Source organism: Prinia subflava, chromosome 3 (genome assembly GCF_021018805.1).
Source record: "Prinia subflava isolate CZ2003 ecotype Zambia chromosome 3, Cam_Psub_1.2, whole genome shotgun sequence".
In the NCBI taxonomy this organism is placed as follows: Eukaryota; Metazoa; Chordata; class Aves; order Passeriformes; family Cisticolidae; genus Prinia; species Prinia subflava.
The window spans coordinates 44,323,299-44,435,990 of record NC_086249.1 but is presented as its reverse complement, the minus strand read 5'-3'; the positions used below and the strand labels follow the sequence as shown (position 1 = coordinate 44,435,990).

General features: G+C 42.1%; 3 protein-coding genes across 7 annotated transcripts; 2 read left to right on the top strand and 1 right to left on the bottom strand.

Annotated features, from left to right (window-relative positions):
• Positions 1-32,706: 32,706 nt before the first annotated feature.
• Positions 32,707-42,965, bottom strand: SPRYD7 (SPRY domain containing 7). 2 transcript variants are annotated; one of them, XM_063392057.1, is made up of 5 exons: positions 42,808-42,965; positions 41,433-41,549; positions 38,363-38,529; positions 36,638-36,740; positions 32,707-34,149 (listed from the first exon to the last, which is right to left on the bottom strand). In XM_063392057.1, the coding sequence occupies exons 1-5, from the start codon at positions 42,911-42,913 to the stop codon at positions 34,052-34,054; spliced, it is 591 nt and encodes a 196-aa protein (XP_063248127.1). In that variant the 5' UTR covers positions 42,914-42,965; the 3' UTR covers positions 32,707-34,051. The 2 variants fall into 2 exon arrangements, with proteins under 2 accessions (XP_063248127.1, XP_063248128.1); XM_063392058.1 differs by lacking the exon at positions 41,433-41,549 and having other exon boundaries at positions 42,808-42,957.
• A 1,440-nt stretch (positions 42,966-44,405) lies between these two features.
• TRIM13 (tripartite motif containing 13) lies at positions 44,406-58,470 on the top strand. Of its 4 annotated transcripts, none has more exons than XM_063392053.1 (2): positions 44,406-45,259; positions 55,882-58,470. In XM_063392053.1, the coding sequence occupies exon 2, from the start codon at positions 55,885-55,887 to the stop codon at positions 57,112-57,114; it is 1,230 nt and encodes a 409-aa protein (XP_063248123.1). In that variant the 5' UTR covers positions 44,406-45,259; positions 55,882-55,884; the 3' UTR covers positions 57,115-58,470. The 4 variants fall into 4 exon arrangements, with proteins under 4 accessions (XP_063248123.1, XP_063248124.1, XP_063248122.1 ...); XM_063392054.1 differs by lacking the exon at positions 44,406-45,259 and adding an exon at positions 50,597-50,880; XM_063392052.1 differs by lacking the exon at positions 44,406-45,259 and adding an exon at positions 50,887-51,070.
• KCNRG (potassium channel regulator) lies at positions 57,143-74,336 on the top strand. The gene is made up of 2 exons (XM_063392056.1): positions 57,143-59,262; positions 61,070-74,336. The coding sequence occupies exons 1-2, from the start codon at positions 58,685-58,687 to the stop codon at positions 61,320-61,322; spliced, it is 831 nt and encodes a 276-aa protein (XP_063248126.1). The 5' UTR covers positions 57,143-58,684; the 3' UTR covers positions 61,323-74,336.
• Positions 74,337-112,692: the final 38,356 nt, after the last annotated feature.

The window sequence follows — 112,692 nt, the reverse complement described above, 5'->3', positions numbered from 1 at the left end:
CGGCGGCGCTGCACGTGGAGCGGTGGCCCGGCCGCCGGGTTCCAGCTCGACGCCGGGCGCTGTGGGACTCCGGGACACCCCCGAGAGGGACGGGGAGGGCCTCACGGGACTGTGCATACAGACTCGCAGAACGGGTCAGGCTGGAAGGAACTACAGTGGGACATCTGGTCCAAATTCCCTCCTCAAGCTGGGCGAGCCTATAGCACATGGCATAGGATTGTGTCCAAACGGTTCTTGATGTCTCCGATAAAGGAGACTCCACAATCTCCTCTCTGGGCAAACTGTTCCAGTGTGTGGTCACTCACGCAGTAATGAAGTTCTTCCTCATGTTCAGGTAGAACTTCTTGTGCACTGGTTTCTGCCCGTTGCCTCTTGTCCCATTGCTCGGCACCCCTGAGAAGAGCCAAGCTCCCTGCTCTTGGCACCCTCCCTTCACTTACTCATAGACAGCAATGAGATCTCTCAGTCGTGTCTTCTCAAGGCTGAACAGGTCCAGCTCTCTCAGCCTTTCCTCATAGGAGAGGTGCTCCAGGCCCTTGTTCATCTCTGTAGGTCTCCACTGGACCTGCTCCAGGAGCTCCCCGTCCCTCTTGTGCTGAGGAGCCCAGAACTGGACACAGCGCTCCAGATGTGGCCTCAGCAGGGCTGAGTAGAGGGGCAGGATCACCTCCCTTGACCTGCTGGCAATGCTCCTCCTGATGTATTCCAGGATTCCATTGGTCTTGTCAGCTGTGGGTTTGTCCCCCCAAATGCACTCTGGGGTGACCCCACTGGCACGGGTTATGCACAAATGGCCTCAGGCAGTTCTGGCAGCCAAGGCTGTGTCCTGGGTCTGCTCTGCACCTCCCTCTGCTCCTCATGACTGCATTAACATTGCTGTAGGCTGCCTGGGAAACGCTGCACAACAAGCACCTAAGAAATCCAGGTGTTTTGGGAAGCCTCCAGTCCCCTCTGAGGGCAGTGAGTCTGCCATGCGAGCAAGCCCTACCCGGAAAAAGCAAATCCAGCACTTTGCCAACACACCCTTCATACCACATGGGCACGAGGCAGCTGCAGTCCTGTACCTAGCGTAACGCAGAGCACAGAGGGGCTCTGCCAGCCCAACAAATTGTCCTCAAACTGTCAAAATTATTGCAGCACGACTCCCTGTGTGCAGCTCTAGGAGTGTTTGGACAGACTGCAGACAGACCTACAGCCTGGGCACAGCAGTTTGGGTCAACTACAGTGCCCTGAAGTCACATCTGGGATTTTCATGATAGAAAAGAGGATGTATGTAGGTGATGTAGTTGTAGACAGTGGTAAGCAGTGATCTAACACCTTGCATAAAGCAGAGTATTATCCAAGAAAACCCCAAAATAATGAAAACATGTAACGTTCAAATTTGGCTCATCTTATACCACATCAGGTTCTGCAACAGATCCTTATAGCGATACATAAATTTTTCACAGACCTCTTTCAGAGTCTCCCCTTCTAACTGACAGCTCAGCTTTTTATTTGCCTTCTACCAACCCCTCTTTGGATCATTCAAGTGACTGTAACTTGTACCTCACAGCTCTGGCAAAACAAGGATTGCAGCCTGATGGCGATGAGTAAAAATCTGGAAGACTGATGCTCTTCCTCATCATCATCGAGCTGCATGCCAAATGTCCTTATGGATCAAGATAGCATTTCCATCTCTCCCATTTCCAAGTAGTTTTGACTCCCAATACACTTTCCTCCGTGCCTTTTCCCAACAGCTTTATCCAGGCATGCTGCACCATTGTTGCTAGGAGTGGAAGAGAAGGAGTCAGAGGCACAATAGATGTGGTTAGCGTTTGTTAGAGATGGCTTCTAGGCTCTGTCACATGCACGTTTGAAGGAAAATTTGCTCCAGCTGTCCAACTGTCTTCAGGAGAGCTCCTAAGGCAGATTCAGCAGCTGAGAACATTGTTTTACCCCCCACCCCACTCTGAGGAAGGTGGCTGTAGCTGCTGGCTGTGGCTGACTCAGGCCTGGTAAGACAGCAGAGCAATGCTGATATGATCCCTGCTAGGCAGGATTTGTTCTCCTCTGGAAGAATTGTTCACCTTTACCATGAACAAAAGATTATTGTTCAGTACCACTCAGTGTAAACTGAGAAGTAAAAGGAAAACTTGCAACTAAAAAATCAAGGGTCTCCAGGTTGGGATAACTCAATTTGCCAACACATAAATCTATACCCATTCCACTAGACAGGAATTTATAGATTCACTGTTTTTTTCTTTCCCATTTCTTCCTTGATATGAGCCCTTCAGAGTTTCTATAGTGCATTTCATTAGTCCTAGTAGACACTCAGGAATTAAACACCTCTTAGACAGAGCTACATGGAAGTTTGCTTGGCTTTACTGCCTGAATAAGGCTTTGTAGTGGAGCTCTTGACTTGATAATTGAAGTTGCATGTACTCAGAGAGAACATTTTGATGCAGTTAAGCAAATACTACTTTATGGCACTGTAAGCAACAGACACTACTAAAATATAAGCAATGAGTACTTTGCTGCTTTGAGAACAGAAGAAAACCACGTTGATCTGAGTGGCCGTTCTTCATCACCATGAGTCTCATATCAATGCATTCTTGTTGCCAAGACCTGCGAAGATACATGTCAGGGCCATGAGCATATTTAAAGGATCCACTGACCCTGAGCAGCCTCCCCATGCTCCACTCCATCCTTTGCCCAAGTGCTGCTGCAGTGGTGCCAGTCTCGAACTCTGCTGCACCCAAATGTGGGTGCTGGGTGTCCTGGGCGGGCGATGGGAAAGGGTGAAGGGGAGCAAAAGAGGGTAGTTAGGGCCACCAAGGTCTGTGGTGCCTTCAGTGCCCTGACAACATAAACTCCGTAGCTTAAAGAGCTATGAGAGGAAAGATCTTCCATAATTCAAAGATACGGGGCAGTAGGAACTTTTCAGGTGAGCTGTTACTGGATGAAGTTGAGTAGTGCTTGTTTATGGGATGATCTGTTTGCTCCAGCAAAAGTGGATCAGCCCAGTGAATATTGCTATATTTTGGGAAGAGCATGTGGTCAGTGCAGGAGTGCACCTGCACTATCAGAGTCAAAGGCCACTCAACCTGTTGCAGGTCACTTGTTCTTTTGAAGTCACTGATTTTGTCAGTCAATAGAGCCGCAAGAAAACCAGCGTGTAAAAAAAAAAGTAATGAAGCTGAATCATACTCTTGCCTGCAATCCCTCCAAGAAGGATTGGAGAGGTTTAGGTGCACTGTTTTAAGATGCAGTCCCACCCTGCTAATGGATGTTAGAAGGCGAGGCAGGAGAGACAAATAAAATGTGTCAGCTCCTCAGTCTCTGTTCACAGCCATGAGCAGCTGAAGCCAAGACCTTTTGGGTGGAGGAGATATGGGTGCCTCCCCAGCAGAGGAGAGGGATGGCTGGCAAGGTGGGATTGTCTTGAAACACCGCTGCTCACTTGGCTACAAACCACATGTCAAGAACAGTCTGTAAAATCATGCATCTTGTAATCACAGGAAGATTACAAGGATTGCTAAAGTTGAAGCTGTTACCTAAAGCACCCATGGGTCTCATGCCTTGCTCTCCCACCTCAAAATGGGAAACTGGAGCACCTCTGACCTGGGATGCAGGATAGCTGTAACCACGTTACTGCTGGCACAGAGAAAACCTTTTTGCCCTAGAAAATCTGCACTGTTCATGTGCTCTCTAACTCTCAGCAGATATTAACTTTCATGCCTTGCCTTCTAGTACCTCCAGAGGCAGCATGACTGGTGCAGGCTCAGACCCTTGCACGGCTGGGGTCCCTGCCCAGACCCTGTGGCTGTCCCAGGGTCCTTACAGCTCTGCAGCAGCTGGCAGAGCAGTGTCTCGTTGGGTGTTGCTCTCTTACAGAAAGGGATGAGTAACACATGAAGTAAATTAAAGCAGTGCCTCTGACACTCATTTCCCCTTAAGGTATATGTACTGTTTTGGTGAGACCATTAATGCACGTTTGCAGTTCTCACCATCACTCAGGTAAAAAATTTGTCTTCACGGGAAAAGAGTTATGTTCTTACCTCGTTGCAACTATGCCTTAGTAATGACAACCCTGGTAGACACTCCCATCTTTGTCAAAGGCTGCCAACAAATGCAGTGTGAGCCAAGAGGTAATATGCACACCAGGAGACATGAGATAGATCCACTGAAGAGAAGCCCATGGAAAGTTGCTGTGTAGAAAGATTCACAGTCCCCAGGTCAGGAAATTCTTAAGCTGAAAACAGTTGAAACACTGGGAAAGTGCTGGTGAGACCATCACTTTTTTACTTGTTCTCATGCTTTTTTTAATGCATCCGTTTACTGGTGACTGTTGAAGATGCAAGAGTCTCACTGAGCTCTTATTCACACATGCTTTTGGTCTGGCCCACAATGGTCCTTATGTTCACAGCAGACAATTAGTGCCCAGTGAACCATGTCAGTGTAAATTTGACACCTGAGCAGTTCTAGACTACAGTGTGGTCCTCCAGTTTCAAAGCAGTAGGTTATGGGTGTCACCTGATTGTCCTGTTCCTGCTCTGTCCCACCTCTGGTCACCCACCCTGGAGGCAGCTTACCTTGTGCCAGACTCCAGTCTGGACTGAAAACAGTTGCTTTTTTGGAAGAAAACTCCAGGTTTGGATGATGCGCACAAGGAAACACTCTCTGGCTGCAGTGGGGCTGTGCATCTCATCAAATTGGCTCTCTGATGTTGTTTCCCAGTCTTTCAACAGTATCTCGGCAGATCTGGCAGTATGAAAGACTTCTCTGCAGCAGAGCACCTTATCCTGCTGCCCACAGGCAGCGTGGTCAATGGCACCTTGCAAAAACAAGCAGCTCCAGTGGGCTCTCAGGAGCTGTGCAGGCTGGTACAGGGCTCGGGGAAGTGTGGGCCCTCCTCTGTGCCCCATCTCTGTGCCAGGACCAGTCCCAGAGAGCTGCCCTTTCTGCTGGAAGAAGTCACTTCTGGGGGCAGCACAAAGTGCTGGTGAGGGAGCTGGCATGAGGCTGGCTTTGGAAGAACCAGTGAACAGCCCAGGGTCAGGATTTACAAATGCCTCATTATCTGCAGATGAGGAACAGAAGCATTGAGGGAGCAGCTGGATAGTCTGCTAGCATTTTCAGAATCTGGGGGGCATTGTTAGTGAAGGAGGAACTGTAAAACCTCTGGTTATTCATAGGTTCTCTGTGTTCTGTCTGAGCCAAGTTACTGTCTCATCATCTTTGTCCATACTTTAACTGGGAGAATTAGGTTCTGCTCCTTCTGGTCCAGAGCATCACTTTCCTTTGATTCCTGCTATTCTCAGAGGAAATCCCAGAGTATGGAATGTCTCCTTATCTTCTGTAGTTTCCTGGTTTTAGGCAGCTCCACACAAGAGCTGCTGTGGGGGGTGACAGTGAGGTGGGCATGAAATAGGGGCTTTCATGGGCAAGGATCTTCTGCTATGGTACCCAAGCAAGAAGGGCTGAGGCAGGTCCCCAGGTCATGTCCGGATCCAGACTAGGGAGTTATATGGCCAGGTACAGGGATAGCTGCAATGTAGCTCAGGCAGAGACCAAGGGCAAAAGCCCTACTTAAAAACAGTGCCTGAGATAAGGGGAGTGAGTCCTTGCCAAGGCTCCTCACAGCTTGTTCTCAAACAGTTCTTTGATTCAAGGCCAGGCAGCTGCACTGTCAAAGCTGGCCCTGGGCCCAGACAGCCTGAGCCCCAGGAGGAGGGGGATGTGCTGAGGGCCCAGGCCACCACCTAGAGCTGAAGGCATCCCTTTTTCCTGATGTCTGAGCTCCAGACAGCCACTGAAACTTGATGGGTCATGGATATTCACACCAGCTTTTCCAAATTTAAGGTAGATGATGATCAGGAGCCAGAATGTCATCCTGCCCAGAGGATCCAAGCAGGGTTTCTGAGATACTGTTTGCAGAACCATGTATCCACTACCCTCTTGGCTTTGGCCTTGAGATGCAGGTGCTCAGGAGATTGGGCTGGCCTGTGCCACAAACAGCAAAGCCTGATGGGCTCCCTGTTTTGTCTATAAAAAACATTTTGTAGAGATGGCTCTGGGCCGTTTTCCCCATGGCCCAGAGCCTTTGGCACAGATGGCCCGGAAATGCACTGGTTGAAGACCAGTTCCAGAGTCAAAAAGAGCCAGGAAATCTCTGGCACAGGCGATGTTGTAGCTGAAGGAATGCAATTTACAGGAAAAGTCCCTGAGGACCTGGGAGTGACCGTCCACAGGATGACTCTTAATTTATATTTCAAAGTGGATAATTCAGCTGGCATAATTGGGAGTTTTGTCTTATTGTCATGGCCCTGCACCTGTAAGCCCTGCTATAATGTTCTCCCATGAGACATGATGACCACCAGTGTGAGAATCACTGTCTTTTGCCACCTCTCTTCCTATCCCTGCTTCACTCCATGTTCTAGGCAGAAGGGCTCCTCAAAGTCTTCACGCAAGCTATGGAGACTGTGGCAAGTGGAGAATGTCACAGTGGTTGAGGGAAAGCTTGTCTTGGGAGCCATGGGACTCACATCAGCTACCCAAAGCCCCTGTACTGTATCCTGCAAGAGTTGTGGGCCAGATGAAGGTTACTGCTCTCCATCTGTGAGGAGGTGGCCACGGGGGATCATGGAGACAGCTGTCAGCATCACTTGCAGCAGGGTGCTGGTGTTGCACATGTCTGTGTGGTCACAGTGTGTGCACAGGATGGACAGTTCAGAGCTGGGTGTGCTGCCCAGGCCTGATGTTGGTGAGGTTTAGCAGGGACAGGCAGCTCTGTTGTCACAGCCCACTCCTGACAGCTGGCAGGACACGTGCCCATGGCCTGTCCTCCCCCAAACTATTGAAGCTTCTGCAAGCCTATACACCCACCTCAGGGCTTCAGTTGGACCATGAAACACAGGAGAGCCCTGGCTGGCTCTGGTTGGTCTCTCAAAGAGGATCCAGACAGGACAACGTCATTTTAGTGAACTCTTCTAAAGTCTCTGGAGTGCTGGTAGACTGCGAGGTCAGATCTCAAATTGCAAACTCCCTTATGCTGACAACCCCAAGCAATGAGAAGTTTCATAGAACCATTGAATATCCTGAGTTGGAACAGACCCACAAGTATCATCAAATCCAACTCTTGGCCCTGCTTATCAGACAAGGTCTTGTATTTTGGCAGCACGAGGGAAAAGGATAGCTTTTCTCTTGTAGCCTCTGATTTGGTGGCACTGGAAAATCACTTCTGAAATAACCTAACTGCAGGTTTGGAGCTCTGTGGTTGGGGTGACCTCCATCAGTTCCAGAACGATAATGAGAAGCCAAACTGACAGCTTCCTAAACACCCTGGTGCTGGGACAGTGATGCTTTGAAGAGGTGATGAGTGATACGCAATAGCTGACAGGGGGATAGGAACCAGCAGTTTGATCAACCACAGCCAGATATGTTTAGCTAGCACAGATGTGAAGAGCCAACACATTACCATCTGTGATGGGCTTACATGGCAAGATTTTGGCAGCAGGAGGGCTACAGGGGTGGCTGCTGTAAGAAGCTGCCAGAAGTTTCCCCGTGTCCTACAGAGCCAATGCCAGCCAGCTCCAAGATGAACCTGACGGACAAGGGCAGAAGGGGAGAAGGTGTTTAAAGATTTGGTTTTATTTCTCATTACTCTGCTCTGATTTGATTTGCAATAAATTAATTTTTCTGAGTTGAGTCTGGTTTGCCCACAACAGTAATTGCTGAGTGATCTCTCGCTGTCCTTAATTCAACCCATGAGCATTTGTCCTACCCCATATTCTGCTGAGAAGGGAGAGTAATAATGTGACTTGATGGGCACTGGGGGTCCAGGCATGGTCAATCCACCACACCATCACAAAGCATGATGACCTGTTTCAGATTTTGGTACATGTTAGCAATACACTCTTTCCCCTAAACACAGTTGCAGAGTGCTGAAGGGCTTACATCTGCACTGCAGAAAAAAAGGCAGAAGTATCTCAAAGTGGAATTGCAGTGCCACCAAAGCCTTCACTTGGATTTGATCTGATTTCACTAACTCAGGAACTAACTAGGATTTTTTTTTTAATGTGTAAGCAAGGGCAATTTAATGACAATAATTATGATGAAAAAGGCAAAGATTTACTGAGGTGGATCTGGGTGGGCTTCTGGTTCCACCCCACCCCCAACTGACCTCTCTTGACCCCAACAACACAACATGCATTTGCACACTCTGTGTGGGTTGTGCAAGGAGTGCCTCCCTGCACCCAGCCAGAGCAGGCTGTTTCTGTCCCTGGTTAATGCAGCTCTGATTACAGCATCCTTAGAAAGGCGGATTTTCTTTCACGTTCTCATATCCAAGTATTAACCTGCCCTGACATCGCTTCATTTGCCAGAGCTGATAGCACAGCTTGAGATTGCTTCACAGCAGAGATTACACAGAAGTAGAGGCTGATTCCAGTGACTTCTGTTCTGCAAAACAAGTTCTAGTTTCTGCTCCACTGTAAGTTAATATATATATATTTATACATAGTTCTATATATATATATTTATATTTATTCTCTCTCCCTCTCTCTCTGGGAAATAGCTTGTCTTCCTGCAGAGATAAGAAAGTCACAAGTGCAGTCCTGTATGAATCTGGAACACGAGATACTTGCCTTTGATGTGTTCCTTGATGGAAGAAAATTCAGCTGGAGTTATGGTACCAACACAAACCCTCTACAGCTGGCTACCACCATCTCCTTCTCCTTTGAGGAGACATTCTGTATAATTAAATCCTGAAAATACATTTGGCATTAGGCTGCTATGAACAATATAGAATATCCTTCTTTCAGTAACTATGATTTATAAGGAGTCACCAAGGTGATGAGTGTCTGTGCTTGAGTCACCAAGGTGATGAGTGTCTGTGCTTACACATTGAAGCTGGTTTCACATGATTATTGGCAAAAGTGGCAATATTATTTTAAAACCTCCTGTGATCTGATCTCAGGATCTATTTGGATCTTCAGTCCCCATGGCAATAGCTTCTCCAAGCCTGAAAATAACAATGTGCACAGCTATTTTGACTGAATAAACCAGATGCCACGTATGCATAAGGCTCAGCGTAACAGTGTGTGCTTGTGGGGTGAGGGTTTCATTTCAGTCATGAAAGCAAACAGCAATTTCCCAAGTCCACAGACAGATACACTCTGCTTGGTCAGATGTGTCAAGTGAGAGAGTGACATTTTCATACTGTCATTTTTTAAACCAGATCTGCAGTCACCCCTTTGAATGGCTTTCTCATGGTACCTGATGTGGTGTGCATGCACTGGGAACCCATAAGGCTTCACTCTTCCCAACGAAGAACCGCTGGAATGGTGCCATGAAAGAGGAGAGGAGAAAAATATATTCTAGCTTAATTTTGGATAATCATATGTTCCCCCTTTGAACTGGAGCTGTTAATCAAAATGGGAAGCCTTGTGAGTTGTTTTGGTTAAGAATAGAAATCTATTTTCATCTTTGGTGCTGCCTTAGGTGTTGGAAGATAATGTGCAATGAAGGAAGAATCAACTACACAGTAAGCTTCTTTACTCACTTGGAGTAAAGAATGGCTCTCTGCCATTCTAAGGGACCTTCATTTAGTCCTTTGAGGGTGTTCCAGCAGGACTGAGACTGGATGAATCTCTCCCTGCAGGCCACCAGGTAACACATGGACATTCTCTCCTGGTTGCCCAACCCTGCGTCACTTCTGGAGCCTACCTCCTGTGTGATCCCTATCCTGGAATGCCAGGAGCTGGCAGACACAGAATCCCTCAGGAAGATGGGCACCATTTACCATTGGTACTCACCTGCTGGCTGCTATTCAGCTGCTGACAGTCTCACCCAGTTTGTTGTGAGGATGTTGAGACAGCTGGACCCACACAAAGCTTTATTCACAGGGTCTGAAGCATTGACTTCAGAGATAACAGCTACTCTTTGGGAAAGGTAAAAGAATGAAAGGCGAAAAACAGAAGGGAAAAGAAAGCTCACCCCTGTGACCAGCTGGGAGGAGAAGGTACAGGAGGCCTTCAGAGGAGAGTCCTCCCCTAAACATCCTCTCTGCTGACATCCGTCACCTCCATGCAGACAAATTTCCCATGGTAAGTGTATGGGGGGTTTAGGGTTTTTTTTTGACCCACTCAAACTTACTGCTGCTTGGACTCAATGACCCTAGAGATCTTTTCCAATCTAAATGATTTGATGATTCTATAAATGATTATATGATTTTATGATTTTGTTGTGTTCTTTAATGTAAGCTGAGAGCAACAGCCCAGGAATAGGAAGAGAGATGGGAAAGGAAGGTGATTCTCACGCTGGTGGCCATTACTTTTCATGGCAGACTGTCATAACAGGGCTTGCAGGTGCAGGGCTGTGGCAATAAGACAAAACCAACATGAGTTGTGAGGAGCCTGCAGAGCTCCAGAGAGGAGCTTCTCATGTCGCACAGGCTGAAGCACTTCAAGCTCTGCTTAACCCAGAGTGAAGCTGTGGCATGGCTGAGAAGCACACACAGCTGGGAAACACTCCCAGTTGGAGCTGCAAAACTCTAAATTGTCTCTTTTTATTATCACAACCAGCGGAGCGGGTGATGACAGCTACTGGCTACAATGACATCTCGCCAGCTGCAAACGAGCTTGCTCAAAGGCAAGCGTCCTCAGCCCCCTGCTTGAGTCTCACAGGCCAGCTGCAACAAGGGCATCCCAGGCATCCCATGGGACTTGGATGAGGCGACTGAGGCCTCATGGTTCACTGGGCAGGACGGGGCAATGCCAGGTGCTGCACTGGACTTGCCAGGCCCCTGCTGGAGGAGATTGGGGCCCATTAACTCCAAGCTCAGCATGGGGCATCTGGCTGCAGCTGGGACACAGCAGTGCAGAAGACTGCCATCCCTGTCTCCAGCACTCACCCAGGGATGCTGTCACCCTGGGCAGGGACATCCAACCCACTGATAAAACAGATTCACCAGCTGCTGTTCTCCAGCAGCAGGGATTGAGCTAGTCCTGAGTTTGTATTTGTCTTTGTGGTGAGCCCAGGAAGGATTTTAAGCTTTCTTCAGCAATGCAAGGAAAAGGGGCAAGCAGGGAATGAAAGTCAAGGAAAAAGAAAAAGAAGGCAGAGGGAAGAAAATCAGGAAAATGAGGAGGGGAGGGGAGGGGAGGGGAGGGGAGGGGAGGGGAGGGGAGGGGAGGGGAGGGGAGGGGAGGGGAGGGGAGGGGAGGGGAGGGGAGGGGAGGGGAGGGGAGGGGAGGGGAGGGGAGGGGAGGGGAGGGGAGGGGAGGGGAGGGGAGGGGAGGGGAGGGGAGGGGAGGGGAGGGGAGGGAGAGGGGAGGGGAGGAGAGGAGAGGAGAGGAGAGGAGAGGAGAGGAGAGGAGAGGAGAGGAGAGGAGAGGAGAGGAGAGGAGAGGAGAGGAGAGGAGAGGAGAGGAGAGGAGAGGAGAGGAGAGGAGAGGAGAGGAGAGGAGAGGAGAGGAGAGGAGAGGAGAGGAGAGGAGAGGAGAGGAGAGGAGAGGAGAGGAGAGGAGAGGAGAGGAGAGGAGAGGAGAGGAGAGGAGAGGAGAGGAGAGGAGAGGAGAGGAGAGGAGAGGAGAGGAGAGGAGAGGAGAGGAGAGGAGAGGAGAGGAGAGGAGAGGAGAGGAGATAGGGCAAAAGCAAACTAATAAGGAGTGCTCTGGTGCCTACTTCACTGCTTGTCTCAAAGAGAGGATTTAAAGTGCTACCTGAAGCAGTATGAGTGTTGGTAATGCTCTATCTAAAGCTAAAACATGACGATGAGACAACATAGCAGGAGCAAAAATATGAGTGTGGACTAACTGAGAGGGGAGGAAGCCTTTTGTAACCAATTGTTTGCAGATAGTTTTATGATGATTCAATGCAGTTGATGTAAAATCTGGCTCAGTTGAACTGGGTGTCAGCCAACCTGGTGTGGCTACAAAAATTTTGCTGAAATTGGTATTTTACACCAATTGCTTTAGGTCAGAAAAGGGGTACTGCCTTTTGGGCTGGTATCACAAAATACCATATACTGCCAGCCGCAAGCACAAGGGTTGGTTCTGCTCCCCGAGGCCCCTGCCATGTGCCAGTGTGGGTGATTGGCAGGCTTGTCATGAACCAGGTCAGAGAACTGATCCACGGGAAAAAGAGAAAAATGGAGAGAGGTGTTTGTGGTGGTCTTTTTTCTTTTCCCAGGCTGTTTTTCCTGCCCTCAGCTAGCTACTGAGAAACCGCCAGGGCCTCCCAGAAACCCTCCAGCAAATCTTCAGTGACACACGGATCAGTATTTCCTCAGCTGCTAAGGTAAGTACAAGCAGTGAGGGAAAACAACAGTGGTAAACCCCAAAACCCTGCAAGCCTCCTTCATCCACTTTGAAAAATGGTGGTGACAGGGGACTCTGTTTTGGGGGGAATGCTGGGTGGGTCCCCTCAGGGACCCCCTTGGCAGACCCACGTGCTCCCTCCTGCTCCTCAGCCAGAGCGCTGCTCGCTTTATGAAATGCTGAGCTGCACATCATCACATCCCTTGTCACCACTCAGCAAGCTCAAAACAAGAGGGAGGCCAAGTGGATGAGAAACTGAAAGCCTCCCTGCTGGCTACGGGGAATTCCTTCCCTAGCAGAAAATCAGTGCCAGAGCCACCAAAAATCCTGCCAGATTTCTCTTCTTCCGCACAATAAATGAGAGTTCAGATAATTATCTCAGTGCCACAGATTTTAATTTTTTTAAACAGTGTTGCATAGAGCATAGTTGGTGAGTCCCTGGCATTGCTCTGTCAGTGTAAAAGGAATAGGGCTTCCTTGTGTTTGTAGAGGTAACAGTGCTCCAGGCTACAAAAGATAACTATGCTTTTTAATTTAATCTTACAGCCATGACAACAGTGCAGGGGGTCTCTGCTGCAAATATGCTCAACCTGCATTGACTGATGGCTGTAATATCTGAAACCTGGTAGGTTGCTTTGGAGAAAGTGCCAGAATAAGCATCTTTTGCTGACTACAGAATCTCAGAAGTGAGAGATGCAGTCAGATGTAAATACCTGGTTTGGTAGATAATACATCTGGGTTTCTGCTCAAACTCTCGCTAGGTTTGCTAATAATTACAGTCACTTTTTTGAGTGGTACCAAATACAGGGAGATACATTTGGGTTCTAAAGCTGGAAAGAAAATCCTTGCAGATTATAAGGAGGAAAGAAGATCACTCACTCTTCACCTTCCTTTTACATTTAATTTTTACATTTGACAGTTAAGGCAGAAATTTTAAGATTTCTGTGCAGATCATTAGAAACCTATATTGATAGGGATCAGAGTACAACACGCTTACATTTTTAAAATCTAGTAGAAATGCAATAGAGTAAGACAAATGCAGCTATTAAAACTTCACCTCTTAGACATATTTGACTGATATATATGTTATTTGGGGCTACAGTATTTGAATGTTACTTACAGCATTAAAAAAGCAGTAAATCCCTCACAGTGAGTGTTACTTAGCATCTATATTTCAGTTCACTCCACAAAAGGATGCCAAGAAGTGAAACAATGAGTTAGAGGGCAGATGCTTTTCATCAAGTGTCCTTAATTGCTACCCAGGTTGCATTTCTGGCAGATCAGCAGGAGACCTCTGCAAAGGACAGTCATGGTGATGGAAGATGCCAGAGTGACGGGCATGTGAAACACCAGCAGCAACTTGGATAGCTGTCACAAGCACAGGTCCAAACCAGCCTACTGCAGCAGTGATTTTTCAAAGTGCCAGCCATGCCCATGGCCCAAGGAACAGCTTTTTAACTTAGCTGTGAGAATCTAAAAAATGGGTAGGAGAACCACAGTAGATGCCTGCCGCTAATGAAGCAGGGGCCACAAGCTGGACTGCTTCAGTCCTAAATTGGCTGCCACCTTTCTTTTCCTACATACCCTTCAAAAATAATGGCTAATGCTGTGTCAGTCGCTTTCTGAAGGCTGCCCCATGGGTTTTAATTACAGTTTGTCTCTGAAGGCACAATGTCTGCTCCGCTCCTTGATCTGCTGTGAACTTGGTGACACCAGGGACCCTTTTTTGTCACCTTGTCAGACCCCACACACTTACCATTCTCATCTACAATGTGTTTTTTTTCAGGATTCAGCAAACTCATGCCCTGGTCCTACAAATTGCTTCTCAAGGAGCAGGGAGCAGACACAGGGAAGTGCAAAGAACCCAATTAGGAAACAAATAATTAATTTTCCAAACATCTTCTTTTGTCTTTAGATTTAGTAGGCCTTGTAAAGGACACAGGCAGCCAGTTTAGTTGCACTTGGGTCTCTTCAAGGTGAGTTTGGCTGGGGTGGGGTTTTGTATGGGCCACTCTGATGGGTCCCCATAGCAATTTTCCCCAGGAAATACAGGAATGGCTTTGTCACTACTGGATTGTTGCTTTTCCCTTGTGTACCTTTCTCCAACTTCTCCTTGAAATGATGGGGACTATGTGTAAGAAATCACATGCTTTGGCATAAAAATGCCTGACCTCAACTCAGCTTACCCAGATCAGAAGCAGATTTAAACCAAATCACAAGAGCATCCCCTCTGCTTTTGGTATTGATTTAAACTGTAGGAAGATTAAAGATTAAAGGGTCTCTTTTAGCTACTGCTGGCCTGCCTGAGCAAGGAACGTGGGTGGTGTGGGCTGCACCCATCACCTTCAGCCTCTTAACACGGATGCACATACTCTGGGGTCAAAGACTTTCAAATATCCTTAACCCAGCAGAAAAGCACACATAAACCACGAAATTATTGGCCATGAATCACAAATCCATTATTTGAAAGACAAGTGTCTTTGGAAGCTGCTGAGGGATGCGAGCCATCCTCTCAAAATCCTCCATGGCTCTTGGCACAACACAGAACGAAGAGGTGAAACGAGCGGCGACGCTCGCTGAATTACGCACCACAGCGGCTCCGCGACAGCGCCGCTGTCTCGGTGCCTGAGGGTCTCCTGGTGACAGTCATGGCACACTGCTCACCACGTCGGATTTGAGGGGAGCTCTCTGAGTTACAGAACCACAGAATACTCTGAGCTGGAAGGAGCCCACAAAGATCACCGAGTCCAACTCTTAACAGAGTGACTCATATGGGGATCAAACCCACAACCTTGGAGTTATTGGTGCCATGCTTCAACCAGCTGAGCTAAGCTCAGGGAAGACATTGGGAAGCAGGTCTTGTTTCTGGTGTACAGCAAATGTCAGCGTGTCTGGGATAGAAAGCAGGAAAAGCTACAATATGTTTGCACCTCTTCTTTGGGTGACAAAAACTGAAGTTATATAAAAATGATACCCATTTACCCTAATTTGATAATTATATGCTATCTCTTTTCTTCAATAAGCTGAGAACTTGTCGTTTATCCAAAACAAAAGGATCTTCTGCAGGTTTCCACACTGCCATGGATTAACATCCTTCAGATGCTGCCCTAGAAAGCATTACCTTCTCCTCTCGAGTTTTTTCCCCATGAGTACTGGTGCTTCTGCCCAGGCAATGGCTCCAACTGCCCCGGTCACCAGGCAGGACATGGATCGTGCAGTCCATCCCAGGTCCCCAGCAAAGTCACCCTGCTTTCAGAAGGAGGGCCATGGCCTGGGCTGTGTCCCTGCATGTATCTCTCAGCTGCCTGGATAAACCTATCAGCTCAGAGTTGTGTAATGTGTTTCCTTGATGGATCACTATAAAATCGCCAAGAGATCCTGAGGCAGCCTGACACCTGTAATCGGCTGGAGGAGCAGATACTGCTTTGGAAGGCAGCTTGGCAGGGGAAGGCAGGCTATTTTTCCCTCACACTTTTTCTCTCTGCCTGGTCACAGCAGGTTATTTGACAAATGTTTGAACTGGCTAGAGAGTAATTGGGTTTTTTTTAATAAACCCAAGTTGAAATGAAAGAAAACTGTATGATCTTAAGGCTATAGTGTAGAAAGGTGGAGGAGAGGGCAAGGCTGTGTAAAATTACACTGAGAAAGTCACAGGGATTTAACGCTTACAATCCCATTAGGCTTGTGCTGAAGAAGGCAAATCTGGTTTAAACCCTCCTTAAGAGGAGGGTTTCCAAAGCCTCTGCCATCACAGGGAGCCTGGAGCAACTCCTGCCTGGCTGATGTTTACAGCAGACACCTAGTGCTTGCTGGGGTGGCATCTATTGCCCTGCACTGCCTTGTTTGTTCCCACGGCCAATCCCCCCATCCTATCCCACAGTTATTTGGATGCAATAGAGCATGGCCCCAGAGCTGGCCACCTCCACCCCAAGGATTTACAGTGCTGTCTTGTTCTCTCCAGTGTGCCAGGGAAGGGGGCCAGCCCTCTGGGGTGGCAACTCTTGGGCCAACATGGTAGCCTGGGATGTGTCATGTTGGCTGCAAGGTGCCACAGAGGGCCTGCTGCAAAGAGAGATGATGGGCGGAGCTCGAGCCTCATGGGAAAACACGGATTCCTGAAATGATGTCATGGGTCATGCCAGGTCCCGAGATGTTGGGTTGGGTGAGCTCTGACAGGTTTTTGCAGGTATGAGGAACATCACTGCTCATGTAGGGCTGTGGGTTTCAAGCCAAGAGCCAGCTCCAAGCAAGGTGCTGAGCTGTGGAGTGGCAGGTTAATCCCACGTGGGAGCTGAGAGCACACAAGTTATTTGGGAATTTGAAAGCTAAACTCCGATGGAATCAGTAGTGCCAAAGGAACTGTAGCCAGCCCTCACTGCAGTGCTCATTTCATCTGAGGAAGAAAAATCTCTTTGAGCCTGGATAACCTCACAGCAATCAGTGCTGGAGTGTTTGATTCAATCTGTTTACTATTTTACTTTACATATTTTAAAAGTAAGGTACATATTTTAAAAGTAAGCTAGGAAGTTATTTGTATCTTTTTCACATCCAAATTGCAGGAACACAATACTTTTGCACTGATGGAGTTGTAATTTAAACTGTTAGTTAATTCTTTCTCCATGTTAATATTCCAAGAAGCAAAACAAGTATCAAGACAAAAAGCAAAAAGGCTGAGCGAAGAATATTTACACTATCATTTGTCATATGTTAGTCTTCAAATGGCCATCCCCATCATCATTATTGTGCATATTATGATTATTAGCTGCTCAATGTTCATCTTCAGGAATGAGCTTATTTCTTGGGCTTCCCTTACATAATTGATGTCCTGAGGAGTTAATTGCTATATGAAATTCAGTTGTAGATGATGCACAGAAATTTCAGAAATTATGGAAAATAACTTCAAAATTAACAAGGGATAAAGATAAGAAAATGTGGAGTGGGCATATCAACAATTGGTGATGATAAGACACTTTTGTTAGTATTTAATTGTGACTTTCCACTCTGGACAGAGTACGGACTTTAGATGTCCTTGTTAGTATGTCTGCATGCTTCAGAAAGCAGAAATTGCAAAACACTTCTGTTTTGATGCTTATGTTTTCCCCTCTCACTCTGTTTAGGGGCTTCATCTGCCTGTGCTCTCTTGAGAAGCCTTAGGACAGGAAGGGTAGCTTGGCGTAGCTCACTGCCCTCTCAAGGCTCAAAATGAAGGTAAAAACCCTTCTTAGATACCTGGATTTGGTCTTGCTTCTCACAGCTCAGCATTTTCTGCTGATTTAGCACAAGTGAGCACACAGAATAGAGGAGTTGTTTGTCTTGGAAAAGGCCTCTAAGATCAACTGTTAATCCAGTACTACCAAGTACAACACTAAACCATGTCCCCACTTGCCACATCTGCATCTCTTTTAACTACTTCCAGGAATGGGCACTCCAACACTTCCCTAAGCAGCCTGTTCCAATGCCTGACAACATTTCGGGAAACAATTTTTTCCCAGTATCCAATCTATACCTCCCCTGGTGCAACTTGAGGCCATTTCCTCTTTGTCTTCACTAGTTGCTTGGGAGAAGAGACTGACTCCCACCTGGCTACACCATACTTTCAGGTAGTTTTAGAGAGTGATAAGGTCTCCTCGGAGCCTCCTTTTCTCCTGGTACCATGCCATGCACAGTCTCAGGTCCCCTCAGGGTCCCACAGCAGCCAGTCACTGTTTTGCAATGGAAAGGTCCTTTTGAGGCTGCACCACACCAAAGTCCTGATGCAGAAGGGGATATAATGGCTATGGTTAGCTCAACCCACAGTTCCTGAACCTAAATCCAGAAATGTGAACCTCAAAATCCTGTGCAAGCTGCTGCTGATGCTTGGAGAGGGTTCAGACGTGGGGACATGGCCTCAGTGCATGTCACACCTAGCGAGCAGAGGCATCGGGAGCCAGTGACCTGCAGCCCAGCCAGGCCTGCCCTGCAGGGTGCTGCTGGAGACCTGCTTTGGGTGATGGCTCGTGCTGCTGACCACAGCTTCTTGTCCCACTGAGCATGGGCATCCTCCTGTCATGGCCAGGCCTGCACTACCAGAGGGTTACCCTAAACTGCAGAGGAACAGCTTCAGAGAGCAGCAAGGGGGGTGAGCTGAGGAAGCACCTTGTCCCCTCACGTAACAGACACAATTTAAAGCAAAGCCCTGAGTTTGTCTTTGCTAAAGGTCTCCTGGCTCATTGTACTGAAGCTTCTCCAAGACCCCTCTCCGTCCCCATCTGCAGTACTTGAACCACAGGCATCTGCCTCTGGGCATAGCCTTCTCTTCTTGGACATGTTAATCTGAAAAATATCTTATTTGAGCTAAAACCAGTGGCTCAAGAACACAATATGTCTTTTCAAATGTAAATAAATGCATATAGTATAGAAATATAGATCTGTGTTCATTATGAAGTATGAACACAATATATCTGTTTCATATATATCATATATATCTGTTTCATATATAAATGTTCTACATGTGTATATATAGATTTATATAATCTTTATAAATTTTGTTTATGTGGACACATTATATGCAAAATATGTATTTGTCTGTGGTATCTTCTGGATTTTATGTACCTAGTGTTGCACTTTCCCTTCAGTTGTGGGTGGAGAGGCTTTGATGCTGTGCTGGGCACATCTTTGAAACACAGCGTGCAGAAAGAGAAACACAGCCCAGCTCTGATTGGATTAATCCACCCTGAGTGATGCTTCAACTTCCTCCTGCAGGCATCGCTTTGAGGTTTCGATAGGAGAGAGGCAGAGGTTTGTGGAAGAGGCGCTGCTTTTTTGCAGAAGGGACTGGTGGTTTTGCAATGTGCTCCTGGCAGAAGAAGAGGGAGATATGGTGAGTGAGTCTGCATGTCTGTGTGGTGGAGTCCTGGATGCTGCAGGTGCTTGACCCACATTGGGAGGCACAGATGCTCATGAAGAGGAGAAAGGGTGAGGGAAGATGCCATGGGAGGTTTGTGCATGCCGAGGCTTGGGCAGGGGTGGATTCCTGGTGCTACAGGTCATCTGCCACAGGACACTGTGGGCACTGGGGACTTGGCAGATGTGCCAAGGGAAAAGTGACCATGCAAAGTTTGGGGCACCTTGGAGATGACCAGGCTGCTCCCCCTGGCATCTACAAAGCAAGATTCCTCCTCAGTCAGGTAAATACTCCTAAAGCAACAAAAAGGTGTTGGTTCTGTTCTGGATCAGACCAGAGGGAGGAAAAAACCTGGAAATATTTGTGTCAAGCCCTCTGTTCTTGCAAGGGAAGTGATTCCCTTCCCAATGGGACACGTGGTGGTGGTGCCTGTGCAAGAGGCACACTCAGCAGCACATCCTTGTCCTGCTCATCCTCACACCCCAGACGGGATCTGCCCCTGGGCACAGCATGGGCAGGAAGGGCCAGATCTGGTCCTGGATAGCCCACCTGAGCTGTGCTGCTGTGAGCAGAGGGAAGCCATCTGGCTGGGATGGAGGGAGAGAGCCTGTGGCTGCTGTGCCACGTGTGAGGTTCCTGTCTGCCACGCAGAAGCTTGGCTGTGCAGAGCTTTTTAGGAGGGCTTCGGTGCTTGGAAGGAAAAAGCAATTATCTGCCCTGCCAGTGAGTTCTCGGGTTTATGTATAGCCCCATGCCTTTCCCTAAGCAAGCTTCAACGCAGAAATTGCAAAGCTAAAGAGATCCTCTGCAATTAGGGGAGAAGACATCCCTCTTTCAGCTAACAGGAGAAAAAGAGCCGAATAAAACCCTGCATTGTTAATGTGCTCCGGCTTAGTCAGTGGGGAGGGTAATAAACAAGGCAGACTTGGTTGGGATAAAAAAGGCATCGAGTATGGTGAGATTATGAAACAATACGTCCTGATAGAGAGGCAGAACAGAGCCAGCCGCAGAGCAGAAGCTTTACTGAATGCCTGGGTTTGAATGAATCCTAATGATAATCATGGGCTACATGGCAATTTGTTTAAATAACGTGCCTCCTGCTTCCTCCCAGCCCGGCAGAATCAGTCCGTACATGTTAATTGCTTCATTTTGAAGAGAAAGCTCCTCTCTGTGTGGCAATATTATATATTTAATTTTTGCTGTTTATTTACTCTGCCCTTCTCCAAGCCTCTTGCTGTCTATGAAGGCATCTGCTGCTGTCATTTTGTATTTCAAACAAAGGTGTTTGCATCAAAGCTCTGAAGCAGTTACAGGAAATCTCTCAAGCAAAAATGGAAAGGATGGATTGGATGAATGAGGTTTTAGAAGGGATCAGGAATTGTTGAGCCAACCTACAGGTCACTGGTAAGCAGCCCTGCACCACAGGTCCTCTGAGCTTTGTAAGAAGTTGGGACAGGCTGCAGCTTGACCCTCTCCCAAGCACCCTGCTCCTTTCCAAGAAAAATGCTGGTGTGGAGGCTGAAGCAAACCAAGGAATGTATCATTTAAGATTAACATCAACTTCATTCATTGGGCATGCTCCTCACTGGAGAGCCTGGCACGCTTATGGTTTCTCAGACAGTAATAATAATAACGACAACAACAATAACAACAATAATAATAATCTGGAATTTTAGCAAGATTCATCACTGCTCACTTCCTCAAATGTTCCATTTCATCCCTGGAGCAGAAGCAGACTCTGCCACTACCGGCAGCTGCACTCCCATGGTACTGGTGGGAGCAGAAGCAGAGGCAGTAGCACCTTTCTGGGCATCTACAGCCAGACTTCTTGGTGCTGCTGCTGAACTTGAACCTGACTCTCCTCTTCTCTCCCTGCCCCCATTTAGTTTTCCCCAAGAGCCTTTCTTGAAGGGTGATTAAACCATTATTGCTACAAATTTTTTGTTGTGTCTTTGACATCTAAAGAGGAGCAGGGTATTCAATCCCAGCTGCTTTTGTGCACCGTAGTTTATAGGTGTGAATTAGCACCCTCTAAGTTGAATTTCCTCTCATGTGGCCTTTGTTCCCATCTGACTGTGAGTCCATCGTCTCCTGCACACTGCTGCATTAGCTCATTTAATTTACACAGGTTTTAAAAACGGTTTTCACAAGGGTCATGTAAAAATGTGGTTGTGAAGGTCACCCTGCTTCAAAACAGCCTATTCTCCAGAATACCTCCCACTAAAGGTTGCTGACTAAAATGCCACTACCATGCTGTGGGATACTTACGAAGGGGTCACGATTATTAAAAGAATTCAGTAGAATATACTGGGGAAAAAAAAGCAGGAACGCCTTTTGCAAATGCAAAGACTGTTGCTAGTAGCTCAATTTGCAGGCCTTAGAACCTACCTGAAAGCAGCAGGATTGCTATTTGTTTACTGCAATTAAAACAACAAAAAGAGGGTTGTTTTCTTCATTAATATCATTAAGGGCATTAGAAAATATTTCAACAGTGACATATCCAAATGGCACAAAGCACCCATATGCAATAACATTTATGACTATTAAATATTATTTAGAAAAGTGCCTTTATTATGGGTAGGGCATGTTGCTGTGGCCCCACGAGGAGATGTCACAGAGGAAGGTGTGCCTGGGAGGAGCACTGCCTGGAGAACAGATGAACCTTGGGCCTTATGCTATTTGGCTGCTGCAGCTTCATGTAGTTGCAAAGTGCTGGAGAAGAAGCAAGTCCCTGCTCACTGCTGTCACTCACCATCCCCTTGTGAAGCTGGCATGAAGAATCATACTTCTAGATAACTCCCAGGCTGACCTCTGCCTGCACTACAGGGAAAAAGCTTGGTGTCATTGTACATGTGACTGTTGGGTCCAGAAAATCATTACTAAGATCAGCTCCTTTCCAGCTACAGGACTGAAGATGGTCCACAGAGCTCAAGTGTCACACATCCCGCACAACCCCAGTGTTCGGACTGTACTGAAAAAATGTATAATCAGTTTTGGTTCCAAGTTTTAACAAGCTTTTAGCAACAACTAATAGATTCATAGAATCACAGAATATGGAGTTGGAAGGGACTCACAATGATCACTGAGCCCTGCACAGAACACCCCAAGAGTCATACCAGGTGCTTGGAAGCACTGTCCAAATGCTTCTTGAGCTCTGTCAGGCTGGTGCTGTGACCACTTCCTGGGGAGCCTCTTCCAGTGCCCAGCCACACTCTGGATGAAGAGCCTTTCTCTAATCTCCAACCTAAACCTCCCCTGACACAACTTGAGGCCACTCCCTTGGGTCCTGGCACTGGTCATGAGAGAGATCAGTGCCTGCCTCTCCTCTTCCCCTCATGAGGAAGCTGCAGACTGCAATGAGGTCTCCCCTCAGTCTCCTCCAGGCTGAACAGACCAAGTGACCTCAGCCCCTCCTGATACGGCTTCCCCTCAAGGACCTTCACTACATTTGTAGCCCTCTTTTGGACACTCCTAATAGCTCAATGTCTTGTTTATCTTGTGGCACCCAGAACTGCCCCCAGCACTGGAGGTGAGGCTGCCCCAGCTCAGAGCAGAGGGGACAATCCCCTCCCTTGCCCAGCTGGCCATGCTATGCCTGGTGCATCCCAGGGCAGGGTGGTCCCTCCTGGCTGCCAGGGCACTGCTGACTCCTGTTCAATTTGCCATCGACCAGGACCCCCAGGATCCTTTCCTCAGTGCTGCTCTCTGGCCTCTCAATCCCCAGTCTGTCTGTACATCCAGGGTTGTCCCATCCCAGGTGCAGCATCTGGTACTTTTGCTTGTTGAACTTCATATGGGTGGTGATTGCCCAGACCTCTGATTTGTCAAGGTCTCTCTGCTGGGCCTCTCAATCCGCAAGGGAGTCAACAGCTCCTCCCAATTTAGTGTTGTCAGCAAACTTTGTATCCCTTCCAGTCCTGCCTTTGAGTAATTAATGAAGATGTTGAAGAGCACAGGGCTGAGAATGAAGCCCTGTGGAACCCACTAGTGACAGGTTCCCACTCTGATGTCACCCCACTCACTCCAACCCCGTGTACCTAACCCATGAGCCAGTTGCTCCCCCATTGCATGGTGTGTTTATCCAGCTGTGTGCTGGTTATTCTCTGTGAGAGACAGAAGGATACTGTGAGACACAGTATCAAAAGCTTTGCTGAAGTCCATGATGACATCCACTGGCTTTTCGAGATCAACTGGGTGGGTTACCCTGTTGTAGAAGGATGTTAGTTTGATAAGCAGGACCTCCCCCCATGAAGCCATGCTGGCTATGACCAATGACTGTGTCAATCCTGGTGTTTTTCAAAACTTCCCAGAATAATCTTTTCCATTATTTTACTGGGACTGGTCTGGACATCTTTGTAGATGACCAAAGTAACTTGGTGAGAGATCAGGATTTGTGCTTATTCCTCTCCTCAGAGGATAAAGAAAACAGAGCCAGGTGAAAGCAAGCTCTGGGCCTAGGTAGGGCATTCAGCTAGCTAAGGGAATGTGTTAGATATGTTTTCTGGAGCACATGGACACAAAGAAGTGCAGTCTGGCTGCAGGCCAGCACAACTCCATACAAGGACAAGATCATGCAGCCCAAGAGAGGAACTGGGCAGTAACTGCTGAAGCTTAACTTAGTCAAGTTGCAGAATGACTCCAGGCTCTAGGAGGAATCCAAGCCACTGAGCAATTCACCAGCCAAGCTAACACCAGCAGCTGCAGATCCTTCCACATCAATGCAATAGGGTTTGCACTGTATAAATCATGTGTGTCGCTGGATTCAGACACAGGAAAATAAGAAAGGAAGAGAAAGAAAGGGCAGAAACAGAGATGGCTCTAAAAGGGAACTTTCTTATGGACCAATCCTGACAGCAACAATCAGGCACTGACAATAAGGCACAGCTATGCAGTTCATTGCTACACAAGGTCACAGCTTACCTTCCCCCACCACCGCCCGCAGTGGGAGGCTCATTGTGGAGCGACGGACGCAGAGCTGAATTGACAGCCAAACCTGGGGGATCTGGCTGTTTCCCCAGGATGGATCTGACATCCCTGGCTCTTAGGATGGAGACAAAGGGTGAAATATTATGATTGCCATTCCACAAAGGAAAATGAATAGCAGCATCATCAAGGCTATCTGCACGACAGGGCAGCCTTATCAGCTCCAGAGTAGCAGTGTGCTATCCTGAAAAGCACGTCTAGCGAGGACAGAGCTATTTCAGTAAAACCGGGGTTTTATTTTTTTTTAGCAGTGTAACACCCTCCTGAATGCAGTGAGCAGTGATGCAGCTACAAGCAATGTTTTTGACAGTTTAACACTCACTAGCTCAGAAGCGCCTTCCCACTTGCACGGCTCTGTTAGCTGGGGATATCAGCCCTCCCCTCTCCTCACTGACAGAGCTGGCCTGCTTCACCCAATTGAGACTTTCTGTGTGACCTAGGACAAAATACTTAGGGTAGAGTTTTATCAGAGCCTTGCTGGCGCGGTCAAGATGTGCTTTTGCACCAGCTACAGTCATCACCTCCTTCTTTCCCACCCCACTGTGACAGCAGCAGCAGCACCAAACACAGAAAATGTTGTTTTTGTCCTCACCATTTGGTCCAGCTCTGGCTCCTCTCCCCAGAGCCCCAACTTTCAATGTGCTTATGATGTTGAGAAGCCTCAAGGCAGCTCTGTTTGCTTCCTTATCCCAACCAGCATGGCTGTGCAAGGCACACCTCCAGCAATACATGAAGAATAGGAAAAAAGGCCATCTGTCACTACTGCTCACTCTGTCTGAGGAAATAATTCAAGCAGCATCAGCAGAGATCCTTTGCTGCGTGACATGCATCTCCCACAGGGACTTTAGCTGATAGGATTATGTTGACCATCGCTTTTTGAATAGAGACGAAGTTTCCCAGAATTTGGGAACTGTCAGCCTGCAACAAATAAATGGCTGGTGTATCACTTATTTTAACACTAGTGGGAAAATGGGGTTTTAGAGCAGACGAAAAAAAGATCATGAATTGAAAGAGAACTGAAGAAATGGTCTACAAGCAACCCAATCCTTTCCTAAAGAAATCTCTGAGAAAATACAGACTCTTAAGATAATTAGATGGCCCTCCTTTTACTGTAACATCTGAAGGTGTGTTCACACTCCCTACTCGAGGAGCTTAATTTAGGAGTTCTAACTACTACATTCAAATTAGTCATGAGTGAGTCAGACTGCTCAGACTTGATTTTTCAGACAATGGAGAGATGGAGTTGTGACAGGCATTAGGGTACAAGCAGTCTGAACATGGCCTTGACTGCCTCACCTTCCTTGGATGTGTTCTCCTGACATCCCTCTGAAGAGGGAAGTGATATATCCATCCTACACACAGGAAAAGATGACTTTGTCTGGAGCAAGCTACCAATTTGCATGAAAAATGCCTCTTCCACAAGGTTATCTCGATTTTGCCGGCATTTACTTTGGCCAAGAGCAGCACTTTTTCCACACAAAATCCTCACTGAACTACTGCAACCATTATTCAGTACAATACTTGTACACTTATGAAAAGGTCATAAGCCCTCCTGTACTGAGTACAGATATTTTAAGGGGAAAGGGAATTTAGATTTCTCAACAATGGGGATTTTAACATGTACTGCTTGCCAATATAATGAGCACATCCAAGAAAAATGACTCAAGTTTTCACGTTTGAAGCTAGGAAATGTCTTGTCTAGTAAACATGCCAGAGTTTTCCATGATGTGACTTGGCTTCAGTTTTTGCTCACCCTATATTCTCTTGAATTAAATTGCAGGCACAATGCGACCTAAATACATATACACAAAGATATAAACTGTTTCCTTGGCATGCTCTGGAATTAAGGAATAGTGACCTTAGTTTTATTTATACACTTTACACTGATTTTCTGGCATTTTAGCCATGAGAATGTAATCCCCAGTCCACCTCTCTTGATTGCAGCAAAGGAAATTCCAGTGTCTAAGAAATTATTCCTCTTCCCAGGAAGTGTCAGACTCCAAGACTATGTGGAGGGACAAAGAGCTCTTCTGCTGACTCATCTTGGCAGCCAGATTAGATCAGCTTTCTTAGCTCCAACACAGAGCTAGAAAAGGAGCTAAGAAAAACTGAAAGGTCTGGACAGGGAAACTAAAATAAAGAAAATAATAAAGGGTTCTTGCACAAGCCAAGTGAGGTGAGAAATGGTACTTCTAAGTCTTTGTGCTTACAAATATTCAACAAACAAAAATTCAACATTCAAGCCATTGAGATTTGCCTCAACAGAGAGCTTACACATGAAGCACTCAAGAAAAGCAAAGGTACAAAGCACTGTACACCTGAGAGCTCTCCCTAATCCTTTGCACTTTCATCTAGAAATCTCTATCATTGAAGTGCTGGAGTGTATCCAAAGAAGGGCAACAGAGCTGTGTCGAAGGGTCTGGAGCACAAGGCTTTTGAGCAGTGTCTGAGGGAGCTGGGGGTGCTTAACCTGGAGAAAAGGAGGCTCAGGGGGGACCTTGTCACACTCTGCAAGTGCCCGAAAGATGGGTGGAGATGGGGGTCGGTCTCTTCTCCTATGTAACAAGTGACAGGACAAGAGGAAACATCCTCCACTTGTACCAGGGGATTGGATTAGGATTGGATAGATTGGATACTAGGAAAAATGTCTTCCCCGAAAAGGTTGTCAACCTTTGGAACAGACTGCCTAGGGAAGTGGTGGAGTCCTCATTCCTGCAGGTAGAACATGTAGATGTGGCACACGGGGACAAACTTTAGTGGTGGACTTAGCAGTGCTGGTTGGGCTTGAGTATCTTAGAAGTCTCTTCCAACCTGAGTGATTCTATAATTCTAGTAAGTCCAAGATATTTATACTGGAAACTGTTTTATTGCAGAACTGGGCAAGGGAAAGAACAGTGAAGAGGAGTGAAGAGGCACTTAAATTTGTTGCAAATCTTCCATCACAGCTTCCTTTAAGTACCTCAGTGGCTTAGTTTTGGACACATTTATGTGAGTAGATCTTCACTAAAGCAAGAGATATTTCATTTCCAGAAGAAACAGCAGTTTTGAACATCTTAGGTTACTTGGTGGGCTGGATCCTTGGGTCTTAGAGTCTGGATTCAGAGAGAAAGGTATGAAACAATGTTTTACTGATTTACTTGTGGACATTTGTGGAATTTATCTCAGCCAGGAACTCAACTGGTTGCCAGTATGCAAGGCAACATCAACACAAACTGATAAGAAAGATGAGTGAATACACAAAAATAACCTAAAAACTCAGATGAAGTAAAGAAATTCCCACTATAGAACCCAGTTCCTTCTGTTGTTTTTGCACACAGCTGTATGAACAGCAGTGCACTCCCAAGAAAGCCGAGAAAAGGAAAAACAGCCTGAATATTCATGGAAGTCTGTATTCTCATGAACATCTGCACCTGAATGCCATGTCCTGCCATCTCTGAAAGCTCTTTTTGAGCGTGGGATTAGAACTGTGCTGAATGGCATTTAAGAGACCCCAATGCACAGCATAAAGTGTCCCTTTGCAGAGAATGTATGGTACTGCATCCTGATCTTTTTGTGGAAGAGCACCTTTTCAGGAAATCCTTGACAGTTGTTTCTAGCCTTCTAGTATCTAATTAGGATTTTAATCTTGTTGGAATAGTACTACTGGATTTTATCTACCCCAGAAGCACCACAGGCAGTTCCAGTATTATAAAAATAACAACTCCTCTGATCTATACGTAACCTGTATTATGTATCCTGTCACTTCTATCGATTTGTGGATTCAAAAATAAAGTCTTTTTCAGACTTCATATCTTGCTGCCACAGTACATCAATAGGAGTCAGGAAACATTAGTTAATACAAAGTTTTGTACTCATAGACACAGGGTGTCAAAATTGTAACATTCAAAGATTAAGAAAACATTTTGGGTATAAACAATTAGTGGAAATACCTCGACCATTTCACTGGGAAATATGATTCATTCTTGTGAAAATAAATTTGCTACTAGTAAATATATTGCTAAAGCTTAACTGAAATTTACTTTTTACTGAAATGCAACTATTAGAAATGAGTATTGCATCCCATTTCTTTGGGCAAAGATGGGACTAGGAACACTGCTGGGAAAACATCTGGATTCATTGCCAAGTGCTGATATGACAGGCTGACACACAGGTTAACTCACATGCTATTTCTGTGGCCAATGTTAAATCTAGCCTTGCTGCTTTTAAGAGCTCTCATCAAAAAACTTACTTTCAGGTGAAAATTGGTCTTTCTTTCCATTTTGATGAATAGATGATAGTAAGATGTCGTGGTTGGGGGGGGGGAGGTGAATTTTTCCAGGGAGATGTGGGCAGTCCAATCAGTGATCAGCTTTTCTGCTGGCACCTGGGTTGGTCACTCAGAGGTTTGGACACGCCTCTGAGGACACAGAGAGTTAAAAGCAGGAGTCTGGGGGGCTTGGCCTCTTTTCGGATCCGGGTTTCAGCAGAGAGACGTCTCCAGCCTCCTTCCCCCGCCCGGCCACGAGGCTGGGTGGGGGAGGGGAAACACGTGGTCGGCTCAGGTAAGCCGGAGCCCCGGGGGGGGGGGAGAAGAGAAGGGACAGGACTGGAACTGAGCTGCCCCGTCCAGGATGGAGGGGTGGAAAACTGTGGAAGTGCCTGCTGTGTGTGCTCACCCCCCTCCTCCCCCCCAAACTCCGGGAGAAGGTGCCGAGCCACGTGGGGGTTTGCGGATCCTGGGAGTGCCTGAGCCTGCACCCTGCCGAGAAGAAACTGTTAACCCTTGCTTGGCAGAAAGAAACTTTTCTTAGACATTGATTCTCATGACTGGTGGTTTTCGGAGAGAGGGAAGCGGCCTGGGCCCGAGATGATAAAGCATGATTGGAAGGAACTCGATGGAAGAATGAGAGGAGTAGCCTTGGAGCTGGACTTTTCTTGCATAATGTCAGCCATGGACTGAACTTGAGTCTCTTTTGAACATAAACTGCATTTTTGGGTGGATGCAGCTGCCCCTTGCTTTTGCTACAGTGACTGGCACTTGAAGAGTTGGAGCGAGCAGAGAAGAGAGGGGGAGGGTGAGGTGGTGCCCTCTGCCCTCAGGGCAGACCTGCTCCTGGAACCCCGGCCCCTGGGTAAAAAAGGGGAGAGCTCGGCATGCAGCATCCTTAAAAAGCCCTGTATGTAGTTGTGGCCTATGAGACAGCGGTGAGAGCACTGGACATAGGAAAAAGAGAGTGTCACCTTAGCAGACTTCTCCGGGCGGTGCTATAGGTGACATGGAAACACATAAGGGGTGGACCCGTGTTTTCTGAGGAACAGTCTGTGGTGCGAGAGAGACTCCTCTCTCCCTTGCTGAATTGAAGATTAGTTTGTTTTTGAGTGGTGATTGTTTAATCTAAAACCCAAGAGTTGGTCTTTGAAGAGTGATGGGTGGGGAGGTAGAAACTGGGAGAAGAAATGTTCTAAGAAGTTTTTATTTCTGTCTCTGTGTGTGTTTAAGAGTATTTCTGTCCCTGTTCTTATGTAATTAATAAAGTTTTGGTGGGTTTTTTTTTGTTTTCAAGATTTAAGCCTGCTCTGCTCTGTTCCTGATCACATCCCACAGGAGTTGTTAGAGAAAAAAACATATATTCATGGGTGCACTAACATCTGGCCAGTGCTAACCCATGACATAAGATTTTAAAAGATTTTATTCACCTTTTTTTTTTGTGGAGTTTTCCTGTGTCACCAGTAATAAAGCAGTAAGTTTTCTGACTTTTACAGAAGAGATGCAGTTACATTGTGCAGTATTACAAATGCATCTTTATCTGTTTAAGATGAGAAATGAACAAATTTAAGCCACAAAAGCAGGCTCTTTCCATATTTTTGGTGAATGTAGCGGATACTTAGTGTATTTTATATTTACCAAAATGTTTTTCATTTCAAATACCAACTTTGATGAAGACAGCCTCCTCTCCATTTTAAAGCAAGTCTACATTAAGCTCAAGGTAGCAGCTTCTACTGTTAAATATTTTTAACCACAGCAGTCCTCAGAGACAGATGTTTGCTGGATGCAGTTAGATACAGTGACTAGAATTTGTTTAAATGCTTCCTCCTTTACCCATGAACATGAGAAATATAACTCCAGGTGAACCATTTGAATGAACACAGAATGGATGAGCTGGGAAGGGATCTCCAGATGTCACCCGGTCCAACCCTCCTGCTCATGCAGGGTCACCTAGACCCAGCTACCCAGAACCATGTCCAGTTGGCTTTTGAGGATCTCCAAGGATGATGACTCCACAACCCATCTGGCGAAGTTCTGCCAGTGCTCAGTCATCCTGACAGTAAAAAATGTTTCCTGATGCTCAGAGGGAGCCTCCTGCATATGTTTCTGCCCACTGCCTTTAGTCCTGCCACTGTGATCCTCTGCAAAGAGCCTGGCTCCACATTCCTTTCACCCCCCTTCAGTCTTATATGCACTGATCAAATCTCCCTGAGCCCTCTCTTCTCCAGGCTGAACAGTCTGAGCTTTCCCAGCCTTGTCTCATAGGGAAGATGTTTCACCCTTAATCATCTTGTGGCCCTTCTTCAGTCTCTCTCCAGTGTGTCTCTGTCACTTTTGTATCAGGGAGTCCAGGACTGGACACAGCAGTCCAAGTGTGGCCCCACCAGGGCTGAGCAAAGGCAAAGGATCACCTCCATTAACCTGCTGGCAGTATTTTGGCTAACACAGCCACGGATACCATTCACTTTCTTTGCTGCAAGGGCACATTGTTGGCTCAGTTCACCTTGTTGTCCACCAGGACTCACAGGTTCCTTTCTGCCAAGCTGCTTCCTGGATGGATAGCCCTCAGCTTGTTCAGATAGATGAGGTTGTTCCTTCCCAACTGCAGGACTTCGCACTTCTCCTTGTTGAACTTCACAAGTTTCTCATCAGCCCATTTCTCCAACTTGTTGTGGTCCTTCTGGATGACAACACAACCCTCTGGCATATCAGCCAGGATGCTTCCAGGTTTGTGTCAGATGCCAACTCACTAAAGGTACACTCTGCACAATCATCCAGGACATTAATGAGGGTATTAGAGGACCAGAGCCAGTACTGACCCTGGAGCAGTGTGCTGGTTCCTGGCCTCCAACTAAACTTAGTACCACTGACCTCCCACTGGGCCTGGCCATTCATCCAGTTTTCAGTCCACCTCACTGTCTGTTCTTACCACAACCTGTCTATTAGGATCTTACAGGATGTCCCCAACACTGGATCTACAGTTAATTACTGACTTGTCCTATTAGTGCCTTCTCCTTCTCACTCCCTTTCCTGTCACCAGCAAGTATCGTTCACCACCCGGCCCCCCATGCTCATCTAGCTTCTCTTCAACTAAGAGAGCAATGAACCTGTTCTGCAGCTGTAACCCATAGGTGTGGCAAGAACATTCCTCGTGGTTCCAGAAGTCATCAGCTTCCATCCATCCTTTTCTCCAGAGGGTTCGCTTACCTTGATAGTGCAAGGCACACACTTCTGTCTTCCCTGCTATAGATGGGGTCTGAGGCTCTTCAAGCTGTTAAGACCCAGAGAAGATCCTGTCTGCCTTTCATGTTCCCTGATGTGCCAGCTGCTCACTGCCTCCTGAACTCATCCAGTTGGCAGCACAGCTTCTCCAAGACAGTGTACCTCTGGAAGGACAGAGGGCCATTTTTCTTGGCCTCAGACAGAGGTCACAGGCAATCCCTGCAACATGGGACTTGGAGGGCTGCATCTGATATCTGAAGCCCAGGCTGTGTGAAGCTGTATTAAGTTTGTATGGCAAGGTTCTGGTAGCACGGGGGCCGCAGGAGTGGCTTCCATGGGAAGATGCCAGAAGCTTGCCCCATCTCTGACAGATCCAATGCCAGCTGGGTCCAAGACGGACTCACTGCTGGCCAAGATCAAGCCCAGCAGAGACAGTGGTAGAGCCCCTGGGATAATAGATTAGGAAGGGGTAGAGGGGGGAAACTGCACCACTTCAGCCACAGACAGGGGTGAGAACATGAGAGAAACAGCCCCACAGACACCAAGGTCAGTGGAGCGACAGGAGGTGCTCCTGACACCGGAGCAGATATTCCCCTGCAGCCCCTGGTGCAGCCCATGGTGAGGCAGCTGTGCCCCTGCAGCCCCTGGGGATCCATGGGGGAACAGAGATCCCCCTGCAGCCTGTGGAGGACCCACCCAGAGCACATGGATGCCACATGGAGGCTGTGACCCAGAACAGGTCCCGTGGGGACCCATGCTGGAGCTGTCTGTTCTCAAAGGACTGTACCCAGTGTAAGGGATCTGTGCTGGAGCAGGTCATGAAGAACTGCAGCCTATGGAAAGGACTCACAGTGGAGAAGTTCCTGAGAACTGCCTCCCAAGGGAGGGACCCATGCCAGAGAAGGGAAAGAATGTGAGGAGTCCTTTCCCTGAGGAAAAAGGAGCAGCAGAGACAACATGGGAGAAACTGACCACAGCCCCCATTCCTTGTCCCTCTGTGCCGCTGGGGGAACGAGGCAGAGCAGATTGGGAAAAAATTTAAGCCCAGAAAGACAGGAGGGGTGCAGGGGAAGGTGTTTTAGGACTTAGGTTTTATTTCTCATTACCCAACTCTGATCTGAGCAGACTTCAAAGGAAAATGATAAAACTGCACTCTAATCTCCCAAAGATTTACACCATAATGCTGACAAGGTTGAAAAGTTCTCAAAATGCAATACTGTCATGTGACAGCAAGGCTAAAAGGAAGGAAAACATGGGAGACAGAATTAAGACAGATGTAGTAAATCCTAAGGTGAAAGGCTTTGAGAAAGCTGTTTGTATTTGAAAATTTCAGAATAAGGTAATTTCTAAAAATATTTAAATAAAATCATTTATGCAAACACATTAACACAGGAAAAGCCAAAACCAAAACACAAACATTCAGTATGAAGATATTTTTTTTTACAATAAAAATTCTTCTAGGAAGTATATTAAATATGACAAGAAAGGAAAAAATAGCATCTCACAATGTATATTCAAGGGCATCACATTTTAGAACAATGTCTTAGCCATTTATAAATGACTCATGAAGAAATTAAATATGCTATTCCATAAGAGAATAATCTAATTTACAGTTTAGATGTAAGGCTTTACCATAACATCTCATATCCTTCATCTGGATCTTTGCTTACCCAAGCTGAGTGAGCTGTACTTGCTCTTACCAGAGTAACAGAGCATGGTGGTCCTCAAACACACAGGCAGTGTTCAGGTTTACTTTTTAAGCTTCAACATAAAAAGTATTACTATAAAATATTTTATTTTTTTTGTCACAATAAAAGCAAATGAAAAGCTAGAAGAAACAGATAAGCTGTATTTGCTGGTCTAAGACTGAGGGAATGGATTAACCTACACCTTGCCAAAAAAGAAAAAAGGTATCTAGCTGCTAGTTATGCCATTGTATTATTAGCCATTGTGCAGAACTGGGACACCACAACTCCAAATCAGAGTCTAGAAAAACAGTGCATCCTTTAAAGAAATGACATAATTTCTCTGAGAAAAAGGCTGGGGGGAAAATCATGAGAACTGCCCATCTCCATAGCTATCATATGCGTAAGAACTGTTCTCCTTACAGAGCTCCAGTTTATTCAAAATACTGGATATAATAGTGACAACAGCAATATCCCTTAGTCTCCTTATGCATCAAGTGCAAATCAGAGAAAAGCCCTGCCCCAAAACACTCGTTTTCAACCACAAAACAATGCCAGAAAACTCTTATTTGTAACACATTTACCTGGTGTTGCAGTTAACATATTTATTCTGCAGACAACAGTCACAAGTACTTACTAAAAATACAGATATGTTTCCTAAAAGTAAAGTGAGGCTTCAAGATGACAAAGCTTTTGTAACAGTGCAGGGTGCAAATTCTCAGTACGAAGACATTCAGAAGATTTGCTGCTCAAAGAGGATCTTTTCAAACCCAGGTGGAGGTGTATGATAAAATTCACTGAACTGACAATCCAGAATGGCACTGTCATCAACTGCAGAAGAGAACCAAAAGGAAGGAATTAAAGAAGGAACCCTTACAATTTGATCCTCTTTTATACCATCTTAATAGGCTGCAGACTGTGCTCAAACCACAAAGAATTTCTTCAATACATCCATTACATATACACAATTAGAAGAAATCTCTTCAAGGAATTTGGTAAGGCCTTATGCCAGGTGAGGAAACCATCTCTCTTTCTGCTGTTTACTCAGTAAAGGTTCCTTGGTGAAGTCAATGAGAATGTCTGATTTCACTGGGAGTGTTAGCAGAGCTTCAGGCTATTGATTCCAAATTTTCTACTCAATTTCTCCAGAAATTTACAGATTAAGGATGCTACCAGATAAACCTTACAGGGATGTCACCTCTTCATGTGCATATTTTTCTGTTCCTAATTCTGCTGGAGTTTCAGCTGTCTACAGTGGATTTTTGAAAGTTTGCAAGGTTTCACACGTGTGCAGCGGTTGATATCAAACCATCAGTTTTAGCATATAATCCAAAGAGAACTTCTTTGACTGCTTCTTGAAGTTGGAAGTTAATGTGGTGTTTTTACAGAACTTCTCCCAGTTTTTGACCCCCTGCATAATCTACCCACCTGCAACTGTACTTTCAGTGTAGAATATAAAAAAGAAACTGCTGAGTATTTTCAGAGCAACGCCTCTGTATACTTCACTACCAAACTGAAACGCCCACCTAGTCAGAAAAGTAAGGTCTCTTTCAAAGACAGCTTCTGAGATGAACCTGGCAGACTATCAACATTAGTTCAAACAAGAAAAACTTCATCTCCATGTTTTGGAATTTAGCTATCTCAGAGACAAGGTCGGAATTTTTCCCTCCTAGGCTTTGTGAAAACTCCTATCAGTGTGTTTGTACAGCTCTCTCGTACTTACACAGTGTATATGTCTTGCTCCCATTGAAATGCCTGAGGTACCACTGCTGTAGGGAATAACCTTTAAGTCCATTTTTTTGTTTTATCTTCTCAAGCTTGACACTGTGTTTGCCTGATCTATCACATTCCTTTTAGAAAAATATCTCTAGTTCTAGTCTGAATAGGGTAAATGTTTGAGAAACTTTCTTCTGTATGGCCAAATCCTTCCACAGGACTAGAAGTTCACATTAAATTAAGGACACTTGTAGTTGCAGTTTATACCAAGTAAGTAGTGTACAAAAACAACCTGCAGGCTTCAAGTTATAGCTATATGTAGGAGACATGACAATTATGATGAAATTATGCCCACTTGTGGAGGAAGACAAGAAGAGCCCAGCAATAAAAGGTCACTGCACTCCCCAGGCATGGAACTTTTTTAGTCAGAGAGGAAAAGATTAACAGTAGGCTAACATGCCACCAAGTATTTTGTGAAAGCAACCTTCATTCTTCATGCTGTGTAAGACCCCTTCCAAAACCGAGGGAAGATGCAGCCACACAGTAACTCTGCTGCTGCTCATGAGGAGATCCCGCGGAGCTGCCACCGCATTTCAGCACCGCCATCACGTGGCTGAAGGACGCATCGCAGCTCGACCGTGTAAAACGATTCCACCCTTAGGGCTTGGAAGCACCAAGTAACTCACCAGCTACATTTATAGACTCCAAAGACTCTACAACACATCTGGGGGATTTTCTTCCTGCTCATAAAGTTCTGTATCAATCAAAATGTATCAAGATATAAATGGAAACATGCCAATAGTTCATTAGGAACCCACCATGAAATTAAAAATCATCTCCATCATGTAGCTAAGGGTTATCCTTAAGACCAAAATGATTTTACCAATTTTTACTAATCATTTTATTAATCATCTAAGCTACTACTTAGATGAGGCTCAGATAAACTGAAGATGGAGCTCCTGGAGCAGGTCCAGAGGATGGTGACAAAGATGATGAGGGGACTGGAGCATCTCTCCTGTAAGAAAAGGCTGAGGGAGCTGGGCCTGGTCAGTCTTGAGATGACTGAGAGGGGATCTCATCACTACCTATGAGTATCTGAAGAGGGTGGATCCAGGCACTGCTTGGTGGTGCTGAGCAATAGGACAAGTGGCAATGGGCAGAAACTGCGCAGGAAGTTCAAGGAAATACAAACAGTTCTATTGCTATACGCTGAAGGCATTCATGAAGTATATGAAATTAAAAGGCATAAATACCAAGTTTCATAGATAAATCAGATTAACCCACAAGTCTGCCATTTGCTTCATATTTTTTTTACCTCACAACTTTTAGACTGAGTGCAGCATCTCCCCAGCTTGCTGGATGTGGACACTAAGCAGTCAGTAAGCAGTGCTTTTTTTCCTATTAAGCAGCATTAAAAATGAGGCAAAAATATTATTTTGTAATTCGCTAGGTTTGCATTTTCATGTAATTAATTGTTGTAGTTGCCAGGAATAGATGATTGATGTGTGTTCCATTCACGTGAGAAGAATACACAGCTCACAAAACAGAACTGGAATGAAAATTTTTTCCATAATGTGAAACAGTTTGAAAATCTCTGACTTACCATAGACCACTGGATAGACAGTCCCCCTGATTCCTGAAGCTGGACAATGCATGTTCTTGCCATTTAAATATACATTTAATTCTACATGGTCATATGTAATGCCCTACAAAGAACAGAAAATTAACAAAAAAAAGCATCAACAGTTTTATACCCATAAGACTGCTGCTTAACTTAGCTTTCTTAGCCACGGGCAGATTTTAACACCATTATGCAAACCACAGCATGTTAGAAAATCTCACGTGACATATTCCTGCCGAGGACCAGAAGTTAATAAATGACCAGTACCATCTGTATTTTCAAATACTCAGGATTCCTTAATCTGTTCAACTGGGATGCAGCACAGTACTGCACAATACAATTTGCACCTTACTGAGTTTACACAACAAATTTCTAAACTTCACCACGTTAAAGAAACACAAGATGTTCAATGATTTTGAGTATGAGGCGGTTTGCAATCTTGTTTGTATCATCTGATGGAAACAACTTTAATAAATAATGATGCTATGAACCAAATTCATCCTTCCATACATCCATATGGAAACCCCTCTCAGTTCCATTTACTCTGCGGGCAGCAACAGACCGTGGTTTCACACACAATGCTATAAACATGCTGACCACAGAGCAGAAAGCAAACACTAACAAGATAGTAGCTTACTTATATGTTAGCTAAAGGACTTTTCTCACTGCTTGGGTATGTCTGAGCCTGACAATATGTGTGCTCATGCAGGACTTCAAAAATTTGTTTCCATGACAGAACAAAATAACTGGATATTTATGGAAATGGGGGAGTTAGCAGTAACACATCAGTTACTTTTTTGTGATTAGTTGAAGCTGTTCAGACCACACTAGTTCACCAAACCCTGAAACAGTCAGCAACCCTTCAAAAAACAGTTTCAGAAGGGGATTAAAAGAACAGTACTGTATTTGAGGGTAAAGCCCCTTAGCTGTTTGGGGCTTCTAAAGATGGCATTTCTAACCATGGCTATAGAGAGGCAAGTTACCAGCATGAAAAAGTAGGAGTGATAAATGATCTCAATTTCACTGCATTGCTCTCATGTACTTTTGAAAATACCTAAGAAGACAAGGAGAAAATGACAGTACTAAATCCACAACACTTTCTTCTGAACAAAGCCACTTAAGGATGTTTTGAGAAACCTGAGATAGTAAGGTACAAAAAACCGAAATTTTCTCTCAACCATTTTCCAGTGAACATTACCCACCTCCCCTCTTAATAGCCTCACAAACTACAAGTTTGGCTAAAAATACAATTATGTTTATCACCCAGGACCCATCTCTGCTCCCCTCTGTCCTTCTAATCATTAACCAGTTGGCTGAGGGATTTTGAGTTCAGCTGGGCATGGTGCACAGCCATGTAAAGCATTCCAGCACATTGTTTGTTCAGGCAGCTCCCATGTCAGACAATGTAAGATCCTTGTGATGGGAGTTATCAGTCAGGCAGATACTGCAATAGAGCATCAGAAACTATGTCTCAAACTCTGGTCAAGTCCGTCCCTCATTAGGAATCCATCTATACCAAGAATGAAGTCCACCCATATCCAAGCTGTTGATCCATTCAAAGACAACAGGAATTTATATCCCAGCACTTTCCAAACTGGGAGATGCAAACTGAACAATCTGATTTAAAACAGTCCGTTTGACCACAGAGCTGCAAATCAAAGCCATCTGGGAAGAGGTGAGGAAGTAAGAAAGCCTTAAGAAACTCACCACCACATCGCCCTCCTGAGGAAGGTTGTTTGCTGGTAGCCTGCTTTTCTCCTCATTGTTATAATAGAGAGCTCCATCATTTCTCATCACCAGGCTGTGGACATCTCGACCAAGCGGAATTTGATTCAAGTTTGCTTTCTGGGTTGCAACTCCAATACCCCAAATCCCTAAAATGTGACATTAACACAGTAAGGAAAAAACCATGTTATTTTGAAGACTGACTAAAACAGGACAGCATAAAGGATTTGTTTTTAAACTAATGCCATGACAGTACTACCAGTAAATATCTCCTGGAAATACCAGAACTATTGTAGGTTAGCTCTGGTAGCTCTGGCAGCTGAGCACCATCCAGCCAGTCATTCTCTTCCTCACTCCAGGCCCCCATGGAATAGAGGAAGAGGAAAGGAACAGTAAAACCAAGAAAACTTGCAGCTAAAAATTAATTGTTTAGTAAGTAAAGCAGAAGTGAAAGAGACAACAGGACAAAGTGATGCAATGGTAATCACTCACCATCTCCCACGGGCAGACTGATGCCCAGGCAATTCTCAAGCAAAAGATGATCTCCCTAAATCCTCTCCTCTCCCACTTATTCCTGAACAAGACAGGTGGTACGTGCTATGGAATATCTCTTTGGCTAGTTTGGGTCATCCACCTGGTTATGTCCCCTCACAAGCTCTTATGCAACCTTAACTGTATTCACTGGAGGGGCAGAGTGAGAAACAGAGGAGGTTTTGATGCTGTGCAGGCCCTGCTCAGCAACAGCTAAAATATTGGTGTGTCATCAGTACTCTTTTGTTATCAGTATTGCATTGGTCACAAATCTAAAACCCAGAACCACAGCAGCTGCCATGAAGAGAATTAACTTCATCCTGACCAGACCTAGCACAAGGAGCCACAGGAGACTGAAGACAAACAGCATCTATCTTGGAAAATAAGGATCTCTGAAAAAGAGAATTGTAACCACTCAGCTCAACTTTTATTCCCAGAAAAATATTGAAAATAAACTCTGAGACTGTAGGAGGATACAAAAAATAAATCCAACTAGCATCTGTAAACAACAAATTTTCCCTTTTCAGCTAATTAGACTAGTCTTATGGAAAAAAAGAAAGTGTTAATATTATAGACCTTGATTTGGTAATATTTTTGAAATTCATACAACACTGAAATAGTCAAATGATGAAAACATAGTCTAGACAGTTACAGCAATACGAAGGCACGAGTGTTTAGAAAACTGTTCCAGAATTACTCATCAATAGCACCCTGTCAAATCAACAAAGATGACTCAAGTGGGGTTTGAGGTTTTGCATTGAATGCACAAGGTCAGATCCTGTTCTGCATTCCCACCAATTACCTGAATAACATGACAATATGTTGATTAGATGTTCTGACAATCCCAACCTGACAGGACTGCAAGCTCTTGAGAGGCCCCTCAAGTTTAAAGTGATCCTGACTAACTGGTTAGAAATAAAGAAAGTGCATCTCTTTTTACTAAATTGTGAATAAGAGCAGGTAAGTAGGAACAGTAAGTGACACAAATAGAGTAGTGGCTTGGTAACCAGTTCACAGACCACTTGCTGAGTGTGAGTGTGCCCTGCTGCTGTGGAAAACTTCTGGATGTGTGTATAAAACAGATGAGGTCATCTACTGTTGCTGCACGTGACGCAGAGCATCCACGTTAATCACTGTACCTCAACAGAGATTAGGCTGACTAGAGATCTTGTAGAAGCAACAACAAAACCAATCAGAAGTGTAAAAACTTCATCTATAAGGAGACAATGAAAAAACCCCAATAAACTGGGATGTTTAGTCTAGAAAAGACTAAAGTGGCAAAGAGGCAAAAATGTCATTATTTTCAAAAGATGAAACTGTAGAATAATTTTTTCTAATGCCAAGAATGAAAACAACAAGAGTGTGATTTGACTTCAGAAAACTTTACAATAGTCAGGAGGACCCCATAGATAATATCTAACTGACCGTGCAGGGATACTTCTGGAAATCAAAGATTTACTTTAAGTCTTCTACAGTTCTCCTGCCTTGGGGCACAGGAAGAGAGGAAAAAAGGCTCACAGGGACCAGCAGAGTTTACTTCCCATATTTCTCAAGTGTAAGAACATGGATACACTATCTGTGTGAATAATGACCATGTATGAACAACACCTGCAATGGATTCTTCCCAACACACAGGACAATAAAATTGCCAAGTTAAGATGGATGTGGGCTTACATGTAGCTGAAAACTAACCAACAAGCTGGATTGCAAGGTGTTCTGGGCAGATCTGTGTCCATGTTGCCTGCACTCCAACCCACCTGAAGGCAAACAACTCTTACCCAAAACGTTTCAGCACCAAGCTCCAGCTGGTACATAAGGCCTGTCTCTGGACTAACACTTCCCTTCCTCTTCCCTCCCCACACACACTTAGGGAAAGCACAGCTTCATTTTCAGAGCATCTGCTAGCAGCTTTTAAAAATACAGGCTGATTTTTCATGCTAGAATACAGGCAAGCCTGGAGTGCTCTCTGTAGTAGTGAAGCTGAGGAAATAAAGGAACAAGGCATTGAAAGGCTCCCCTGGATAAGGCAGTGTCAAAATAAGTGCTACACACTTGATCTGAAGAGCAAAGGGTAGCATAAGGTAGCACAAACAATGTCTGCTAAGAGCAAATGAGGGTAGATAAATAGATACAAATATCACTGGATAAACTGCACTCCTTAAAAATACTTCATAGCTACAGTGTTTTATGTGGTCATAAGCATTTATTGAGCAAAAATAATTTCTAAATTATGTCACCTGAAAAACATGCCTATAACAGCATACAAAACAATGTGAGGGCTTAATATTTGCACTCCTCTAGTAATACACTTACTATTACTTTTAATATTTTTGGAGTCAAAATTTAAAAAAAGAAAAAAAAGAAATTTCTTTTCACACAGGAACTCACAAATCTTTCCAACGTTCCCAAGTTCAAGGATGCAATTAGAAAGATGCATGTGCTGAGCATTTGAGATACTGCCACCAGCACGCAATGTAACATACCTCCCAAGTTTAAAGTTGTATATTTTTTGCTGACTAACCTGTGGACTGGATTTTAAACTCGAAATAGCTCTTGTTCTGATGCAAAGGTGCATTGGCTAAGCAGCCTCCCGTACCACATATTCTTCTGCCATTTTTAACAATGACGACATCTGTCCCTGCAAGAAGAAAAAAAAAAACCCACAGAACTTCAAAACATTTTTAGAAATCTGAAAGCAGCCCTCAAAAAGCCCTAAAGATTAAGACCAGTTTTTGTTACTTTTGCCCCAAGTAAAAGCTTCATTAGTCTGTGAGAAATATGATGATGCACCGTGCACTGAAGCAAGAGAAGGAAGGTTGTCTACAAGCTAGCTCATCTTTCCACTAGGTTTTATTTATTTAAAAACTATAAGCTGATCTAATTTTCACCTCTCAGGCTTTATGGCACCATGCTGATTAGAACTTTTTCTTAGCCACATCAGAAGCATAACTTACAATTTAGTCAGAAAGGGTTCATTGTGAGACCAAAGCCCTGTACTCTGTTCTCTAACATCGGAGAAAAAGCATTCTGCAACAAGAAGGAAAAGCATATCGGGTAGAAATGATCGATGGAATGGCAAGGTGTTTAGTTAGTCTCAGAAATAGTCCTTCTACTAGAAATGTGCCTGCCAATACAGAGAGAAAAAAAATCCTCTGCTAAGTTTTCCTTCTCCATTGGACGACTTCACCTTTAGGCACTGTTGCCATGGCCAAGCACACGGGAGGCTGTGGCTAACAATTGTGCTCGAGCGCTGGACCGTACCTATTCCTCCCCAGCTCTCCCCCGGCTCTGCTGCTGCTGGCCCAGATCCCTTCTCTCCTCAGCGCAGCCCGGCCAGGCTCTGCGGACAGCTCATGCTGAGGGTATCCTCAAAGGAGCAGCACGGACTAGACCCAGGCACGCAGGCACGGCCTGCCGCCTTCCTCGTCTCCACTGCCGGGACTGGGGTGGAGTCTCCGTCCCTGGAGATGTTTTAAGGAAAAGCTGGACGTGGCATTAAGTGCCCTGGTGTGGCTGGCGTATGGAGTTGGGTCACAGGCTGGACTGGATGACCTCAGAAGTCTTTTCCAGCCTCGCAGATCCTGCGGTTCTGCGAACTCAGGCCCTCGGCTCTGAGCCACCCGTGCCCACCTGACCACGACAGCCCCGCCGGGCAGCCTGCCCCCCTGGGGCACCTCACACACTCGCTGTGCCGATCAGCTTCAGTTAAACCCAAACTGCTTTAAACCACTTTTTAAACCAAGCTTCCTTATTTTTTCCCCCTGAAAACCGCCAATTCCTGCTAAAGAAGTAGCCCCAAAGCTACTTTCCCAGCGGTTACCCCGTGCCGCGCCCCGGGGCTGCGGCCCTGGCCGCGGGGAGCCGCCCGGCGGCGGCAGCGGCCCTGCCGCGCTCACCCATGCGCTGCGTGTCCAGGTGCACGGCGGGCATCTCCTTGAGCGGGATGTGCCCGGCGCCGCCATCCCGGCACCACGAGAAGCAGCAGAACACGGAGGCGGCCATGGCGGCCGCACCCCCCGCACCGCGCAGGCGCAACGGCCGCCGCCGCACGGCCCCGCCCCGCCGCGACATGGCGGGCGGGGAGCCCCGCCCTGAGCGCGGGCTGCAGCGAAATAAAATTACTTCTTTTAAAAAATCAACACTAACGCCCCTTCTTGCCTCTAGAAATTAAAATCTAGTGGACAACTAGTGCAGCCTCTGTTGCTCTTATTTCGCAGTTGTTGCCGTGGCGTGAGGCGACCGGCGCAGCCTCCTAAAGGATGTATTGTACGTATGTACGTGCATATAAACGATAATTCATGTATATATGCGTACATACATATATAAAAAAAAGAGGACACTGATTATGCTGGGCAGGTGGTAGGTATGGCATCAAGGAGCCTCACACGTGAGAAGGGACTCCATGGAAATTTACTGCTCAGCTGTTCAGCCAAGTATCAAGAACGCTGTTTATTTTCCTTTTCCTTCCCTCCCCCCTACCTTACTCTTTTTTAATTCTTGGAAAACTCAGACGTGGCTCACTGGAATGAAAGGTTCACACAGCCAGGCCTGCCAAGTGCACCTGTGAGTTGCTCTGTCTCCTTCTTTTCCAGACCTGTCCGTCTCCGAGTCTTAACCCTGAGGGTTTCAAGAAGTGCTCTTTGCTTCTAGAGTACTCCTTGTGCTCGAAGCCTCTCCTAATTTACTCAGTTAAGTTCAACTGCAAAGTCGGCTCCAGTGTGCTATCATTGCACTTATAATTTTGTTTTGCAAAACACAATTTGGGGCCAGCTTTGTGTCCCTTTCACAGAGGCAGAATACCACATAATTAAAAAAACTGTAACATGACTTGTGGTCTTTGGGTTACACAAGCATTTCTATGTCTATTTCTGCATTCCTACAGCACACACAGCACCCAGAGCAGGACCCACAAACTGGCTTCAGCAAACACAGTAAATACTGATAACATGGACTATAGAAGCCTACCTGTGCCTACTTTACATTTTCATTTATCTGCAGGAAAATATCAAATAAATGTGCCATGAGCTGCTGACGTAGAATGTTTTGCAGACAGCAGGTGATTTAATTACTTGCATCTGAAGGCTTATTAATCTCCAAACCAGTTTGGGATGAAATTGTTGTTTCTCATTATTTCAGTCAGTGTATTATTTTGTGGCATTTCACCTAGAAGGCTCCCTTTACATTTTACTACAGTATGAAGTATGATGTAAGTAATATAACCCATGTGGTACTACGTTATCTCTCTTGTGGGGGCCAGGGGGTTAATACAGATATTCAGAAACACTTGTTAAAAGAAACTTTCATAGCCACAAATATCTTACTGATCTGGATGGGCTGTATCAGTCACACTTACCCCCTTTTACTTGAAACATGAGGTGAAGTGCTGTCTTTCTCAAAATTGTGCCTAAAACCAATCTGATTTTAAGAGCAGCTTTAAAATGTGCTTTTTTTTTTTTTTTTTTTTTTTTTTTTTTCCATTGGACTTACTGTTACAGCCCATAAACATTTGGGGTCAAGAGCTCAGTTCCTTAAAATATGCTAAATGGGATTAGTCTTGAACTTCCAAGAAGTAAATATTAGGTGGAAACTGATATTTATTTATTTCATATGAAGGGCATTGGGATTCTTATTGGTAGCTTGTTGTTCACAAATTTAGTCTCGTTGAAGTCACTGTAGAATTTTTATTGCCTGTGGGTTTGTTACAGTAAATGTAAAGATAGATAAATGTTAATATAGTTTAAAAAAAAACCACACAAAAACCAAACCAAAACAAAAAACCCCACAACAACAACAACAACTTAGATAGAGACTTGAGCTCTTAATGAGTCCCTGTCCCATGTTTTTCTTTGCCCCATTTCTTCTCCAAATGAGCACTGGCAACCCATCTCACCACATGAAGTCAACATTGATCCAAATCTGTTGGACCCAAGGGGATGAAGCTTTGGGGAGCAGTGTGTGCCTGTGCCTCGCTGCCAGTTTCCTGCTCCACTCCTCTCTCCACTGGAGAGGCTGGTTTTACAGGGCGGCAGCTGCAGCCCTCGTGCGGCACAGCCCACGCCGCCGCTTGGAAAAGCTGCTGCTGATGCTTTGGAGCGCGTTGGTTGCAGCGCCTGTGTGCTAGGCAGGCAGGAAGCCCCGCGGACCAGCCCATCCTTGCGCCCATCCTGTCTCCCTGCAGATGCAGAGCGCAGCTCCTGAGCTCCCTGGCAGCGGCTGGTGGCAGACTGGTGTCACGATGAGCAGGAACGGCGGCAGAGGTGTTTGTGTGCCCTGAGTGAAGGCTCTGGTGCCGGACACAGTCAAGCAGAATATACACTGGTGTGGTGGAAGAAAGGCAAAAGTCAGCTGGTAAGAAATGTGGCTTACTCATATGCCTTTCTTGAAGGATGAGGTGAACAAATTGCAGCAGGATAGCACTGCATTTGTAAATGTGCTTGTTAGCCTGTTTATAGTGTGTGTGACCACCAGAAGCTTTATAGTGCAAAAGAACTGCCCCAAAGAAATTAAGACCTTGCCTTCAATATTTAGAAGTATAATAGTGCTTGGTAATTAAGGGTTAATTCAGCTTCTGCCTTACTTGAATGTTCATTTCTTTCACTGGGGAGGCCAAGTATTTTGGACCCTCCCACACTAGATGCAAAATTATGCTCAGCATGCCTAGACATGTTTGCTGGTTGCAGTGTTTTAACTTTATTTCCTTGAACAGTAGCAGCAGAGACATTTTGTCTGGGAACCATGCTAGCAGAACACAACCCCTCCCATCCATTTCCCAAATGCAGACTTATTTGGAGGACCTGCTGAAGGGAAATGATGGTCATTGACTTGTTTCATTTTCTGGCTTAGAGCTTCATTCACAAAATACAACTGTCTCTCATTAGCCCTGCAAAGTACATCTACTGGCTTCAGACAAGTACGTTTCAGAGAGCTTCCCTGATATGCCGAATTTGCAGTTCAGGGCAGCTCTCTCCCATTGTGGCAGCACACATTACAACAATGTTATACATGACTAATCCCTTCTCAGAAAAATAATTCCTCTTTGTCTTGCAAATAAAAACCAATCAGACTTGCTTCTCTGTTGCCATATGCTTTGTGGAGGCATTTACACCTGTGAAAACCAATGAACAAAAATAGTTATTATGTATATTGGAATGGATTTAGTAATGTCTCCATGCAACTTGCACAGAAGTAAATGATGGTGCAGGACTGGAAAATCAAGGTTTGTTTATTGAAAGCACTCATTCCACTCCCAGGGTCAGGCCTGTGGTTTGGAAGATGATACAGACAAGGTCTCAGATGAAAAACAGGTTGTGCTTGTACTTTTGAAATCTTCACCATAATGTAGTTCTTGTGAGGATTAACATTCTGTACGAAGTCCTCTGTTTTACACAGTTTAATCTGACGCTTGCCAAATCATAGAAGAAATTACAGATGGAAATTAATTGTGTTCATTGTTTTCTCTTTGCTTTGGAGGTCACTTCTCCTTTCCTCTTTATGCAATACAAGCAAAACCCATTGGAGCAGAGCTTTGATCTATAGGCAATCCCAAACCTCATTAAAACTGACAGGCACACTGGCCACGCTTTGTTCAGGAAGGAGCAATTAAGTTCTTTTATGGCATAAGATAGCTAAGAAAGAGAAACCGCTGCCCATGGCACAGGGGTGCATGGCCAAGTGCTAAGACGAGCTAACTTGTATGAGCAAGCGCTACTTTGGGGAAAGTCAAGGGAGACTTTTCTAGGGACTGCTTGTGAACGCAGCAGCAAGAGCACAGATTGGTTGCAGCTGTGTTTGCCTGTGTGCACGTCTGGGACCGGAAACACCACGCAAGAGCCAGCAGACAGTGGGAGAAGCAGTGGTGTATGGCCCTGAGAAAAAGCCAAGGGACAGCTTCTTCTGGGCAAGCATCCTGGCTGGAGCAGCAAACTTGGACTGCTGCACAGTTCTCCCTCCCATTTGCTTCCTCTGCGTGCAAGGAAATGGGACGTGGCTGTACATTCTTTGTAAATAAATAGGATTTCGCTAAGGAGCTGACTGAATTCATCATCGATTCCCCCCCACGTCCCTCCACAGAAAAATCTGGCAAAGTGCTGAATATTAGTTAACTCTGTGGGTCAAAGTTCTGTACGCAAAACTACAGAGCTTCTCAGTACTGCTAAAATAGTCACCAGAGACCCTACAGATATCAAGGCTGTCTCTGAAATTCAGACCTCAAAACAGCACTTCATCATTTGAATCGCTGATGATCCTTCATGGATTTTTAATGCCTGGTATTTCTACAGTCCATATTAAAAGTAGCTTTTATGGAGCAATGACAAGAAACTGCTTTCTCTGATCCCTTGTTTGGAATGTTTAATACAGTCCAGATGTATCTGTTGAAAAAGAAATATAGCCGATACAATATAGTTGTGAAACATTTATACATCAGTTAGGTGTTTGATACGCAGAGCTGTTTTGAGTAATTTATTTAATTGTGTTATCTTACGGTATCTTCTTATCAAACTGCTCTAAGCTCTTGCAGATTTATGTCCATATATGGGTCCCCACAGTGACTACATTATCCACCTCAGATTGAGAGTATGCTCACCCCAGCACAGCTGAATAAAGCAGAGTCCTTCAAGAAGTCTCTGTCCCGAAGCCGGAGTGTACTCTGTGTGTGCTCTGACACCTCTGTAATGGGACGTGAAGCCTTAGCCTTAGTGGGAAGGCAGATTTGCAGCCAAGGATAAGACTGTAAAATGCCCTCAACTGACCTCTTTTCCCCGGAGCTTCACCCCAGGAAACAATTACAGTCCAACAGGTCTTTGGTTCAGAGGTGCTTCACTGATGTGAAATACAAATTTGGGAGGAAAAAAATGCTGCTTTTAACTTCAGCTATATTTATCAATCAGTTCTTCTCCAGAAAAGCACAGCGGGTGCCTGGAGCCTGGAATGAGCAGCTGGTGTGGCCGAGGGCAAGGCTGTGTTACTTTTGGCAGCAGTGCTGGCAATAGCTGGCTGGAAGCATTTGTGAAATTATGGCCTGTGGGGGCACTTCTGGTTTATGCTGACGTGTGTGCAGGCTGCCACCGAAACAGGCCCTTCTCACTGGCTCATCCTGGCACTGGTGTTTGTTTGGCTGCAGGATCAGCTGGCTGCCAAAATCGATCCTGCTGGAAACTTTTTTTTCTTTTTTTCTTTTTTTTTTGAAACTGGATTAGCTTTCAGCTCTGTTGGCAAGCCCATCTGGCTTAACGTGTGGCTGCATGAGTGTTAGAGCCAGCAGAGAGGAGGCATCAGGAAAGCATGACTAAGGAAAGGGGAAAGGATGGAATGATGACTTTTGCCAGTAGCACAGTCTCATCTTGGCTTAACCCCCCAAGAATCTGCCTGTCAGGGTAGAGTTACCTGTTACAGCTTGAGTCACGTTAATGGCTTGCTTCCACTGAATGAGAAAAATCTTGTTCCTCTTTTCCTTGCTCTTCTGATGTTAGACCTGGTTATTGTCTAATCTTGCACTGGACTGATTTAACTTGTTGCATCAACACAAAACTCACCTCCACAAAGAAAAGGGAATAGCGTTCTGCTGGTTGAGTGGGTGGAATCAGCTCGGTAAAGCATCTGCAGAGCCTGGCAGAGCTGGGGCGGGCAAGGGGAGTAGCAGCTGTCAGCTCTGAGGTTGCTGACTGAGCCACAACATAGAGCTTCAGTGTCAGAAATCTCCTGGCATAGTGCTTATCAGAAGGGCCATGATCTGGGTTCTCTGTAGTTTAAAAATGACAACAGATGATTGCCCTTTGTCTTACAATAAATATGGTGCTTATCTTGAAAATCAGGAAATTGCCACTATTGTATAATTTCTTCAAAATTTCTGCCCCTGTATTTTCAACTCTCCCATAACTAAGAGGCTTTTATCTTAACACCTCCTTTCAAGCTGGGCCTCTCCTTTGAGCCTACGTTTCCCTTGGCTTTGTTTATCTTTTACTCCACTGATCTACAAATGTTCTTTTAAATCAGCCGGAGCTTTTCTCTGAAGCTTCCACAACCGGCCTTTGATGCTGCCTTGGGAAGACACTGTGCTCTTGGATGCAGGATTGCAAGCTCATAAACAAACAGCTATTCAAAGTGCTGCTATTGAAGCAGAGTTTAACAGTATAGAAAGATGGACTTGTATGTGTGCAAAACGGTTGTGTGTGACTCCATCAGTCAGATAAGAAGTAGAAGAGTGCCCGGATTCTATTTGATCATGCTCAGGACAGCCATGGGACACTTAAGTAGGGTGCTGGCTAGGCAGTGTTTCTCTGCACCAAGCACAGAAATCCTACTGTGTGCTTCCCCAGAAGTTTAAGCTTTCCTCTTTAACAGAAGAAATCAAAGGCAAGGAGGGACAAGAACATTTTCAGATGGACCTAATGAAGAGGCATTATCCCAGGTGGGCAGGCAGCCACTCTTCCACCCATTCAGCTCCTTCTTCATTTATAAGGAGACACAGTCAGACCAGCCCAAAGAATTAATAGAGAGTAAAATGTACTCTAAAAAATATATCAGCGAAAATGTTATATGAGAAATATATGGAAATTACGAGTGAGAAATCTAAAATGCCATGTTGTTAATCTTTAACCATAAAATTACAGAGAAGATTACTAGGGCCCAGAAATTCTTTATATAAAAGTGGCTGTTGGGAAAGTGTAGACAAGGAGTACTCAGCAAATGTAAATGTATAACATTGGGATACCACTTAAAAGCAGTTTAGGTGGCTGACGGAAACTACCTGGAATGACTTGTTTTTAATAAACATGAAACAAGGTGCTGGACAATTTAGAAGAAACAAGCAGGATGTTGAAATACATCTGAAGGTCTCAGTTGCTTTTGTGCAGCAACTCTACCTCCTGGGGCTATTCTCCACTGGATAGTGGAAGAAATGCCTCAGTGTGTAGCCACTCTGAAAGGGATTTTCAAAAATGGTTGTCCTTGGTCAAACTGTTCCCTTGAGTTCAGCTGAGCAAGGAGGCCAGCTTGGGTGGGGCAGCAAGGAGAGAAGATGAGAAGTAACTGACTGCAGTAAATTAGGGAAGCATAACCTTGGCATGTTATTGAATGATTTTTAAGATCCAGATTCCTAAATAATCATAAGAAATATGTCAGATGCACGAGGGAGCTTCATTTGGTAGAAGTACGGTCTGATTTGTGATGTTCCTTGTGTGGATAGTCCTGGACATGAAGAGTCTCCCCTGTGCTGATAAGTGATGTGGGTGCAGAGTAGGGGAGGCAGAGTATGTACATTTGTGAACAGCTTTTGATGTAGTATTTCTTGAAAATAACTTGAAAATAAGTTCAGTGTGACTTTGATGTGAGATCTGTTCGGTTGACTGAGAACTAACAGAACTGCGAAAGATACCCAGCACAAAGGTCCTCTGATATCTCAGCACTTCCAGACTCAGTTTCATAATTCTGTAACTGGAATGTTCTTTCAAGTGGCCGTGGGATCTCTTCTGGTTTATCTCTCTGGGACTAGTCAGTGTTATTGTGGAAGACCTGCACAGGTTTTACAGGCCATATTAACTCTCCCAAGAGTGAATACCAGCTGGAAACGGTATAATCAGTGTGTTCAAGCAAATATGAATGAGTCGCTATCCTTTTATGAAGCACATAAGGCTGTCTGTCTCAAATTATGTTATTTTTTTAATAAGCGCTTTCGGAAGGTAGCAGATGCCCATCAGGATTGTCACCCAGCAGCGCCCCTCCTTAGGCTGTGCAACGTGCGCCTGTGAGCTGCGGGCTCAAGTGTAATTCAGCAGAGTTAACAAGCAACAGAAACCCGTATATAGCTCGGCGGAGGCACAGGCTGCAGCCTCGGCCGCCGCCTTAGGCAAGCAGCATCCACCGCCGGCCCTCTCTCCCGGCAGCTCCGGAGGCTTTCCTGGCCGCTCACAGGCAAGCGGAGGAAGGCAAGAGCTCCTGCCCTGGGGCTGGATCGGCGGACGCGGGCCAAGGTGGGTGGGACGGCGGGGCAGCAGCTCCCGGCCGATGGCTCCGGCGGGCCGGGGCCGGGCGGCGGGGCGGGAACGGCGGACCCGGAAGGCGGGCGGCGGCCAGGGGCGGGAGCGGCGGCGAGCGGTGCGAGTGACCCAGGGGGCCGGTGCCCCGCCTGCCCCGGGCTCCCCGCGGCCCCGGCCTGCCATGGTGAGTAGCGGGGGCCGGGGGCGGCAGGACGGGCGGGCGCGGCAGGGCCAGCGCAGGCCGCGGCTTTGTGAGAGGCGGCGGCAGCGCCCGGCCCGGGGGACGCCGCGGCCGGAGCCGCCGGTTCCGCTGGCAGCCGCCATCCCCGTGAGCCCCGCTGTGCTCGGCGGGGCGCGGGCGGACCAGCAGGGCCTCCCTGCCCCGGGTGCGGTGCCCGGCGGAGCGCTGTGACCCCTGCGGACGCCAGGGCCGGCGGCTGGCTGCAGTGCCATCGTTTAGGGGCGATTCCCCGCTGGAACTGGAGAGGGGCTTTGTAACCAGGAGTAGCAAGGGAACCTCTGCCAGGTCAAGGGACAGTAGGTGAGCGCCGGGAACAGCGCTGGGGCAGCTCCTGCGCTCGACAGACCGTCCAGCCCTGGGATGAAACGGTGTTCATGGGGCTGTGAGTGCACTGAGCACGGATTGCTTATTTCTCCAGGCCTCCCTGCCTTTCTCGAGTCTGAACGGGTTGGATCTGCCTGGTGCTCCTGGAAAAGCTTCTGGCCATGAAATGCCAGGTTTAAAGGAAGGGCAATTTACCCAGGTCTTTTGGGCTGTCTGGACAGCGACCCTTTAGTAGCTGAAACAGGCCTGCAGGGAAGCCAGAGAGAGACTCTTCATCAGGAACTATAGTGACAGGTTAAGGAGTAATGGGTACAAACTGGAAGAGGGGAAATTTTCTTTAGATTTGGGGAAGAAATTCTTTACTGTGAGGGTGGTGACACTGGAACAGGTTGCCCAGGGAGATTGTGGATGCCCCAATCCTGCCAGTCTTCAGGGCCAGGTTAGGTAAGGCTTGGGCAACCTGGTCTAGTGGTTGGTGTCCCTGCCCATGGTAGGAGGACTTTGGACTAGATAATCTTCAAAGTCCTTTTCAGCCCCTTAACATTCTATAATCCCGTGTTACCTACTGCTCATGGAAGTTAGTTTTTCCACATTAAAATGTATACAATGAGCCTCCATTAGATTGCCTTTTCTCTCAGTGGAGTGAACAGGGTTAAGATCATTGCTGCTTGGAAGGAGGATCTTCCATCTCCCTTCCTCTCTGTACGGGACTCTTATTAGGGCTGGTTCAACACACCAGTCTGACAGAAGGCTGGTGAAATTGCACGTAGGGGTCCTGACACAGACTAGGGTCCTTGCCAAGGAAGGGAGATGAACCTCTCCTGACTAGCTCAACTAGTAGAAATGTAGCTTGACTTGGTCAATTCTCATTTAGAACAGCTACACACCATTGCAGGGAATTTGTAATTCAGGAGTTAACTTTTTGTTTTGTTGGAAGCTTGGTGAAATTCTGGTTTTGCTTTCACCACGCGGCTGGCTGATAAACCCAACTTCTGTGCTGAGAAGTGTGCTAAATAAATTTCTCTCTGGAGTGTGGGAAAAAGCTACTGTGGTTGTTTTTGCTTTTATAGTTTGATGTTTTTTGCCATTCTTCTTTTTAATGCTAAAACTGTGCAAGTTGCTGTTTCTGATGGATGACATCTGTTGGGTTTGTACCCAGAGATGCTTTTGGTTTGTGTGCTACAAGTGGAGAATTCCAGGGCCACCCAAACCTGGGTCAGAAGTTACACAGAGAAGTTCCCCATGGAAAAATTGAAATGTCGCTGTAGTTCATCACACAAATACCAGGTTGCTAAGGGATGTTTCAATCCACAGATAATTTACTGTCTGAAATTAATATCCTAAAGAAGACGGAAGTTAATCTGTCCAACCAGTCATACAAGTTTTCAGTGTTTTTGGTTTGGCATTTCTGGTGTTGTAAGAGGTGGAGGGGGGAAGCTGGTAGACATGCCCGTTTATTTTTTAAAATCCAGTGTTTTTAATGATGTTGTCTAAAGGTTTTGAAATTCAGTTATATTTATAAAGCATAATTATGTAGTTCAATAAGTGGGGTTGAAATGCAACAGGACAGTTTTAGTTGGATCGTGAAGCCTTTTTGTGTATGTTTTTTGTATTTTTAGGAGTGTGAAGATCTTCAGTGTTTATCCTGCAATTTTGATGGAAAGTGTTATAGTAAGCATTTTCTGCATTGGTTTGCATTTCTTGCTGTCAGGCATGCAAAGCTGCTTTTCCAGCTCCCTATCTGGGAAGTAAAATCCTCCCTGGTAAAGAAGATAGATGAGACCAAATATTTTCTGCCCTGTGCATTTCCATTTACTAAGAGTTGGAAAAGTGTCATTTTAGTTTTGTAGTTATTATCCTCTTAACACATGAGCAGAACTGATCTTTGAGCTGCAACTGTGGCTAAAAGCTATGAGTACAAGTTGAAAAGAGAGAGCTGCTCACTAAAAGGAAGACTCAAAAGTGGAGGGATGAAATTACCATCTTCCTGTCATCCCATTATTTTTAGCACTAGGAAAAAGACGGAAGAGAAACCTTGCTTTGAGAGCATGAGAGGTGCTTCGGAACTACATTCTCCTCACAGAAACTGAGGTTTCTGAATGGGATCTGTGGGCTTCTGGGAAACCCATCGGAGTTATTCGACCTTTCCTTTGGGGCTTTGTCCTCCGTTGTAGTGGTGGCTTCCTCTGCCTCCTGACTTTAGTTCTGAGTAAAAAAGCTGGCTATTTTTCCAAAGTCTCTTTTTTTTCCAGCGAGCACAGAGAATATGTGGAGGCGCGTAAGCACATAAGTATGGCTGTCGTGCTGTGAGAGGAAAGTTTGGACTGGGAGGGAGGGTCCGGCCGAGGCAGGGCAGCGCTGTTGTGAGCCAGCTTCCCTTTCATTGCTGGGCTTGTAAGCCAGCCTGGAGGCTCACGTTTCGTGTCCCCTCGCCGAAGGGCTCCCGGCCCCCCGGCCCCGCTCATTCCCTGAGGGGCTCCAGGGCTCACTGCGCGTGCGCCAGCGGCAGCGAGTGGCGGGAAAGTGAGGGGGGCGCACTGCGGAATGTGAGAGGGAGGGGGCGGTCCCGGGCTTTCGGTGATCCCAGGTCCGGACCGTACGCTGCGGCAGGACCGATGAGGGATCTGAGGACTGGTGGTCTTTTCCCGTCACTTTCTCTGTTTTCCGTCTTCACTCTCCCCTGTCTTGTTGTAGCCCAGCAAGAGTGGCATTCAGATTTTACCCCTTGCTCTGTGCCGAAGTTTGCTGGCAGAATTGGGAGCTCGGTCAACTTCATTGTAAAAGTTAAGAGCTTGTTAGCCAAGACTTTTACGACTAAATAGTGTGATAGCTGTTGGAGTTAAGGTGGCTATATAATAAAGGTTAAGAGTTCCCTGGCACTGGACTACAGTCTTTGTTCAGCCCACCGAGAATTTCTACTGAATTTCCGGGTTGTGACAACCCCTCCTCCTCTCTTGAAAACCACGGCAGGTTTGCTTACACTTCCCAAGAATGGCTTTTACTGTGAAGTCTTACTGGGATTATTGGTCCTTTTGTGAAGGAAAGTCAGGACTGACCTCACCTTTCTTCCTGATAGTGAATTTTGCTTTCCTTGAATCAGTGGTATTGATTTTATTGTTCTTCTTGTCCTGTGCAGCATGGATTTTCCCTTGCAGCTCTCTTCTTGGCTCCCACATTTTCCACTTCATATTTCTTTGAGGGGACAGAAACCTTAGAAATTACATCAAAACTAATTAAGGCCTCCTTCACATGCCTTGATGTCACAGCAGTGCTTTGATGCACTTTTCTGTGATGTCTTTCAATTTATAAAAGAAATTTTATTACATATGTATGAATATATGTTGCATAATATGGAAGGAATTTATGCAAGGGAAGCAACTTTCTAATTATAGCTCATAACTAAGTGTTCAAGAGCTTTGGATGATACAGTCTGTTGGTCTTTATTAGCTATTTGTTTTCTTAAAGCATGCTGTAAGTTACAAGGTGTCTGCATCTGAGAACCTGGCTTTAGTTGGAGGCAGGGGGAGGGTAGTGCCCTGGGTCCCTTCACTGAGACTTTCCAGTAGGAAGGATTACATGATAAATATTCTTCCTATAGGTTCTCTCCACACAAAGAAATTACTGAGGCACGAATGCTGTGAAAATGGAATTGGAAAGAGAGATTGCAGATGAGGAAAAATGTTTAACAGTTTTGTTTCATGATGAATTCATTATAATCAAGGATTATAGGCAGCTTTTATTTGAAGTATTTTAACTTTGTGCTGAATAACTCAATAGTAACAGATTCAGCTGGTTATTTAAAAATATTGCAGGAGTGAGAGAAAAGCTAATTCTTGAAGTGAGTGGTGACTCTCCTTTGGCCTTGCAAGTAGAGCAAAAAGACACGTATTCTGTAGCAGCAGAAATACTGCAGCTGGGCTTTTTCAGTCAATCTTAGTATTGTCTACAGTACCAGTGCGTGGAGTTTGAAACTGGAAGCTTTGGATGAGTGGAGCAAGTAGAAAGTAATTACATTTTAGCAGGGTGTATTGGCTGGGTATCTGCTGTGCAAATCCCATTTCTGTGTATTGCATCAGCAAGGAAAGATGTAAGTCTTGCACTGTTATTATGAGTACGAGTTATTTTCTTTCAGAATCCTTGCTGGGATTGGCAAGCATTCTTTTCTAGCACTTCTAGTTAAGAATTCAAAAAACTGGTTCTGTCTGAGCATTGCACCATTCTTGTGCCTGCCATTTGCTGGCCAGGTACCACAGCCAAGGGGTACTGGCTGCAGAAAGCCAGCTGAGGCTCTGTCTTAAGGATACTGGAGAAAAAAAATACATCCTTTCCTCACTGAGACATGTCTCAGGTGGAGATTGGGTTTTGTATGGTCTCCTTGAGGGAGAAATAAGTTTTTTAAGTTCTGTTACCATCTTTTTTCTCTTTCCTAGGATATGATGGAGCTCCTAGAGGAAGATCTGACCTGTCCCATTTGCTGTAGCCTGTTTGATGATCCTCGAGTCCTGCCCTGTTCACACAATTTCTGCAGAAAGTGTCTGGAAGGAATTCTTGAGGGAAACGTGCGGAATGTGCTTTGGAGGCCATCCCCTTTCAAGTGCCCCACATGCAGGAAGGAGACTCCTGTCACTGGAGTCAACAGCTTGCAGGTCAACTATTCCCTGAAAGGTATCGTGGAGAAGTACAACAAAATCAAAATAACTCCAAAAATGCCTGTGTGCAAAGTGCACAGTGGACAACCCCTGAACATTTTTTGCCGGACAGACATGCAGCTGATCTGTGGGGTTTGTGCCACCCGTGGTGACCACACAAAGCATGTTTTCTGTTCCATTGAAGAAGCTTATTCCCAGGAGAAGCGGGCTTTTGAAACCTTGTTTCAGGGTTTTGAAACTTGGCGTTGTGGAGATGCCCTCTCAAGGCTGGATACCTTAGAGACCAGTAAGAGGAAAGCTCTGCAGATGCTGACAAAAGATTCTGACAAAGTGAAGGAGTTCTTTGAGAAGCTGCAGCACACACTGGAGCAGAAGCGAAATGAGATTCTGTCTGACTTTGAGACCATGAAGCTTGCAGTGATGCAGGCCTACGATCCAGAAATCAATAAGCTGAACACGATTCTGCAAGAGCAGCGGATGGCTTTTAACATTGCAGAGGCCTTCAAAGATGTGTCTGAACCCATCATATTTCTGCAACAGATGCAGGAGTTCAGGGAAAAAATCAAGGTGCTCAAAGAAACCCCATTACCTTGTTCCACTGTGGACATCAGTCCCACAATGAAGAGCTTTGATACCAGCCAGTGGAATGGAATAAAACTTGTTGATGTGGACAAACTTTCCTTGCCTCAGGAAAGCAACACTTTTAAATTCGGGATTCCCTCAGTCTTTTCACGCAGATTTATAGTGAACTCTCTTATTTTCTTGCTCATTCTTGCTGTCACCAGAATGTCCTTTGTGGAGTCAGTGATTGACAATCTCCAGTGCTGGAAATCTCAGTTCCTTACAATTTGCTTGTCCTATTTGGCAGATACCGTGGAGATAGCAGATCATGCAGTCTTTTACTGGGAACAGATGACAGATGGAGCTTCACTTTTAAGAGAAAAGTGTAAAAACTACACGTTGGTTGTACTGGATAACGTTGCACAATTTGTGTGCAAATATAAACTGTTGTGAGGTGTCTGCTGGAATATAAGAACTAAGATATGGGGAAGAAAACATGGGACTTCTTAAATTAATTGGTCTTTTCAGACTTCCAGTGAAAACATTCAAAGACTCAAAATGATTTGAAACATTCATAATGTTCACATAGTTTGAGCATTGCTAAACCAGAAAGTGAAATGGAGCTTTGAAATACACTTTGTTGATTCTTCTTTCAGTGGTGATTATGAGAACATTACTCACTGTAAATCATTGTTCTTACCAAAATATAGGGCCAAACTGTATCTTTAGTTTGATGTTAATGTAATTGTAGAATAAGATAAAAGATTGTAGTTTAAAAAAAAAAAAATCTAACTGGGAGATTGTTTGGAAAGAGGAAGAAGAGTTGTGATTGAGGTGAGCACTGTGCTGACAGGTTTGCCAAGGACTGCCCTTCCACTGCAAAATGCAGTGTGCATCATTCACGTTCTGGAACCAGCTTCTATCTGATGATACTTCTCTCTGAAGTAGCTATATGTTTTGGTTTGGATTTTGTTGTTGTTGTTTTTTTGGTTGGTTTTTTTTGTATAGCCAAATGTTGTAATTACCCTGTGCATTCAGATTATGTGTTCTATACAAAAATTTATCTTGAGGGCAAGCATAAATTCTAGAGGTAATGATAAGCACAAGCTGCAAGATGGTATTTCCAGCATCAAATTGTCGGGGTAGCTGGGCTGTTTTGTTAGATCCTCTTTATTTGAAGCCACACTTTCTTAAAAACTGGCCTTAACATAAAGAACTTAGTGCAGTGAAAAGCATGCAGGGGTCTGCCACAGGAAGGCAGCCTGGGCTCTAGCTCTCCAGAGGTGGCAGGTACGAGAGCTGCTCTCCTGTCCATCTCTGCCTCTCTAGATTGCAATTCCAAAAGCCAGGAAAAATGATTGGATGATTCCTGGAACAGGTTGTGTGATGCAGCAGGTGTATGGATGTTGGTGGTGTTTGAAGAACCTTGTATAGTTTCTCCTGCTGTTTTCTTGTTTTTCTGTATCTCATTTCAGGAGCTGATGGAATTTTCTGGTTGCACTGACTTGGCCTTAGATAACAGTGATTTAAAGGGTACCTTAAGTTTGAGTTCTCTGAAGTGCCCTTCTTTAGGAGAAATGTCTTGCCTGAAGCACATCTAACCTCTTTTTGCAGTGGTCCTATGAACAGCAGTGTAAGGATTGAAAGCATTGGACTGACATTTCCTGAGAGCAAATATAACGTGTGCCATACTTTGGGAATATTTGTTGGCCTCTCTCAAGATTTCATAAGTTGTGACAGTCAATTCACTGTATTCTGGTAGTCCTTGCAAGCTGTTCATTTCAAAAATAAAACATTAAATTCCCAGAATCAAAGTTTCCAAGCAACCAAACCCAGCAAACAAAACTATTGTACATGGTATTTACATCTTTGTTGCCTGGGAATCCTGTTGCTGCTCCACACCTCACTCCAAACACTTGCTAAAAGCACGCAATGGTTCTTGCAGCTGCCTTGCAGTTTAGGAAAGATCAGGTCACAGACATGTAGTTGAGAGAGCTGTGATTCCTGAGTGGCTGAGGTGGCCATGAGTAGTCGAGAGGTGATCGTTCTGAGTGTGGGAGGTGTGAGATTCGTGACCCGGGCTTCTACCTTGCAGCAGTTCCCCGAGTCCAGGCTGCCTCGGATGGTGAACGACGATGACTGGGAGTTTAAACTGGTGAATGGAGAGTTTTTTGTGGACAGAGATGGAGCTCTGTTTAGTTACATCATGGACTTCTTGAGGACTCTCCAGGTATCCTTACCAGCTGATTTCTCAGACTATCAGAGGCTGCAGAGAGAAGCAGAATTCTATGGACTCTACCCCCTGGCCGACCTCCTGAGCCAAGAGCATTTGCTGAAGCCGAGGCTGGAGATCTTGGAAGTGCGTTTTTCTCTCCAAGAAATGCAGACTTTTTTCCGGATCTTTGGCTCCTGCAGCACCACCATTGAGGCACTAGCTGAGCAGATCACTGTGTTTACAGGGCAGCAGTCAGGACAGGGCTGGAAGAGCTCTTTTCCTTCTCAGAAACCACTCGTTCCACTTCCTTTGGAAAGACCCTCTCATCATGATATGGTTTTTCTGTGTGGTACTGAGTATTGTGCTGGTGACCAGTTTGTGGCCAGGTACTGTTCCTAAGGTGACTTCTCATTATGGATATGTCTTTGTGACTTCCAGTTCATGAAGTGCATGCTACATGGTAGCAAACCTCATTTTAAAAAAACTGAAAGAAAAGAAATAGGTTTCCTTTTCCTGTTCGATATTATCTTTTTTCTAGTTCTGAAACACCATTTAATTTGGTACACTGATTTGCCTGTTCTTCAGCTTTCTAAAATATTGTTCTCGATGTTTGTTTATGAGCTCTCTTTTCTCTCTCTCTGCCATTTCCTCCTCAGTCACTTTAGAATTTCACAGTATCACCTTCTAGAGAATATGAAAAACAGAGTAAAATGAAGGAAAGGAAACAAAGAAGTACTGGGGAAAGCCTTAAAATCTCCACTAGCTTATGGTGCAAAAGGCTTTCATATGGAGAACAGGAAACAGAGAATAACAAGAAGGGTTAAAAACTCCAGTGGAACTGAGACAGCATTTTGGAGACTGGAAAGCTTTTGTGGAGCTTTTTATTCGGGGGGAAAGAAGAGACAGATTATTAACTGTATGCTTCACAGTGGCTTTTCTTTGAATTCAGAGCCAGGTTCTGTTTTTATGAAGATAACCATGTATCAGTAATTTTTGTGATAGCAGTGTCGTATTCTAATGACTACTTAGAGTTTTTAAACTGTCTTTTGCTGGATGTCTCTATTGTATGGAGACATGTTCTTACTGTATAAGAAAATGTTGACCTAATTTGTCCTCTGTGGCTGTTAGAACATCTGGAATTTTATGGAAATTTCATTGAAATATTTCCAAAAGGGTTATTCTATTTGAATACATGAACCAACACAGCAGTCTTTTGATTATTTTTTTAAGAAAATAAAGTTTATCTTTCTTCCAGCTTTTTTTGGCTAAGAAAGTAGAATAAGAACTACTTTGCATTTGTGAAGCAATATGTATGTTTGTGTGCCAAACCTTAAATTTGTAACATATTACTAATTTTAATGGACTAGCAATTGGTTGAGTAGGTTATGTCAACTTAAGTAGTGGGGAAAATATTTCCAATTTTTCTTCAGACTATTTCTTCAGACTTTGCTCTGCAGATCAATAAAAAAGCTTATCTTGAGTAATGAAACAAGTCAAATTTGATTATGTTGCCTTGCTGAATTTCTGTCTCCTTAATCTTTGTGGTGACATGGATTTTTTTGCCTTTCTTGTGCTTTCCATGAATGTTTGGTGTACTGTGAACTGTGGAACAGTTTCACCTGTCAGTTTATATATTTTGTAATAGTATTTTTACCTGACTTCTGCTCCTCAGAATGTCTGGATAGATTCTTACACTGTACTTTATATCAAATAAAATCATTCGAGGCCATGTGAAAATGATTTTCATATTTGTTACCACAGGACCTGCTGTACAAGGTAACTTTGCAATAAATGTCACTCTTTGTAGAGAGAGATCCTGTATGTTGGAGAGTGATGCTTTTGGGTGAACGTGACTTTGCTGTCCATCATTTACCTGAAAAACTGTTGCAGCATTGCAGAGCCTGCTGCTCCCTTCTCCTCCACTTAGTGAGACAAGATGGGGATTGTCACAGATACTTCTTAAGAAAGTAAGTTTTGTGGTGGGGGAGGGTGTGAAAGAGAAGCATTTCTTCCCCAGCACATAACTCGGTGAACTGAGAATTACTCATAATGAAGGAAAGAGTCCAGTTGTCCTTAAAAGAGGAAAAAATATCTGGAGCCTTGGTTGCTGTAAACAGTGCAGCTGTGTTCGTCTATGCTGTCAAGAAGTAGTTAAAGTGTGTTGTAACTGCTTTTTTTTTTTTCTGATTTTAGGTATGTTTCCATAAAGCCTGATAATAGAAAGCTGATTAACGGTACTAATGTGCTAGGCCTGCTGTTTGACACTTTACTCAAAGATGGATTTCACCTCATAAGCACCAGGACAGTCGCCAGTGAAGAGAAGGTTGAATGCTACACTTTTGAAAGGATGAAGAGGGCACCAGGCCTTGCCATCATGGTGAACCAAGCCCCAGGGAGCTCTGGGGTAGCACAGGCAAGGAGAAGCCAAGTGCAGAAAGGGAAATGAAGGCATTTCCTTCCATCTTTTGAATATAGAAGAGGGATGTGTCAGCAATAGTGGCCTTTTTTGTTTTGTTTTGTTTTGGCTTGTTTGAAACTGCAGCTATTGAGGGAAGTAACAAACACATTTTCTTTAAAGTATTTAGGGAAAAAATGCTTTCTTGCCTTTTTCTGCTCCACCCTCTTTAAATAAAAGAAGCCCAGATTCAATACTGGGTTTGTGGACCAGATTTCAGCATTTCCAAGAGTTGTTTTTGTTTTTTCTCTGTGGCTAAAATTTATATGAGGACTTGCAAAGCATCAGCCATCCTGTCTACAAAATTGGTTTTATGTTCTGTGCTAATCTGCAAGTAGACTTAAAAGACATGGTAATACATGAAGAAATAACATCTTGATGAACTGTCATCCCAACAGTTTGGAGAAGTGGCTGGAGGAGGAATGAAAATCCCAATGATTGATGAGTGCTTCCAGTCACTGACTCTCTTGCAATTGGCTGAGCAGTGTAAGGAGAACATCCCAAGCTGTGCTGCTGTGTGGCTTTGTGAAAGCCATCACTGAGATCTGAAATAATGTGTGATTGGCTCTTGCAGAACACTCTGTCCTCCCACTCTGGTGGCATTATGATGCTCTTTGGTTCTGAGAATTAAATGATAAAGATCTTTGTGAACTGAAGGTCAGTTAATTTTTACTGCTTTCACCATAAAAAGGATGAAAATGTGATAAACAGCCCTTCAGATGAAGGAGTTTGTACAGTTTCAGACAAAACAGTGCAAAGGATTTTTTAGCACTTGTTAAGTACAACACAGTTGAAAGGCTTAGCAGAAGTGGGTTTAAGAGCTTTGGGAATGTTAGTCCTGTACAAAGCTTTGTAAAGAGGCTAAAATCAGCTCAGGTACTGAGAGAGGTAAGTTAATGAAGCTTTATAAATTAATCTTTTCTCCTTCCATCAAGGCAGGGAAAGAAGATAGCAATAACTTGAGGGATTCATTAGCTGCATCTCTATTTTATTGCTGGTAAAACACCATCTTCCCAAGGCTTCAAACAGCCCAGAAGAACCACTTTGGGCTTTTTTGGCTGACCAATTAGATCTGGCTTTTCATTAGTTTTAGAATGTGAATGCATTGCTTTATTTGCAGCACTTGATAATGGGGATGGGATCAGCCATCTGTTGCTTGTCCTAAGGAGTTTCAGTGAAATGGATCTTCCCAGGCTGGTGGTGCCAGTGTTGGACTCCTCTTTTCTTGGCTATTTCTTGGGCATTTCAGCTTCAGCAAAATTCAGAAGCTGAGCAGAAACAGTGAGGTCTTTGCCTGTCCTAGAGCTGTTTGGGTTGAGAATGTGATTATGGGACTACATCTCCTAAGCTGTTTACAGGTTATGTAATGTAATAAATGAGAATGTAAGAGTGAATGCTTTCACTTCAAATGGGATTTTTTTTTGGTCAATAATGTCAGTGTGTTCATATTTGTCTTGAAGTAAGATATTTCATAGGGTGAGAACCATCTTTTTTTTATTAATAAAGAGAAAGAAAAGACAAAATACTTCAATTTTTAGAGAGCCCCAAAGGTTTTACCTATGCCAACATCCGTGTTCCATGTCTTGGCAAAATGAATGTTTGATACAACCATTCCAGTAACACTTTATGATGGGCTGAGCACTTTCTGGTTCCTTTCACAGGTTAATTTTTATTTAGCTCCAGCATCATTCTATGAATACAACATCTGGCTCTGGAAAATATACCAGTGCAAGTTGCTGTCCTGTAAAGAGCCTTTAGATGACATACGTGCTTTACCTCGCCCTTGGGTAACTGTGTGTTGTGACAGTGCTTCTTTTGGAAGCAAAGCACATGACCATCAACAAGCTTGGGTTCCCAGAGTTCTTCTAGCATTTATTCTTACTTAGCTCTGAACTGAGAAGTGTTACCTTCTGTCATTTTGTGTTCCTGCAGAGAACATGACTAGGCTCTCCCACAATGCTTTCATTTTGTTGTTTTGGTTTTTTTTAACTGGTAGTTCCTTAAGTTTGACAGCATGTGTGTGAACAACCTGATAGAAATCTGTTGAAAGTGTCTGACTGATACCAGTAGGACATCCATGACTTAAATGGATTATTGATTGAATAAATTAATTTAATTGAAGCCTTTGAAGCTTTTCCTTGAAGAATTTCTTCAAGGAAAGCACCTTACTGGATTTCTTTATACAGAAAAAGGAAGCAGTGATGGTAGAGCTGCAGGTGTTGTGTAGCTTCAAGCTACAACTAAATAGCACTAATTGTGGAGGAACAGGTGAAATTATGTTCATTCACGGACAAATGAGTATAAAAACAGCTCTGATTTACTAGGAGGATCTTCAGCTGGCCTCCACCTTGCGAGGTTATTTATGCTACTGCGAAGTGTTGCTGAGACAGACTGGCAATTTTTCTGTGCCCTCTTTGAAGTGGTGTGCAGTGTAACCTGCAGGCACCAAGGCAGGAATTTAGGAGTAGTGGCCAAGGTTTTTATTGCACCTTCCCTTCTGAAGCCCCAACCAAGCAGGAATGCAGCAGAGAGCAGACTGTGTGGTGTGTGTGCTCAGCAGAGTTGTTCACACAGAAGGGAACAGCTGTACAAGTGGATTTGGCTGATAAGAACTATGAGTCTGAGTGATTTTAAAAGTTGTTTTGTCAAAACCACATTATGTGCTAAACCGAGTACTTGCACCCAAACTTTGGCAGGCAATTCAACTCTGGTATCTCACAACACAATCTCTGCTAGACTAGCAGCGTGTTGAAGGTGACTTGGTTGTGCTTTCACATGTGACAGAACCAGAAGCTCTGATTGCTCACATCTAGCTCTATTTTTGATTAAATGGGAATGGGATTTTGAGACATTTTCACTTTTATTTTCCAATAAAGTAATTTGTGATCCCTGACATAATCCGTTTCTTCAATTCATTGCCAACCTTCTCAAGAAAATTCCTTTTTTTCCAGTAAATATGCAAAATTTGCTGATTTCAGTAAACTTCACTGCTGTATTTGCCTTTTTAATTTTCCCTGGATTCAGCAGAAATGTGCAAACTGTTCTAATGCCTGTGATGCTAGAAAGGGACTGCCACAGTGCTGGGGCAGCCCCCTCACTCACTGCCGGTGAGCCCTCTGTGCTTTGTAACAGGCAAGCAGACAAAAAAGAAACTAAATGGTAAGGCAGCACCATCATCCCATCCCACTCATGGGGACTGCAGTGAACATGGCAGATCATCCAAAATGAGGTGATAGCTTGTACGATTTGCAAAAGCCAGATGATTCAGAAAAACAATGCCTCATTTGCTGTACACTTTCTCATTTTAATCAATTTCTCTCCTTTATAGTTGGGTTTCATCCTGTGTTTCTATATTCAAGTCTGTCAAGGGCTTTGCCAGTACAATCTTGTGGTGCCTGTTGAATGTCCCAACAGAGTAGAGGTACCACACACTTCTTCCATCCCCCTGTTCTTACACCATGTTGACTTCCTTTTCTAGTGATTGGTGACATTTTTTATGCTTTTAAGTAACTTTTTGCCTGCTTCTTCACACACTGGGAAGTCTCTCTTGTGTCATTCTTATCCCTTTCAGGGACATGTCATTTATTTACCACTTGAATTATTCAGTATTCTGCTGATACCAGGAAGGACAGAGTCTATTGTGATATACCTTCTTGTTCTTTGGGTATTGATTTCAATGACAGTTCATGAGGGTTTTTGTTTCTTTGGGAAGTGCAGGCACTGCATTTTTATAGGTCCTGCAGTCAGCACTCACGTGATTGTATAAATGATTAAGAATAGACATTTAAATAAAGCTCTAAAAATAGATACAGTAGACTAAGGTGCTGTTTAGACTAAGACTGATCTCTTTGCACTGGCCATAGTACTGGGAAATTTTCCCCTTTACTAAACAATTCCAAACCATTTTTCACTTACCTTCATAATTGAATTTAATGGAAGTACTAGATGAGGAATTAATAGCCATAGGGGAAAACAACGATGCTGGAATAATTGCATCATGCCCAGTGATAGTAGCTTTTGTTAACTTTGGAGAAACTTTTCTGCCCATTGAACTCTTCCCACTTTTTACCTATTTTGGTTGGTTTCCAGCTTTCCAGTGCTCAAAAATAACTCCCTTAATCTGATCCAAGCAAGGCTGATGTGCTTTTGTCAGTCTCTCAAGTGCGTAAGTCTCAGGTACATCCAACATAACCTGGGTGATATTTTGTTTTGATCCCCAACTGAATTCAGTACCAGAAAGCCACCAGAGTGGATCAAAAGTCCTGTTTGAGTTCACAATGAAGCGTTCATAACTGAATACTTTTTTTTAAAAAAATTTGTTCCTAGATTGCTGGAAAGTGTTACTAAATATTCACTGAGAAACAAGCTGGGAATTATCCAAGAAGAGGAGGGAGGCTCATTGCCTCTTACTCCTTCCCTCTGATTTGTGCTGAACCATTGCCAGGCTTTAACTTTACAAGGTTTACTTTTATCGATTTTCAACAATAAACAGTGGGAGTATCTTCAATAAAAGATTTACAGTGCATCATGAAGAAATACAGCTCCCTACCAAATATTATATTGATCTATTCCCAAATGCTACTGAAACAGCCTATAAAACCCCAAATGAAGTCCAGCAACGGAGAACTTCCTCTCTCTAGTGACAGAGGCATATGACTGTTATGTCTTCAGAAGACAATAAAAGGGAAGGGAGTGACTCTGCTTCTTTGACCATATCTTCAACAACCCAGTTAAATCTGTCAGCTCAATGTAATCCACATAAATAACGAACTTGGGAACCAAGGGAACTGCTAGTGTGTCTGAAGATTCCCATTCTTTGAAGCTGCCTCTCCTGCTGCAGTCAGACCATAATTAGTCACAGAAGGCCTTGTTGTAACTAGTAAATGGATGGACCAACAATGACTTGAATAGTCTGCTTCTGGCTGGAGATATGCCTAGAGCCCTGAATATTCTCAAATGGGTGGGTAAGATGTAAATCACTAGTCATCATATAAAATACAAATAAATCTGACTTCTATTTAAAAAAAAACCCTCATTTTTTTAGACCATCATGTAGTTTCTGCTGAAATAACCTCCTGAAGTGTGATCTGATGTGTAAATTTTTCCAAGAATCCTTCCTCCATTTCTACTGTTTTCATTCTAATGGAATAGTCCAATAATTGGTGTCTTCTTTCCGGTCAGCAAGATGACGAATGTAGCCCTAAAGGTTGGAAACAGTAATGTGTACAAGTCTGGTGTAGAAAATTAATTTAGGGCTCTGCTTTCTAAGCAAGTTACTGTTACAGCAGTCAGCTGAGTGCTTGCTGAAACTGCGAAGAATTAAACATTGCAACATTGTTCCATCCTGATTCTCCATTGGAAGAAAAAAAAAAAGGCAATAGATCAGAAACATCAAGTCTGGGGTTTTACTCGTACTTTGGAGCCAGGAACCGAGTTTTCTTTGAATTTTAAAGGCATTTTGTAGCTTTCATTGAGGGCCTTCTGAAAAGGATGGTTTATGGGGTTTTTTTTGTTCCCCAGTGATATCTAAACTGAGTAATAAAATAATTGCTGACATACTGGTTTATTTACAATGTTGTATTCAACAATAAACAGAAGGCATGCTGATCCTTCCATCCTTTAATCTTTGTGTTTTTACTGTCTTCAGCCTGCTCCTCAGCCAGGTGCTGGTGGAACAGAGGAAAGGACAGGTAAGGACAGGCAGAGATACACAGAAGGCAGCAAACTCACTTCTTTCCCATTACAGAGAGGAAGTAAAGGAATAACATTAGGCTAGAAAGAGTCATGGCCTTTGTGGGAGCAAAGAGACACAACTTACTGTACCAAGGAGAGGATAGAGCTGCCAGAAATGTTAATGCCACTGGACAAGGAAAAGCAGAGCTCACAGGGGTGAACAAATGGGTGGGTAACAGCTGCTATACAAACCTGGAAATGGCACAGAGTAACATGGACAAGAGACTTAAATGTTCATGAGACTATAGGGATGTTTTATTTTTTTCCAATGTGTTAGGTTAATGCATCTATAGAATATCTTCCAGTAATATTTGCATACCTGAAGAAGAAAATTTCTCTTTAGGAGGTAATTCCTGCATACGTGCTGTGAAGTAAAACATTGCAGGATCCAGACATCAAATGGATTAGTCATGTTGACACCTCACATCTGGAAACAGAAGCTAAGCTGGATATGTCCAGTTGGGGGCCTTTGTTTCAATGCCAGTTGCACTATGGTGAGCACTAACCCTGTTGGTAAGTTCCTAATTTCCCATAAACTGGAAAGGTATCTCCTGGAACAGACTGGTTTACCTTTTGTTTTCTCCATTTGCAATTCTATCCTTAAGCCATATAATACTAATTTGCTACCTATAGTTGTTCAAAACATTATCTTCTGAAGATGGCTCAGAACACATCCCCACGTGGATCCCCAGAACACATTAGTAGCTTAAATATGGCCATGTCAAGAATGTGAATGAAAAATTGTATCTGCATAGCCCCTGATGTAACAGAAGTTTCTTCCATCATTGGTTAGGCTAAAACTGCTTTCTGCTCCTATAAGATTTCTTTGACAATTGAAGAGTGATAGTGCAATCTAGACTTCACTGGTGTCCATAGACAGTCCCAAAACCTCTACAAATATATATCGGAAAAATGATGGGCAAATGATCTTTTTGCAAGATTCATCTTTTGGGGACTCCCTGCTGGAAAATGTCGTAGCAGGCACAGGAACACTTGAGTGACTCCTCTGTTGGCTATAGTTTGTTCTCATGAGCTGTGCTGTAACTGTGTCTTGTGCAAAGCTATTGAAGTCTGACCCCTCGAATCACAGAATGGTTTGGGTTGGAAGGAACCCTTAAAGGCTATCTGGTTCCAACCCCTCTGCCATGGGCAGGAATGCCATTTGATAGACTAGGTTGCTTCAAGCCCCATTCAACCTGCTCTTGAACAATTCCAGGGATGGGGCTTCCACAGCTTCTCTGGGCAACCCTGTGCCAGTGTCTCACCCCCCTCTGACCCATGAACTCAATGAGCTGAGGTAGGCTCTGAGATTGAACAGAAAAGATGAATGTGAAGTCACAGAAGGCTAATGAACATCAGACTGCTATGGTTTGGATCATATCTTCTGTGAAGGCATCTATGCTGACTTCTTGTCTACCCTCAGGACCAAGACAAAGCCATGAGTGAAGGATTTATTGACAGTTCTTAGATCATTTACGGAGTGTTCAGAACATGCATGCATATGTAGGTTTTTGTTCTGAAAGAGGCAGTGACAAGCACACAGGTCTTACACTGGAGGCAACGACACCTAGAAAGACCACACAGTTCCTCCATGCAGGGTGGTAAACAGTGTGGAAATAACTGTTTTGAAAGCTCGGAGCTCTCAAGGCTTTCTAACGTGGTAGTGATAAACTGCTGGCTGAAAACATTTCTCTGTATCTGATCTTTCAGCTGTGCGTATTTACATTCTTGAGATCTGGGACAGCCAAAGTGAATACTGTACTGGAATTGGCTCACTACCACACTTCCCCTTCCCTTTTTAAGAGATAAAAAGGGATCTCTTTTCCATAGGAAAAGAAGCAGTGTTACTAATGATCTAACATGCTCTCATAAAACACCTTGGACAAAAAGAAGTCAGTGAGTGACTAAAATAGAATACACGAATCTCTGTGACAGTTGGTAGGCATTAACACATTGTAAAACCATTTCAGTGCTTGAAAGGAAGAGGTACAACTTTAAAAACGTTCCAAATGTTCTAGTGCAGTCAGACACTGCCATGTGGATGAAAGAAGCAGGTGAACTGCTACACACAAGGAAGCTGTCTTCTTTTTTCCTCTTGAAGTCTTGTGCTGCTTTGCTGTAGGGCATGCAGGCCTGCAGGGTTGGAAAGCCTATGCTTTTGTGATGCCTGTACTTGGCAACTGGTGTTTACTCTTCTTGGGGATCTAAGAGTGTGTACAACCCTGTCTATAAAAGAGAATGCAAAACACTGAATAGGTTCTTGTGCTTCTGAAAACCCATAAAGAAATACTTTTTATCAAGATGTCTGTCTCTGGAAATGCCATAAAGGCTCTCTACTGCACCATAACTAAATCCCTTTCTAGATGTCTGTGGCAATGTTTACCATTTCAAATTAGTGTTTGCAATATTAATTAATAATACTCTATTTGAGACCCTCATTTTCAGAAGGTAATTCTTTCTGCAGCAGATATAAAACTTCAGCATCTTATTGCTTTAGGTATCAATATTTCCTGTCATTGGAGGCAGCTTTCACAGAATCAATTAGCTTGGGAAAGACCTCTCCAATCATGTCCAACCTATGACAAAATGAACATCACCTTGTCAACTGGACCACAGCACCAAGTGCCCTATCCACTCTTTTCTTAAATACCTCCAGGGATGATGACTCCACCACTCCCTGGGCAGCCCATTCCAATATCTAATTACTCTTTCTGAGAAGAAATTCGTCCTAATGTCGAACCTAAACTTCCCCTGGTACAGTTTGAGGCCATTTCCTCTCATCCTGTCACTTGTTACCTGGAAGAACAAACAAACAAGCTCTCTGCAATTCCTAAATGGATGTTGTAGCAAGGTGGGTGTCAGTCTTTTCTCACAGGTAACAAGTGACAAGATGAGAGGAAATTGTGCTAGTGTAGGTTTTGATTGTAAAAAAACAGTAGGAAAACTTTCTTCACTGAAAGAGTGGTTAAGCATTAGAACAGGCTGCCCAGGGTAAATCACTATCCCTGGGAAAGCTCAAAAGGCATGTGGGTGTGGCACTTGGCTAAATGGTTTAGTGGTGAGCATGGTGGTGCTGGGTTAATGGTTGGACTAGAGATCTTGGAAGTCTTTCCAACCTTAATGCTTCTGAATCTGAGAGATGCTGAAAAATACAGGAAGTTCCCATCTGTATAAGCTCCCCTAATGTGAACCACATCTGCCTTTCTACTGGTGTAGGATGTCCAAATAAACAGAACTGTACAGAACCTTTCATTCTTCTGGTTCTGACTAAGCACACAAGTATTTTATTGGAACTAGTCCTACAGGATGCCAGAAGCTTATAAATAACGATCTCTGAGTACCAGCAGAGTTGAGAATGTTTGCATCCATACTGAAGGCCAGATACCCATTGAAGTTTATGAGGGGTGATTCTGAGCCTGATTTGACAGTGAGGAACTGGATTTCTCTGATGAAGCTCAAGGATTCAAGAGCAATTCAACCTTGCTATAATTAATTCTTGGTGCCACATTGTTACTGATAATTTCTCTACCATTATGGCTACCACGGAATCCAAGAACTGTAGACCACTGCATCATGAAAACTCCAGCTCTGCATCACTGGACTGCCTGGTGTTCCCAAGTCTGAGCTGTGCTTAATTTCTTCAGAAGAATTTATGTAGGATAAAATCAGGATCTATTTTGTAAATGTTCTGTTCCTTGTCTCCATCTAATCGAGGTCTAGACATGTTAGGAGACTTGCTGACAGCCTAGGACAAGAAGTTAGAAAAGCAAAAGAGCTCTGGTCTTTCTCAAGTGTTTCTGCTCAGGCAAACTAGAACCAGAAGCCAGGTGCCTGTATCACTTGTAACATCTTGAGGCAAGATGTTTCACTTGCTCAGCTTTCTTAGAAGATTCATGTGATGCTCATCAACTCAAGTAAAGTGCATCTTATGTAGACAGTCTTTAATGACTCCAGCACATTACATAGCAAATGTCTGAATGCTAGGGAGGTCATGCTCATTCACGGGGTATGCAGAGACATGAAATCCTTCCTAGGCTGAAGCAATTTCTCCAACCAAAGCAAAAAAACACCCAAACCCAAAACCCAGAAATGCTACAGTTTCTTAGCTAAACCACATCTTAACAGTTCTTTAAGTGTTAATATAAACAAATAAGAAGGTAAAGTAAGAAAGAAAGCAATGAAGATTAGTGAAAAACAAAATTACTATCATTGGTTAATGATAAGCTGTGTAGCCACTGGCAGTTTGAAGAATGAGGGGATGGATTAACACCACTCTTACACAAAGAAATTAAGTTATTGCTTTCACAGGTACTGCTGAAAAATTTCTGCTCTAGTGGTACTCATGGCTGCATGCAGCGCCTCTGTATCAATGCACAACACACACACACACACACATAGAAGAATTACAAGTATTCTTAAAGATGTTAGAATTCAGGAGGATACTTTTTAGTTTTGCCCATGTAATATCCAGAGGCAGATTAAAGGAAGTATCAGGGGTAAATAAGTTCAATATAAATTATTTGGTTTTAACATAAAGGGTGACAGAGAAATTCCTATCTCAAGGATGTGCCTTATGGAGATTTATAGTAGTTTCCTCAGGTGTAGATGTCCCAAAAGAAGAGCCTATTGAACGCCTGAGCAGCTCAAACACTATAAATCACCAGGACCAGGTGCTGTTTTTAAAAGAATACTGCAGTAAACATAAAAAAAACTGGAGATCAAGTTAGGATTCTGTCAGTTATGATTAAAAATGTCCACTCGTCTGAACAATTGTTCACAGCTAAAGAGAAAACCCTGCTGTTTTGGAGGAAATTGAGATATATTCATAGCAAAAGGTAGTGCTTTTCTCAGGCTACTTACTTTATGCCTGAATAAGCATAAAATAATGGGATCACAATATAACAGCTCTGCAAATTATCTGTATGTTTTAAGTGACTTGGATTACTTATACAAACTAAAAATTAAAGATACTCCAATAACCATGAGGAAGTCCTGAAGATCAATCCTAATTTGGGAATGGACTAACCACTCCTCAGAAGAATATTTTAATTTCTCTGAACAGGAGAAGTTATTTGAATCTTCAGCCTAGAACAGGCTCTAACCTATGGTGCTAATTTAAGAGGGAGATTGTAAACTCTCTTGTGAAAAAAACAGAACCCAAACCAAACAAACCTCTGAAACCCAAAGACTCAAAAAGCTGCTTCAAACACAGAAAGAAAGCAGTCTGAGGGTAGATTGCAGGAGGGAAGAGGTGAATCCCCTTGCTGGTTGCTGAACAGCTATGAAGTTCTTTTATGCTGCTCCCTGCTTTCCATCTTCAGCAGATTTAGAGAATGTAGGAGCATAAAGCAGTTTAAAGCCACCTTTACTGGTGGCTCTCTTCAGCAGTAAAATACAGAACTTGGGCATAATAGAGGGCTGTGATGCCATTTACAAATACTTTGTTATCTCAGTGTTCATCTACTGGAAACATAAAGTATTCCTTTAGTGTGCTTTAATGGGTACTTATATTTATTGTATGCTGACTTTACCATTACTTCAGGAAACATCTTAGGAAAAGAATATGGAACATGCAAGCAACTGCACAGTTGGGCCAATAAAAACAAATTCCACTACCCTTTGAAATCCTACCTGCAGCTTGCTTTCATCTGCTAACAGCAATAGTTATCACTGCCAACAACTTTGAACAAAATAGTTTTGTGACTTTTTTGCGCATATCCTTGATTTAACAAGATGGAGAACATCTGTGGGCAACTTCCACTGGGTATTTTTTCAGAACCAGGACATGTGAATTTGAATCTCCTCAGGCTTCTGAAACCCAGGTTTTCTGTTTCATGGAGGCTTCTCCTTGCCTTGAGATTGTTTCAGGTAGTTTCTTAAAACTCTTCTGAGGGATTTTAGTAAGTCATGGCAATTTTAAACCAGCTCTTTGTTCTGTCCCCATTTTTCCCATTCCCTCTTTTCAATCACAGTACGCACCTTACCCTCTTGTTTCTTCCAGCTGTTCCAAGATACCTGATCACTGATTTTTTAAATGAGTTCTGAGAGTGAGAAAAAGTCCTACAGCACTCTGGCTTTCTTGGCATCATGCTAGTCTTCTGTGCTGTAGTAGAAAACTAATTGTCACATCAGTTTCTGTAGCACTGTTACACCTATGGATTTTCAGCCACAAACCCAATTCCTTCAATGAAGATGAGGTGTTATAACCTTGGCCATACCTGATACAGAAAGAGATAATTTATGTATTGTTTCATTCAGAGCAGAAGATCCTGTACCTCTGTGACAGTTCTTTCTGGAAGCCTAGCATCACCCAGTACTACATTTCATACAGTATCTAAAGTATTCCATCACTACATGGATATACAGTGACCATTACAGGGGAGATTTTAGGTTCTCTTTACAAACACTTTGGAAAAAAAAAAAAGCCAAAATGCCAGTAAGCATCCTGCAATTGTCAGCATGAGACATGAATTTCATTTTGAATAAGAACTTCTTCCCTTCCTCAACATATGAGAAAACAGAGTATGCAGCTAGTTGCAGTGGTAGTAACTTAAAACACATACAAAAAACATCTTAAAGCAAAGCAAATGTGATTAAAAAACACCCAAGACTCCTGGTAAAATTGTACCTTGTTGAATAGCACAAACTCATAGATGTGCCTGCAAGCAAGTCTCAGTCATTAAATAAGGCTGTACCTGGTTAGTTCACTGCCAGCTTACAAACTCTTACGTTTTAAAACCCCGCATTTTTGACAGAACTATATCTCAATACTTTGCCTTAGGCTGTAAATGTGTTATTAAAGCATTCCAGTCTTAAGTTTTATCACAAGGATGAAGTACTGCTCTACATTTTTAGTACAGCAATTTAAAAATAAACTTCTCTAAAGGCATCAAGAAACTGTGTGCAGGCCCTCTATTTAACCAAGCTTTAACATTTCTTATACAGAAGAGATAAAACTTGATTCAAAGGTAGTTTTTACGAGCACACACATTTTTCTTCTTCCTCCACTTTCTGTATTTGTGATATGGGATTGAAAAAAATTGCTTGCTGAGTGCAATGAACAGCTGAACTCAAGCACAATTCCTTTCTAGAATCTCCACAGCAATACAACCAACAGGGGGCTGTCTGGCTACACAATGTTATCAAATCTGCAGTGAAATCCTTTTCCTGACTGTACAACCTACCATTCACCACACTTCGTAAAACTGGTTGAGGAACAAGTAATTTAACAGATTTCCAAAACAGAATTCTTGTCCATCTTTGTCTTGTACTACTGTAAATCTTGTATTTTTGATCTAGAAGTTCCATTATAGCTTTAATGTATTTATTCCTGTGTCTGAAAATAACAGATATTGCTTGCTGGAAAAGGGGGAGACTTTCACATTGTCTTGATAATAGAAAAGGTGTATCACAGCTGCTTCCAGACGCTAAGAGGCAGCTAGCATTTTTGTGCTAGTTTCATATGCTCGTAATGATCTTCTGTACAAGAAAACAGATGGAAGAAAATGGTTTTAGACCCTTTGATATTCATTTAAAGAGCAGATAGGCCAAGTCTGTCTGTAGCAGTGTCAAGACAGGAAGAATAAGACCCTGAATATTCATTTCAGTGATTTAAGCAATGTAAATGGACTTTAAAACTGGAGTGCCAGTCTTAGGAGTGAAGGGTATTTTCTTGGTGCTGCTACTGCTGCTTACAGTAAGCACATTCAGCTGGCTGAGCCTACCAAAAACTAACCTAAAGTCAATCAGTGAAACCACCAAAGGCATGTAAGAGCCAGGGTAATAGTGAAAGAAACAAGAAGACTCATTCCCAAACTTGTGAACCCAAACTGGTTCAAGAATTGCAAGGCTGTAGAACCATAGTCTTATATTGTATTTGACTATCCTAGCTGGTCAAATAATATAACCCCTGAAGTTCTTCCTTTGCCTTTATTTCAATAAAACATTAAAAATTTATACATCTGAGACTTTATAAAGTGTATATATAAAGTATATAATTTATGCCTTATATACTTAAAATTTCATAATACTCAAGGTTTTTTGAGTAATTGTTGAGAGACTCCAAAATGTTTTAATTTTAAAACCACTTAGAAGTGTAAAAGCTGCTGACAAAAGGTTCTTTCATGGGCAGTAAATCCACACACTTGCCCTGCAGAAACATAGGGAAATGTGAAGCTTTCTATCTATGTCTGACTCCTGTGCTATAAACAGCAGAAGAAAACACTATGGATATATGATGCCTATCTCTCAAGAGAAACTAAGCCTCCCCCTACTATGAACTGTATACTTTAGACTGAAGATAAAAACTAGATAAATGCTGTTACAATTAAAATCCTAATTTCAGAACTTTGAACATAAGATTCAAATTTTACATTAAGAGGCAGAAGCAATTAAAAAAATTAATTTTATGTATTATCAAAAACAGAGCTATTATAAGTGAATAAAATGTGGAAAAAGAGTTGCAGCTGATTAGATAAATACCTTCTAACAGAAATAAAGTATTTAGAGTGAAAAAGTACTCCAGTGATTATTATCCCTCTCACACAAAGATGAGCAGTGCCACTCATGCCATTGCATTTTTCCTGTATTTTTTCCTATTTCTCTTTATAGTTAAATATTTTATTCTGATACACACAATTGCCACCTTAGAGAGGAGATTTGCATATATCTCACACATAAGTTTTCTTTCAAATACAACTTAAATGTTTTGTTTGTTTTTTACATGAAAAATTGCTGCTGCTCTTAACTGGTACAATAGCAGCTCACCACTCCAGGTATATTTCTATTTCTTCTAAGTTCTATGACAATAGATTGCAATGAAGACTAAAGGAATCTAAACACTTCAAATTTCAACCATTATTGCTAATGTGGCTACCTGTTTAGAACAGACTTTCCCCAGTTCTTAACGAGACTGAGCCATGGCTAAGGGAAAAGCTGAAACACTTTCAGATCATTGTATCCAAATTTCTAGTACAGTCCACTCTAATTTAGCAAAGTGTGCCACAGGCAGTATCAAGAAAAATGCCTTCAAATTTGAAGAAAATGGCTACAGAAGTCCTAAATATTTAGGTATAAGTCACTTTACATTTTTAGAAATGCAGTGTTTACCACTAGACATTAAGAAATTATTACAATTTAACTAGTTCATTCTTTCTGGAAAACTGATCTTCACAGCTATATTTATTGTCAAATATGCTGAAGTTTAAACTCATACATTACCTTTAGTATACAGAAGATTTTGCAGAATGTTGATGATTTTACTTACAAAAATGACAAGCAAAAAGTGGCACATACAAGTGTTTAATAATAATAAATTAAACATATATATATATAAACAAAGTAAGTAATAAATGTAAAATAATTAGTTATATTTGCAAAATGAATCAGTGACAAGACAGGACACAAATTAGACTATTTTGGAGTTCACTGGACTGCAGAAATAGACCATGAATAAACAGCATGGAAACTCTGCTTCCCAGCCTGAGCTGGTAACAACGAAAGTTGATTGCGGATCGGGTCTTTAAAAGAAGCACAGTACTCACCTCTTCCTCTGAAATCAGCATTAATAAATGCCATAGAAAATTCCATGAGGAAATGCATCACTGTAGTACATCTACTAAACAAAAGTAGCCAACAGCCCTCCAAGGTATGTGTCCATTACTTCTATTTCAAATGTGACACGGAGGTGTAGAAACTATCATAGTTTGCAACAGTTTCAAGTTCTCTTTAAGATGAGACTGTCAGCAGACAAAACTTTACAGAGTATTTTAATTCAAATGACAACTCCTAAGAAGCTCAGCTACCAATGGGAACCACCAGTGTTTCTTCCAGACATGAGAATCTTAAATCAGACACCTCTGAAGTAAAGCACAATATGCGCATTACAGAAACAATGGCCTGGTTACTTGTCCGGCATCACGTGAGAATAAATGCAGAATAAACATCACATCCAATTCTTAAGAATTCTCACTTGACATAACCATGACGACATGGTTTCCTCTTCTTGCAGCCATTTGTTCCACTGCCTACGGGGGTTTTTACTAATTTCTGCAGCACCTATAGCAACATCAGGCTTCTTGCTTGCACTGCCCACAAACATCTTCCCTGGCCCAGCTCCAGAACAGGCTGACCCTACCAACAGATTAAACACTCTGTGTGATCACAAAGATTGCTTCATAGTATACTGACACAAGGGGGCAAATGAAGATTGCAGAATCTTAAAGCAGGAGTTATCTGACTTCTTAGTGTTTCATTTTGTGATCTTCTTGTTCTTTTAACAGTTATTAGCTTGTTCCCCCCACCCCCCCCCAAAATATTTCCTCCTTTGAATTCAAATTCCCATTATTAGATGAAGCATTTTACTTACTTCCACAAAGATGATGAGAGAACTGAAGAATCTTTCACATGAAAAAAGGCTGAGTGAGCTGAGACTCCAGACTGGAGAAGAAAAGGCTTGTGTTTGTGTGATCTCAGCAATGTTTCTAAATGCCTGCTGGTGGGGGTATGGGAGAGTAAAGACATAGCCAGGCTCTTCTCAGTTGTGTTCAGAGACAGGACAAGAAGCAACTGGTAAGAAATTAACTGCATGAAATTCTAGCTGAACAGGACAGGCTGCAGAGTATTCATCCTTGAATACATTCAAAATTGACTGCACAGAGCCTTAAAGAAACTACCCTGTTTGAACTACAGATCTCCCTTACAACCTCAATTACTCTTACTTTGGGATTTCTTTTCAGCACCAAAATCCATGAAGTAACTGAGGGCACTAATAGGCTTGCCCTCTTTTCTGTGGAATATGATGAGGGGATGAAATTGACAGGGATTTCCCATATGACAGCAAAAACTATTACTCAACAGGCTGCTTTCCCTTCTAGATTCAAAGTGCAGAGCACTCCAGTGAGTGTCAGGAATCACTCGAGGAGTGCAAGCCCCTTTCCCTAAGCCCGATTGTTTTGCCTCAAGCCAGACCCCTCTGTCAGGCTGCTGCTTCCAATTTCAATAAACAAACCCCCAAATCTTTGCCCAACGCATTTCAATCCTTCTGATTTTCCAGTTCATCAGATCTGTACTTCCTGTATCTGTTCTCAGCTCCAACCTTTTAACATTGCATTTTTAGACATACTCCTAACACTACCTATCTTCACTCATATACAACTATTAGTCTCAGTTTATTTTCAACCAGGCCTATCTCTTCTTGACCTTTTATGTGAATTAAGCACCTTTTTCCCACACAGTTCCTAGCAGAAAATAAGCACCTGAACTGAAAACAGTGAGCCTTCCTTTCTTACATCAGGCACAGTCCTTAGGACCCCAGAGCTGCAATGTGAAGTGAGTTCGATCCAGCCACAGTCTCTGGCACCACCTATACAGGCAAACCTCTGGAAAATATAACTGCTAATATTAAGCCACTCGTGAACCATGTGAGAAATGTAACATCCTTTTCAAAAGGTTTAGGAACTAAATCATTTGAGTAGGCCTTCATAACCACTTGAAGTAGTTTTCTTAATCCAGACAGGAACTTGGGTTCCTCAGTTGAACTCTGGTTCTGCAAACGCTCAAACTGTGTTTTCACCATGTCACTGAACTATTCTAAGCCGCTACAGCCACCAAACGAGGCACTCCAACCTTTGCCCTTCTGCTTCTTCCTGCTCCCTGCTATTTCCTGCCCTTGTGCCAGTGATAGGAGTTTGCATGGTGGACCAGAAGGAAGCACAGACTGTCTCACTCTTTGCACAAAGGCCAACACGAGCACAGTGAAGGAGTCAAGAACAAACAGTCCGGCCACTGGACTTCAACAAAGCCAGGCAAATAGACTTACTTGTTGTATGCTCAAGTTTGTGATCAGCCCTTTAGATTCAATCTACTCACAGAAGTCCCAGGGAAAAATCCTGGTACATTGAAACAATAGATCCACAAGAGCAACTGGATGGATGGCCTGCTGCAGGCACCAGTCTGCAGCATGCTCAAAAAAATCAGTGACCTTTAAGGTCTTTCCAAGCATTCTAAGTCTTCAAATGGCTGAAGCGTATGTGCAGGTCTTTAATATTTAGTAGTTACATACTGTTACTTGAAGAAACTCAATGAGAAATCTATCCAACTTTGATCCAGATAGGATATTTTTTCTAAGTAGTCAATCTCATTTTGGTCATGTATCTTAAGAGAAATGTAGTAGGTATATGTGACACAAGTGTTCTTTATGAAAAGCTGTAGGCTATCTAATTCTGCATAGCTGTGCTCTTGAGAACTGCTCAGGTCTGAACTAAATTGGAAATTTTAGCCATTAGTAATTTTGCCTTTTCAAATCCGCAGCAGTAGTAGACAATGAGAGTGTAATGTTTACCAGTCTGAAATTCTGAAATATGGTCAAATAATGCAAACTTATGAATTACAACAACTTGGATTCATATTCGTCTACATCATGTTTGTACTTGTGCAACTGCACCAGCAGCAGGCCTGTGAAGGCTGAAATCAAAACAAATCTTGAGTGCAGATAAGCTTTTTTCCCTCCTTTTAAAACATCTATATGATATATTAACTTGACTTTGTGAACAACTATTTGAATAAGGTATGTGTATTTTAAATGGTAAAATACAACAGGGCTAATAAAATTAGATTAGCAAGTGATACTGAGTCATGATAGTGAAGAAAATAAAATCTTAAAAGGAAACACACTTTCAGATCTGTATCTAAAATTAGTGACATTTACATAACCATTAGTCTACATTTGACTCACCACACAGTTCTTGCATGCAGCTTTTAAAAAGAAAGGAGCCCAAGTAATTTCCATTCTCACTGCAGCATTTTCACTCATCTCAATGAAAGGTTCTCCTGCAAGAGAAAAATCTTAGTGGAAGATGAGAAGAAAATTAGTAAATTCACAGTCAGATACAGAATTTAAACTTCTAACCATAAAACTGTTACCTGTCTATAGCCCAGTGGTGTAAGAAATGAAGTGGTTAATAAGTTTTGTTAGAAAAATTGGAAAGCACTTTTTCTTTATGAGTTCTCTTTGCTAAAAGCATGATCAAAAACTTCCCAGTTCCACTAATTTAGAAAAGGTTGCAAAAATGAACAGTTTTAAGAGTTGTAATAAAGAAATGTGCTGTAAATTAAAGTAACATAATTTTTAGTTTTTAAATATATAAACAAACACACTTACCAAAGCATTGTTAGACAGGTGTAGCTTGAGATGGTTCCTTTAAAAAGTTCAGTTTTCACACAAACCAAAGCAAAATTATATATATGTCTATTCTATATTTACCCTCAGATACTATGAAGACCTAAATATAGTTTCTGAATAAATGAAAATACAAAAAAAAAGCTAAGAAAGTGTTCATATACAAACAATATATAAGTTTTTAGAAATAAAAAGGCATAGGAAATACATGCAATGTCCTGTTCCACGACTCGCGTGCAGAAGTGGCTAGCCTTACTTCAGCAGCACAGTTAATACTGGAGATATTTACAGTCTTAACACCAATATTTACGTGCTGCTAAAGTATGACAGACATCAGCATCACAAGATTGACTAATTCATAAGTGGTATGTCTCTTCAGGGTGATGAAATCCTTGTATTTTTGAGGCAGCACAATATGGCCTGCACCTTTTCAAAACCCACAAACCATTATGTGCTGCTACGTTATGCCAAGGTGTCTACCACGCTTCAAGAAACAGAAACATACTCTCAGAGCTGAATGCATTATTCTCTTATTAACTTTAGCTTTCATGTAGTAATATCAGTTGTATGAATGAACTACAAAATGTTTAGAAAACATCTGTCCATTGCCAAGCTGACTGTTTATTTACAATGAAGCTCTAACTTTATTGTCACCTGAGCATAATATCTTAATGGGACATGAACCACAAACTGGACAATTGTGTGTCTGATTAGAAGAACTAAAGATTATGCAGATGTTTATTTCAAAAGAAAACCAAAAAATCTGGATTATTTTCTAACCTAATTTTTTGTCATCTGGAAACTCAGATGTGAAAAGAAAACCCCAACAACTTCCATATGTAAGAGAATAAGGGCTAATTTTAAAATAAGCTTCTGTCAACCACTCTATCAGTCCTCAAACCATTTGTTAGCTCAGCAGCTTACCCTTGCTGCAATTTTTGGGCAGACAGACTTAAAAGAGTCTTAATTTCAGAGGAAAAAAAAAAAACAAAAACCCACAACAATTGTTAGCAAGAATAGTAACTTATCTGTTATTATGAGCAGGAGTTCATCTGCCCCCAGCCTAGAATGGCCACGCAACTTTACTTGAAGTAGGCAAGAGATGTGGAATTCATGTCCCTGCTAGGTATAATTTTCTTAGACTAAAGAATGTGAGAGATTTAAGTGTGTGCAGCCCTTTTACTGGTTCCCTAGATAACATGAATTATGCTTTCTATAGTGTTTTTATACTAAACTGTTAAGACAAAAGCTACTTACACATCATTGACCCAAGCATGCCACTCCATTGCAACAAGCCTTCCAGTCAGGTCATGACAGACAACTTCTGGAAATTAACAGGGCTATCTGGAAGCACAAGAAGAGATTTGGCAGGCCATGTGGAGGAAAGATTGGGGTTTTTCTTTGCTCCTTTCCTATTTTTGTTCCTACAGCAATACAGCAGGGCAATATCTGCTAGAAGAGTCCATTGCCACAAACATGCCAATTAAAGTGGGATTGCCAGCGTAAATAAATCTGCATGTAACAGCAGCAACACTTTTTATATGGTTTATCCAAGCAGGAATGCTATCTTTAGGAACTGCATCAAAGAGCCATTTCCAGTATATTTTAGACATGCACAGCTATATTTACTCTTAACCCCACCTCTTAGTACCTGTGTATGTTTTTAAAACAGATAGTGAAAATAGGTAAACTAAATCAAATAGGCACAACTTACCCAACTTACTGTGGTGAATTAAAGCAGGAGTGCAAAGTCAAAATAAACCCATACTGTAAACGTATGCTCTGACAGTTGGTCTCCCCCCTGAAGAAACTGTGCTAGGCATAAGCCAAGAGAAGAAAAAGTAAAGACAATCTCCACCATATGTATATATATACACACACACATATACGTAATGTGGAAGGCATAGATAAAGATAGATGTGAGCAAAAATGCTAGCCAGCAGTAAGAGATTTACTCAAACTTTAAGAGTAAGAAAAACAGTATGAAAAATATTCTCTAGCATGAAAAAATACTGCTTTGTACTTGTAGTTTTACCTTAAAAGCTTGAAAGAAAATTATTTAAGTAAGACAGCTGCAACATTTAATACCTTTGGAAACACATTTCTCATTTTTACATTCAGGCCAAATTCTTCATTTGAAACTCCATGTGTTTAACTGATACTATTCTTTCATTGCCTAGTTGATTTCAGTTTCTAGCTTAAGTATGGAGGGGTTTTTTTCCTGTTGCATAACTAAATCCCTCTAAAATTAAACTATACACACTATGAAATGAAGACTTGGCAGAACTATTATGCTATTTTCTACAGTACGTATATTAGTAAGAAAACTTGCAGGTAATTCCATCCACCCATATAAAACATGAACACAAAACCTTGCATGAATTACAGAATTCCAGGCTGTTTGATTTTTTAAAATACTTTATTATTATTATTTTTTAATTATTTTGGAAGGTGCTTTGTTCCTTTTTTTTTTTCACTTACAAAATGCCCCAAAAGAAACCAACCAATCCAATATTCAACACAACGTGACTTATGTTTTCTGCATTCCTATTAAAATAGATATCATCTGCAAGGAGAATAAGCAAATTATCACATAAAATTGGAGAATCGTGTATATGAGAGAAGGAGTTGTGGAACAGGAAAAGGATGAAAGGAGGAAGTCTAAGATAAGAAGTGTACTGATACCTGAGCCAGGAATCTACTGAAATCCAGGAGTGTCTGCACAAAGCTGTGTACCATTATGTTTTGGTCATAAAATCTATAGAGTTGCTACCAAGAGTTCTCCTACCTCCATCCTTGTGTCTTAAGTCTGTGCATTAGAGGCAGACAGACAAAGGAGACCACAATAAAAGCTGGGAATCATGTATGCAAGCAGCTCAATTATATTTCCCCAGTCTCTAAAAGCAAGTGCTCTGCTGAAGGATTCTGAAGATGCAAATTTCACAGAAGCCACTCACATACAACAGTTGGAAATGCTCTTTGAAAAAAAAGTACTGGAACTTAAAAAAAAAAAAAAAAAAAAAAAAAAAAAAAAAAAAAAAAAAAAAAAAAAAAGGAGAGTGTGTACATGTATTTGTGCTTGTTTTTGCAATTGGAGTGTTCCCAAGCAATGAAAGAACCTTTCCTTGATTTCAGTATTTCTTAGTTGATTTATCAAAGACCAACTCCAATATAAAATATAATTTTCAGTTTTTATTGTTTATAGTTAAGAGTTTATGACAACACCAAGCCAAACTCAATCTTTTCTGACCCTATGAAAACCAGCTACAAGTCAATTTCTGGCTACTATACATACTAATAAGCTCCTTAAATGCTACTATAACTACTAATAAGCTCCTTAAACCTCTCCATAACATATTATATCCAGAAGGTACCACTAGGCGAGCAATCTGACTGACAGGTCAGTGACTTGGAGTAAAACCCACCAAGGCCTTCGTATTAAACACTGTATGTTGTCTCTAATAATCCAGAATATGATGTAAAATTTAAACATTTACCTCGTGCCTTTTGGTCATGCAAAAAAAGCACTCGTGATACTTCTTGGCCAAAACCCCTTCCTCATCAATAGTGTTATACACCATTGCTCACATATTCCATTGCTTTTGTTCCTTACTCATTAATGCAAAACACAGATGCAGTTAGAAAGCAAGGCTATTGCTTCACTGTCCATTGTGACCCTTTCCCAACCTTATTTCAGATTAAAATTAGAAAACTGAACGTGATCCCGAAAGACTCAAGTATTCCACAGTCTAAAAGCATTACATTTGTTCCCCAGTGCTACTCTCCTCACAGCCTTGACATCAGCAATTTCATGTCCATATCTCAGTTTTCCCAGGTTATCTTAGTTTAACCAGAAATGAGGCAGGGTTTGCACTGAGATGGCACAGCATGAAGCGCAGCATCTCTGACAAGTGTGTCCTGCTGTGTGCATTCCACCAATGGAGTAAGTTACTTCTATGTCAGACAGGACATTCTGCAGTGTAGCTTTTTGGACAACAGCTGGTGAATCTGCCAAGCTCTCTCCTCTCACAGTTCAGTGCCACTAACACACCACTAAGTATGAATAAACACAATGGCAGTTCAACACTGGAAAATACTTTTAGGGTTTTATGAATTAATCTGGGAAAAAGACAGAATTAGAGAATCTCACTGTCCACTACCAAGAAATCTGAACACTTCCATTCTCTAAGATTCTAAGACCTAAAAGTATATGGAGCTGTATCTTTCTCATACACTGTTTACACCCCTCTCTGCAAGTTAAAATAATAGTTTCATTTTATTTTTGTCATATGCTTACTCAACACTGCAGTATTTATACTGCAAACATACAAGAATTTATACCTCTTGTTCATTCTTAAATCTAAGATTTAGAAATATGTTATTTTACTCCTGCCTTCTTTTTTCTTCTTCTTGTTAAGGAACCATCTTTCCATCTAATTTGTGGTGTCAGCAGCCTTTAAAGTCATATGCATTTATTTTTTAAAAGAAAAGATTTCAGTGAAGTATTTCAGAACATTAACTTTAAAGGTATCAGTATTTCAGAACATTAACTTTAAAGTATTTTCAGCTACTGTTCTATTACTATTTGGTTCAGGCATAACCTACAACACTCAGTTAATTCACTCAACTTAATTGAGGTTACTTTCTGGTCAGAGGAAGAAGAATTAAGAGATTAAACTATATACCTTGATTGCTCTTCTCTGGAAGTAACAGTGAGATTTTTAATTACTGTTTAAGACTGCAGCCCCCCCCGCCCCCAAAAAAAACCTAAATATTTTTTTTAAAAAAATTGTCTCTAAACTAGCAATTTTATTGCATGTGTTTGGTTTTTTTAAATTAAATAGCCCTAACACAGCAATAAATTTGCCTCACTTAACCTCAAAGAGGTGCAGTAATCCAGGACCAGCCTTATACACACTCTCTGCATAATAGGTCCTTCCATACCTTCTAGCAAGCAGCTGAATATTTCTAAGACTATTATAAAGTTGTGTAAAAAACCCACAAATAATGCTTTAAATAGTTCTCTGAACAAAAAGATAAATATTTGAACAGAGATAACTAACACTAATTTAGGAGTTTTGGTAGCACAAACTTTGACATAAAAAAATGCATGTTCACTATTTCCTGATTATGTCAACAATACTCCCCACATAACCACGGTAAAAGACTGGGAGAATTACATTTTTTATAATGTTAAGTATTAATAACTAAAGTAAAGCAGATGTCTGCTGATTATTGAAATTTACTGCTACTAAATTTGGAGAATCTATATCATGTGTCCAGCCATCTCTCCAAGGATCATGAACAAACAGATTTAGACTAGCTGGAGAACTACTGCACAAGATAAACATGAAATAACAAAGCCAGCTAAAAATAAAAACCAGGAAGTAAAACCATTGAGAAATTCAGAAGTATAAAAATACCTGGAAATTTAGAAGTGCAGTTAAGGACTCTCATCATCAAATTCTGATTTACACCTTTTTTACTTAACTCAAGACCCCAACTACTGCTTGTACTAGCTTGACTCATGTAGTAATTTGTATGAAGTGCATCCCCCCACTGACTGCACTCAGGAAGACAAACCAAAGTGAAGACTGTTACTTGGTTCTGCAATATTGATGCTTCTACTGGAGTGATGAATAACAAACAGAATGCAGTGGATTTCTCTAAAAGGCAAGAAACTAAAGGTAGTCAATTCTGACTTGAACAAGTACAGTATGTCAATTTTTGTAGCTTGCTAGCTAAAAAAAGCACAACTACGGGAAGCTGATATAGGACACAAAAATGTATCAATGTATAGTTTGGTATATTATCAGTGTATTTTAGAGTCAACTGTAGCTTAAAAATAAAACTGAATAAGACTAACCCCTCCCATCTCTTTTCCCAGCTTCTAAAAAGTGTTTTGTCAATGCTGATGCATTAACTAGATTGCTATATGAAACCCTTTACAGGGAACTTGTAAAGTGTAACAAGCTCCAAGTTCTAGCAGAGTTTGTAAAAGTTGCATTTCAGAAAAGCTTTCCAGATCCTGCACTGGTATAGCTTGCACACAACTTTTAAAAATCTGTCTTCTCTGCACCTTTGGCAAGCACACAGGAAGAAAAACTGTGTGAACACTTTCAATCTGTACAAGCATTCTTTCTGCTTGAAAGGACACATACAAAATTAAGAAAAACGAAGAAGCTATTTTCTAAAGTTCTACACAGTAAGTTTTAAATTTCATTATAGTAGTAATTAAAATGTTCTTTTCCCCCCCAATTTTATCACCAAAAATATTAAAACTAAATATTGTGGATTTATCAAAAAGCAAGCCAGATCTGTCTTAAAATATAATCTTCAGTTTCTGTATGAGTATTAAAAAAAAATTTAACAACTTTTCAGATTAAAAAAAATTATTAAAAAAGATAAATATTTTCAAGTTCTCCAATACACATACTTAGATTATTACACTATTACATTCAGAAAATATTATCCCATTATTACAGCTGAAGTTTCCAAAACCTGAAGTATATAGAATCATTAGTGATAAAAGAAAATATGACAATCCCTCTCCAAACAACAATAACTGTACAATACAAACCAGCTACATAATGTAAAGTTATTAAGACAGGGAAACAAGGTTTCAATATTTTAAAAATATATCCTTTTAAATATATTAAATTTAAAAGCAACCCCAAAACTTTAAAATCTATCAACTATTGCTTCTCTATTACATTAATTAATTTCAGTTTTTCTTACAAAAAAACCCCACAAAAAAATAAAAAAAACAAAACAACAAAACAACCAAGTTTTATGAAGTTCTCAGAAGACTTGCTCACGTAACAGTCACAGGCCTCATGTAAAATTTTGTGCTCCCCTAAGCCGGCACAGTCTTTTAATGAAAGGAGGCCATACAAGTATTGCTGTTTAAATCTTCCAACTCTAGAATGTACAGCAAAGCATTTCTTGTCCTTAACAGAACAGTCAAGCTGCTTTTGCAGAAAGCCTGGTGGTCTGTGCACAGGATCAATTTCCAAAGCACTTCTAGGAAAGTGAAAAATGTATTAGCCACACTGCCTTCCTAGTTGCTGTCTTACCTCCAAATGGTAAATTACAAACCAGAGGCCAGTAACAGCAACACAGTTTTTTTTAAATTGCCTTATATATAAATAATAACTATTTACACTATGCCAAACCACAAATCTTAGATTGAGATGTTGTTACATCTCAGTATTGTATGGGACTATAAAGCCTAAAGATAAAACCCAGGCTCATAGCTCAGAACGAAACCCCACTTGTAAAGGGCTAAATTTGCTGCTTGTCTGCTTTCAAAGATTTAAGGTCAGAGTGACAATGCTATAAAATAAGGGTCAAAGCACAAAAAGACCAAGGCCACAGAACAAAGAGCTTTTCGTGTCATGAAAGAAGTTGCTTTTTGTAAACCTGCCTTCTGGCTCAGGCAGTAAATTTGTCTTTTTCTTAACATCATCACTACATGACTTCTATAAAATGGCAGACAACAGCATGACTGACGAAAGGTGAGTCTGACCTGTTTGAAGAAATCAACTCAACTGTTAAGGGAATCCACTAGTTAACAGCAGAGAATCACCTCCCAGTAACTGCTGCTTTTCCAGTTGTTAGCTGTATTTCTACAACTTCATTATTAATTAGTCACTTCAGCAGAGGTTTCAGCAGTCCATAACACCTTTGGGGTGCAGATTCCTGGTCATATATTATTGTTTACTCAGTGGTAGCTGGGGCAGCAATTTTCCCTCTCCACGAAATATTATTAGAATACCACTGATTTTAATAGATACCATCTAACAGATCTGTGTACTCCCTTTCAAAAACATTTCTGGTTTGATTCACCACTTTCCATCAATGAGACCTACTACTCACAGAACAGAGCTAATACAAAATAAAATGGTGCTTTCTAAGGCTGATGCAGATTGATAAGCAATTTCATTTTTCCAGCTAGAAAACAAACTTCACTTAGAAAGTGCTTTTCGAAAACAATAACAATGGTTTTGACAAATGAAAGGAACTTTATCCATTGGAAAAAAAAATACAAGAGATAAGGATGCTGGGTGCTTTTTATGGCTTTATATTAAGCTAGATTTTCAATATTTCACTAACAAGCTTAAAGTAAAACCATGCTGAATTAACTAGATGTTAATATATTAAGAAAAAAGATATATAACCCAATACTTAAAGTACACAGGTAGTTAAAAAAAAGACAAAAAAATCAGATTTGAACTCTCAAACTAATAAAAACCCACAAACCTAAAAGATGTTAAATCTCTGAAAACCAGCATTTGAATTTTTTTAAAAATGAAAAGTTACTTAACAGTGTGCTCTTTGAGCAATATCAGTACTGCAAGAAGTGTCTCTGAATAGTAATGCAAACCTATATGAAAGAACCAGAATTATCTGCATTATCTTTTATAGGAGGTCTAAGGCAAGACATTTTGAAAACATAGATCTTCCATACTTCAAGTAATTATTTTCCCCTTCAAAATAGATGGCTTCTGTCTTCAAAGTTACTATTTTTATTTTTTTTCGGTCCTACTAACTTACTTAAAAGCTGGAACTGGAGATTCAGATATGTGGAATTAGGTTAAAAAAATATACAAAAAACCCCCTTACCTTTTGACCCTGGAGATCTATAACAGCTGAGTTTCAGTGCCAACAAAACAGAAGTCTCATGAAACAAATCACTTTGGTTTTGATCTACATAAAGCTATAATATCGGTTTCCTACATTCATTATTAAATGTAGCATTTAATAAAATCATGGGTTTTTTTCTTTCTAAAAAATTAATATAATTAAAAAATACCTTAATACAGGAAAAGCCTAGTGTAACATATGAAAGGTCTACTCCAATCATCCTACACTTTTTGAAGGAAATGATTACTCCTCATCTCTCAAGAAGCACTGGTGCGAGTATACCAATTTTTCTTGTGGTGAATAGCAGCCCACAAGTTAAGGAACTGATGCAAACTGGCAGATTTCCCCTTCTAATTCTGAGTCATATGCGTCATCTTTTTGTCAAAAGCTGGGAAGAAAAAGAGTCTCTCTTCCAGCCTGCCACATGAAACCACCTGCTTAAAGACAGAACAGACCAATATTGCAATACTGGTCTGCACATTGCTGGTACTTACACATTTGTTCTTGCTTTGTTCAAATAAACAAAATTCTGAAGACAGCTTTAATGTTAATGGCAGAACTTATCTCTGATTTAGGACCAAAATTCAAGCTGGGAAAAGGGAAAAAAAAGAAAAAAAGAGAAGAGTCATATTGGCATGAAAGTGCTTATTCCTAAAATGGTACTGTCTTACCTGCAAAAGACTAAGGCTTCAGTTTCTTAAAAGCTTACATGTGTGCTTGCTTCTATCACCTAGAATCAGACAGATTTCACAGAAATACATTCCAAAACCAAAAGTTCTGTGTGATTAAGACTCTGTATCACTGCACATCTGATTCCTCAAACCCACTTCTGCAGTTAAACCAAAAATCTCCCCTAAACGCAAGAGAACCTAACAATTTTGTAGGTTAAGTGTCACGTGCACCTTTTCCCCCTCTGTTGTGCATTTTGCAAATTAAGAACCAAGAAACCTCTTTTCTTCTTAGACAGATTGATCAAGGCCAGCCATTGCTGGACTATATATACTGTTTTATGACACAGTATCTCTTTTTCAAAGGAACCAGCACCAGTTAAGGTTGGGCACATCACTGCCAGCAGATTACATATTTTCAAACTGCACTAGAGTTGCTGATCAGACTGCAGCAAACATTTACAGGTGTAAATGTTTGCTGTAACAACGCACTGCTGTATTTATATTAATCTGTGGCACTGTCAGAGTGATTGCAAGTAAATATTCTTTATAAAAAAGTTGAAAGGGGCTAAAGCAAATTTTACACATTATAGTAAGTTGTGCAAAAGAATGCAAAGAAAATACAACTTGACAAATTGATCCAGAGTGTAGAAACAAAAATTCCATTTTAATCATAGATCAGCTTTTTTATATACATGCACACAAAATATATAAGATATTATATAGGCACAGAAAGTTAGATGCAAAGACAGGTATAAACACACACACACTCTCTTATATAAAATGCCTTTTGTTTTCAAATTTGTACTGTGCCACAAGCATTTACATGGCTGGGTGCATACATTTCAATATAATGAGAAAATTTGCATTGCTAAAATAAGAATACTACAGTGCTTTTCAAGAACCATGACACCATCATTTGCATTACAGGTTATTATTTACAAGCATTTAAGATGTTCTGTAAATCTATAATGAACATTGCAACAGTGAAAACTATAATTTATTATGTAATGCACTGTTATATAAATTGTTTCAATTGTGTACAATATACACAGATGATCTCTTCTACTCAGTTAAATATTAAATACAGCACTTTATTGCTCAGCTTTAGCTATTTTTTTCCACTCTATATAATGTATTTTACTTGATAAAATAATAGACACGAAGTACCTATCTGATGCCTTATCCTGGTTATCGTGTGGTTTGGTTTCCGTGTGCTTTTTAAAATATGAAATTAATTATTCATATTGTCATCTTAATTTGACTAACTTGGTAGTATTTTGTAAGAAAATATTTTACTTACCATATATTCCATTTTCCTTGGTACTCAACAAAAGACATTTAAGCTTTTCTGCAATGTTACCTTACTCCCTAAACTCCAGATCTTTCCAAGAGTTTGATGTAGCACATGACAGCAAATAAAAACCAAACAAAACCCACCACCAAGAAAGTCATGCCTTTTTGACAGTGGCAAGAGTGAATGAGGTAAGACACTGTGGAAGATGTTTCTTAACTTGTAGTTCAGGAAAGCATAAGAACAGGCTTAACTTCTTTCTCATTCAGTGGAGCACTCCAATATATGAAAAGTGAGTTAAATAAGCCATTTAGGAGGGTAATCACAGAGAGCAGCTTTTGCCTGGGGGAGACCCTGGAAAAGTCTCCATTGGCTCTCTCTTTTTCATCTCAGGGCCACAGGCACTCATAACTGCTCTGGGGTAGGCTGCTGCTTTGAATTGCCCTCTAGTGTTAGCCTTCATTAATTCCTACCTCAATGACAAATCCTATTCAGGTTTTAAATAATGGAAAGTGGGTCAGCAACGTAAGTTATGTTAAGCTAAAAAATTAAACAAAAAATTTGAACAGTGTTTCAAATTTGTTTTTAGGTCAGAAGACTATGAGGTTGACAAATTAAGTATTACACACCAAAATTACAAAAAGTCTATATATCTAAATGGCCAAAAAAAAAATCAAGGACAACAATTTATGAGAGAACTTATGAACATTGTATTTTAAATTTCAGTGAGTTTCTCATGCAGTTTCATGAGTAATATCAATTTCTGAAGCAGATACTTAATATTCACAGCCAAATTCACTGTCATTATGGTGGGATCAATACATCAAAAAAACCCAGAGGAATGGCTGGTGTCAACAGAACACAGTTTAGCAGTACCAATATCCTGGAAGGAATTTGTCTCTCACTGCTAATTCAAGAGTCTCCTCGTTACACCCTAAACCCAGATGCAAAACAGGCACCATGAAGATCCAGATTTTAAACCTGGTAATACTAGAAAGAGAAGGCAAGCATTTTCCCTCTGATTTTATTTCAAACCATATTTTATCTGCTCTCGAATTCTTAAGAGAGGTCATGAATCTGGGAATTAAAGAAGTATGGGGAATATATTAGTAACACTTGCATGTCATACAGGCTGTGGATTTCCACATACAAACAATTAAAGATGAGTGCATGACCCTTTGTTTAAAAATACTGTGGTCATACAGAACTACAATCCCTCACTCTGACTGAGAGCCGAAAAAATATTTTTAGAATTAGGTGTTAACAAAGATGAAGAAAAGTACAGATTTGAGTGCTGCTTTAGTAATTCCTGTGCTTGGCATTAAAAGCAGCATTTTCCCTTCTCCTGAGAACCTGGAAAAAAATCTTTCAGTTTTAGAGTGCATAGGGACAGGGCAACCAGTACATAATTATTATTTTTGATCAGGATTTCTTTTTGCCTGTGGAAAATGCTGACAGTAAGTGTTAGAGCATCAAGTGAGAACTCTGTTCCACAATAAACTTTTCAATATATTGTCACTTAGAGAAGGACTTTTTTATAAGAGTCATTGCAATGTTCCACACCAGATGGAGCATCTTCGTTTAATTTTCGGCCTGATTAAAATATGGACTAACTTGCAACAAGAGAAAGTGAGCTGCTTTCAGAATGAAGCGGTAACATTCATAAGACCAAGTATCTACCTATTCTACCAAGAGAAAACTTTGCTCCAAAAGAATACAGAAATGATAAAGCAAATATTTTCATTTATCAGATCCACTGGAAGTCCTGTCAAATCTACAAGTGACTTATATGATGTTATATCCATTTTGAAGAAGGGAATGATCAGTTAAATTTGGAAGATCATAATCATACTACTTTCTAAATGTCTAAGCTGACTTGTATATGAATACTAGAATCCATTTCCTTCTGTGGGGAGACAGAGCAGTTTCAAAAATTTAAAAAAAAAAAATTAAATTGTTCTTCATGTCAACTAGAAAGTGGAAGCATAAAAATCACAAAAATGTCTGACCAAGGGCTCAAAAAAACCAAAAAAATCCACCAACAAACCAAAACAAAACAAACCGTCCACAAAAAATAAAAAACCCCATAGGACACTCATAGGAAGTAAGAAGCAAGCTCTAAAAATTTAGTGGGTTAAAGAAAAGGTGTAAACACTTCAGAAGTATTTGCACATTACTAAGATTTTTAAGTACATCACAAATTAAAAACAGATATTGCTGATATCTTGCTTTGACCAGATTATCCTGATAATGTATTTCAATAAAAAGAACTAATTCTCTTAAAATACTGGTCTAAAAATTTAGAATAACAAAAACCTCCTAATTTTCTGGAAAAAAAAAATCCTGCCACAAACAAACTCAGAAAAAAAATTACCATGAATATCCATGTGTTTGAAAGAAATTCAGAATTAAAGCTAGAAATAATGGTTTATTCAAACACCCTACTCAATTAGCAATTGCATACATGCCCTGTTTTTAGTGTGCAAAGAGCTGTCTAAATCAAGGTGTATTAACAAGTCATCAATACACTATATGAACATTTAAACAATTTTGATTAAATTTCTCATTCCTTCACTGAAATATTCAATGTATGGGTCTACATAAATTCCTCCTTAGACGTCTATAGAAATTAAACAAAAATAACAATAAAAAAGGGGCCAATACCTTACTTACATATTTGCATTTGAGTGAGAGTAAGCATTTAAATATCCCAGTTAGCATATTTTAATTATTTTTCCTAAAGAATTTGCATGCCATTTGCTTTTCTTTTCCTATTGCCTAGCAAGACCATTTTATCAACAGACAAGGAAAAATGATGTTTAAGTATGTCAGTCTTAAATCCTTCCTATATACATGTTTCTTTGAATGTCTGAAGTAATAATAAAAATTAATGTCCATTTAAATCTAATAGTATACAAAACTCCATTTAAAATAGTGTAAGGCTGGATTTAGTTTAAACTAACAAAATCCAGAAAATTCAGCTGCTTCAGATTTAAAACTTAAAATAGTCATCCCTTAGATATCAAACAATGGTTGATCATACATGCCTTGTAATAAGTAGGAATGGGTTGCATTTATAGCTACAGATCTCTTTCAGGAAAATTCAGTTGCCTTTGTAAAGCAAGAGAAGTCCTTAAAGAAATAAAAAATGAATTCTAAAAGTAATCTGCAACAGTTCCTTTTGGATGAGCAATAAGCATGCACTGTCAGCTTTCAAATTATGATTTAGTTAACAAGACTTGTAGAGCCTCAACATTATAGCTACAGTAGGAACAGTAAAAGTGACCATGAAAAGTTCCACATCTGAAGCACTTCGGTAAAGAAGTCTGCACATTTTTATCTCTTCAATCTCATCAGAATTAGATATTGCAAAGCAGTTTACAAAGTTAAGCACACAGTTTGCAATAGCCACACCAGCAATTTTTAAGGGGCAAGCACTGCAGGCCCTTAATTCAGGCTGAACTTCCAACAAAATCAGTGGTTGTTTTGCTGCATAAGAACTACAATAGGAGACACTAAGAGTAGGAAAATAAAACAAACACACCCCACCACCTTCCTTGCAAGTTTCCCCTATTCTTTGGGTCAAGAAAAATTTATGTTGACTATGAAGTACAAAATAGCTCTAGAAAAAAAAAATTAAAAATTAATATGGGCCAAAATTCAACACAAAAATGTTCTAGAGCAAATCAACACCTTGAGTGGACTCTAATCATAACAGACAACTGCAGCACTCTTAAAAGATACTACAGCTTGTAAATGGGTAAGCCTCAATTACTACATTACTGTAAAACTCTTTGCACTTTCTAAAAAAACATTTAGACTTGTCTTAAAGTTCTAAATACTTTAATATATACTAAATTTGTAAAAGGAAAGAAGGTGTGCATCTAATGAGAATAACATTCTGCAAATCCTTATTCATGATCGTGAGTCATTAGAACTACTTGTGTATATTAAAGTTTGCAGAATTAGGCCCTAAATGTAAAATCTCTTTGATTTACAGTTGTGAACCAGAAACCACCTTTTTTTTCTGAGTAAGAATCTATGAGAAATACTCTGAACCTGTGTCAGACCAAGGAACACTCCATCAAACTTTCACCTTTTAAATATCTCACAAGGGAGCCTTAGATACCTTTGCCTTGCAATATAATCCTGATTTTCATTAACAAGAATGTAACTGCTTTTGTACAGGAAAAAAATGAACAAACTCAAACTGTTCAGTGAAATACTAAAATCCTTATTTTCATAAGAAAGCTAGTAGAAAAAAATGGGGGGGGGAAGGGGAAGAAAAAAAAAAGGGGAAAAAAAAAAGGGAAAAAAAAAAAGAAAAAAAGAAACAACAGCAATGCAGCACCTCCAACGCAGTTTCTGGACAGACCGAAATATTTATTTATTTGGGAGCATATTAGGCATGTTACCCAAACACAGTTAAAGCATTAACAGAAGTACTTTCACTGTGTCTTTAATCACATAAAGGATTAAAACTGAAAGAATTATCAGCTCACTAATCACAAACTTCAAAGCTTATATAAAGTTAAGGTTTACTTCCTATACCTTCTGTATTAAAAGTTTTCTTACTCAACTAATAATTTTCCCTAGGAGGCCTTAACTACCCTAAAATCATACTATTGTATGAAAAAAATATATTCAGAACCCATCTGCCCCAAATACTTCTGTAACAGGAGGTGTATTACTGGTAAATTCCAGTAATTCTTCAGTTCTACCAGCCATGAGTTAAAACAATGAGGAAATATGAAATTTACACCTCACTGGATTTGCTTGGTAGAAATTAAGAGTTACTGGGATAAACTGAAATTTTGGGTTTTTAAAACTTCTCTGATTTTATGGTACAATTACTTCCTACAAAAAGAAAGTGCTCTTGAAGACAGATAGATTTGATTAAGGATAAAAACTGAATTCCAGCTGAAAGCTGGAATTGCTACAGTCACAACATGTTCATAAAATTTGTTGTACTGTAATATATTTTGCTAAAGATAAAGTCTTACAGATTTTACTACTCCATTTAGTATTTAAACAAATTTACTCAATCCAAGACCAGTTACTATTTTAATTTCAATTGTCTGTATAAATGGTTAGTTAAGACTATTTGTATATGAGTAGATAGGTTATGATTACTCTGAATGCATTTCTCAGTTTCAGCCAAATGAGTACGTTTAGTGCAAAGCAGGACTTGCAATATGAGTGTAGCACAGTCCATATTAATTCCTCTTAACTGTTGAGTGTTTTACAATATAATATCTGTTTGCCAACATATAAGATAAATAAAATTTCTGCCTCTTCTGGTACAGATGGAGGGCTCTAAAGACCTGCTTTTTTCTGTTTTCTACTTCTTTGCTTGTCAGGTAGCTCGTTTATTAATGCCTTTAAAACCAAATTTTACACACCACATGGAAATACACTCAGTGAGCTCTCTATTCTTTTCTATTCTTTAACACACCCTCTGAACAAAAAAAAAATAAAGTTATTGAAAAATATTTTTTATATCATCCATACTTTGCTTTTGGATTAGCAACATTTCAGTTGGAGTAATTCCCAAGACAGGAATATGAGAACAATACTATATGGAGAATTTATATAGCTCAAATGGATCAAGGCTGTTGCAAACTCAGCTTTTTACATGTATTTTTGGCCACTTCATTTCCTTCTGAGCACAGCCTATGTTAATACTTTTACTTAGTGTTTTATAATTTTACAGGAGCGTAAAGAAGAATTATTTTAACAAATAATAAATTCTTGAACAATCTCATTAGACCTGGCCTATTTTGAATAATCTGAGTAAGTTGTACTACTGTGAACATTTTTTTAAAATAAAGAACATATGTAATAAGAGAAATGTTAATATAATATATACCATGCTCATGCTCCATCAACCTTCCAGAGAGTTTTTCAATCACAGGAGTAAGCCATTCTCCAAAATCAGCTCTCTATTGAAAGGTCAAAACCTGCAATAAAAATGTCATGTATTATAACATATTTCCAACACCCACAGTTTCATGGTTGATCCCCAAACATAGATGTAGGTCATCAGCCTGACCCTCGCATTGTCTGTGTTACAGGAAATCCTAATTTTAAAAATACTTTTTTTTAAAACCAAACTGACTTGATTAGGAACACCTGTGATATGCCTCTTTATTATCAGAAGCCTCCTGAAACAAATCAGATTAGCATGTTTCTGCTTTCATTATTCCCGCAGCATTTTAGGATGAAAGTAAGAGGAAGGAGGAGGGGGGAAAATAAAAAGAAAAAGGAAAAAAAAAAAAAAAGAGTAAAGGGTGTTGTTCTCCCTTCCTACCCACTACCAATCTCTCCCTCCACCCTCAAACTAGAAAACAGGTAAGTTTTTTAGTAAATAAACTACTTAATGGATGTGTGATTACTAATGTCATATTTCCATATTCCCTAAAACATGCTATTGACTGTTAAGTATTTAAATTCTAGTGTTTCACTTTAAGGAGTTAGGATATTTTTTTGCTCTTCAAGGCAGTCCCATTATTGCCTTTATTAAAACTCAGCCTACAAATATTTGCTACTGGAAAACATATAATGGAAAAATTACAGTGATACATTCTGAGAGATGAAATAAAATTTTAAGACTTAACCAAAAAAAAAAAAAAAAAAAAAAAAAAAAAAAAAAAAAAAAAGAAGGCAGCCCTGATCAGGTAAGAACAAAGTATAACTTGACAGATTCAGTAACTATAGCCAAATAGCTACTGCAGGAAATATTGCATTCACACAGCCGAAATCTTAAATCTGTTTTGACTTTATTTGAACTTTTTCATTGTAGACACCATAACAAGACACATCCTATGGCTAATAAATGAGTAGCTGATGCCTAGATCAGGTCACCTGCTTACAAATACTTCCATAAATTTGTTCTTTACTCTTTAAGTGTATTCCAGAAAATACTACAACCCCCTCGCAGCTATGGACTTATATTTAAGCACCCTGCTTTAGCAAGAAAAAGGAGTTTGTATTTTCATGTATTCCACACATCATATATTTCACTTTTTTAAAAAAAGTTTTTGTTCTTAAACCAAATCCACCAAAGTTGTGGTTCCTCTCTGTGCTTATATTGAGATTTAACATACTTGAAGATTATATTGAAACTGGACTTACATAAAGCTATTTAAAATGAAAATACATGCCTAAGCCCCATACGATGTGTAATTATCTTTTTCTCAGACCAAATCTTCAAGTGAATTTCAATTTATGATACACAAAATAATTAGTTGTAACCAGATTCAATGTTGAAAAGTTTATTAATAATCTATTTACTGCAGATACATTCACTGCAGTGTCTGAAAACAAACTAAATAGTCACGGGGTGGGGGGGTCCTATTTCTAACAGTGGTTTCCTTTAGGCACTAATAACGATCACTGAAAGTCACTCCTATCTTTTAGTTTTGAGCAATACAAGAATATCGCCGTCAGCTTTAGAAGACATCTCGGGAAACCTTTAACAAAGTAAAAGCTAAATGTGAATAATTTACATTTGCTTCTGGTGTATGCATATGGTAATAAATATGTGTGTGTGATGTCACCCCTACACACTAGCAACTGTTCATTATCGAGCTATGGAAAAGAGTTAAGAATTAGATTAAGTTTTAAAATGTAGTAGTCTCTGTAAAAAGAACATTTTTTTGTTTTTAATGATTCACTAAAAATATTATTACATGCAAATATTAGAATAAAAAATTGGACCAACTTTAAGTGTTAGCTGGACTAGAGCTCAAGTTGTGCTCCCTCCTGTAATATTCAAACAAATCTTCTGAAGTTCTCACACAGCATTCAAAGCTAAGATCAGAACTATTCCTCAATTGTGGTAATATCAACTGTATCCCAAAGTTTTGTTATTAGAGTGTTTTAAAAACTTGCAGGAAAGGGTTAAAAAATAATAAAGACATTGCCTTATACCCTTATGGGCAGAAATTTTTATACCTAGCTTACTCTGGATATTTCTGAAATTGTCCAGTATCCACAATGAAGACATTTTTCACTACAGAGATTTCTTCTGAAATCCAACCTATGTATTAATACACCAGTAACCTAAAATTTTGACATACATACTCAAATTCCTGCCAATAATGCACAAAAAAAAAAATTTCAAAGCAACATTTTCACCGACTAAAAGAGGTTACTGGAAATCTGTGGCGACACCTCTCTACTGTCTAATGTCCCCTTTCTATTTGAGGGGCATATTACCTTCTTTTCCTATCTTTTAAATACATTACTAGTTTTATTAAAAGAATAGATGGCTGTGAGAATAGTCACAGGGGACTAAGTTCAAAAACAATTTCGGCAGCCTGTTCAAAGAAAGTTTTCCAACTATTACTGATAATAGAAAACATAATTTTTTGAGATCAGGTCCAGTGTTAGATATTAAATGTTTAGAACTTATAATAAATAAGTGGAAAAAAAAACCTGTGGAGAACACTTAGTGGTGTACATAAGTTATTTTTAGTTTTAAAAATTTTCTGATAAAAATATTTTTCTTTCTACACAAAAGCCTACAATTTCATTCCCTATTTCTTTCACAGACTGTCAAAACTAGTCCAAGATGTGCTGTACCCTTGACAGTTTGTAATGAATGTGAATTACTCAAATAACTTGCAATGGGCCTTTGGGGGTGGGTGGATGACTGCACCTACAGAGCAGAATACCTGCAGCATATTCATAGAATACAGCCATAAGCTTCTTGGTTCTCCCTTACAGATCCAGTAGTTAATTGCTCCCCAGAGTAAATAACAAAACCCAGTAAGGTCCCGTAAAAGGACCACAAACTGATACGAGGCTAGTTTTCCTGTAAAGAAGGCTCATGTGCCTTTACATGTGTAAAAGTGTATCAGAAAAGTGGTGATACACCTGTTAGGATGGCTTCTGACACTCAAGCTGGGTGAGATGTGCACCTTCACACAGTGTTCACAGGCAGGGTATGCAGAGCCAGGTAGTTTGTATGCAGTTCCAGTTGTACTTCACTGCAGAATTTGACTTATTAGTCATACAAATAATTAAGGAATTAAAGACTCCAATTTATTTTTTCCTTCCATGACATTACCTTTTGGATGGAATAGCAATAGGTTCAGAATTCCAGAAGCTAAGGATAAAAAAAACCTAAACAATGAACTAAACAGAAAAAGAACCCCAGCTTGGTATCGTATATGTAGTCTGCCTATAAAATGTTACTACAATCAGCTTCCTATGAAGCACTAGCCTAACACATTAAAAAGTCACACAGATACACAGACACAGTTTCAAATTACTGTTATTTCTGAAAATTAAAAATTCTCAAGAGTTACTTCAAGCCTCAGTAGATTTATATCTATAAAATGAGAGGAACCTTTCAGGTTCCTCTTGGAAACTTTCAGGTTAACTTTGGAGGAAAAAAAGAAAAAAACCAAGCCTCAGCCAAATGAAGCTTATTTGGATGTTTTTCGTAAGAATCAAAATAAAGGATTAGACTCAAAAGAAACAAAAGAAAAAAAATTTTAAAAAACCACACTATGCTACATATACCTAAGCAAGGTTTACTTAAGCATAGAACTTTAACTTTCACTTATCGATAAAATATAAATATATATATATTTAGATATTTAAGTTCAATTGATATTTCCTCCAAATGTAACTTTTCCAGGGCCAAGTAATCCCAGTTAATGTTTGACATTTTAACTGAGGTAAAAAATGCAAGCAGCTCTACAAGGGTCTATTTAAGCTACAAGATTTTTCCCCCCCTAAATATCTCAAAATAAGGAGTACATCAAATATAAGAAAGGAAAAGTTACTTAAAATACACTATATTCATATTAGATTGCTTACTGCTTTCATTTTAGCCACACCCACCTTTATGTAATTGTAAAATATGTGAACAGTGCAGCTGAGAAATAAGAAAGCTTAAAAGAACAGTTGCTTCGTGTAGTCAAATGTGCTGGGCACAGATTTTAATTAAAATGAAAAATAGGTATAAACTGCATGCTATTGAACATGACTATCAAACAGGGAAAAATGCACACGCACCTGTACAATACTGAATTATAGGGGTTTTTTTGTAAATTAGCTATGAGTCAGGACAGTTATTTCATTGAAAGTGAAAGTCAGTATTTGTGAGTGCACTTCCACAGCTGAGTAGTGCAAATCTCCTCAAATCCTGATATTTCGGAGGATACACAGCTACAGCTGAAACAGCGTTGTGCACATTCCCACACTGACTGCTAAAAACGTTTCTGAAAACAGCCCGAAAATAATGATGCAGAGCTAAAGAAATGAGTGCTAAATCTCAATAGGATCTTACTAGTATCTCAGTTTTAAGGATTAAGCAGAATTTTCTACCAGAGCACAAAGGTATGAATTGCAGAGACTAAGCAGCTATTCCCAGGAAAAAGAAAAAAACTGGAAAAGTGTAATTTCTGTACTAGATTAAAAGAATCCAGGGAATCTAGGGATTCAAGACAGAAAGATCTTGAACTCTTGGATTTCTGCATTATCCAGAAAAAATACCTTGAATCACAATCCAGTTGCCATGCTAAAACGCTAAGTTTTGCATTTCACTTTAAGAATACAAGCTCTCAGCCATGTACACAGAAATCTTTTGTACAGCACTTCTGCACCCCAACTCTTCCCTACGTCCCTCCTACGTCCCTGGGTTAACTCGTTATTTTCGGTGGCCGGGGTGCTAAGCGCAAGGCGGCCGCTTCTGGCTTTGAACGACGCGGAGGGATGCGCGGGGGGGCAGCGGGGGGACGGGGGGGCAGCGTGGGGGAGAAGAAGAGGAGCGGGGAAAGGCTGTGACCCGGTCCAACCTCCCAGCCCCAGCCCCGCAGGCAACCAGGGGGGGCCGCAGCCGGTCCAGCCTCCGCTGAACGGGCGCCTTAACGGGGGGCCCGATGCTGCATTCGCTGCGCATCCTGCGCGCCCGCCAGCTCGACGGCAGCCCCGGGCGCCCGCCGCTCACACGGCATCGGGGAAAATATCCATACGCCTTCCTGCCTCCGGGAAAAAAAATTAAAATAATAATGATAAAAAAAAAAGAAAAAAAAAGAAAAAAAAGGTCGGGCGGCCGAAAGTGAAGAGGGAAGTAGGAAGAGGAATAAAAAGTAACGCTTAGAAATAGTGGCTGGGAAGGAGCCCGCTGGCCTGGCAGCGCCCGAGCTTCCTCCCTGCCCCGCCGCACGGTGCTGTCCCCGCCGGCGCTCCCGCCACAAAAAGATGCCTTGTGAGCCTGTGTGCGCAACTCCGAAACGCGAGCGCCCACGCCAGAGCCGGCCCCGAGCGGGTTAAACGGCGTCGTGGAGAAAAAGGCACCGTGTCACATATTATGTGTGTATGTGTGTGTGTGTGTGCGGAGGGGGAATCGCCCAGCGCTCAGGCTGCGAGAGATCTCGGAGCCTATCACAATAAGCACGATCGCGCTCACAGAGCTACGAGAGACCGAGAGCTGCTGGCCACCGAGAAATGACATAGAAACAACCACCAAAAAATAGCTAAGCCAATGACAAATAGCGACCCGGGTGACAGAGACAGAGAATTTTGTAGGCGGAGAAGAGGAGGTGAATGGCCAGCTCTGATCACAGTATTAGGCTGGGCTATCTATGGGGAGGGTATTTGCTCGGTTTTGGGGTGAGTGGGAGGAGAGGAAAAACACCTACAAATAGCTGGCACGATTCAAACGGTCTCGGATTATGTTTCCCCCCCTCCAGTCCAGGAAGGAAACTCGCGTTTTAACGCTACGAGGGCGAAAAAAATAGCTCTGTGCAATAGGGGATGAAGAACACTCTGGTCATTCGTTAATACCCAAAGGGGCAGAGATGATAAATGTGACAGCACGACCGTCACCCGGGTTCCTGCAAAAGGCGGCTCCATATCGCGACACGGGAAATTAAGCGATTGAGTGGGAGGTGGAGAAAGCGCTTAAACGGAGAAGTTAATCTGCTAACACGGAGAGGAAACAAACGGAGGAAAAAAACCCCGAAGGTTGTCTTCTATATTTTTTTGGGGTGGGGGGGTGCGGGGAGAGAAGGGAAAGGGAAGAGAAAGAGCGAAGGGGCATTAATCCAGCTTACGAAAACACAGGGAGAGAGGAAGGAGGAGGCGGGGTGGGGGGGTTGGGGGCGGCGGGCGAGAAAGGGAGATGTGCATGTAAGTGTGGAAGTCATCCTGTCTGCTGCTGCTGCTGCAGAGCCGGGAAGCAGGAGCCTCCGTGTCCCGGGCGCTGGCCCGAAATTTCCACGACGGAGAGCGGGGGGAGAAGGCGGGAGGGAGAGATTCGCTGGCGGGGTGGGGGTGGTGGTAGGGAGAGGAGGGGAGATGAGGGGAAGCCTGTCTTGTCATGTCCCGGGAGCGCGGGGCACCAGGACCCTCTGAAGCTCCGGCTGTCCCACGGCTCCCGCCCGCTCCCCCGCCCGCCTCCGCGCCGCTCTCCCCGGGCCGGGTGTAAGCGGCGCTCCCGGGATCCCCGCCCGGGCGCGGTGCCGCGCCGGGGGAGCAAGCGGGTTACCTGCCGGAGACGGCCGCTCCCGATCGCTGAGGCTGAGGGAAGCGAGTGACAGATCCGCCCAGGACCTGCCGCCGCCTCCCGGAGCCTCCCGCCTGCTGCCCGCAGGGCTCCCGAGGTGACTTTTCCGAGCGGCGGGGTGCAGGTTGCCCCCGTTTTCCAAAGACGCTCTTCCCCCGCCCGCCCAGCTCCCTCTGCCCCAGCCGCGCCCGCTCCCTCCGGCTCTTACCGCCTGTGCCGGCGGCGGCAGCGGCGGCAGCCGCTCCGAAGCGCGACGGTGAGGGTGGAAGCGGGGTAGCGGAGGGGAAGGGAGGTGAGTTTCGCGGGGCGGGAGGGCGGGCGGCCCCCGCGCCTCCCCCGCGGCGGCAGCAGCAGCGATGCGATCGGGCATCACTCGAAAATGGCGCCGAAAGAGCGGAGGGCTCTTCATTCAAATTCGTTAGCGCCAGCCCCGCCGCCCCGGGGCATGCCGGGAACGGGGGGGGGCGCGCGGGGGCTGAGGCGGCAGCGCCGCACGGACACGGCGCTCGCTGTCAATGCCGCCCCTCCCCCCCGCCGCTCCCGCCGCCCGCGCGCGCGCTCCACGCCCTCCCCGCTCACCGCGCGCTCCCGACCCAACCGCCGCTAATGGGGAAAGGGGGGGTGGGGGGGAAGAGGGGGAAGGAGGGAGGGAGAGAGAGAGGGAAATGTCACCCGGAGCCCGGGCCCGCGGGGGAGAGGTGGCGCGTTAGAGATGTGTGTGGGAGAGAGGGAGCGAGAGAGAGAGGGAGAGAGAGAGAGGGGGAGCGAGACCTCCGCTGGCCCCGCGAACTTGTCAAGGTAAAGGCGCCGGTGGAAGGGAGGGGGGTGGATAGGGGGGCACGACAGCGGATTTTGGGAAGGTAGGGAAAGGAAGCCCGGCTGGGGGAGGGGGATGTGCGCCAAGAGGACCTGAGGAAAATATGAACGGCGCCTCCCCCCCGCGCCCCTCCCGCGCCTCTAAGGACCCCCGCGGCTCCCGCTGCGCTCAGGTTGCAGCCTGACCCCCCTTGTCCCCCGCCATGGCCGCGCACCCCGCCGCAGCCAGAGGAGGGTTCGGAGCGCTCGGCGCTTGCCCGCAGCGCGCGGGCCCGATCCCGATCCCGATCCCGACTGGCAGCCGCCGCTCCCCATCCCCCTCCTGCCGCCGCACCGGCTCCGGGCGGCAGCGCCCCGGGGCGCTCCCCGGCCGGGCTTGCGAGCAGCCCCCGAGCGCCCGAGCGGGGCTGTGAGGGCTCATCCCGGGGCAGAGCGGGCCCGGAGCGCACTACACTGGTCAGTGCAAAACAGACAAACAAACCCAACAAAACCCCAAACCAACAAAAAAGCACCACACCGAAGGAAAAAAAAAAAAAAAAAAAGCAACCCGGCAAAAAGCCCTCCCGGAGGAACTTGACGGAGCGAGGTTCAACTCGGGCAGCGCTCCCGCCTCGGCTGCGCGCACAGCGCTCGGAGAAAGGCGAACTTTCATTTTCACGCCGCATCCTCCCCTCCGCACCAAGCTGTGACTGATCGTAAGGTACCTGATGGCCGGGTTAGTGCTCCCACCCGCGTTTCAGGGATGGGGAAGCCGAGATGGAGGTTAGCGAGCTGTCGAAAACCGCGGGGGAAGGCAGGCTACAGTGCTACCCGAGCCACTCGCTGCCTGCACTTGACTTGTGCCTCATGAAGGTCCTTCCCTGGGAGCTCCGCGGACCCTGCCTCGGCTGGGAGAGCCAGCGCATCCCTGCCAGCCGCTCCTCGGGCTTTCTGCCTTCAGCGTTTCGCGTTTTTTTCCCCTAATCTGATGCACTTTTTATAAAGGGAAAGGAAAGCAGGGGCCTCAGACCTGCAAACTGTTGTTCTCATGACTTAGGGGAAGATTTTTCGAAAGTACATAATGGGAGTCTGGGAGCTCTGTTCCCACTGACTTTCAAAATCTTCACGTCTGTGAGCAAGTCCTCTTGAACTCAGTTGGACTGCTGGCAGACGAGCGCTAGCAGGCTCAGGGCCTAATGCTTTTCATGATTCCACTGCTCCTGCTAGAGCTGCACTAACAAAATATAAGCAGAAAGCAGAACAAGTTTTGAAAGAGAGAGGTAATTTCTCTCGCTTTTTTTTTTTTTTTTTTTTTTTTTTTTTTTTTTTTTTTTTTTTTTTTAACCTGCTGCCACAGTACAGAACACCACCAAGCTTTTGGGCTCAGGAAGCCTAGACCATCAAGGCTATGAAAACTACTGCTGCTCAGAGAGTATGTAATTCTGGAGCACCTTAAGGGAAAAAGTAGTGCGATGCAACATGTAAGTAATCACATAGCTAATATTATGCATTTATAGTATTATATTTTTCACTGTATTGAAGTTTGGTGCTGCTAAAAAACCGGATTCCTAATTTTTTTAAACCAGGTTCTCAGTGAAAATGAGCCAGATGATAAAACTTCAGATTGTAAAGCCATTCTATAAAAAGGAGGAAATATAAATGATTTGCAATATATTTACTTTTTTGCTCTTCTTTTATTAAAATTACTCTGAGTAAAATTTTCAAAAAGTGTGCCTTTCAACTGAAAAGAATGATAGTATATATTTTCAAATTTTTTTCTCCTGAAGGTTATGCGCCTGTGAAAAGAAAACTTCGCAGTAGAAATAGCTGAAAACAGTAAAGAAAAATATAAAATTATGGTGTTGCTGATACCACTTCTCTGTACTTAAATGATATACAGTTTTGCCCTAAAATAATTCCAGTTACTATTTTTTACCCATTTTTCTAACCCTAGTATAAAAAAAAGCTGTAGAAAATAGAATGTCAGTATTCTGTGATACACTGTTTCCATGATACATGGTATTCTGAAATATGAATAAGACACCACTGTCCTTTCAGATACCATTCCTACAATTTCATTGGGATTTTTAATGAAAGTGAAATTTTTACATCCCCTAATATCTAGTACTTGCTCTCATTCTTAATGCACATAGGCCCCAGTTCTGCACAGACTGAAATGTCTATTATTATGTGTAAGCACACTCTTCATTATTATGCTCTTGTGTTTTGGACTTACAAAGCTAAGAGTGACATTACACAATCATTATTCTCGGAATGACTTAGGACTGCATAAAGCTTAAACCTAATGTAATAGTCTTAGTTTACACCTTCTATCCATATTTCTTAAATAATGGACAATTATAATTTGTGGATCAGAATGGATAAATATTTAACTGAGAATTAGAACAAGGGAGAAAAGCAATTGCTGTAGTGTAAAAATCCATGTAGGAGGAGGTGGCTATTGCATTTTTTAGCTGTAGCATCTGGGAGAGGATCATCAGTGTGTTTCATCAGTGACTAGCCAAGCCAAAAAGTCACAGCAGGAACACAGCTGAGGACAGAAGAAAAAGAAAGAGATTTTGAGCCTCACCAAAAGTAGAGGTGATCAAATCCTTTAGATCAAATTTCCATCCCAAACAAATTGGACTCATCAGAGTGGTGGATGTCTTATCTGCTGTGGTAGCAGATGTGAGGTTAAGCTGCCGTTTCTATATTCAACTCCTTTCTTCATGCAGTTCTCATTACAGCACTATCTGAACACCTCCTCATAGTGCCTGTCCTACGTTACAGGTTCTTCTCCTCAGAGTGCCATTAAATTGTCAGAGAATCTCCTCACAAGGTAATAAGTGACATGACCAACATTTGTCATATTATCTGTTCTTTTGTTGCCAAGGGAAGAAGCATGTGTAATTGAATGTTTTCAGTTTTTTGTATCTGTCTTTTCTTCCATACGTGTTATGTCTTTATGTTGGTGAGGTAAGGCTGAAGTAATGTGTTTTGTTCTCCAAGCAAGGTGCAGTTAGATTTCTGATGGCCCTTAGCTCTTAGGCAGTTTCATTCCTTAAACTTTCACCACCCCTGAGAAAGTTCTGTCTGTAGAACTTTCAGCATTTTTTCCTTGCATACATCCTCTTATGTCAGATGAGAGAAACTGTTGACAACTGGATCTAGTGTAGAGACCTAGAAGGCACTTCTTTAGGAATCCTGGGTTTATGCCGTGGAGAATCCTGAAACCCCAAATTTGTAAGTTAAAAGTCTGAGAAAATTAGATGGAGAGGAGCTTATAATAACCTACATTGCTGAGATGGCATCCCCCCAGCTTGCTGTACTTGGAGTTTCCTATATGCAGCAGGCTTCGTGCTTGGATATACTGGATTGCTTAGATCCAGTTGAGAGGTGGCAAAACCAAAGCAAAGCACTTGTCTGCTGAAATGACACAGAAGCTCATAGCTAGGGACGGTTAGAAGATGGAGGCTGTCCTCTGGCTCAGGCATGCATTACTTTACAAATTACCTTGCTGTGTGTTTTGAAAATTTATTTTACAACTATGAGGATTAGAGGAATTTGTTGTAATGAAAACTGGTGTTGTGTCATTACTATGTAACTTTTTAGTTAGATTATTTGGCTTGCCTGAGGTCTTGCACGTTATTCCATTTCATCTGGAAAGTTCCCAGGTAAGTTAGACCACTTGGTGGGCACTAAGGTACACCCACATGATTGTAATAATTGCACACCTACATATTGTTTTGGTATTCAGTGTTTGTATTGTATATGAACATAGAGCCAGTGGAAATTTGAATTTTTTTCCTACTTATTTTTATAATTTGAGCATTGCCTTGCATCTGATGCTCATCCAGCCTTCTAGATCCTTGTTATAGGTTCATCTGAGCCTCACTTCAGGCCTCCCCAGTAAATCTTGTATCATTCGAAGTTTAAAGTTTCAGTTTAATAACCTAGTAATTGTAGTTGGGCATCCTCCTTCATGTGTGTTTTGCTTTCTTGCTGTAGCCATTCAGTCTCTAATTTACCCTGACAAATAGAGAATTTGGAATTCATTGCTTTTGCAATTTTAGTCTGCTTGCAATGATAGAAGTTGTAATCTAGAAAGGACTAAAGTGGACAGCATTTGCTATTGTACAATAAAAACATAGTTTTGAATTTGCCAGAATAAATCTGATCTAAGGATGCTTCTATAGACTGCAAGGAGTGCAGGAAGTATGTGCTGGCCTAGGACATGCATATACTTTATTAGATTTCCTATCAACTTCCACATGAAAAATAAAACTAGGTTTTTTTTTCTTTTACCTCCTGAGCTTTCAATAGGAAAAGTTCCATTTAGATTTTTTTTGAGCCACTATAATGCTCAATATAGCATAAAGACTAATGGTATAGTCATTGAAAGGTTGCATTTCTTTATTTTGTTAGCATTTTGTAGTATTGACTCCAACATATCTATAGGCCTGACTCATAATAACGAAGGTATCCCTGAGGATTTAAGAAAGGATTTGGTATTAAACTTAGGTTCTGTTGTGAAGTTTTTTTAAATGGTCTAACTGTAACTTTTAATATTTTAATATTTTTGTGGATTTAATGTTGTGAAAAATTCTGGCTTGATATCTGTGAAAACTGAAGCCCATTCTTTATTCATGGATTAATTACAGCAGAACAGTGGCCAAGTGATCTTCTCCACAGCACCCATGAACTTCAACCTTGACCTGAAGAAGACTCATCAAATGGTGAGAAAAGAGTGTGGTTGTCATGACTATTAATTTAGGGATGCTCTATTATTTTTTGCTCTCTAGCACTGATTCACTGTTATTTTATAGATATTGAAGTTAGATTTTTGTAGGGTAATTTCTGGGACCATAACCTAATTTCTCCTCCACACCCCATATTTCAGCTTTTAATTTTTCAAGCTTTGCTTTATTCCTTTCTGTCCTAAACTTCAAAAATAATTGTTAGTGATACACTGAATTCATTAGTTAATTTCTTTACTACTTTCTTTAACGTTAGCCCCATGCATGTCCTTAGCTCTAGTCACGTGGATAGTTTTATTAGTAGCACTACTTAGAGGAGTGAACTTAAGGATATACGAAACTGTTTGAAAGATTGAAGTTTAAATTTTGCAGATGTGTAAGTCTGCAACTAAGTGAAATGCTACTGGAAGGAACGCAGGAGTGGGGGAACTGAAAGTGCTTTTAACTGGTATTAGTTTGTTTGCTCTTTTGCTGTACATTTTTTTTCTTTTAAGACTGGTGCAAGACATTAATTTGCTTCTCTGGTTTCCCAGTTCTGGGAAATTTTGAACTCTGAGCTTCACAACATTTACAAAATTTTAGTAGTCCTCATAATTCTCCTGAGAAAAACAAAACATTATTTTGTTGGGCCATTTTGTGAAAAGGTGACTGAATATAGGGGAATTGTTTCTCTCTTTATCTCACTGCCTTAATCAGGTCTTTAATCCTACTCATAAGAATCACTAGGTAATGACTTTTATATCTGTGGATTTATTAAGCATAGATGTAAAAAGTGAGGAGTTTGCTTTAGAGATATAAATAAAGGATGGAATATTGGTAGCAGGGGCTTGCTTGTGTAAGAATATAGTTGTTATGTGTTGTTGTTGGATTCCTGGTAGTTTAGATAGGTGACAGTTTAAAATAATGGTGCACAGAATGATAAGGAAATGGATCACAGTGACCAGAAATTCACAGAATGCTAAGAGATGCCCCAGACCTTTTTTTGGTATCTCAACAAATGGCTTAATTTCTGTTTTCCTTTAGGAACTGTTTTGTAGAGTAAGGAGTGGAAGGGACAGAACCCTATTAGTAGCTTATGATTTCCACAGTTTATCCTCTTGGAATATGGGATATTAACCCTGTCTCAGCTGTTTACCAAACTGGGTTTGGAGGCACAAATGTGTTTAAATAGCCAAGAGAGATGCTGAGCCCTTTATGCCGACATCTGATCTACACCCTGTCTTAAGAATTACTTTAGTATTGTTATCAACCACTAAACTTATTTAATCTTTGCTAGGGTTCTTTACCATTTCATGTTTTAAAAACAAGGTTTAATACTTAAACCAGAAAAAAGCAGAAATTTTCAGGCACAGTGTATTGAGATGTAACCCAGAGGTCATTTATTTTTAATACAGATTCAATAATCTGTTTCTTTGTTCTCTCTCAGCCATTTTTTCTTTAGTTTTCATTTAGAGAGCTGATTCTTGAATTAACTTTGAGCATTTAACTCTGCATTCTCTTCTTCAAACAACTAATCTTGCACTTAAATAAAAATACTTGCATGAGTATGGGAGAGAAGAGCCTGAATCCACATTAGTCCCTTGCATCATGTATTTGACTTTGCCTATCTGGTAAACAGTGGGCTGGATCCTGACTAGCACCAAAGTGAGAGTCTGAGTGTTATTAGGGTAAGGAGCTGAGGCTCAGTTTGGAATGTGTTTTTCATACTACAGACCTAGTGAAAGATAACAATAGGATGTAAATTGATTTCCAAATTAAAGCACTTCTTCAGTTGCTTAGCTGAGCAGAGTTTAGCTACTCCAAGTGCTTAAAGTTAAATGGTTTTAAGGTTTTCTTAAGGCATTTTTTGAATTGATGTAATTCTTTCACTTTGAAAGAAGAAGAATTAGGCCAATGTCAAACATTTTTGAAAAGCTTGTTTTCATTGCCCTGCTTAGAATATAACTTTGTTTCTTTTATTCCATCCCCTTTTGGTTGAATCACTTTCACTTCCCTGACTCTTATACCTGTTGTGTCCTGATAACCTTTCCCCTAATGTCCAGTTTTCTATTAACTTTTCCACACTGATTATTCTTTGTCTCTTTTCTTTTTTACTGGAGTTTTAGAGAGGTCATTATGCTTTTTCAATTTCTTTTCTTCCTTCATCAGTTGCTGAAATCCAGCAATAAATAAACCGCTCTGATTCCAAGTTTGCTTTTTAGTGAGGAGTAAACAAGTTAAAAATGTAGTGCTATGTCAACAGAAAGGGTAAATAGAGCTTTGTGGATGCTATTTATAGAAAAGAAAATGAGTTTTTCGTATTATTAAAACCTATTCCCTAATTTGGGATATTGGGATCCAGGCAGTAAGATCAGGATTTAAGGTGATGCTTTAAAAATCACTATGCTTATTTAAAAACAAACAAACAAACAAACAAAAACCCTACCAAAAAACCACAACCAACTCAAAGAACCACTACCAAAAAACCCCACAAAAGTACAGGTATACTGAATAGACTGATTAGACTTGATGTGGCTGTTTTATGGAACTGTGTGTCATTGAACTTTTTTTAGGCCTTAGGAAAGACAGTATGGAGTTGGAAGAGAAGCAGGGATCTCCATGAAGGGCAGCCAGTTATAGTCATGGTAAGTAAAAACAAAATGTATTTCTGTTAGATTTTTACCTTTATGAAGCCACCTGTATTTAGGGCCCTGTTCACCTTGCAAAATGAAGCCAGTTTTATTGAAACAGTCTCTACATTCTCTGGATTCATTTATGCTATCACTGTGTAACAATTATGCTCTGTTGTATCTGACTGTGTGGTGTAACTCCTGAATGAAAACAATAAGTGACATAAAACTCATTTTTTTCACAGTGATTATGCTACAGTGTTTTCATGCCTAGGTTCTGAGCAAAACAAGATATATAGGATCGTGTTATCTCCTAATAACTTTGAAACCCACTGCTTAATTTCAGCTGCATTTGATATAGAGGTAGAGGTCACAAAGTCAAGTTTCTGCAATTTGAATGAAATTTAGCAGCTGTGAGCAGAGAAGGGACTCAAATTAGTGCCCCCAGGGTAGAAAACGCCACAGCACAGACTCAGAAATTTTCTGTTCTGTTCAACCTGTTGCCTTGCAGGTCGGCATGCTTGGTTGGTCTGCCAGTTGACACGTGTAGCTCAGACCTGGCCACAATGTGAGCTGCCTCCTGTTCTCCTAACATCAGAAGCTGAAATTTAGAGTAATCTATTTAGAAAGAAATAGGAAAACAGCCAGGCTAGCTTCAGCACAAGTGTGTTTGTGGCACCTATAAGCGTGCAGATAGGTAACTAGTCTTCATTACTTCTGCTAGGCATGAAAAAACCTTGGTTTTGCCAGGGCCTTCTAGTCTCCCAAAACACTTGTGAATCATTCCATGATATGGTGTTTTCTATATCTGGATTAGAAAAATGTTTTTCTTGTCCATGTCAGAGAAGGGAACTGTTGAGACAGCTTCAGTATTTCATTTCTTTGGTTGTTTGGATGTTAGCTCTGAGCTATCAAAATTGTAAAACTGTGTTTTCAGCTCTCCCCAGAAACTGACTGTAATTTAGACTGCAGCTATGTGTCCCTGACCCATCCTACAACCTACTCTTTTGGAACAGTACAGAAAATATGCATTGTATTCCAGTTAACTTCCTTTGTGGAGAAAGATGTGGAGCTAGATACAGGGGGAGAAAACAACATTAGGATCAGGCTTCAGCAAGTTACCACACTGCTTTGCAACTTGGGAAGTGCTAAATCTGTA

What these genes read in the sequence shown, in the direction of transcription:
- KCNRG (XM_063392056.1), top strand. Translation starts at nt 58,685, where the DNA reads ATGAGTAGTCGAGAGGTGATCGTTCTGAGTGTGGGAGGTGTGAGATTC. An exon ending in GGTGACCAGTTTGTGGCCAG is followed by an intron (nt 59,263 to 61,069) that starts GTACTGTTCCTA and finishes TTCTGATTTTAG; the next exon opens with GTATGTTTCCATAAAGCCTG.
- SPRYD7 (XM_063392057.1), bottom strand. Translation starts at nt 42,913, where the DNA reads ATGGCCGCCTCCGTGTTCTGCTGCTTCTCGTGGTGCCGGGATGGCGGC. An exon ending in CCTGGACACGCAGCGCATGG is followed by an intron (nt 41,550 to 42,807) that starts GTGAGCGCGGCA and finishes TTCTTCTTGCAG; the next exon opens with GGACAGATGTCGTCATTGTT. An exon ending in CTCAGGAGGGCGATGTGGTG is followed by an intron (nt 36,741 to 38,362) that starts GTGAGTTTCTTA and finishes TGTTCTTTGTAG; the next exon opens with GGCATTACATATGACCATGT.
- TRIM13 (XM_063392052.1), top strand. Translation starts at nt 50,915, where the DNA reads ATGGCTCCGGCGGGCCGGGGCCGGGCGGCGGGGCGGGAACGGCGGACC. An exon ending in CGCGGCCCCGGCCTGCCATG is followed by an intron (nt 51,071 to 55,881) that starts GTGAGTAGCGGG and finishes TCTCTTTCCTAG; the next exon opens with GATATGATGGAGCTCCTAGA.